This window comes from Oryctolagus cuniculus, chromosome 17 (genome assembly GCF_051225735.1).
Source record: "Oryctolagus cuniculus isolate XC-2025 breed Fujian yellow rabbit chromosome 17, ASM5122573v1, whole genome shotgun sequence".
Classification (NCBI taxonomy): domain Eukaryota; kingdom Metazoa; phylum Chordata; class Mammalia; order Lagomorpha; family Leporidae; genus Oryctolagus; species Oryctolagus cuniculus.
Genome location: NC_142883.1, coordinates 20,093,695 through 20,202,339, shown reverse-complemented (window position 1 = coordinate 20,202,339; position 108,645 = coordinate 20,093,695). Strand labels below are relative to the sequence as shown.

The following is a 108,645-nucleotide window of genomic DNA, read 5'->3' as shown; positions in this document are numbered from 1 at the left end:
AATCCAGCTTCCTGTTATTGCGCCTGGGACAGTGGCAGAGGATGGACCAAGTCTTTGGGTCCCTGCTACCCATATGAGAGAACTGAATAGAACTTCTGGCTCCTGGCTTCAGCCTGGCCCAGCCCTGGCCGCCATTGCAGTCATTTGGGGAGTGAACCAGCAGATTGAAGAACGACCTCTCTATGTGTGTCTCTCCCCTCTCTCTATAACTCTGGCTTTAAAATTAATAAATAAATCTTTAAAAAAGTTTTTACATCAAACTAAACTTATATTTTAATTTCATTTCCATGAACATTTTGAACAGCCTTGTACAATGGCTAGTGTTCACGGCAATAATTTTAGTGTTTTAAGTTATGAAACTTAAGAGAAATTATCTAGTTACCTGGAAAATATTTAAGTCAGTTATCTACATGGAGAAAAGAATTTAATTTATTCAAGAGGCAGAGAGTTAGAGACAGAGAAAGAAGAGAGGTAAAGAGAGAGCTCCCATCTACTAGTTTACTCCTCAGATGCTCACGGTGGCCAGGGCCGGGTGGGCCAGGCCCAAGCCGGGAACAAGAAGCTCCATGCAGTCTCCCATGTAGGGGGCAGGGACGCAGTCACTTGAGCCATCACCTGCTGCCCCCAAGAATTGCATTGGCAGGAGCTGAAGTCTGGAGCTGGGGCTGGGCATCAAACCCAGGTACTCTGTACAGGACTCATATAACTTTAAAAAAAAAAAAGATTTATTTAGTTATTTGAAAGGCAGAGTTAAAGAGAGGAAGAGGCAGAGAGAGAGAGAGAGAGGTCTTCCATCCCCTGGTTCACTCCCCAGGTGGCTGCAATGGCTGGAGCTGTGCCAATCTAGAGCCAGGACTAGGAGCCAGGACCTTCTTCCCAGTTTCCCATGTGAGTGCAGCTGGGACTCGAACCAGCACCCATATGGGATGCCAGCACTGCAGGTGGCAGCTTTACCTGCTATGCCACCGTGCTGGCCCCAGGACTCAGAATTCTTAACAAGGGGCTGGCATTGTAGCCAAGTGGGATCAGCTGACACCTTCAACACCAGCATCCCACATGGGCACCAATTAGAGTGCTGGCTGCTCCACTTCCGATCCAGCTCCCTGCTAAAGCGCCTGGGAAAGCAGCAGAAGATGGCCACATGCTTGGGCCCCTGCACCCACATGCGAGACCTGAATGAAGCTCCTGGCTTCGGTCTAGGCCAGCTCTGGCAGTTGTGGCCATTTGGGGAGTGAACCAGAGGATGGAAGACCTCTCTCTCTGCCTCTGCCTTCTGCCACTCCCTCTCTGTAACTCCACCTTTCAAATACATAAATAAATCTTATAAAAGAAATCTTAACAAGCATCTTAACAGCTAAGCCAAACATGTGCCCTTGGAATCTCTTGGTTTGGTTTTCTGCTGATAAAAGGGGTTAACGATGAAGGGCTGCTGTTTTCCCCGCGCGAGAGAGCAACCTTCCTCGGGACTTCTGGCATCCTGTCCATGGCCCTCCTGGCATTGATTTCACCGTTTAAATTGTAATAATTTCATGGTTCATTCCCACCTCCCTGGGTGGCCTATGCATTTCCTATGAGCTGGGACAGTGTCTTTGATCTGTTTCCCATATCTACTGTAGACCTGCACAATGTAGCTGTTCAACAAATATTTGTTGAACAAATGAAAGAATGATGTCATAGCTTCTCCTCCTCGCCTTTCCTTCAGCAAGACCTTGTCACATAATCAAGGAACAATGTAGCCAGGAAAGATTCACGTATTCACCGCACCAGCCCACCGATCAGGAACACGGTGACTTTAGTCCAGTTTTCAGAAAGGAGGCAGAAAAAGGGGGGAGACACAGGATTTTGGCAATTAGAAATGAGTTATTTTATGTGTGCCATAAGAAAGCTATCCCAAGATGCTTGCACTGAGTCACTTATGGTATCAGGAACCAAATGGCTGGATGTGGCTGAATTTCCGATACTTGATCCTTTGGAAAATTTCCCAGTGGATACATTATACCAGGTGCCATTAGCACCTGACTGGAAACAAACCAGTGACTACATGAATTTTACTTCCTGCAACATCAAATACTAGCCCTGAATCATGGGCTGGATGTGTAGACAGCTGCACAAAGCACATTATCAGTGGAGGGTAAGGCAGTCCCAAGCCGACCTGCAAGGTCAGCTGGGAGAAGGGGCAGTCAGAGAACTGGCATGGCTGGAATGTCACCTGCAGAATAAAACCACGTTGCCAACTGGATGTGCTGGTCTCAGACAACTGTGCAGTTGCAAAGAGAAGGCCAGCAGGAGGTGGTGCAGAGTGAGAGATGCCCAGGGGTTCCTGCAGCTGAGCCAGTAAGGACAGCACAGGCCCATACAGCCCCAAACTCACCCAAAGCCCTGAGAATGACCCTGCTTCCTTCCCTGACCCACCGTCCTCCCTGAAAATTCCTGTTCCCTGTAAGGCCCATCCTCCCGGGATTCCTAAACCCAGAGGAAGCCGTCCTCTGCAGCTTTGCTCTCCTGCCCACCCAGGTTTCCAGTTCTGGAAATGGTTCTACCCTGAGCGCCCATCAGCCTGGACCCCAACCAAGGATGAAAATGAATCCCAGAGAGCACGGACTACAGAGATGCTGCAAAGAACCCCGGGTCCCCGAGGCTCTTGGAAAGGATGCAGGAGAGATGAAGAGAATGGAATCAGGAGGGCCAGACCAAGACACAACAAGACCCAAGAGGGTCTCCCCCACAGCGTGACCCCTGGAAGTCTTTGTGACTGGATCAGGGCTGCGAAGCGAACATCGCTCTGCCCATCTGGCGTGCGGTTACATCCGTGATCTCCCCCACAGTGGCCGTGCTAGGCCTACCGGGTCTGTTCCTTTGGATGCACAGTTGTCCCCAGCTCATTCAGCAGGTCCCTGTCTGCCACCTCTCACCCAGCTGTGTGTACATGCCATCGGTCACTACTTCGATCAGGTGATGTGGCAGCTGCATTTCCACACTTCGATTCACGTTTGTACCTAACTGTGAATAGGCCCCTATAAACACACACATTCCTCTGCTTCCTCTGCTTTACCCCACACCAATTGTTCTTTCTTTCTTTCTCTCTCTCTCTCTCTCTCTTTTTTTTTTTTTTTTGAAAGACAGAGTTACAGAGAGAGGTAGAGACACAGAGAGAGGTCTTCCATCCCCTGGTTCACTCCCCAGTTGGCCACAATGGCCAGAGCTGTGCTGATCCGAAGCCAGGAGCTTCCTCCAGGTCTCTCATGTGGGTGCAGGGGCCCAAGGACTTGGGCCATCTTCTGCTGCTTTCTCAGGCCAAAGCAGAGAGCTGGATTGGAAGTGGAGCAGCCAGGACAAGAACCGACACCCATATGGGATGCCGGTGCTTCAGGCCAGGGCTTTAACCCGCTGCGCCACAGCACCAGCCCACCAATTGTTCTTAACCTTTGCTGATTCATGTGTCTTTTTTTTTTTTTTTTTTTTTTTGACAGGCAGAGTGGACAGTGAGAGAGAGAGACAGAGAGAAAGGTCCTCCTTTGCCGTTGGTTCACACTCCAATGGCCGCCGCGGCCTGCGCACTGCGGCCGGCGCACCGCGCTGATCCGATGGCAGGAGCCAGGTGCTTCTCCTGGTCTCCCATGGGGTGCAGGGCCCAAGCACTTGGGCTGTCCTCCACTGCACTCCCTGGCCACAGCAGAGAGCTGGCCTGGAAGAGGGGCAACTGGGACAGAATCCGGCGCCCCGACCGGGACTAGAACCCGGTGTGCTGGCGCCACAAGGCGGAGGATTAGCCTAGTAAGCCACGGCGCCGGCCATCATGTGTCTTTTTAAGAATCTGTCATGTACACTTCCTGAAGGGGAAAAAAATACATGTATAGTTTTGCACACAATTCCAAGACAGTCTTTAAAATTGTTTTAAAATTTTATTTATTTGAAAGGCAAACTGACAAAGAGAAAGGAAAAAAGACAAAGAGAGATCTTTGGTTCACTTCCCAAATGGCCACAATATCCAGGGCTGGGTCAGGCCAAAACCAGATGCCAGCAACTCATCCGGGTCTCCCACATGGATGGCAGGGATCCAAGCACTTGGATCCAAGCACTCTGCTGCTTTCCCAGGGGCACGAGCAGAGAGCTGACTCAGAAGTGGAGCAGCTGAGCAGCTGGGACTAGAACCAGCACTCTCATATGGGATGCGGGTGTCGGAGGTGGCTGCTTAACACACTGTGCCACAACACTTGCCCCTTCAAGATATTTGTGACTTACAAAGCCCATCTTTGGAACCCCAGCCTGATGCTAAAACTCCTGATGGTAGGAAATAAGGACACTTTCTAATAGGCAGTCAGGAGAAGAACAGCCTAAACTTAATTCTTCCCCACTTGTTCTCCACATGCATTGAAGTCTGCAAAGGGTTTGGGAACAAACGTTGGCCAACTTAATCCCTGCATCCTGCCAGGTGCTGCAGTCTCCTGTCCACTGGGCTCAGGCAGCAGGCACATCATAGCCAACGGAAGCGGCAGCTCCTCTCTGAGCCTGACACACAGGTTCCTCCTGGTTCCCACCCCCAACCTCTCCCGCCTGCAGATCTAGCCCAGACCTTTTCCCATGAGCATCCAGGCAGCCAGGTGAATCTGGGGTTCACTTTGTCACCTTGAAACATTTGACACAGCAGTTCAGAGGCTGCTTGGGATGCCTGGATCCCATAGCAGAGGGCCTGGTTCCAGTCTTGGCTCAACTTACTGCTAATGTGCACCCTAGGAGGCAGCAGAAAATGGCTCAAGGACTTAGGTCCCTGCCACTCTGTGGGAGACCCAGATTGAATTTGGGCTCCTGGCTTCCACCTGGCCCAGACCTAACTGCTGTGGGCATCTGAAGGAGTGACCAGTAGATAGAAGGTCTCTCTTTCTCTGTATTTCAAATAAAATTATATATATATATATATATATATATATATACTTTTAAAAGAAAATGAAGGAGCTGACACAGTGGCATAGCATTAGGTAAAGGTGCCACCTGAAGCATTGGCATCCCATGTGGGCGCCAGTTAGAGTCCCAGCTGCCCCACTTCCAATCCAGCTCTCTGCTATGGCCTGGGAAAGCAGTAGAGGATGGCCCAGTTCCTTAGGCCCCTGCACCTGTTTTGGGAGACCCAGAAGAAGCTCCTGGCTCCTGGTTTCTGGCTTCGGATCGGCCCAGCTCTGGCCATTGTGGCCACTTGGGGGGTGAACCAGTAGATAGAAGATCTCTATCTGCCTCCTTCCTTCTCTGTGTAACTCTTTCAAATAAATAAATAAATCTTTTTTTTTTTTTTTTTTTTGACAGGCAGAGTGGACAGTGAGAGAGAGAGACAGAGAGAAAGGTCTTCCTTTTGCCATTGGTTCACCCTCCAATGGCCGTTGCGGCCGGCGCACTGCAGCCTGCGCACTGCGCTGATCCGAAGCCAGGAGCCAGGTGCTTCTCCTGGTCTCCCATGGGATGCAGGGCCCAAGCACTTGGGCCATCCTCCACTGCACTCCCAGGCCACAGCAGAGAGCTGGACTGGAAGAGGAGCAACCGGGAATAAATAAATCTTAAAAAAGAAAGAAAATGAAAACCATGGGTGAAAAGACCTCCACTAGGTCTGCTGGGCATACCTTCTCCGTGTCTCATGCACCGGCTGACGTGGGAAAGCCAGCACCAGCGTCCGGAGGCCTGCTGGAGCATACCTCTGCCGAGTGAGCTCAGCGACAACACCACCTGGCCACCGGCAGGACTGCGCCTCCTGGGTCACTCTGACCTCCTCAGCAGCCACAGCCACCTGTATTTTCAAATGCCGACACCCTACTCCAACCTCTAGGCCTCAACAAAACAAAAACAGCCTTGGTTTTGGCACAAGCCTAAGTGCTCGTCACAGAGACACAGAGTTATCTCTGGCTTTCCCGACTTACACCAAAAATGATTCCTGCATCTACCCTCATATCCCCATCCAAGTTTCACTTTCGCTAGTTTATGTCCCATGGTCAAACGCGGTCCTCAAAGCTTAAATAAAAAAATTCTAGGGGCCGGCACTGTAGCATAGTAGGTTAAAACATCCACCTGCGGTGCCAGCATCCCATATGGGTGCCGGTTTGTGTCCCAGCTGCTCCACTTCTGATCCAGCTCCCTGCTATGGCCTGGGAAAGCAGTAGAGTACAGCTCGAGTGTTTGGGCCCCTGCACCTATGTGGGAGACCTGAAGGAGGCTCCTAATTCCAGATAGGCCCAGCTCTGGCCATTGCAGCCATTTAGGGAGTGAACCAGTGGATAGAGGATCTCTTTCTCTCTCTCTCTCTGACTCTACCTCGCAAATAAATAAAATAAAATATTTTTAAAAAAATTCTAGGATCCAGTATTGTGGTGTAATAGGTTAAGCCACCGCCTGCATTGCCAGCATTGCATGTGGGCACTGATTTGAGCCCTGGCTGCTCTACTTCCATTCCAGCTCCCTGCTAATGTGCCTGGGAAAGCAGCAGGGGATTGCCCAATTTCTTATACCCTTGCACCCACGAGGGAGACCTGAATGAAGCTCCTGGCTCCTGGCTTCAGCCTGGCTCAGCCCCAGCCATTGCAGCTATTTGGGGTGCAGTACACCAGTGTAAGGGATATATCTCTGGCTCTGGCTCTGGCTCTCTGGCTCTGTAGCCCTGCCTTTCAAATAAATAAAATAAATCCTTTTAAAAAGTTCTAGAAAGAAAGCATTCTTGGGGCAGGCTTTGTGGTGCCACAGGCAAAGCCGCCGTTTGGGACACCCACATGCCACGTGGGAGTGCCTGGTTCCACCCCTGGCTCCTCCACATCTGATCCAGCTCCCTGCTAAGGTGCCTGGAAAGGAAGCAGAAGATGGTCCAAGCACTTGGTCCCCTGCCACCCATGTGGGAGACCTCATGGAATTCAGGCTGCTGGCTCAGTCTGGCACAGCTCTGGCTACTGTGGGAATTGGGAGAATGAAACAGCAGATAGAAGATCGATAGATCCATCCATCCATCTTTCTCCCTGTCACTCTGCATTTCAAATAGATGAAAATAAAAAAAAAATAAAATGTTCTTGTTACAAATAAGTTCATTACAGTATTTTATCAAATTGTTCTATTTTGTCATTAGTTACTGTTAATTATTATTTTTTTTTTTTTTTGGTCAGGCAGAGTGGACAGTGAAAGAGAGACAGAGAGAAAGGTCTTCCTTTGCCGTTGGTTCACCCTCCAATGGCTGCTGCGGCTGGCGCGCTGTGGCCGGCACGCCGCACCTATCTGAAGCCAGGAGCCAGGTACTTATCCTGGTCTCCCATGGGGTGCAGGGCCCAAGCACCTGGGCCATCCTCCACTGCACTCCCGGGCCACAGCAGAGAGCTGGCCTGGAAGAGGGGCAACCGGGACAGAATCCGGTGCCCCGACCGGGACTAGAACCTGGTGTGCTGGCGCTGCAAGGCGGAGGATTAGCCTATTGAGCCGCAGCACCAGCAGTTACTGTTATTAATCTCTTACAGTGCCTGATTTATAAATTAAACTTTATTACTGGTATGCTTATGTTAGAAAACATGCACTGGGGCTGGCACTGGGGCTCAGTAGGCTAAACCTCCGCTTGCAACACAAGCATCCCATATGGGCAGTGGTTCAAGTCCTGGCTGCTCCTCTTCTGATCCAGCTCTCTGCTATGGCCTGGGGAAAGCAGTAGAAGATGGCTCAGGTGCTTGGACCCCTGCACCCGCATGGGAAGAAGCTCCTGGCTTTGGATCAGCTCAGCTCTGGCCACTGTGGTCATCTGAGGAGTGAACCAGCAGATGGAAGGCCTCTTTCTCTGTAACTCTACTTCTCAATAATTAAATAAAATATTTAAAGAAAAGGACAAGAAAGCACACAGTATACAGAAGGTTTAGGACTCCCCATGGTTTCAGGCATCCCTGGGGGTCTTGGAGCATATTCCTCATAGCCAAGGGGGAACTACTCTAAGTATTTCTCCCAAGGACCCACCAGGAACACCACCAGGGCCTGTGGACCCCAGGGACAGGGAACAGAGCAGGGACTGCTTCCATTCCAGGTTCTCCCAACCACAGGAAAGTCAGCCAGGGCGGCATCTTCCTTGCCACAAACAGGGCCGCCCACTGGCACAGAGAGCGCACCAGCAAGAAAAACAAATGTCCAGGGCAGGTGTTGCCGCACAGCAGGTCAGGCCGTGATGGGACGCCCACATCTCAGATCCGAGGGCCTGGGGCTCAGCTCCGCCTCCCCTTCCGATCTAGCTCCCTGCTCATGGGCCAACTGGGAAGGCACAGATGAGAGTACAAGTAGCTGGGTCTCTGCCACCTACATGGGAGATTCGAGTTCCTGGCTCCTGGCTGCAGCACGGCCCAGCTGTGACCACAGCAGGCATTTGGGGAGTGAACCAGCTGATGGAAGATCTCTGTCTCCCCCCTCCCTCTGCAACTGTGCCTTTCAAAAAAAAAAAAAAAAAAAAAAAAACACCTTAAAAAAAAAGTCTAAAGGCACCAAAAGATCAAAACTCTTCAGATGCTCTTGACTGTGAATTAGCATGTGACTCTCAAATTCTGTGAATAACCTGCCACCCAATTTTTGTTGCAAGAGCCTCCTCAGCACTATGTTTTCCAGCAACACAGGGTCATTAAAATGTTATCATACCTTGCCTCTCAGATCACTGTTACTGACTAGATTTGTGATCTCGGGCAGGTCACTTCCTCCCTGGGCCATGGTTGTGTCATTTATTCACTCAATAAATACTTATTGAGAAGCCAGTAAGTCCCAGGTACTAGGCTAACTGCTGAGGACAACAGAGATGAGCAAGATACAACCAGCTGAAGAACTTCTCCCTCTGTTGTTGATGTGTTAATGTCAATAGCGCATCACGCATCACGTTACTGAATGATTAGGGCTCTCCTGGAGGTTGGACAAGGTACTAGAGGAAAACTGGGAGGGGTGTGGCTGTGTCTGATCAGGGGGCTTAGGGGTGGGGCCTGTAGAAGAGTCAGCTACATTCTACAAGAACACAGCATCCCTGTGCACACTCTGCTTCAGGGAACAACCCCAGCCACCCACTGCAGATAAGGAGTTTACCGCTGGCACTTTGCTGTTTGGCACCAACGCCTCTTCCAAATTGAAGAGTAGCCAGATTCTCAGTGTCAGACCTTTGCATTACCCAATTCTAACGATCACCCAGGAGTTGGTAAAATTTAATCTCTTCCGATTCAAAGGGCAGAATCACATTACAGGAGGGCACTTCAAAAAGTTCATGGATGGCCGGCACCGCGGCTCACTAGGCTAATCCTCCGCCTGCGGCGCTGGCACCCTGGGTTCTAGTCCCAGTTGGGGTGCCAGTTCTGTCCCAGTTACTCCTCTCCCTGTCCAGCTCTCTGCTGTGGCCCAAGTCCTTGGGCCCTGCACCTGCATGGGAGACCAGGAGGAAGCACCTGGCTCCTGGCTTCGGATCGGAGCAGCGCGGCGGCCATGGCAGCCATTTGGGGGGTGAACCAACAGCAAAAGGAAGACCTTTCTTTCTGTCTCTCTCTCTCACTAACTCTGCTTGTCAAAAAAAAAAAAAAAAGTACATGGATGGGGCTGGCGCTGTGGCAGAGAGGGTGAAGCCACCGCCTGCAGCATGTCTGATCCAGCTCTCTGCCTGTGGCCTGGGAAAGCAGTAGAAGATGGACCAAGTCCTTGGGCCCCTGCACCCGCATGGGAGACCCAAAGGAGCTCCTGGCTCCTGGCTTCAGACTGGCCCAGCTCTGGCCATTTTGGCCTTATGGGGAATGAACCTGCAGATGGAAGACCTCTCTTCTCTCTCTCTCTCTCTCTCTCTGCCTCTCTGTAACTCTGCTTTCCAAATAAATCTTTTTTTAAAAAAGTTCATGGAAATTTGAATTAAATATTTAAGATTTATTTAAGATTTTTTAAAGATTTATTTTATTTATTTGAAAGACAGAGTTACAGAGAGAGGTAGAAACAGAGAGAGGTCTTCCATCCGCTGGTTCACTCCTCAGATGACCGCAACAGTTGGAGCTGCACCAATCTGAAGCCAGGATCCAGGAGCTTCTTCCCCCATGGGCACCCAAGGACTTGGGCCATTTTCCACTGCTTTCCCAGGCCATAGCAGAAAGCTGGATTGGAAGTGGAACAGCCAGGACTCAAACCGGTGCCCATATGGGATGCCGACACTGCAGGCAGCAGCTTTACCTGCTATACCACAGCGCCGGCCCTGGTAAGTCATTTTAATATATAGCTCAGTGCTTAGAGTCTATTCTGACATATAAATACAGGTAAAATTTTAAGTTTCTCCACTCTACTTTCAATTCTTCATCAGATTTGCATATATATATTTTTCAGAAAGATCATAAATTTTATGTTAAGATGTCTCAATGATTATATAATCTGAATGTACTTAATGCCACGGAACTGTACACTTAAAAATGACTAAAATGGGGCCAGTGCTGTGGCTTAGGGGGTAAAGCCGCCGCCTGCAGTGCTGGCATCCCATAAGAATGCCAGTTGGAAACCTGGCTGTTCCACTTGTGATCCAGTTCTCTGCTATGGCCTGGGAAAGCAGCAGAAGATGGCCCAAGTCCTTGGGCCCTGCACCCATCTGGGAGACCTGGAAGAAGCTCCTGGCTCCTGGCTTTGGATTGGCTCAGCTCTAGCTGTTGCAGCCATTTGGGGAGTGAACCAGCAGATGGAAGACCTCTCTCCCTTTGTCTCTCCTTGTCTCTCTCTCTCTAATTCTGTCTCTCAAGTAAATAAATAAACCTTAAAAAAAAAAAAGCTTTCTTTCTTCCACTAAAAAAATTTGGTGGGGTTGTTGCACAGTGGTGAAGCCACCTGTCAGGACATCCACATCCCACACTGGACTGCCTGGCTCAAGCCCCAGTGGCCCCGCTTCTGATCTAGCTTCCTGCTAACGTGCATCCTGGGATGCAATGGTGAGGGTCAAGTAGCTGAGTCCCTGCCACTCATGCGGGAGACACAGATGGAGTCCCTGGCTCCTGGCTTCAGCCTGGTCCAGCCCTGATTGTTTTCAGCATTTGGTAGTGATATAGTATACAGAAAATCTCTGTTGTTCTACCTTTCAAATAAATAAAATTTTTAAAAATATTTATTTATTTGAAAGGCAGAGTTATAGAGAGGCCGAGGCCAAGAGAGGGAGAAAGAGAGAGAGAGAGAGCGAGGTCTTCCGTCTGCTGGTTCACTCCCCGGATGCTGGTACTGCAGGCGGCAGCCTTGCCTGCCACGTCACAGAGCCAGCCCCTCAAATAAATAAATTTTTTTTTTTTGACAGGCAGAGTGGACAGTGAGAGAGAGAGACAAAGGTCTTCCTTTGCCGTTGGTTCACCCTCCAATGGCCACCGTGGCCGGCGCGCTGCGGCCAGCGCACCGCGCTGATCCGATGGCAGGAGCCAGGAGCCAGGTGCTTTTCCTGGTCTCCCATGGGGTGCAGGGCCCAAGCACCTGGGCCATCCTCCACTGCACTCCCTGGCCACAGCAGAGAGCTGGCCTGGAAGAGGGGCAACCGGGACAGAATCCGGCGCCCCGACCGGGACTAGAACCTGGTGTGCCGGCGCCACAAGGTGGAGGATTAGCCTAGTAAGCCACGGCGCCGGCAAATAAATAAATTTTTAAAACAAAGCAAATCTGTGCCTTAATGAAGCAAAGGCTACCACAGTCTCAAATCTTGTTTTCCATATTCTCAAATGCTTCCAGACAGGCTCTGGAGGAGGGGCCATGTCACACAGGTGTCAACTCCGATCAAGGAGATAAGATTAGAATCACCGATTCCAACACGCAGGAACATTTTGCTTCAACATGTGATGAGCAGAAAAACATCCATGCCATGTGTTGCTCCTGAGCCATGGAGGAACCACGGCAGAGGGAAGCAGAGACGTGTGCGTGGGCTTCTTTCCAGGGTTCCTTGGTTTATCAGCTTTCTGAGCCCAAGGTGAGTCAGGCAGGGAGCAATGCTTCAACCTGTTTGGTCTTGATCCTTCCAGAAAACTCACTCACTGCTGGCTTCTATTACTAATTTACAAGTGGGGTTGAAGCAAGCAATGGCACTTCTGACTGTTCCCTTGGATCAGTCACAAAGCCACCTACCTTGACAGCCTTCACCAAGGACTGTCGGAGTCCTGCTGAGCCCCAGGGTCGCTCGTCAGAGTCTTAGACTGGAGAGGGATGGAGTCAGAGGTGCAGGCAGGCTGGGATTCCAGGGCTCCAGAACAAACCACGGAAACGCACAGGCAAAAAGCGCTAAAAGGACTTAAAACGCCCAAAAAAAAGTCCTAAAAAAGGTTGTATCTTCAGATTCTCGACTACACAATTGCATAACTGTTCTTAGAACTTTGTGGTGTTAACTGAATGATAGAAAGTGGGAAACTAAAACCACATCAAAAGTTAATTTTTAATAACAATCTCCTAAATAGTTTTCATTAGCTCAATAGGCTAGCCTGGCACAGCTGGGAGGATGTAGTTACAGCATAATAAACATCAACAGAGTTAAAATGGACCAAATATGGCAACATTTAAATTTAAGACTTGAATGCTACAGAAATAAATGAATAATAACTTAATACCTGATACTTAATGAGGTCAATTTAGTAAATACAATAACATTACAGCAGAATGTAAGAAACACAGTATTTTACCGTATTAGAAGGCATCTTCAGTTTGATCATATAAGATGTCCATGGAGGCACAGACGCGCACACGCTGGGAGGGGCAGCAGCGACACACAGCATCATGAATTAACAGAAGTCATGGTTACGTGAAGGAGGAGAGGAAAAGCAAATACAACATTCCCAATACACAGAAAACGCAGACCATGTGTGACAACACTGTCACGCGGATGGACGATGCAGATGGTGCAAATAAACCTTTGCAAAAGAAAAGAACCTTGGTTTCATCACCTGTGATACGAGACGTGGAGACAGACGGCTGGGCTGGGCTGGGCTGGGATGCTGAGCTCTGTGGCTGGCGCCTCTGCACAACCCTCCCAGAGCAAACGGCCTCACTCCCTCCTTTCCTCGGGGTGTCCTGCAGTATCCTCATTTCCAATGTGAACCCTATAGGGAAAAGCTGGGGAGATCTAATTTAAAAAAAAAAGATTTATTTATTTATTCAAAAGTAAGAGTTACAGAGAGTGGGAGGGAGAGAGAGAGAGAGAGAGAGAGAGAGAGATCTTCCATCCACTGATTCACTCCCCAAATAGCTGTAATGCCGGGGCTGGGCCAGGCTGAAGCCAGAAGCCAGGAGCTTCCTTCCCGGTCTCCCATGTGGGTGCAGGGGCCCAAGCATCTGGGCCATCTTCTACTGCTTACTCAGGTGCATTAGCAGGGAGCTGGGTCAGAAGTACAGCAGCCAGTTTCAAGCTGGTGCCCATATGAGATGCTGGCCTTGCAGGCAGAAGCTTTACCTACTATGCAACAGTGCCAGCTCCTACATTTTTTTAAAATAAACTCATACTTTTAAATAAATTTTTATTTATTTTCATTTTAAAAGTAGAGAGAAAAAGATAAAGAGAAGAACTTCCATCTATCAGTTCACTCCTCAAATGTTTGCAACAGTTGGAGCTGGGCAAGGATGAACGAAGGAGCCCTGGAACTCAGTCCAGGTCTCCCACAAGAGTGTCAGAGACTCGAGGACTTGGGCCATCAACACCTGCTGCCTCCCAGGGGACACATCAGCAGGCAGCTGGAATCAGAAATAGAGCAGGGACTTCAACACAGGTACCCTAACACAATGTGGGTGTTCCACGTGGTGTCTTGACCACGGTGCCCATTGCTCACGGCCAGGAGGGCCTAATTAACAAACAATCTCCATGTCTACTCCAGCTGCGGTGTGCAGTGTGCAGTCACTGGGCCTCCAATGTGTTCACACTGTGCTGCTGCACATGGAAGAAGTTTCTGGCTCCTGGCTTCAGCCTGGCCCCGCACCAGTCATTGTAGCCATTTGGGGAGTAAACCTGAGGATGGAAGATATCTCTGTCTCTGTCTTTGTCTCTCTCTGTAACTCTGCCTTTCCAGCAAATAAAATAAATCTTTAAAAACAAACAAACAAATGAGGGGCTGTGGTGCAGCGGGTTAACGCCCTGGCCTGAAGCGCCAGCATCCCATATGGGCACCGGTTCTGGTCCCAGCTGCTCCACTTCCGATCCAGCTCTCTGCTATGGCCTGGGAAAGCAGTAGAACATGGTCCAAGTCCTTGGGCCCCTGCACCGCATGGGAGACCTGGAAGAAGCTCCTGGCTCCTGGCTCCAGATCGGCGTGGCTCCAGCTGTTGTAGCCAATTGGGGAGTGAACCAGCAAATAGAAGACTCTCTCTCTCTCTCTCTCTCTCTGCCACTCTTCTCTCCTCTTCTCTCTGTGTAACTCTTTCAAATAAATAAATAAATCTAAAAGAAAACAAAGAAAACAAAAAACTTTTGAAACAGAACATGCAATTGATCATATGGATAGGAACCAAGGACAGTCACAGAGTACTGAAAATGCCATTATGAAATACATAATTCCAGCAAATGGTATAAAAAAGTTGATGCACAGGGCCTGCGCTGTGGCATAGCAGGTAAAGCTGTCACCTGCAGTACCGATGTTACATATAGGTGCTGGTTAGAGTCTCGGTGGCTCCACTTCTAAGCCAGCTCTCTGCTATGGCCTGGGAAAGCAGCAGAAGATGGCCTAAATCTTTGGGCCCCTGCACCTGCATGGGAGACCTAGAAGAAGCTCCTGGCTCCTGGCTCCTGGCTCCGGATTGGCCCAGCTCCAGCCCATTGCGGCCAATTGGGGAGTAAACCAGTAGTTGGAAGACTCTCTCCCCCTCTGCCTCTGCCTCTCTGTAACTCTCTGCCTTTCAAATAAATAATCTTTTCAAAAAGTGGATGCAGAAAATACATCAATTTAAAGCTTTGAAGCGTGTTCCTATTCTTTCTCCAATGGGTATAAAGATATCAAGACACAATCCTCGGGGCAGGCATTGGGCCTAGTGGAGTCCTGGGTCAATCCCCAGCTCCAGTTTGCTAATCCAGCTTTCTGCTAATGCAGACGCTGGGAGGTGGAAAGGGGAAGGCTCAAGTAACCAGGTTCTTGCCACCCATGCGGGAGCCCTGGGTTGAGTTCCCAATTCTTGCTGGCTTTGGCTTGGTTCAGCCCAAGCCATTTCAGGTATTTGGGGTGTGAATCAACAGACAGAAGCTCTCTCTTTCTTTAAGAAAATGAAAGTACAGAGTGACTGCTTTTGCAGAGGCACTGTGGCATACACAGATTTTCCTGAAAGAGTATTCTCAAAATATACTAAGACAAATTTTTCACTTAAAATCAATTGTGAGGTACATAGGGTACAATTATACTATTCTTGCTACTCTTTACTAAGGTTTTAAATGCCAATAATCAAAATTTGGAAGCTCAATTGAGGATTATCTTGTTAATTTTAAAATGTTTGCTTTTTGTTACCTGCAGTAGAATGCGCAGCTGAATCCTGGAAGAGCCACCGCAGCCTGGTCAGTTGGGTGGCTGTTCAAGGCTCTCCCATGTCAACAGAAGCACACTGTAGGCCAGGGGCCCGCCTCGTGGCACAGCAGGTCAAGCCGCTGCTTATGCCACCTGCTTCCCGTATCAGAGCGCCAGTTCAAGTCCCAGCTCGTCAGCTTCTGATCCCACTCCCTGCTAATGCACCTGGGAAGGCAGAGGAAGATGGCCCCTGCCACCTCTGTGGGAGACTCGGATGGAGTTCCTGGCTCCTGGCTTCAACCTAGCCCAGCCTTAGCTGCTGTGGCCATGTGGGGAGTGAATCAGTAGAGATCTCTCTCTCTTTCTCTGTCCCTGTGCATGTGTGTGTAATTCTGACTTTCAAATAAATACATTTTTAAAAAGTAATAATAAAGTTGAAAGAGCAGATTCAGATTCAGTAAGTCTGGTGGGGCCAAATATAGTGTGTGTGTGTGTGTGTTTTAAAAGATTTATTCATTTGAAAGGCAAAGTGACACAGAATGAGAGAGAGAGAGATCACACATCTGCTGGTTCACTCCCCAAATGCCCACCACAGCCAGGGATGGCACAGGCTGAAGCCAGGAGCCTGGAGCTCCACTCAGGTCTCCCGTGAGGGTGGCAGGGGCCCAAGCACTTGGGTCCTTGGGTCATCGTCTGCTGGTTTACAGTTCAGGAAGCTGGACTGGAAGCAGAGGCATCTGGACTTGAACTGGCATTAAACAGGGGATGTGGGCGTCCCAAGCAGCGGTTTCATGAGTTGCACCACAGCTGGCCCCAAGATGGTACACCTTTAAAGAGCCTCCAGCTCCTGCCGGGAGCGGGGCTGTGAAGCAGCGGTTCTCAACTTCAGGTGCTGCAGAATCACTCCCAGGGCTCCTGAAAGCAGATGATCCCCCCACCTCCCCGCCCCTGGGGTTCCTAATTTAGAAGGGTGGGGTGGAGTACAAAATTCTGCATTTCTAACATAGTCCTCGGTGGTGCTAATGCTGCCCGTAGGGACCCCACTCTGCGAAGCACTGCTATAGAGAGGAAAGTCTATTCTGTGCTGCCACCAACCCGCCCTGTGACTCCCGCAGGAAGGCATGCATTCAGCTGCAGTCCACACAACATACAATTGACAGCAGCTTAAACAAATGGCAGTTCTTCTTGGTTGTTAAGTCCAGAGGTGGGCAGTCCAGGCTGGGGCCTCCTCATAGGAAGTCAGCAGGAGCGTGCAGTCTTTCTGCACCACGACCACGAATGTGTGACTTTGAACTCACGGCCACATGAGGGCTGCAGAACCAAGTTCCAAGCTGAAAGAAGGGAGCCAGGCAAAGGAGTAAGGGGAGCTGCACTTGATCTTTTGAAAAAGTTAGGAGGCCTGTGTGTGGCATAGCAGGTAAAGCCGCTGCCTGCAGTGCCAGCATCCCATATGGGCGCCTGTTCAAGTCTCGACTGCTCCACTTCCCATCCAGCTCTCTGCTATGTCCCAGGAGGGAAAGCAGTAGAAGATGGCCCAAGTCCTTGGGTCCCTGTGCTTGTGTGGGAGACTCAGAAGAAGCTCCTGGCTCCTGGCTTGGGATCAGTGCAGCTCCGGCTGTTGCAGCCAACTGGGGAGTGGACCAGCGGATGGAGGACCCCCCCTCCTTTTGTGTAACTCTTTCAAATAAATAATAAATAAATCTCTCTCTCTCTCTCTTTTTTTTTTTTTTTTTTTTTTTTAGACAGAGTGGACAGTGAGAGAGAGAGAGAGAGACAGAGAGAAAGGTCTTCCTTTGCCATTGGTTCACCCTCCAATGGCCCCCGCGGCTGGCGCGCTGCAGCCAGCGCACTGCGCTGATCCGAAGGCAGGAGCCAGGTGCCTCTCCTGGTCTCCCATGGGGTGCAGGACCCAAGCACTTGGGCCATCCTCCACTGCACTCCCGGGCCACAGCAGAGAGCTGGCCTGGAAGAGGGGCAACCGGGACAGAATCCAGCGCTCCGACCAGGACTAGAACCCGGTGTGCCGGCGCCGCAAGGTGGAGGATTAGCCTAGTGAGCCACGGCGCCGGCCAATAATAAATAAATCTTTAAAAAAATAGCTAGTCTAGGAGTCTCAGTCCATGACTTCTGCTTCCATCTCACTGAGCATGACTGTAGCTATCAGAGACCTACCACTGGCAGGTGATGAGGGAGCAGGGACTGGACCTGCCACGGTGACCTCAGACATAGGCGCGAGACCTTCATATTAAGACCACGGGAGCTCCCAACAGTAAGCGCACGTCTCAGTTCTTGGAACCCCTGTCTTATGCACAGAACATACAAGAAGCACTACTGGAGGTCGGGGCAGGACTCCTGTACACTACAGGACACTCGGCATTTCTGATCTCTAGGTACCAAATGCCAGTTCCCCTCATTGTAAAACCCCTTGACCATTTCCTGATCTGCCACCTGTGCCTCAGTTTGATGACTTCCCAAATTTCCATCAGTGCCAACTGGGTAAAAGGTAAGTAGCCTTTAGCAATCTGTTTACTCCATCGCCCCTACTAGTCTGATAAAACCCACAAGGCTTCTGCAGGTTTGCAAATGCCTCCTGGTGGGGGTGGAGTGTGGGAGGGGACTTTACTCCTGGGTTGGAAACCACTGTGATGCCCTCTGGCCTCTGTAATAAAGGCCACAGAGGAGGCGCCTGGTGCCTGCTCTTCTGCCGTGGTGGGTGAGCATTCTTTATCTCCTTGCTGCTACTGACAGCGTCACTATTCCACCTCGTTGAGAAAACCTCCCTCCACGGATGCACATCCAGTGCAGCTCCATCACTCCACTCCTTGTCCCAACGGTCTACCTACTTCCAAGTCACTGCTCCTCCTTCACACCACGCCTCCCCTCATCCAAGCCCGGCTCTGCCTTGACCTTCTCACATCCAGCATCCTCTCCTTGACCTCGGCCACTGGCCATTCCACAGACAACTCCTCAATCTTAAACCTGACTGGCTCATTCGTATCTATTGATTTATTTGAAAGTCAGAGAGACACACAGAGAGTCTTCCTCTGAATCCTCGGGTTCACTCCTCAAGTGGCCACAACGGGGCTGAGGCAGGCTGACATCCACTGCTTTTCTCAGGCCATTAGCAGGGAACACGACCTGGCGCCCACCTGGGGTGCGATGCTTTGCCCACTACGCCACAACACCAGCAGCCCCAACTGGCTCATTCTGGCACCACCACTTCCCGCGCCTCCAGCTCCTGGGTCTCTGTCCCACTCCTCCCAGGCAGTCAGCCCTAACCAGCCTCACACTCTTCCCTGTGGACATCCTGATGGATGTCCCTGATCTTTCCCCATCCTCCCGGCCCTGGACCTAGCTGACTTTCTGCCCTCCTCCTGCTCCTAGGCTGGGGTCACTGAGTGCTGGGCAAGCCAGTACTCCTCCAGGTGGGTCGTCACCATGACAACCAAGCCGCCTATAACTGCCCCCACCCACCCCAGGGCTGGGGCTGGGGATCCTCTGGGCTGTCCACGGCCGCCCTCCTTTCTCCCCCTCCCCTCTCATCCCCACTCTCAGTAGATAACTTCACTCCTACTTGACTGGTGAAAATAGAAGCCATCAGGCAGAAGCCCCCTCAACTTCCTGCCCCCTACTCCCACCCCCCTGAGACACTTATTTTTATCCACACTCATCCTTTCCTCCCTTTGATTGTAGGGAAAGTTTCCTTCCTGTCGTTAATCCCTCCACCTGAGCCCTGCATCCCAGTAGCTGCAGCCTCCTCAGGGACCTTGGCTCCCAAAATCTCCTCTCTGCCTCTTCAGTATCTGAACATGGAAGCCCCTCCTATCTTTTTTATTTATTTATTTTTATTTGAAAGGCAGAGTCACAGAGAGGCGAAGAGTGAGAGTGAGAGAGAGAGGTCTTCCATCCCCTGGTTCACTCCTCAGTTGGCTGCAACAGCTGGACCTGCACCAATCCAAAGCCAGGAGCCAGGAGCTTCTTCCGGGTCTCCCATACGGGTGCAGGGGCCCAAGGACTTGGGGCATCATCTACTGTTTCCCAGGCCATAGCAGAGAGCTGGGTCAGGCATGGAGCAGCCGGGACTCGAACCGGAGTCCACATGGGATGCCAGTTCTGCAGGCAGAGGCTTTACCTGCTACACCACAGCGCCGGCCCCAACCTCTCCTATCTTCAACAAAGCCAAGTTCCCCAGATGCTTAGATCCCATCTCCACTGTACAAATCTCCCTTTTTCTCACCGCCTTTAGAGCAGGGTTCTTAACCTTTTCAAAACATGGATGTTTCTTTCTGCTTAGTGGACAATGTTATTTGAATGAATAAAATATATGTAGAATTACCACAGAAACCAGTTATACTGAAATACAGTTGTAATAGCATTTTTAAATTTTCTTATTTGAAAGGCAGAGGATAGAGAGGGAGAGATAGCTCTCATTCACTGCTGTGCCAGGCTGAGGCCAGGAGCTGGTAACTCAACCCAGGTCTCCCATGTAAGTGGCAGGAACTTAATTATTTGAGCCATCACCACTGCCTCCCAGGGTCTACACTGCCAGGAAGCTGGAGTCAGGAGCCAGATGCAGGGGTGAGATGATGTCCAGGCATCTTAACCGCCAGGCTAAATGCCTGCCATGTTATAATATCTTCAGCCATTGCTTGGGATACTCACAGCCCATACTGGAGTGCTGGTTGCAGTCCCAGCTACTTTGCTTCTGGTCTAGCTTCCTGCTAATACATTCTGGGAGAGAGCAGATGATAGCACAAGTGCTTGGGCTCTTGTAACACACATGGGAGACCCCGATGGAGTTCCTGGCGCCTGGCTTTGGCCTGGTCCAGCCCTCACTGTTGCAGCCACTTGGGAGAATGAACCAAAGTTGGAAAATCTCATGCTCTCTGTCTCTGTCTTTCTGCCTTTCAAGCAGTTGAAAATAAATAAAAACATACATTAAAAATAAAATTTTATGAGCAACTTTGACATAATATATGTGATTGATTTATTTGAAAGAGTGACATAGAGGGAGAGACAGAGACAGAGACAGAGAGAGTCAGATAACTTCCATCTGCTTGCCCACTTATCAAATAACTGCAACAGCCAGGACTGGGCCAGGCCAAAGCCAGGATCCTGGAACTCTACCCAGACCTTCACGTGGGTGCCACAGACCCACGCACTTGAGTCATAACCTGCTACTTCCAGGCATCTCAGCAGGAAGCTGGATCAGAAGCAAAGTAGCCAGGACTCCCACATGGGATGCAGGTGTCCCAAGCAGTGTGACTCAACCCACTGTGCCACGATGCCCAGTCTTTTTTCTTTGATTTTTGTGTGTCCTTTTTATTTTCTAAAAGATTCACTTATTTATTTCCTTGACAGGCAAAGTGACAGAGAGTGGAAGAAATAGAGAGAAAGAGACCTTTCATCCACTGATTCACTCCCCAGGATGGTCCAGGCCAAGGCCAGGTGCCCAGAACTCCAGCCAGGTCTCCATGTGGGTGGTAGCAGTCCAACACTTGAGCCATCTTCTGCTGCCTTCCCGGGTGCATTGGCGGGCAGCTGCATTGGAAGCAGAGCAGACAGGACTGAAACTGGGGCTCTGGGATGGGATGTGGGCATCACAAGTAGCAGCTTAACCCCCTGTGCCACGAGGCCAGCCTGTGTGTCCTGTATTAACCCATTCAATAGCAAGATCTTTGCGTTACTCCTGGGCTTGTCTCTAGGGTGTTTCTGGAAGGGACCGGCATCTGAGTGATGAACTAAGGATGGCAGGTGACCCTCCCCAGTGAGGGTGAGCATCAGTCAATTGTTTTGGGCCTTGAATGGAAAATAGGACAGAGTCAGGGAAAACTCAGATTCTCTGCTTGAGCTCAGACACCATCTTCTCCGCCCCTGGGCTCGGGCTTGCAGACAGCCCAGCACTCATTCCATGGGAGCCTGATTCTCAGGACTGAAACAGCCACCCGCTTTCTAGGTTCTCCCACTTGTAGCCAGCAGATCATGGAGCTTGGAAGCCTCTACAATCGTGTGAGTCAGTTCCTACAGATCTCCCGTCACACACGGACACGCGTCCTCCACCTCCGTTTATCTACATCCATCTACTGTTGTTCCTATTTCTCTGGAGAACCCTAAAAACACCATTTCCAGGTGCCATACCCCAGTATGACACCAGCAGCTGAGAAGAGCGTGTGTCTCCCTGTGGGGAGCAACTGGGAGCAACTCGGACTAGACTAAGTTACTGGAATTAAGACTTATTCTATGCATCTGCTCTCCCACAATATGGCGCTGGGAGAGGAGGAAACAGCTTCTACACAGCTGCCTCCAGTTCAACCAATAAACTGTAGGACCTGCTCCTGATTGGAGGAGAGCAGCGTACTTGGCGTGTGGGTAGCAGAGTTGGGATTGGTGGAAGAAGACTATAAAGGAGGAGAGAGACGGCATGCACCAGGAACATCTAAGAGGAACATCTAAGGGGAACACCTGTGCAGCCCCCGAGAGAGCCGGCCGGCGGTGTGCCGCTCCCCCGCGGAAGTGGGGAAAGTGGCAGGGGGAACCGCCCTTCCACGGAGGTGGAAGGGACAGTAGCCAACCCGGGAAGAACCAGCAGCAAACCCGGGGAGGGCCGAGCAGACAAAAGAACAGCGCAGGGTCCTGTGTCGTTCCTCCACGAAGACGGGGAGTGACATAATGGTGCCGTGACTTGGATATGAAGCCTAGGCAGGGTTTAGTGTCGTTCCTCCATGAAGAGGGGGAGCGACATCTCCCCATGTCTCTTTATTTTTAACCAGTGAGGGGACCTTCCCCAGAAGTCTTCCCTCACATCTCCCTGGCCTGAGCTACACCATATGGCCCTGTCTAAACTAGTCCCTGGTAAGGAAATTGTGACAACCAAGACTGTCTCGGATTAATTAATACCACGGGATCACTGGAAGGAAACATAGAATGCAGAACAAAACCAGGGTTCTGCCTGCCACCGAGGGTGAGGGATCCAACCCTACTGATTCACTCTGGCTTTCCTTTGGTTTTTTTTTTTTTTTTTTTTTTTTTTTTGGCTTCATTTTTCTTTTCCATACAGTTTTCCCTTCTGCCCCTTAAATGTACATTCTACCAGGTTGCCCCAGTCTATGTTCAATCATCTTAAACTCTGAAGATTCTCCATCTGTATCTCTCACATCTGCACCCCCTTCTCCCGGAAGGCCCTTCATTCCCCAGCTGGATTAACGCAATCTTGCCTCCTCTTTTGTTCTCTGGCTCTTCTCACCGGAGTCACTGACGCCTAAGAAATGCAGATCTGATCCTGGCCTCCTCTGCTCAGGATCCTTCAGGGCCTTCTTTTTCCACAGGGCACACCCAGGTGTGGCCCCTGCCAACTTCTTCAGTTCACTACTTAAAAATTTCCATGTTCACCCTAAACTCAACACACCACAGCTGGTCTGCAGACATGCTGCTTCTTGCTCCACCAATTCTTCCAACTCCCTCCCTCCCTCTCTCTCTTCCCACAGAGACTCAAAAGTGCTTTTGGGGGGCCAGCGTTGCAGCACAGCTTGTTGAGCCTCCGTCTAGGATGCCAGCATCGCATATGAGCTCCAGTTTGAGACCTGGCTGCCCCACTTCCGATCCAGCTCCCTGCTAATGTGCCTGGGAAAGCAGTGGAGGATGGCCTGGGTGCTTGGGCTCCTACACCCATGTGGCCATTTGGGGATTAAACCAGTGGTTGGAAGACCTTTCTCTCTGTCTGTAACTCTACCTCTTAAATAAAAAATAAATAAAATCTAAAAAAAAAAAAAAAGTCAACCTGGTGTAACATAAGTACATAATAAAAGAACAAAAGAATAAGCAAATGCTCCACAAACAGGATTGCTTTCAGGGTGATTCCCCCCTCCCCCGCCACTTGGGAAAACCATATAGAAAAACAACACAACAAAAACAACCAAAAAACCACAACAAACCACAAGCCTTGGGGCCGGCATTGTGGCATAGCAGGCAAAGCTGCCATCTAAGACCCCAGCATCCTATATGGATGCCAGTTTAAGAACTGGCTGTTCCACTTGCAATGCAGCTCCCATGTTAATGTGCCTGGGAAAGCAGTGTGGGCCCCTGCACCCATGTGGGAGACCTGGAGGAAGCTCCCAGCTCCTGACCTTGGCTTGGACTACACTGGCCTTTGCAGCCATTTGGGAAGTGAGCCAGTAGATGAAAGACATCTCTCTCTTTCTGTAACTCTGCCTTTCAAATAAATAATCTTAAAAAAAGACACAAGCCCTTTTGTCCATTTCATAATCAAAATATGAATTTAGCACAACTCCCTTTGTATAAGCGTTGTTTTAACTTCTCCTTTCCTTCATTTTGAATGTTAGTCCCTGGGCTCATAGGATCGCAGGTGGATAGCCATGATGTGCACACAGCCCTTCCTCGCAGTCACGGAGACAGCCTCAGTTCTCTACCTCACTCCTCTCCCCCTCCACAAGTTACCTGTGCTCCTCCTGCAGGGCAGGTGTCCAGGAAGAGTCCAGAAAAGACAACGCATCCAAAAACGTTCCGTTCAACCTAGGACGATCCATGGAGGCGGTGTCAGTAACGAGCTAGTTGTTAGCTGCATTTTCAGCAGAGGCGGACCAGGCCTCCCCGGAACATCACCACCAGCACCTTATCACAACCTGGATCGCAGCACGTGGAGGCACGCAGACTGGCCAGGACTGCACGGTCCACCCCGAGCAAGCGGCCTTGAGACCCTGGATCTTAGGTCCGTGGGAAGAATCGTGAACCTGGGCCTCGTGCTCAGCTTCAACAGAGCTCAGATCTGACACTGATCTACAGGGCCATGATACTTGGCTTTTTATAAAATGTATGTAAAGAATCCACTTCCTTTCTTTTTTTTTTTTTTTTTTTTTTTTTTTTTCACAGGCAGAGTGGACAGTGAGAGAGAGACAGAGAGAAAGGTCTTCCTTTGCCGTTGGTTCACCCTCCAATGGCCGCCGCAGCCGGCACGCTGCGGCCGGCGCACCGCGCTGATCCGATGGCAGGAGCCAGGAGCCAGGTGCTTTTCCTGGTCTCCCATGGGGTGCAGGGCCCAAGCACTTGGGCCATCCTCCACTGCACTCCCTGGCCACAGCAGAGGGCTGGCCTGGAAGAGGGGCAACCGGGACAGAATCCGGCGCCCCGACCGGGACTAGAACCCGGTGTGCCGGCGCCGCTAGGCGGAGGATTAGCCTAGTGAGCCGCGGCGCCGGCCAGGAACACCTTTCTCTCTGTCTCTGTCTACTCTGCCTGTCAAAAAAAAAAAAAAAAAAAAAAAAAAAAAAAAAAAAAAAAATCCACCTACCGCTTCTACCCTACCTAAACTCTGCCATGCACAGCAGCTGCCCACCTGTGCTTCTGTTCGCCTGCATCTCGGAAAGATAAGGGCGGCTAACACGTGCTGAATCGTGAGTGGCCGTCGGGCTCCGTGCAGAGTGCTGGTGACCCCTCTCCTATAAGCCGCAGGGATCGCTCGGTCCCCAGCAGAAATGGAAAGCGTGCTAAGGGGGAAGACTTAAGGCCAGCCCCGCCGAAGGCCCCGACGCCTCAGGTTCGAAGCGTTGGTGTCCCGTCCCCAGCTCATCAGACAGGGCTTCTGAGAGGAGAATGGACACACCGCAGCTTCTCCAAGGCCGACAAGCGCACGCCTTCCAACCCGCAGGCCTGGAAACGGATTTGAAGAGTGCTCCCACTTCTGGGAGAGAAGATGCAGGGGCAAGGCACGGTTGGGAGTCGCGAGCCGCGGCGAAGCGTCACCCGCTAGGGTCACACACACACACACCGGCCGCGGCTCGCGGCTCGCGGCTCGCAGGAGCCCGGCGCCCCCGCCCCCGCCCGGCCGAGGCAAGCGGACGCCGCTCGCTCGCGGGCAGCCCCGGCGCGGAGCACGTCCTGGCGGCAGCGCCCGCCCCGCCCTCGACCCTCAGAGGGAGCGGCCGGACCCGCCCCGGCCCGGCGAGAAGGCCGGGTCCCCGTGCGGACGCCGGAGCCGGACGACGGCTGGGGGGACGGAAACGGCCCGAGGCCGGCGGGGGCGGGCGCGGGGCGAGCTCCAGAGCCTTCCAGAGCCGCCCGGAGCATCTGGGCGGCGGGGCCTGGAAGGCGGCCGAGTTCTCTTTAAAAAAAAAAAAAAAAGAGCGAGAAAAAAAGAAAACAAAAGCCGGAGCCGGCGTCCGAGCGGGAGTCTCGGCGGCGCTCTGGCCTGCTCCTCCCGGGCTCCCAGGGCCGGCCCCCCTCGGAGCGCGGCCTGGAACGTTCCGGGGGGGGGGCGGGCGGCGCTGCGCCGGCTGCTCCGTAATTGTTCCGAGACGGCTCCGAGCATGCATATGGAAGAAATAAAGTAGCTCCCTATCTCAAATAAATTCCAGATGCCCCGGAGACCTACCGGGAACACGCGAAAACTGTTGTGCAAGCAGGGAAGATACTGCGAGTAGGGGCCGGGGTGGGGTGGGGTGGGGGCTTCCTTAAGTTCTCGAAACAAAGGGAAAGTCCGCAGTAAAACTGACAGCGTCCCTGTGGCAAGACACACTTCTCGATGTGAAGACGAGGCCCAGGTGATATCTGCAAGCTGTCCAAGGGTGGATGTGCGGAACTGACTGCAAATGTCTAAGATAAACGGGCAAGGGCTACCCACGGGCAGGTCCCAGAGGAGGCATCCCCAAAAGGAAAGCGAGTGGCCCTCGCCCGGCATCGCGACTGGGCATTCCACCCTCCAGATCCCCTTCAGCCTCTGTGGAACTGACAAAACCAGTACCTGGCAGCCCAAGAGCAGGTGCGCCTGTGGGAAACAACTCGGGCTGGGAAGAGTGCAGCCGGTCAGGAATAAGCCCCAAGCTGTGCAAGCCTCCACAGAGACTTGGCGCTTCCTGTTCGTAGGCAGGCAGCTCCTGTGCCCCTGTGGTGGGGGGTTATTGAGAACAATCTTTAAAAAACATCAAAACTGTGCATTGTATGGAGTACTATGTGACATCTCCAAACGCGTACATGGTGTGATGTTCAAACCACAGAAAACATATCTGTCTCTGCAAACATTTATCAGCTCTTGAGGGTTCTAGCTTTTTAAGAAAGCAAACAATACTTTACTGTCATCCATAGTCACCCCACAGGCCAATTCAACACCAGAATGCCTTTCTCCTGTCTAACTATAACTTAGTATCGGTTAATCACCCTTTCCCATCTGGCCTTCCACTAATTGAGAACAATCTAACCCCACTCGTTTGGAAGTAGAATAAACTGCTTTTGTTTGTCCACTGAAATACAATACAGCAGTTAAAAGGGATGAACTAAATCTACCCATATTAACACGGCTACATCACAAAAAGCCCTAATGTAAGGTGAAAAAAGCAAGCTGCTTTTCTCTGATATTATACTTTGGTATCATTTATATAAATTTCAAAACACAAAAATAGATGGTAAAAATATAAAATTATGTTGTCTATGTCACCTTTCCGGTAATTTAGAGTAAAACAGAGCCTCAGAGATACCACTTCACACCCAGGCTATGATCAAAAGCTAGCGAGGAACAAGTGTTGCTGGAGATAACACTGGAACCCCTCAGCACTGCCAGTGGGAACGTAATCTTGTGCAGCTGCTGTGGAAAAGAGTATGGCGATTCCTCAATTAGACACAGTTATCAGCAATCCTACTTCCGGGTATGCAAGCAAGGAGTTAAATAGATATCTGTACACCCGCGTCCAAAGGGGCACTATTCAAAATGGCCAAAAGGTGGAACAAGTGTCCGCCGAGGTTTGAGTGGATAAACAAATGTGGTGTATCTATGCCACGGAATATTATTCAGCTTTAATAGAGAAAGAATGGTGACTTCCAGGGTCTGCGCCGAAGACGGGAAGTTGCTGTTTAATGGGTAAGGTTTCAGTTTGGGAAAGAGAAAATGCTCTGAAAATGGAGGGTGCTGATGGGTACAGAACAATGCGAGTATACTTAATGTCTGTTAACTGTTGAAATGATGGATTTTATGCTGTGCACGAGTATGTCAAACAATTTTAGAAAAATAGAAATTTAAAGGAAGAAAGTTGCCTTGGATCCAGCCCAGGCCCCAGCGGAGCTGACAGTCCTTAGGGCATCAGGACCTACACCCGGACTACCTAGTGCACCCAGCCGTCCTCTCCCCACCTGCCCGCAGCCTAAGGTCGCGACCCTGCGAGCCCCCGCCAGTCTCAGGGCGCAGGCGCGGAGAGGTGGGCAGGCGGGGGCGTGGCCTCGCTCTGCGCCTGTGCCGAATTCCAGCTGCGCCTGCCATGGGGGAAAATGATGCCCAGGTTGGGCTCCGCGGCCCGCCGGCGGAGCAGACGCCCGCACTGCACACGCGCAGACCGAGCGCTCGCGTCGAGAGGCGAGGGGAGCGCGCGCTGCCCACGTCCTGCGCGCCCGGCTGCCGGGCGTTCGTCTCGGCCGTGACTCCCGCCGGGCCCGTGTCCGCAGAGCGATGCCCCGGGAGATCATCACCCTGCAGCTGGGCCAGTGCGGCAACCAGAGTGAGCAAGCGAGCTCCGGGCCCCGCCACTCTCTCGTTCTGCCCCTTCGGGGTCCACGGGAGTGCTTGGTTCCCACCGGGTCCCCTCTCCCTCTCGTGAACCCCCTGCCCTACTGCGCATGACCACGCAGGCCCTGGGCTGTGACGGCTCCCAGAGCCGGCGTCCTGGGCGCACGCTCCGAGAGTGGCAGCCTCAGAGCCTGACGCTGAGCTGCCCAGGCCTTTCGGCTCTCGCAGACCCGGGCGTCTCCCCTCTCCCCAGTTGGTTTCGAGTTCTGGAAACAGCTGTGCGCCGAGCATGGTATCAGCCCCGAGGGCATCGTGGAGGAGTTCGCCACCGAGGGCACGGACCGCAAGGACGTCTTTTTCTACCAGGTGCCCCCGGCGGCTGGGCCAGGACCCCGGGGGCCTGAAGGGACGGGGCAGGGGCTGGTGCTGGGGAGCCCGCTGGGCACAGGGCCCCGCGGCTGGCTCGGGGAGGGAGGCCCGGCAGGAGCCCGAGTGGGACTGGACTGGGGCCTGGGCCGGCGGTGGCGCCGGCTGACGGGGCCGCCCCTTCCCGGCCTCTCGCTGGCAGGCCGATGATGAGCACTACATCCCGCGGGCCGTGCTGCTGGACCTGGAGCCCCGGGTGATCCACTCCATCCTCAACTCTCCCTACGCCAAGCTCTACAACCCGGAGAACATCTACCTGGCTGAGCACGGAGGAGGAGCTGGCAACAACTGGGCCAGGGGATTCTCCCAGGTGTCCAAGCCGGGGACCCTTGGATAGTCCCACCCTGGGGCAAGGCAGGCTCAGGCAACCTGGGAATTTGACCAGAACAGATTTCTGATACGTAAGAGATAAAGGGATGCTTTGACAAAGGGACAGCCAGGGAGAGCTTTATGCAAATTTTGTACAAGTCACAAAGTATCATTTCTGCGTTGAGGGCAAGAGCTGAAGCTCTGCTTCAGGGGGGTCACAAAGCCCTCCCCCGCCGCCCTCCCTTGTGGAATTCTTGTTGCTGAACAGAGAACCTTGGACCTGACTCTCTGCCATGTCTCTGTCCAGGGTGAGAAGATCCACGAGGACATCTTCGACATCATAGACCGGGAAGCGGACGGAAGCGACAGTCTTGAGGTGAGCTTCTCCCCAGCTCCCGTGGGGTGCAGCGGAGAGGGGCTGCGGCGTGTTGGGGGTCAGGCGGTGGCCCGAGCAGGCCCTGGGATGGTGGCAGTCCAATTCCAGGCCCATTTGTTGAGCATCTGGTTTGGGATCTTGAGGTAGATAAGGTGCAGTCCTTGTTCTCAGGGAAGCCGTAGCCTGGAGGGTGTGAATCCCTCAGCCTGTCCCCAAGCCCTGAGTCTTCCCAAGGAGCCTCGGCCTGGACGGACACAGAGGAAGCCTTGAGGCACGAGTGTGTTGCGAGTGGGTGGGGAATGAGACAAGCTGGCAGCCTCCCCCTCCCCCTGCCCAGGTCCCTGGTCACTGCCTGTCCTTCACTCCCACACAGGGCTTCGTGCTGTGTCACTCCATTGCCGGGGGGACCGGCTCTGGCATGGGCTCCTACCTCCTGGAACGGCTGAATGACAGGTAGGCCGGTGTTTGTTAGGAGGGCATTAGCCCGGGTCCCCTTTTCCTTCTGAGCGGGAAGGCCTGCCCCTACTGCTTTTGAGTCCTAGAGACAGACCCACCCAGGTAACCTTGGCAGCAACCAACACCTGGGGGGGGGGGCACCTGGGGACAGGGGAGATCTAGAGTTTGATGCTTGCAGCTTATCCTGTTCATTCTGAAGACTGAGTCCCGCCCTTACCCTGCTACTGTACAAGAGCTTGGTGGCACACGAAAATCGTGGTGCCCATTGTCCCCACAGAAGACAGAGTGAGCAGTCCGGTAAGTCCTGTTGCTTCTCTGTGCCACCCTCCCCCTTTCCTTCTTCTTCACCCTCAGGTACCCCAAGAAGCTGGTGCAGACCTACTCAGTGTTTCCCAACCAGGACGAGATGAGCGACGTGGTGGTCCAGCCCTACAACTCGCTCCTCACGCTCAAGCGGCTGACTCAGAACGCAGACTGCGTGGTGAGCAAAAGAAGAGGGAGTCGAGGGCTGTGGGACCCCCCTGAGTCACAGCCAGCCTGCCCTGCCCTGCCCAGCACAAAAAGAACCACCAAAGCCAGACCCGTGGTCGGACTGCGAAGTAAGGTCGCAACCTCCAGGGTGCTTATGTGACTTTAGGCAGCCAGTCCCCCAGCACAGGGACTGCCTCCCCCTGCCACCACATAAGCCACTCAGCCCACTCAGTGCCTGCTCACGTTTCAGCTCCAGCTCAGGGGTCACTGTCTTAGTGAAACTTCGCTGCCTACCCAGTCAAGGTCAGCTTCCTTTGTCATATTTCAGGTTAACAGCGTCTTTTTTCTGTTCTGTATTCAATGTCAGCCTCCCTCAACTAGGCTGGAGGCCTGGCGAGGGCAAGACCGTGCCCGTTTTCACTCTGTGGTCACTCCAGACCCAGGCACAAAGTGTGGCACAGAGGACACTCACAGATTTGTTTACTGCCCTGCACTGTCCAGAGGGACTCATAATACCCCCAAAGAATGCTTTCCTTGTAAACTAGCAAAGCTACTGACTGCCTTTACAGCTTAGCAGGTGCTCAGCCAATATTTCATGTCTATGCCACCCTGTCTGTCCCCTCCAGGTGGTGCTGGACAACACAGCCCTGAACCGGATAGCCACGGACCGCCTGCACATCCAGAACCCATCCTTCTCCCAGATCAACCAGCTGGTGAGCCCACCTCTGCACTCCTTCCCACTGGAAGTCCTCCCTGAGGGAGGACTGTCGGGGGAGGGGGGAGGGGTCCTACCCAGGCCAGGCCCATGACACAGCACCCCTGTCCCCAGGTGTCCACCATCATGTCAGCCAGCACCACCACCCTGCGCTACCCCGGCTACATGAACAACGACCTCATCGGCCTCATCGCCTCGCTCATCCCCACGCCCCGGCTCCACTTCCTCATGACCGGCTACACCCCCCTCACCACGGACCAGTCAGTAAGAGCAGCCCTCAGTGTCCCGGGCCAGCTGGCCCTGACCTGGCCTCTCCTCTCCTCGCTGCCCTGGCAGCTGCCCATTGCAGCCCCCAGAGGCCTTGCACTCAGGCACTGGCAGAGCGTGGGACTGTCTCGCTGCCTCGTCTCCACCTTCCCTCTGCCCTGGGCTCCTGCAGGCCCCGTGGCGTGGGGAGCGCTGTTGGCTCCTGCACGAGGACATGTCTGTGAGCTGACGCTGGTCCTGCCTGAGAGGCCGCACTGCTCCAAGTCTGCCGGGGTGTGCTGGCTCCTCTGCATCCCTGCCCGGTGCCCCGAGTGCTGGTCTGGCCCCTGTGACCGCTATCCCACCCCTCAGGTGGCCAGCGTGAGGAAGACCACGGTCCTGGACGTCATGCGGCGGCTGCTGCAGCCCAAGAACGTGATGGTGTCCACAGGCCGGGACCGCCAGACCAACCACTGCTACATCGCCATCCTCAACATCATCCAGGGGGAGGTGGACCCCACCCAGGTAGGGGAGGCCCCTTCCTCCTAGCCTGAAGCCGCAGGGGCACAGAGAGGCTGCCACCTCCCACTGTGCCCACCCAGGTCCACAAGAGCCTGCAGAGGATCCGGGAACGGAAGTTGGCCAACTTCATCCCCTGGGGCCCAGCCAGCATCCAGGTGGCCCTGTCGAGGAAGTCTCCCTACCTGCCCTCAGCCCACCGGGTCAGCGGGCTCATGATGGCCAACCACACCAGCATCTCCTCCGTGAGTCTGGCCATCCTCTGTTCCACCCTCTGCCTTCCCCCAGTCACTTCTCAACCCCTCCCCGTCCTACGCTGGCCCCTCTCCTGGAGTTTTCCGTTTCTTCCAGCTCTTCGAAAGTTCCTGCCAGCAGTACGACAAGCTGTGGAAGCGGGGAGCCTTTCTGGAGCAGTTCCGCAAGGAGGACATCTTCAAGGACAACTTCGACGAGATGGACAGGTCCAGGGAGGTTGTGCAGGAGCTCATCGACGAGTACCACGCAGCCACCCGGCCGGACTACATCTCCTGGGGCACCCAGGAGCAGTGACTTCCCTTCCTGTTCCTCTTCCCGAGTGGGAAACACAGCCTCCATCCCTGGTTCCGCTGACCCAACCCTGCCCGTCAGCCTCTCTGGGTCATCTCCAGCCCAGGAGCTGGCCTACTTCCTCCCTTCTGTGCCCTGACCCTTGATATGCTTGTTCAGCTCTAATAAAGTAATAAAGCATGCTTGTGAGCATAGGCAGGGCTTGAGCGGAACCTGGGGGATGGTGAAGGGATGTCCAGTGTCCAGGCACGCGATGGGAAGGTGGCCCCTGCCTGCTCTAGTCCAGGTCTGTGTCCAGGGTTTCCACTGGTGTCCTTTTTTATTTATTTATTTTTATTTTTTGACAGGCAGAGTGGACAGTGAGAGAGAGAGACAGAGAGAAAGGTCTTCCTTTGCTGTTGGTTCACCCTCCAATGGCCCCCGCGGCTGGTGCGCTGTGGCCGGCGCACCGCGCTGATCCGAAGCCAGGAGCCAGGTGCTTCTCCTGGTCTCCCATGGGGTGCAGGGCCCAAGCACTTGGGCCATCCTCCACTGCCTTCCCTGGCCACAGCAGAGAGCTGTCCTGGAAGAGGGGCAACCGGGACAGAATCCGGCACCCCGACCGGGACTAGAACCCGGTGTGCCGGCGCCGCAAGGCGGAGGATTAGCCTAGTGAGCCGTGGCACCGGCCTCCACTGGTGTCCTTTACCTTGAGTCTAGCTGTCTTACTGGAGTCAGCCCTTCTCTCAAAATTACAGAGGATTTCTGGGGTCTTCTCTCTCCCCCGTGCCCACGCTGTTGCCCTAGGGGACCAGCATTGCCCCACCCTCCTCCATTCGGGACGGAGGACATGGGGTCTACTGAAGCAGGGCCCGCTGCATTCTGAGCAGGTCAGGAAAGCCAGGACTCGGGGTTTCCAGCGCCCAGGGCCTTCAGAGTGCTGGGAAGCAGGAGCAGAACTCGAGCAGGGATCAGCCCACCCTGAGTTACTGTTCCAAGCCAGGGAAGTTCTTAGCTCTTTACCCTGCCCCAAGCTCCTCTCCATTCAGGGCCAAACCAGTGGGCACACCAAAGATGGACCCAAGCAGGGCCCAGGAAATCAGGGTAGGAACTGGGCAGTGCCAGTCCTGATGACTCACTGCCCTCCAGCCTCAGAGATGCTGGGAGGCCGCCCCTCCGCCACTCAATGGCTGAGGGAGGGTGAGTAATTGCCAGCTTCCAATACTGCCCTCTTGCTGCCCCACCCACCATGCTATGGCAACATACTGGCCAGGAGCAGGTTCATTCCAGAAGGTCGAGGAGGGTGTGGCCGCGTGGTGTCCAGACTCCTCAGTGCCTGGTAAAAGCCCAGAGTGTGGGCGTCCCCTGGGGCGGAGCTCTGAGCCCAGGGGCTCCAACTTGTCCCACCGACAACACTCCCACAGGAAGGGTTTGTGTAAATAAGAATTTTTTTTTTTGCTTGTCTTCTACAAATAAATTAAGAAACAAACTAGAAAACTGTCCACACCCATTGCAGCCTATGGGTGTGAGATGTGCCCTGTCCCTGCAGGGCCAAAAGGGTCCATGGTTCGCTCCCATCTCAGAGCAGTCCTGGCCCAGGCTGGAGGCAGGAGGGAAGCTGTGACCTCTTGGCAGGCTCAGTCCTGTCCCTGGGGCTCATCCAGGCCCGAGTGCTGGCTGGGAGGGGCGGTGTCTGGCAGATCTTGGCATGGAGGAGAAGGGCTGCAGGGCCTCTCGGGGGAGGGACTGGCCAAGTAGGCATTCACCAGCTGCATGATCTCTTCCACCTAAGAGAGGGCAGAGGGCAGTGGGCAGCAGGGGCCACTGGGTTCTCTCCTTTCTCTTCTCCTCCACCCAGGCTCCGGCCTCTGCAACCTTCCCTTGCTTGGCCCCATTTTCTCTCCCGCCTGCTGCTTTCTGTCCGGCACCCTGAGGTTACTCTCCGCTCCAGGCTTTTGCTCCTGCACTTCCCTCTGCCCTGCCTGCGGTTCCCCTGGATCTTCCTAGGGCTTAGACTTTGTCAGCCTCTTTGAGTCCTTCCCCACACCCCTTAGGCTACGGCTCTTGCACTAACAGGATTCTGTTGGAGCATGTGCCATTGCCTTAAGCAGCCTTGGATTCCCACCCTCATCTCCCCTCCTTGCACTTGGCTTTGCTAGAGCCCAGCGCCGAGAGCTGTACCTGGCCCACGCCTGGTGTGCAGTGAGTCTTTCTTGATACCCCTTCCTTTCCCTCCTCCTTCCACTTACCTGGGGACTCTGAAGGAGGAGCTGGCTCTCTCCCACCCTCATGGCCAGAGTGTGGGGGCCCATTAGCTGGCAGGCGGCCACGTGGCCATAGCTGACACTGTGGATGGGTTCTGTCTCACCTGGCCGGGAGAGGGACATGGCCTTGGCTCCCAGGCCCAGGCATAGCTTCTGTGGAGCACCCCCACCAGGCTCCTGCAGATGGACAGACAGAGTCAGGGTGGAACCAGGGCCCCCTGCAGCACTGTCTGTGGTTCTGGGAGATGGCTGAGCAGGGACCTTCCCGACCCCTCTAGGATTCACAGGCCAGGCATGGAGGGGCTACAGCTCCAGGGAGCTGCAGGCCAAGGGGCTGGTGACTCCTGGGGTTTGAGATGGGCAGCTGTTCTGGACCCAGGGAATGAAGTAGCCCACAGCAGAGGTGGGCCTGTGGCTCTGGGGCAAAGGTGTGGGGCTTGGGCCGCCAGAGTCCCCTTCTCCCTTCTCCCCCTCACCGTGCTCAGCTCCAGAACGTCATACCGAGCAGCGCCGAACCCCGGACACTGCGCCGCCAGAGCCAGGTAGGTAGCCATGGCCTCAGCTCGGCCCATGCCCCGTAGCCGCTTCCAGCCGCCCAGCACGGCCGCCGCCGTGCCGGCGCCGCCTCCTCCCTCGCGGGTCAAGCTTCTCGCCGGACGGCCCGCCCCGCCGCGCCGGGCCCGCTCCGCTCGCCTCTTGGCCAGGCTCGGGCTCCACAGTGCCCCGGCCAGCAGGGCGGCGGAGGGCGGCGGCCTGGGGAGCGGGCGGGGTGGGTCTGCGCGGGGCGGCGCGGTGGGGGGCGGCAGCAGGCGGTCCAGGCGTGGCAGGGGCGCCCGCGGGGAGAAGTCCCGGTGCAGGCTCTGCAGGCGCAGCGCCGCCAGGGCGCGCAGGGTGTCGTCGGGCGGGGGTGGCCGGCCCCGCAGCAGCAGAGCGTGAGCCTGCGGGGAGGCACCGGCGTTAGGGCACGGGCGGCGGCTGCACTGTCGGGAAAACCCCACCGGCAGTGGCACCTTGGGGAGGGGGTCTGGGTTCCAGGACCAGAAAAGAGGTGGTTCGGACTTGGGAGGGGGCGGGGCGGCGGAGATTCGCACCTGCTCGAAGAGGAAAGGCAGTTCGTGGCCGTCCGGGGACAGCCCCTCGGGGTGCAGCGGGCCATGAAGACGCAGACACAGTCTACACCCAGAGTCCGGCGCGTCTTCCAGTCCGGCGTCTTCCGCCGCCAAACTGCAGGAGGGGAAAAGGCGAGGGGCGCTGGAGCAGCAGAACCATTTCCCCCTCCCCGCGCCCCCAAGGCCACTCCTCGGAGGGGGCGGGGCCACATGCTGGGGGCGGGGCCTTATGCTAGGGGCGGGGCGGGGTACAGGTGCCCGGGAGGTCCGACGCACCTCCGTGTGCAGCGCAAGTGGCAAAGGCTCCACGAACGTCCGCTTAGGGAGTGTCCGTGGCTGAGAAGTAGAGGGGCTAATAGACAACGGGGCTGGGGCTGGACATTTACTTCTCAAACCTGGTGAGCACGTCGGCCACGAGGGTCCCTCCAGCCAGGGCTCGCTCCTGGGCACCTCGCTGCTCGTACAGTGCAAATGCGTTGCGGCTCCGGGCCAAGCCCAGTCGCCCCACCAGCTCCCGAGCCACCTAGAAAGGAAGCGGGGTGGTGATGGTGGTGGTGGAGGGGGAAGTCAGGCCCCCCAGGCCCCGGGGAATGCCAGGATCCTGGGAGGGGCTGGCCCGCGAGGGCTCTGATCCCCTCCCTTACCAAAACAATTAATCAGACCTGGCGCAAATTGCGAGCCAGGAATTGGGCACGAGGAGTTGGAAGAAGGGGCTAGGGGTGCGAGGGTCTCTCCCTGACCTCACCTCGCCCGCTGTGGTGTGCGAGTCGATGGCCACCGGGCAGGCACCAGCCCCCGGGCAATGCACGGTGCACAGCAGCTCCTGCCGACGACTCAGCGCCGAGATCTCCGCCAGTGACGGCACCAGCTCTCGGCCGCGAGTCCGACTCAAGGCTTTCCGGATGAAGCGCGCGTACTCCGCCAGTTCCGAGTCCGGGAGCGCCTGCTCCGTCCTGGGAGAGGAGGAACCCCGAGGTCGGTGCTCCGAATGCCGCCTTTCTTGCATTACAGTTTACTTCGTCTCTTGCTGGCTCTCCCCACCCCTCCAACTCAAGTTTCTTGAAGGTAGTGCCCGGCTCTTCTAAATCTGAGTTACTCTGTAAGTCCTTCCACAGGTAGCGCCCTCCCGCGGGCTCCGGAAAGTCTCGGTGACCTTGCTGAAATCTGAAATCCTGCCCTATGTTGCTGCTGCGAAGGGCTCTGGTGCTGGCCTGCATCAGCCCAAGGAAAAGCAGCCTCTTTATAATTTCTCTGCCCAAAGGGGGCGTCTTACTGTAATGCATCCTCTCCCAAGTGGGGTATGATCTTGAATTCCCACCAGGGCATTGTACATATTAGCAGCAGCCCTGGCCCTGCGCAAGGACAGTCACTCCTCTGGATCTGGAGTCAGCATCCATAAAACCCTCCACAAGCCCCTCCCAGCTCTGCAGCTCCCTTGCTTTGACTTTGCCCGCCCCCTCACCTCTCCAGATGTCCCAGGAGGTGCCCCCGTACAGCTCCCCCAGGCCGGAAGGTGCAGCTCATGCAGGTGAGGAGCTGCCAGTACCGCAGGGCTGCAGGGTCTTGGGTGGCTGGCAGTCCCGGGGGCCCCGTGGGGCCTGAGGTCTGCTTAGCCAGCTGTAGGAAGAGTTCGTCGCGGAGTGCAGGCAGGTCCCGGCAGGTCTGGAGCACACCCTGCATCAGGGGCCCGGGGCGCCGCGCCCCTTCCAGTGCCTGCAGTGCCAGGAACAGCCGGACTGCCTCCTCGCGCAAGGGTGCGTAGCCAGGACCTGTGGGAGGGTGGGGGTGGAGGGACGGTTTGGAGAGGGGACACAGAGCTGCGCCCTGGGAGGAAGGCATACACCAGGGGAATACGAAGGAAGGGGGAGGTGGCGAGGGGGAGGGGGTACAAGGACAGGAAGAGTGAAGGGAAAGCAATAGTCCCAAAGTTTCAACACCTGCCTCCCAGGAGTCCCCTCTCCCTCTCCTGAGAAGCCTGAACTTGGAGTTAGGAAGGTAGATAGACAGGCTAAAGGGCCCAGGCTCAAACTCCAGCTTCAGTAACCGGCTACTGATGGTCATCACCAGGGGCCAGAAGACAGGCTGGACTGGCGTGAGAAAACCAAGACTCTCTGCAGCTCATCTCAACCCTCTAGCTTTAGGGCCTGGGCCCATGACTACACCCTTTAGGGAAGAAGTCCAGCCGGATGAGACCAACACATTCTTCTCCCAGAGCAGCGGCTCTTCCACCGCGTGAAAAGGTAACATAACACGGTCTTCCCAGGGGAATGAAAACTGGAAAGGGTGCTCTAGCAGTTCAGCTGCCGACCAGGACCCCTACACCCCAGGGCCTGGGTTCTGGACCCAGCTCCAGCTCCTGAGTCCAGCTTCCTGCTAATGCAGACCCTGAGAGACAACGGGGGGGGGGGGGGATGGCTCAAGGACTTGGGAACCTGCCAGTCACAAGGGAGGTGGCATTCCTAGGTTCCTGGCTTTCAGCTTGGACCTGGTCAAACCCCAGACATGCAGACATTTGGGGAGTGAACCAGCAGAGGGGAGCTTTCTCTCTCTCTCTCTCTCCTTCCTTCAAATCAATATAAATTTTTTAAGCAGAAGAGAAGGTATAAAAACTCTGAATGAGGCCCACAAAGAAGGTGGCCAGAAAAGCCCACCCCCCCCTTTCCTGTGTGGGCGTCCCTGCCCTCCACCCTGGCCAACTCCATTTCACCTTCACCCCTTGAAAAGCAAGGAGCTGGGGAGACCCCTGCCTGTGGAAGCACTCAGGTTCTTACCTCTGCTTCACTTCATCCCAACCAGGGGACCACTCACCTGGGGCGCTGCCTCCGTAGGGCAGGGGCAGCAGTGGGGCATACAGGGCCCCGCTTGTGTGCCTCAGGATGGGGTTCCGGTGGTAAATGAGGGCCACTGCCTCCGGGTCTCCACAGCTCTCCTGGAGGCGAGAGGCAGGATCACCAGGCTGGGCCAGGGAGCGCCCCACGGGTCCATCACCCCCTTGACTGTCTAAGGACCTCCACCTCACCTGTATGTCCCTGAGCAGTAGCTGCGTGGGGGTCTCCAGCGGGGCCTTGGAAGCGATCACTTCCCGCAATGCCGCCCCCCAGCGCTCGGCCTCGGCTTGGCGCGGGGAACAGAGGCGGACGCTGTGCTTCCGACCAGACACAGTCACTGACCACAGACCTGCGGGACAGAGAGGCCACGGGAGGCGGCCGTCAGGACCGGCTGAGCTCCCTGCCGGGAAGGCAGGAGAGCTATGAGAAATCTCACCAGTTTCCTTGGGCCTGCGCTCTGGGCCGGTCACTGAGCACAGACTGGTAAGCACCAGGCTCCCGAGGCGCCGCGCCCCCTTCCCGCTGCTGCTGAACTGGTCCAGAGAGTCCCGCGTGAGCACGAACCAAGCCCGGCGCGGGGGCAGCCATGGCCGCGCTCCTCCCCCGCGGGGCTCGCGGTACAGCCAGCCTAGGGGGACGAGACGGAGAGAATGGGGGGTCAGCCGAGGAGGCAGGGTCCCCTGCAGGGGTGGTGCGGAGGGTCTCCAGAGGGCATTGGGTGCGGCGCCCACCTTTCACAACGACATCGGGGTCGTCTTCCGGCAGCCCCTTCTCCGGGATGAGGCTCCACGTCTCCTCCCAGCTCTGCAGCCTGGGCCAGAGGGGAGCGAGGGTTGGGCGAGGCTGCAGGGCCTCCCCTCTGCCTCCAGGGGGCTCCTCAGTGCGGGCTCCCCAGACTGCCAGGGGTGCCTGTTTCCAAGCGGGACACCCCTCCTCCAGACTGTGGGAACTGCCGGGCCATTCTGACCTCGTACCAGAAATAGCCGGGACCCCCCCTCCCTCCCCGCGCCCCCGGCCGGACCGCCCCCCGGGACCCCGGCCAAACCACAGCGTCCGGCGTAGGGCCTCTCCCTTATTGCACAACAGTCCTCGCGCGAGGGAAGACAGCGAGGTTGGGGGGCTTGAGAACGGCCGGGATCTCGAGACTACGGGATGCAGGGGCGATGCTCACCTGTCGGAGACCTGCCCGCTCCTGGCTGGCTGAGTCAGCGTCACGTCCAGGGAACCCTGGAGACACAAGCGGAAGTCTTCAGGATCAGAGCCCTCCCTGCGTGATGCCCTTGGCTTCTGCCCCCAGGGCTGCGCCGCTCAAGGGATGGAGGAAGGAGTGGGGATCGCAACCAGGGCAGAGCGAGCTGGAGGCCCGCGGGGCTCGCCCCGCCCACCGGTCTCTATAGAACAAGCTCGGAGCTCCGCAGAGACTCGGGCTAAGGCGCCAAGGCTCATGCAGCGTCTCCCTTAAGCTTTAAAGATGCAATGGGGCAGAGTAGGGTGGAAAGAGCACTGTGCAGGGAGCCAGGAGACTTGGGTTCTAGTACCAGCTGAAGCATGCACAGGCTCACTGGACCCCTGGGACAAGTCCCCTCCTGATTCTGGGCCTTGCTTTGAACAGCGAGAGGTGGCTGCGCTGTGTCACACACACACACACACACACACACACACACACTTTTATCCACTCTGCCTTGCTGGCCAGGGGAGGGTCAGTGGTGGGCACTGGGAAGAGGGGGCCTTTTCAGTACAGGGCTTTGGCCAGGAGCTTACAGCTTCCCACAGCCACCCGAGACTCAGCGTTGGGCAGAGACCCTGCCCCTTCGCGGGGGTTAGGGAAGGGCAGGCCAGGCTGAGGAACGGCACTCACTCTCAGACAAGGCATTTTCTCCTCTTCTCCCACCCAACTTGAACTACACACTGGGCTCTGAAAGAGGCTGCGAACCCAACCGTCGACTGAGCCAGGCAGGAACTGGGCCATCCTCCCATTGCGCCCAGACTGCTAGAGCCAGGAGGGGGGAGGGGGGCCAGGGACACCTGTCCCCAAGCTCCAGGGAGGGGGGTGGAGGTGGGGCACGACGGAGGCCATGGTGTGACTGACAGAGCAGACCCTGCCCAGGCTGGAAGCCTGGGGACGCCTGGGTCCTGCTCCTTCCCTGGGCGCTCAACCCGTTCATTTCTGCAAAGTCTGAGCAGGGCTGTCGGGAGTGCCCCTACTGGGGCAGGTACTGACCACCCTCAGACCAACTGCCCTAATCGCAGTCCCCTGCTCCCCCCTCCTCCCCTCTATATTTATCTGCCCTCAGCCTCGCCAGGTGCTGGCTCTGGCCCCAGCAGCGGCACAGCCCGCCCCACCCGGGCACAGAGCCACCAGGCCTGCTGGGGACCCCTGAGTGGAGGATGGGAGCCCGACTTGGGCCACAGCACAAGGGAGTCTGGGCACCCTGTGCAGGGGCATGAGAGTGGAGTCAGGGCATGGAGGTCCCTCACACCAGCCGTGCCTCAGTTTCCCCATACGGAGATCCGATCAGACCAGGCAGCTGGCAGACTGCCATGGCCTGAGATTTCCCGGGAGCCTCACCAGGGAAGGCCGAGAGTTCTGTCCTGACCCGCCGGGTACTGATGAAAGGTCTTCAACGAGCCACTGCCCCCAGTTCCCTCTCCGTGGAGTCCCTGCCACGGATCCCAGTCCTACGAAGCCTTCCGCCCCTCGCCCAGGTCCCTGCGGTGGGAGCTCCGGCATCTGGCCCCAGCGCACATGAACTGGGAGCGGAGAGGACCCAGGCGTTCGAGCCGCCTAGCCGGCCTCGCCACATTCCTTGGCGCTGGCGGAGGCGGAAGGAGACGGGATGGGACGCGAGCCCGACGGGGAAGGGAGAGGCAGGGCCAGGTCGGGCCACGCGTGACGCCTCCCCTGCCTCCGGGCCCCCAGCAGGTGGACAGCGCCCAGCGTGCTGCGCGAGGCCCACAGGCGCATCCGGAGCCGGGCTTGCTGCAGCCGCTCCCGGGGGCTCTGACCCCTGGGCAAGAATCTCCCCTCACGACCCCAGTTTGCCAAGAGCACGGCGTTTGGCTGGAGCCCGGAGCCGGATCCAGCATGACGGCTGCTTGTAGTGAGAGATCGAGATCGGGGGACTTACCCTCCCGCCGCCCGCTGGACTCGGGGTCCGTAGCTCAAAGGTCTCTTCGTCCTCGTCCTCCTCCCCGTCCCCGCTAAGCTCGCCGTCTCCGTAGTCCCGGTGCAGAAGAGTAAAGCCCCGACGGCAGCAGAGGAGCCACCACAACCCCCCGGGGAGAGGCATCCGGGCGGGCAGCCGGGGGATGGGGGCGCGGACCGCTGCGGCCGAACAGCAGGGGGTCGGAGAAACTGGCGGGGCTCCGACCTGAGCGGGGAGACGAGGCGGGAGGGGGGGGCGGGCGGTGAGGAGGCAGTGTCCGTCGCTGGGGTGGAAGGGGACGCTACCTAGAGCCTGCGGGGGGCTCAATGTCTGGGCCCCCGTAGGGGGAGGGGGGAAAGGCACCCAGAGCCTGGGGCGGGGGGAGGAGAGAGCAATGTCCGGAGCTGGGAAGTAGTGTCCGTTGTAGTGTCCAGCCCTGTGGGGGGCAGCGTCCGGTGCAGTGTCCGAGGTGGGCAGTTGTCCAAGCTCCAGGGAGGGTCGTGTCCGGTAGGGCGTCCGGTGGCCGGGGCCCGGGCCGCGCGCGCTGCGCTCCCTGCAGCCCCGGGACTGGCGCGCTGGGGGCGCGAGCGCAGCGCCGGGACCCCGCCTCCCCAGCCCCCTCCTCCTGGCAAACCCCCCCGCACCCCCCCCCCCCGCCGCCGATTCCCTCTTCTTTCTCTCCTCCCTTCTTTACAGGGCAGGGTCCAGGTTTCGTCACAGCATCCTCTGCCCAATCCTTGTGCCTGGCGCCGGGCGCGGCCGCCAATCAAACGGCTAAAACCGCGGCGGGTTGCATCATGTGCCCCTGGCTTGGTGACAGCGGGGAGGGGCGGGGGAATTGGGAGGGAGGGGGCGGTGCGAGGCTGGCCACGCCCCCGCCCCCGAGGTCGGACGCGGGGTGCTAGTGACGTCACGGAAGCCCGCCCTCCTGCTCTAGCTTTAACTCTAGGCACCTCCACCAACGAATTAACCCTTTTGAGGAGCTCGGGAGAAAGAGCGGAGCGTGGAGGAAGGCCCGGGTGCTGCCCTCTGCACCCCGGCCTCGTCGCGGGGTCCCTGGGAAGGCGGCGAGCCTCAGCTCCCCGGAAGGTGCCCAGACTTGGCGCGGGACGCAGCTCTACCCTTGGGGTCAAGGAGCCCCACCGCTCGGGCCCAGCCACCTCCTATTAGAGCTGAAAAAGCTGAGGCAGGAACTCCAGGGAGGCGCAGAGCGAGGCGGGAAATAAAATCGAATCTAGAGCGCACCGCTCCCCCTGAGCTCACGTAGGGAGTGCTCGGAGTTCCTGGGAATTCTCTGCTCTCGGGCCGGCGTGGGGCGAATATCCTGTGGCTCTGAGTAAGAAAGGGTTAACCGAGGCGCTGGGCGAGCGGGGCGGGGTCAGGGCGACCCGGGGCGCGCGCGCGCCGTGCTGACTCAGCGGCGGTTCCCGAGGTCTCGGGCGGAGGGCTCCAGGTCAGCTCCCAGCAGCTGGCGCGCAAGACCCTCTAAAGATCCGCGCCTTCGCCGGGTCTTCCCCTGGCCCCTCGGAGCCGCGGCGCTGGGTCTGTGCCGCCGGGGACTCCTGGAAGGACGGCTCGCTTCGGGCCAGGCGGGGCGCGACAGGGCGGGGACTTGAGGCCAGCGCCTCCCTGGAGACCTCCCCGCCACGCCACACCCTTCTCGCCCCTCGACTCCGGGCTGGAGCGCTGGGCACAGCTTTGCTCACCGGATGTTAAGCTGCGAGAACTGTCGCATGTGAACCCCGTCCTGCCTGTTGTGATTGTGTAAAACAAAGACCAGGGATTGACGCCACCGCCTGTGCGCCCTCGCCCCCGACTAGAGCGGCCTGTACTGAGATGTCCTGGGGATGGAGACACCGCAACCACAAGCTCCCTTCCCCGTCGGGATCCCGGGAGGGCAGTTCTTTCTGAAGTCTAACCTCTCTCCTCCCCGGAGAGCTCAGGGCATTTCCTCTGACCGCATCCTCAGGGCCGGCGGAGAGCAGCATGCCCACCCCCACCGCCATCCCCACCCCCATAAGCTACCCTTTGGAAATTTGCAAATTGCAATTCCCTCCTTGGTTTCTTTCTCCGAGGGTGAAAAACTCTGACTCAACTTGAAGCACGACTTTTTTTTCTCTGCAGCCCAGAATTTTAGAAGGGATTGTAAAGTGGTAATTAATCCAAACGCCCACTCTAAACCGGCGTCTCCTGCCCCTATCGCCACGCCCCCACCTGGCACGGGCGCACGCACGGCCTCGGCCTCGGCCCGAAGGCTCCCAGAGCCGGGAACTCGGTGTGCGCTAAGGCAGCCATTACTGGACAGGGCTCTCTCCCTGTCTTCCCACAGTTTCCAGAGGCACCGCTGCCCCTCCACGCCGCGCCTTGGGTGGCAGAGGCTGGGGGCCGTTGGAGGCGGTGTCAGTGCCTACGGCTTCATCGGCCTCTCACCCCCCCCCCCCCGCGGCCCCGGGCTCGGCGAGCAGGGAGGTGATGGGGAGGGCGAAACCCACCTGCTCTGCCCGGCTACAAATCACCTCCAAGTCGGGGGTTCCGAAAATAGTAACGCTTGATGGGTTGCATCTGGTTTCCGTATTATCAATTTTAATGTGGCAAGGCACAGACGACGTCTTCCCATGGGGTCCCTGCCTTTCTCTTAGGGCTCCCCCACCTCTCTCCCACTCCCCTCCCTCCGCCCGCCCCCCACGCCCCTGCATTCGCAGCCCTAGTGGTCCCAAGAGAGGCTGTGGGTCTCGGTGGGGGCAGAGCAGGAAGAAAGGCGGGGCCGGCGGGGGCAGCGGCTGCGGGCACGAGGCCCTGGGCCGCAGCCCCCACCGCGCAGCAACCTCCGCAGGTCCTGGCGGAAGCGCAGGCCCAGAAAGGCGTAGAGCACGGGATTGAGGCCGCAGCGGGCCAAGGCCAAGCCGCCGGTGACCAGCAGCGCCAGATCCTTGCGCTTGCTGGCAGGGCAGCTCCGCTCGCGCGCGGCCAGGAAATCGGCCGTGTCCAGCAACAGGGCGAGGCTATAGGGCAGCTGCAGCACCACGAAGGCGGCCACCAGGGCCACCACGACGCGCAGCGCGCGCCGGCGCTCGGGCCCCCTGGCGGCCAGCAGCGTGCGGCCCAGGAGCGCGTAACAGGCCGCCATGACGCCCAGCGGCAGCGCGAAGCCCAGGGCCACCTGCGCCACGGCGCTTGCCCCCTTCACTGTCTGTGCGAGGCCCTCGGGGAAGATGAGGCGACAGCGCCGCTGGCCTTCCCGCTGCCCGTCCCGGCTGAAGAGGAGCGCGGGCAGCGCCAGGAGAAGCGCCAGCAGCCACACGATGACTGTGACCAAGTGCGCACGGCCTGGCGCGGAGGGCCGGGGCCCAGCTGGAAGCGCCCTCGCGATGGCCACGTAGCGGTCCGCGCTGATGCAGGCCAGGAAGAGGAAGCCGGCGTGGAAGGAGGCCGAGTAGAGGCCGGAGATGGCGCGGCAGGTCGTACTTCCGAGATTCCAGCCCTGAAGAACCCCCACTGCGGCAAAAGGCAGGGTCAAGGCCAGCAGGAGGTCGGCCAGGGCCAGCTGCAGCAGGTGGGCGGAGGTGGGCGAGCGGGCGGTCCGTCGGGCCGCCAGGTGGGTGGCCAGGACCAGGCCGTTGCCAGCCAGACCCAGCGCAGCCACGGTCAGGGAGACGCTGGGCTGGAAGGCTCGGCTGAAGGCCTGGACATCGGCCTTGTAGCAGAGTTCCGGCAGTGGCTCGGCGGAGTACGCGTCCTCCTCCTCTCCCGAGTAGGGGCCCCAGGAAGCCTGGGGGCGGTCAAAATGAGAGGAGAGGCCCTATGAGACCTCTTCCCACACATCTCCTCCCCCTACACGTGCCTGCCGCGCCCGGGGCTCCCGCGGGGCCAGGTGCAGCCGAGTCCCGGGAGAACACGTAAACTCACTACTCTTCTCAGTACACCTCAGCAGGTCTTGCATTCCTGCCTCTGCTTTCGGCCTCCTGGGTGACCCTGAGCTCCTTTCTGAACCTCCGCTACCTAATGCGTGATGTCCCCATGAGAAGTGCTGACCGGCCAGTCTACCTGGAAACGCTTGCTGCGTGGACTGTGAAATATGGAAGATAAGGGATGGGAGGCATCTGTGCTCCCGTAGGCTGACCGTTTGCATTATTAATAAATCCTGAAGTGCCGGGCCGCGCGCTCGCGCGCTCTCTCTCTCTCTCTCTCTCTCTCTCTCTCTCTCTCTCTCTCTCTGCAGCGCCCTCTCCTGGACAGACGCCCGGATGCAGGTTCTGCCTCGGACTTGGACCCTGAACTTGGCAGCCTGGTGTAGACCGGCTTTCTGTCTCCTTTCCCTTCCTCCTTCCCAGCCTGCTTCTACCTCCAAAACAGACACACTGAGCCCCTCAAGCCTCGGGGGTCTCGGGGCTGGGGCTCAGTGTGAGTTCAACCGCACTTCCCCCAGCCTCCCGCCCTGCCCCACCAGCCCCAGCCATCTGGAGGGTGGCATCCCGCCCAGGTCTCGGGATGGCGGAGACCTGTGGCCAGGTGGGGAACCCCATCCCTCCCTCCCCCCTGCCCTCGGAGTCACCCTTCTCCCCCTCCCTGTCCCCACTCCCACCTGCTCTGTGGGCTCCGTCCCCATCTCTGGCTACAAGGTTTCTGAGGTAGAGTTGCAGGGGCTAGAAGTTAAATAACCAGTGGGACAGGAAGGAAGGGGCGGGGAGAGGGGCTAAGAGGGAGGCGAGCATTCGGGTCTGTGGGCTCACTTTCCTATTCTACTGCCCCTGAGAGATTTTCTCTTCAGTCGAAGAAGAGATAGTATCTTTTAAAAGCTGTCATTTGCTAGCTAGCTGTGCGATCTTAAGGTTGTTTTTTTTTTAACCTCTCTGAACCTCAGGTTGTTTTTTCAGAGTTCTCTATTTATTTGAAAGGCAGAGTTAGAGAGAGAGCACGCGCGCTCTTCCATCCGCTGGTTCACTCCCCAGAAGCCGCAGTGGCGGGAGCTGCCCCCAGGTTTCTCTGCAGAGCGGAGTAGGGCGACATGCTGACTCCACAGCGCTAGGAGCGCTCATCCGCGGATTCTTTGACAGATCCTTTGCCCAGCTCCAAGCTTCTCCCTGCCTCCCCCCTTTCCTGGGCTGCTTCAGGGTCCCCACAGCCTGGCGTTGCGTGGGGTGTTTGCCGGCGGCGGCGCGGCGGCGGCGGTGGCGGCGGCGGCAGCGGGCGCTCGCCACCCCCGCCCTCTCGCCGCGGGGCTGAGGCGCGCGCTCGCGCGGGGTCCGGGAGGACGCGCGCGCGGGGAGAGGGAGGCTGGGGAAGGGGGAGGTGAGAGGAGAGAGGGTGGAAAGGAGAGGAGAGGAGAGCGGAGAACCGGGAAGAGAGAGAGAGGTGGGGGGGCAGGGGAGAGAGGGAGGGTGGGAGAGGCGGCGGAGGAGGAGAGCACGCGAACCCCACGAGCCGGAGCGGAGCGGAGCGGGGCTCGGGAGCCGCCGCCGGGGACCGCCAGCCCTGCAGCATGCATCTCGGGCTCCTCTGTGTCCTCGCCGCCGCCGTCTCGGGAGTCCAGGGCTGGGGCTACTGTGAGTGCTGGACTCGGAGGCAGGTGGGGTCGGGCGCGCGAGCCCAGCGCTCCTAGGGCGGGTCCCGCACCGCATTGCGGCGGGGTGGTCGCCGGCCCTTCCCAGCGGCGCACGCCGGCCCGCTCCCACCCTCTCGGGCCTCTCCCCCGCGCTCCGCAATGCAGCTCCAAGGCCGCTGCGCACGCCCCGGTGCGGGGCCGGGCTCCGAGCAGAGGACAGCAGTCGTTCTGGGCAGGGCTTTGGGGCTGGGATGCAGACGCGGGCCAGCGCCTGGGCTCGAGGCTAGGCTTGGGCGTTAAGTTGGGTCAAAGATGTTGCCAGAGGACGGGGCTGGACTTTGGAGCTGGCCCGGGGGCTGGGGGTTGTGGCTGGGATCCAAGCTGACCGGGGCTAGGGCTGGCCGCGGGGAGCCGGTGACAGTGGGTGCTGGCCAGGACTGGGGTTCGGAGCAGGTTCTGAATCTGGGGTTGGTGTAGGTTTGGGGGGAGGGGCTGATGGGTGGGCTTAGGGCTAAGGCTGGGGCCGCCTTCGGTGCTGGAGATGCTGGGGTTTGAGGCTGTGTCTGGGGATCACGAATCGGGGCAGCTCCCGGGCTAGGAGAGAGGTGGCATTGGACCCCCAGGGCTGGCCCGAGGTGCCCCCGGGGAGCTGAAGGCAGTGTGCAGCTGCTGAGTGGACTAGGGCTGGGTCTGCCGCGGGGGCGGGCGCTGGCTGACGGGCCGCCTCCCCTCCCCAGACGGCTGCGACGAGGAGCTGGTGGGGCCCTTGTATGCGCGTTCGCTGGGTGCCTCCTCCTACTACGGGCTCTTCACGGCGCCGCGCTTCGCCCGGCTGCACGGTGAGCGCCGCCCCGCGGCCGGGTGGGGACCACCCCGGGGCTGGGGGAGAGGGCTCCGCTGGTGCAAGCCATGCCCCTTCTGTAGGCATAAGTGGATGGTCGCCTCGGATTGGGGATCCGAACCCATGGCTCCAGATAGACTTAATGAAGAAGCACCGGATCCGAGCCGTGGCCACCCAGGGCTCCTTCAATTCTTGGGACTGGGTCACACGCTACATGCTGCTCTACGGTGACCGCGTGGACAGCTGGACACCCTTCTACCAGCGGGGGCACAACGCGGTACTCCCGGCACCCGGGCGCGCGCACTTGGGGAGCTTCCTTGGCTCTGGGCCCAAGGCTGGGCGGTACTGAGGGTACTGGAGGTACTGAGGGCACAGGAGAGGGAGTAGCGCCTCCTTCCCAGAGGGACCCTCAGCTCTCCGTGTGTGCTGGACACTTTCAGCTCACAGGGTTTTTAAGACATCTTGAGTGAAATCTGGGAGGGCTTCCTGGAGGAGGCGGCATGTGCTCTGGGTTTTGGGGAAATAACAGGATGGTGGGAGAGCACACTCTAGGCTAGGGAAACCGAGACGGCTGAGTGTTTGCTTTCCGGAAGTCGGAGGGCCGTAGCCGAGGGCGGGGCCGTGGCCGCTACTCTCTCCCTCTCCCCCACCCCCGCAGACCTTCTTCGGGAACGTGAATGAGTCCGCGGTGGTGCGCCACGACCTGCACTACCACTTCACCGCGCGCTACATCCGCATCGTGCCGCTGGCCTGGAACCCACGCGGCAAGATCGGCCTGAGGCTCGGCCTCTATGGCTGCCCTTACAGTGAGCGGGGCGGAGGGCGCGGGCGGTGTGCGGGCGGCGGCGCGCGGGCTCCCCGGCCCCCGGCCCACCGCTGCCCCTCCCGCAGAGGCCGACGTACTCTACTTCGACGGCGATGACGCCATCTCCTACCGCTTCCCACGGGGCGTCAGCCGGAGCCTGTGGGACGTGTTCGCGTTCAGTTTCAAGACGGAAGAGAAGGACGGGCTCCTGTTGCACGCCGAGGGCGCCCAGGGCGACTACGTGACGCTGGAGCTGCAGGGGGCGCACCTGCTGCTGCACATGAGCTTGGGTGAGCCGGGGTCTCCCCCCACTCCCCACGCGCGCCTTGCACCCACCCAACCACGCGCGCCTTGCACCCACCCAACCAATCCCTTCCCCTTCGCTGGTGGCACTGATGGCGTGTGCTGCTAGCAAAGCAGGGCTGGGCGGTGGCCTTGGCGGAGTGACCTTGGCCGAGGCGCTCCTCCAGCCTCAGTCCGCTTTCTGTCACCCCCAACACACACACACACGCACACACGCACACACGCACGGGATGGTTAGGAAGCTGAATCTCCTTGGCTTCTCATACGCCCCGCGTGATGGGAGAGAAGCAGCCTTGGGGAAACAGAGACTCAGGTCAAAGGGCGCCGGCCGGTGGTGACCACTGCATGCTCCCCTCCGGGTTGCCCACCTGCCCTGCCGGCCCAAGGCCTTAGGGCCCTGGCTCCCTGGGGTTCCGCTGCGGGAGGTCTCACTCGCCCCGCCCCCCACTCAGGCAGCAGCCCCATCCAGCCGCGGCCCGGCCACACCACGGTGAGCGCCGGCGGCGTCCTCAATGACCAGCACTGGCACTACGTGCGCCTGGACCGCTTTGGCCGCGATGCCAATCTCACGCTGGACGGCTACGTGCAGCGCTTCGTGCTCAACGGCGACTTCGAGATGCTGAACCTGGACACGGAGGTGAGCGAGGCACGCCACGCGGTGTGTGCGTGGGGCGGGGGGCGCAAGCCTCTCCCAGAGGTAAGAGCTCGCTCTCCGGGGCCTGCAGCTCCAAGCAGCTCTTGGCACACTTGGCTGCTCCCCCGCAAGCCGGCGGGTTCCCATGGATGTTAGTACGCAGACTCCCTCCCGGGCGCCACCCTGAGATGGATTCTGCAAATCCAGACTCGGGGACAGGGCAAGCTAGACGTGTCCCCCTAGGTCCTCGCACAGTTCCCATCCGCCGGGGGACTCCCAGACGGAGGCACTGACCTGCCCAGGACCCTGCGGCCGCTCCCAGGGGGAGTCCGGGCTGGGCCTCCAGCCTGGTCAGGCGTGCATGCGCGCGCGGGGGGGGGGGGTGCACGGCGCCTCACTGCGCCCCCCTCCCGCCCTGCAGATGTTCGTGGGGGGCCTGGTGGGCGCGGCGCAGAAGAACCTGGCCTACCGGCACAACTTCCGCGGCTGCATGGAGAACGTCATCTTCAACCGCGTCAACATCGCCGACCTGGCTGTGCGGCGCCACTCGCGCATCACCTTCGAGGCCAGTGCGCTGGGGGGTCGGGGCGGGGGGGACGGAACCCCAAAGCAGTGGCCAGGCACCCCCCCCACACACACACACCAGTTACGAGGCTGTGGTAGGGTCCTGTCACCTCCCTGGCTAGCAGCCGAGGACGCGGGGGGCGGGGGGCAGGGCGCGCCATGCCGCTGAGCGAAGGCCCGAGGAAGCTCTTGGGCTGGGGGTGCTTCTTAAGCCACCCCCACTCCCACCCCAGCCACCTGCGCCACCTGTCGGGACCGGAAGAGAAGGAAGTGCAGACGGCGCAGAGGAGCGATGGCCTGGACGTGGTTGGAGGTCCCAGCCTCGCCAACACCGGGGTCGTCGCGCCACGTGGAAGTGGAGGCCCCGGCCAAGGCGGGCTCAGGGGTGCTGACGCGGCCCCGTCTCGCCCCTAGGGTAAGGTGGCCTTCCGGTGCCTGGACCCCGTGCCGCACCCCATCAACTTCGGAGGCCCCCACAACTTCGTGCAGGTGCCCGGGTTCCCGCGCCGCGGCCGCCTCGCTGTCTCCTTCCGCTTTCGCACGTGGGACCTCACGGGGCTGCTGCTTTTCTCCCGCCTGGGGGACGGGCTGGGCCACGTGGAGCTGATGCTCAGCGAAGGGCAGGTCAACGTGTCGGTGGCGCAGCCTGGCCGCAAGAAGCTGCAGTTCGCTGCCGGTGAGGGGCGGCAGGCGGGGACGCTGCAGGCCGGGTGGGGGCGGGACAGGCGGGGCTGGAGGTGCCCCCCCACCCCGTGCTGGGACCGGGGCGTGGCTGGAGGCAGAGCTGGGGGGCGGGGAGCCCCTGCTGGGGTTGTGAAGAGGGAGGAGCTCGGAGATGGCACCCCGCGCGCTGCGGCTTACCCCGTCCTTGCTCGTGCAGGGTACCGCCTGAATGACGGCTTTTGGCACGAGGTGAACTTTGTGGCACAGGAGAACCACGCAGTCATCAGCATCGATGACGTGGAGGGTGCGGAGGTCAGGGTCTCCTACCCACTGCTGATCCGCACGGGGACCTCCTACTTTTTTGGGGGTGAGTGCGGACCCACTTGGGCCGGGGGGGGGGGCCCATGCTTGTCCACCTGGGTGGGGCCACCGCGGGAGCTCCGTAAGGGCCAGGCTCTAGTCTGCACTGTGCTCCCAGCACCCCTTTCTTCCCCGGGGTCGGGTCTCTCGGGTCTCCCCGGGGACGGCCTCACAGGGTGGTTGCTGCAGGTTGTCCCAAGCCGGCCGGTCGGTGGGGCTGCCACTCCAACCAGACGGCCTTCCACGGCTGCATGGAGCTGCTCAAGGTGGACGGGCAGCTGGTCAACCTGACCCTGGTGGAGTTCCGGCGGCTCGGCTACTACGCTGAGGTCCTCTTTGACACGTGCGGCATCACCGACAGGTATTCAGAGCCCTCTCCCTCACAGGGGACGCCCCGGGCTCCCAGCGGGAGTGCCTCTCCCAGCTCCTCCTGGACCACTCAGCTCCTGTCTCTTCCCTTGGACTCGGGAAACCAAGCATCTGCTTGGTCCTAGAGGGAGGGGTGTGGGTGTGGGTGGGTGGGGGTAGAATAAGGCACTTTTTGCTCTTTTGGGGAAGGGGGAACGGCAGTACTTGAGCCGCGGGACTGCTCAGTGCCCCCGCGCCTGGCCATATACCTGGTTAGGGAGATCGGGTGTGTCTCCCGGGGTTCCGGTGCCTCCAGGGGCTGGGGGTGAAACATTCCCCAGCTGCCCGTCAGCGTCCACCCCTGGGTGCTGACCCCTTGCCTAGGTGCCACCCTAACATGTGTGAGCATGATGGGCGCTGCTACCAGTCCTGGGACGACTTCATCTGCTACTGCGAGCTGACAGGCTACAAGGGGGAGACCTGCCACCAGCGTAAGTGGTTGGGGGAGGAGCCAGCTGGGGACTGGGAGGCTGCTGGCAGCGGGGGGGGGGGGGGGGGAGGCCTGGGGCCCGCCCTCCTGGCCCCCTAACCCCGGGACTGCCTCCTCCCTACCGTGGTGCCCGCCAGCTTTGTATAAGGAATCGTGTGAGGCTTATCGGCTCAGCGGGAAGACTTCTGGAAACTTCACCATTGACCCTGATGGCAGCGGCCCCCTGAAGCCATTTGTAGTGTACTGTGATATCCGAGGTCAGTCCTCCTGCTGGGTGGTGAGGGGCAGCTGACCCGGCGCCGGGGAAGGCTGGAGCGGGGGTGGGGGCAGTGAGGCAAACCTCAGCGGTGGAAGGGGACGCTAGGGACTTGTTGTTGGGCCTTGTGGCTAGACTCCCACTTCCCGGCCCGTTCCAGCTGTCCCGCCAGCAGCCTCCAAAGCAGAGGGCAGGCCTGGGCTGGACGGGGCTGCTGGCCACATTTCCTGGCTCTGGACAGCAGCGGTGGGGGCGGGGCGGGCAGGGAGACGGGTGGAGAAAGCCCGGTGAACAGCCAAAGCTCTGTCCCCACCCCGCCTCTTCCAGAGAACCGAGCATGGACAGTTGTGCGGCACGACAGGCTGTGGACGACGCGGGTGACAGGTTCCAGCATGGAGCGGCCCTTCCTGGGGGCCGTGCAGTACTGGAACGCGTCCTGGGAGGAAGTCAGCGCCCTGGCCAACGCTTCCCAGCACTGTGAACAGTGGATCGAGTTCTCCTGTTACAACTCCCGCCTGCTCAACACGGGAGGTTAGGGCTGGGGGCAGGGAGGGCGAGTGGTGGCGGCCTGACCTGGGGGGAGGTTCCCGTGGGACCCCGGGGCGGGAGGAGCCTGCAGGCTGATGGAGGCACAGGGCCTGGAAGCTGCGTGCCCCCCGCCCCCAGGAGGCTACCCCTACAGCTTTTGGATCGGCCGAAACGAGGAGCAGCACTTCTACTGGGGAGGCTCGCAGCCCGGGATCCAGCGCTGTGCCTGCGGCCTGGACCGGAGCTGTGTGGACCCTGCCCTGCATTGCAACTGCGATGCCGACCAGCCGCAGTGGTGAGGGGGCAGGGCCCGGGGGCTTCAGGCCTGCAGGGGGAGCTGAGTGGTGGGGGCTGAGCCAGCGCCTCCCGCCCCGCCCCTGCAGGAGGACCGACAAGGGACTGCTCACCTTCGTGGACCACCTGCCCGTCACGCAGGTGGTGGTGGGGGACACGAACCGCTCCACTTCCGAGGCTCAGTTCTTCCTGAGGCCCCTGCGTTGCTATGGCGACCGTGAGTGGCAGACCCCATCTGTGTGCGGCCCCCAAGCTGGCTCTTAGGTTTCCAGAATCCAGGCCACCTGGCCCAGCGAGGTGGGGGGGGTGTTTTCAGGATGCCCTGGCGGCCACCGCTGCTGTGATCCGACCCTCACTGGCGGGTTGCCCTGTTCATCCCGCCTGGGCCACCCCTTAGCTCCCTGACGAGCCCTTGCCACGTGCGCTTTTGCAGGAAATTCTTGGAACACCATCTCCTTCCACACCGGGGCCGCGCTTCGCTTCCCCCCAATCCGCGCCAACCACAGCCTGGACGTCTCCTTCTACTTCAGGACCTCGGCCCCCTCCGGCGTCTTCCTGGAGAACATGGGGGGCCCCTACTGCCAGTGGCGCCGACCCTACGTGCGGCTGGAGCTCAACAGTGAGCAGGCAGACTCTGGAAGGGAGGCGGCCGCGGGGCAGGGTGGGGGGCAAGAATATATCCCCGGGGAAACTCGGGCTGGGCGGAGGCTGGGCCAGGAGACTGGCATGGACAGGCTTGGCTGGCCCTGAGTTGGGGTCCGAGCTCTGTGCTGTGTGACCGTGGGTGCTCGCTTCACCTCTCTGGATCTCAGTCCCCCCTGAATAGGTGTAGAGAAGGAAGCTGGGTTCCTGGGGCCCTCCCACTCGGCTGAGCGGTGGGGCTGGGGGCTGCAAGCGTGCCTGGAGCCCAAGGGCCTGAGGCTTTAAGCAGTTTCGAGAGTCTGTCGCAGGCCAAGGTCAAGTTGTAGGGGGAGGAGGCTGGTGGAGGAGCCCCCAGAGGTGAGGCAGAGGGGCTGCATCTGGCCAGGGGTGACCTTGCAAGTCTGAGCCCTTTGTGCCCCCCCCACCCCCGCTGCACTGCCCAGCCTCCCGGGACGTGGTCTTTGCCTTTGATGTGGGCAACGGGGACGAGAACCTGACGGTGCACTCGGACGACTTTGAGTTTGATGACGACGAGTGGCACCTGGTCCGCGCTGAAATCAACGTGAAGCAGGCCCGGCTCCGCGTGGATCACCGGCCCTGGGTGCTGCGGCCCATGCCCCCGCAGACCTACATCTGGCTGGAGTACGACCAGCCCCTCTACGTCGGTGAGCCCCGGCCAGAGGCGGGCCCGAGGCTCCCCTGACCTTGCCCTCCCCCTGCCCCAGGGCTGCCCTCTGTGCTCCAGGGCAGGCTGAGCCCCCTTCCCTGCCCGACCCGGACCTGTCTGCTCCTCCCAGGATCTGCGGAGCTCAAGAGGCGCCCCTTCGTGGGCTGCTTGAGGGCCATGCGTCTGAACGGGGTGACTCTGAACCTGGAAGGCCGTGCCAATGCCACCGAGGGCACCTCGCCCAACTGCACGGGCCGCTGCTCCCACCCCCGCTTCCCCTGTTTCCACGGAGGCCGCTGCGTGGAGCGCTACAGCTACTACACGTGTGACTGTGACCTCACGGCGTTCGATGGGCCGTACTGCAACCGCGGTCAGTGCTGCTGCTCCCGGGGCACAGCGGGCTGGAGGGAGGAGGGCAGGAGGGCGTAAAGCCAGCGCCAGGGAAAGCTCGGGGTGTCCCTGGGCTCCTGAGCTTTGAGAAGGTGGGCAGTCAGACAGGAGAAGGTGCCGGATGCTCCCTAGTGGGGCTGGCCCAGCTAGCAGGTGCAGAGAGAGCTGGGAGGCTTCAGGCCAGTACCTTGGCCATGGTCCCACAGGCCCCAAGGCCACAGGTTGCCACCTTACCTGCCTTTAGTCCTTGGCTTGTCTGAGCCCCTCCATGCCATTTCCTGTTGACGGCTGCTACACTCCTAAAACCCAGCTCCACCCTGGCTCTTGGTGAAAACAAACCCAGACATTCAGCCTTGCAAGATTCTGCACACAGCCCGCATGGCGGGCTCCCTGAGGGTGGCAGGGGTGCGGGGAGGAGTGTGCTGGACGAGGGAGATGTGGAGGCTTAGGGGCAGCAGACCCGGGCCTTGGTTTGCAAGGGTGAGGAATGGCACATACACTGGATGGGGTCAGCGTGTCAATCGAATCTTAGCTCTCACTTCTGGTGTGTTCTTAGGCAAGTCACTGCCAGTCCCTGAGCCTCAGTGTCCCCTTCTGGGGTTGGATTAGATGATCCCTCAAGTTTCCATTTTGTGACCGAGGGGGCTCAAGGTGACCTGGAAGTAAATGTAGGGCTGTGATGATGGCCGAGATGGAAGCGGGCACGCATCTGTGTGTGGTGAGACGCTGTGATGATGGCCAAGATGGAAGCGGGCGCGCATCTGTGTGGTGAGACAGAGAGAGACAGACAGACAGACTTGGGGACTGAGGAGGCAGCCAGGGGCGCTGACCTCACTGCCTCTGCCCGCAGACATTGGTGGCTTCTTTGAGCCAGGCACCTGGATGCGCTACAACCTGCAGTCGGCCCTGCGCTCCGCGGCCCGCGAGTTCTCCCACATGCTGAGCCGGCCGGTGCCAGGCTATGAGCCTGGCTACGTCCCCGGCTACGACACTCCCGGCTACGTGCCTGGCTACCACGGCCCTGGGTACCGCCTGCCCGAGTACCCCCAGCCTGGCCGGCCCGTGCCTGGCTACCGCGGGCCTGTGTACAACGTCACGGGTGAGGAGGTGTCCTTCAGCTTCAGCACGAGCTCGGCCCCCGCGGTCCTGCTCTACGTCAGCTCCTTCGTGCGGGACTACATGGCCGTGCTCATCAAGGAGGACGGTGAGCGCCCCTTGGGCCCACCCGCCGCCGCCTTCATCTCGCTGACACCAGGCCCCGAGCGCTCCCACGAGGTGGGGTTGCGGGAGCTGTGAGGAGACCCCACCCTCGGCCTCCCCTCCCGCAGGGACCCTGCAGCTGCGCTATCAACTGGGCACCAGTCCCTATGTGTACCAGCTGACCACGCGGCCGGTGACCGACGGGCAGCCGCACAGTGTCAACATCACCCGGGTCTACCGTAACCTCTTCATCCAGGTGCGTGCTGGGGCAGAGGGGCCTCCGGTCATCAGCTCGTGGCCCCCGCTGGGGCGTCCGGGGGGGGGGGGGAATGTCAAGGATTGACACCTGCAGAGCCACTGCGGTGCACGGAGGACTCCACGTGCCCCGCCTCCCGTGCCCTGCCAGTGCTTCTGTGCCGTGGTGCAGGTCGGCAGAATCAGTGGACCAGCGCCAAGAGTAAAGTGCTTTTCCCGAAGTCAAACCTCTAGTGAGCTGAGCTGCAAAGACAGGAGACGGGACTTGCTGTCTCCTCCTCCCCACCCCCTCCTCTTCTTCCTCCTCCTCCTTCATTTATTTAAAAGGCAAAGCGACATGGAGGGGAGACAAAAAGAGAGAGATCTTCTGTTCTCTGGTCACTCCCCAAAATGGCTACAATAGCTAGGCCTGGGCCAAGCTGAAGCCAAGAGCCAAGAATTCCATCCAGGTCTCCCACATGGGTGCAGGGGCCCAAGCACTTGGGTCACCATCTGCTGCCTTCCCAGGTGCACCGACAGGGAGCTGGATCAGAAGTAGAACAGCCAGACTAAAAGCAACACTCTGAGATGGGATGCAAAAATCATGGTTTTTAGGAAAAAAAAATTTTTTTTTGTTTGAGACAGAGTTTTCTCATCTGCTGGTTCACTTCTCAAATGCCCACAATGATGGAGGAGCAGAATCGGGGAGCTGGGGACTCAAACCCAGGTCTCTCAAGTGGGTGGCAGGAACCCAGTCACCTGAGCCGTCACAGCTGCCCTCCAGGGAGTGCCATCAGCAGGGAGCTGGAGTCAGGAGCCAGAGCCGAGACTCAAACCCAGCGCTCAGATGTGGGATGTGGGCATCCTAACCATTAGACCCAATGTCTGACCCCAAACTAGGGTTTGTTCTTTAGTTTTATTTTTTTCAACACACCAAGTCCTACACAGTGGCCAGCAGCTGCCCACCTTGGACAGAGTAGGATCCACCCACTGACACGCGGGTTGGGAGAGCACGAGAGTTCCTACGTGGTCTTGGCCGCGTCTGCCTCTGGGTCTCGCCTGGGTCCTCCCTCCGTCATCCGCTCTGCCCCCTGCCCGCAGGTGGACTACTTCTCCATGACAGAACAGAAGTTCTCACTGTTGGTGGACAGCCAGCTGGACTCACCCAAGGCCTTGTATCTCGGGCGCGTGATGGGTGAGCAGGGGCTGAAGGCCCAGGAGCCTAGGGCAGAGCGAAGGCACTGGGAGTGGCCGTGGGGGTGGCAGGAAGGGTGGGTGAGAAGCCCATGGTGGTGGGAGCACAGGGCTCCCGGTGGTCCAGCCTTTCTCTCTCTGGGCCCGCCTCTCCCTCAGAGACAGGAGTCATTGACCCAGAGATCCAGCGCTACAACACCCCCGGTTTCTCGGGCTGCCTGTCTGGTGTTCGATTCAACAACGTGGCTCCCCTCAAGACCCACTTCCGCAGCCCTCGGCCCATGACGGCAGAGCTGGCCGAAGCCCTCCGCGTGCAGGGCGAGCTGGCCGAGTCTAACTGTGGGGCCATGCCACGGCTCGTCTCTGAGGTGCCGCCTGAGCTCGACCCCTGGTACCTGCCCCCAGGTACGGCCCCGGGACCCAGACGGTGGGGTGGGAAGCGGTTCTGAGCACGGGGGTCCTGACTGCTGCTGTCTCCCCACCAGACTTTCCCTACTACCATGACGACGGCTGGGTGGCCATTCTGCTAGGCTGTGAGTAGCCCCATCGGCACCCTGAGCTCCACGGAGGGCACCCTCGCTACCCTTCCCTGGGGCTGAGGGGTGGCACAGGTGCTGGGTGACTGCTGGTCCCAGGAGGAGCCGGGCCACGCTGAGGGTGGTGTGAAATCAAGCTGGACATTTCTTAGTATTGAGGATGCTAGCAATCTTTAACTGAAGTGTTGAAATGGGACTACAGCTAAGGAAGGAGGAAATGGGGGAGGGGGGTGCCGTGACACCTGCAGGGATAAGGAGCTGTGGGGACCACCAGGGATGTAGAAGAGAATACTAGAACTACACGTGAGCAGGGGCTAAGCCAGGAACCCAGAACTAGTACATTTAGGATGGCTTCCTAGTGTGTGTGTGTGAGAGGAGAAGGGGGAGGGGAGGGGAGAGGGGGCTCCAGGAAGCAGCCCTGAACGGTTCCTTTCCCTCCTTGCAGTCTTGGTGGCCTTCCTGCTGCTGGGACTGGTGGGGATGCTGGTGCTCTTCTATCTGCAGAACCACCGCTACAAGGGCTCCTATCACACCAACGAGCCCAAGGCCACCCACGACTACCATGCTGGTGGCAAACCTCCCCTGCCTGCCACAGGCGCCGCCCAGGCCCCTACCCCCACACCAGCTCCCACCCAAGTTCCGGCCCCCGCTCCTGGTCCAGCCCCGGCCCCGGCCCCTGGCCCTCGGGACCAGAACCTACCCCAGATCCTGGAGGAGTCCAGGTCAGAATGAGTCAGGAGAAGGGCTTCGGGGGCCAAGTCCAAGTCCTCGGAATCCCCCAGTCCTCGCCTCGTCCCCACCCCGTCAGGGACACTTGGCTCCACGTAGCTGGCTCTGCTTACCCAGATGCCCCTGCTGCCAGGTCTGGTGGGCAGAGCTACAGATGGGACCAAAAGGAGCGGCCGAGCCTCACTGCCTACCCCTCCGCGCTGCTGACCCCGTCTCCCCAGGCCCCTCGGGGCAGGAGGCCCTTCCAGCCATCTCTGTCCCAGCTGCTGCCAGGGATTAACTAGAGTTCCAGGGAGAGGAACCGCCTCCCTCCCCACAGACTCTATCAGCAGGGACAGATGTGCAGCTACAGGGCTGTGCAGGGCAGGGGGAGGAGGCTGCTAATCCTGTCCCCCCAGACTTCCCCCGCCCTGCCAACCGTCTCCCACCTGCTTCCTCTCAGCCCTGCGAGGGGGGCTTCCCTGCTGTCCCCACCCCCTCGTTTTGTTTTTTGCACAGAGACCAAGAGGCCTCAGTTTAGCACCTTAGTACCTCCGCTGCTTCACCGCTTTAGCCAAAGCCATAAAGAATGCGCAATGTAGAGAAACTATCGCACACGCCCTGCCTGGCCAGCCCTCTGCCGTGCCCCCTGCCAAGACGCGCAGCAGCCGTGGGGCCTGTCTGGAGGCTCGGCCCCTCCCCAGTGCACGAGGAGCCCTCTTCCCGCTTGTGGACGCTGCTTCGTTTGCCCAGGAGGTCCTATTCTTTATGTACTTATTTGTTGTTGATGAGTCTGTCTCTAGGGAAACAGTATATATTATTCTAATTTTTTAAATTATTACCTGTTTATATATAAAAGAAAACCCCAGTCAGCTGTCCTGTCCTGTGCCCACAGTCTGTAGCTGGCGTCCCCTGTGTGGGGCCTGCCATGAGTCCTGCTGGTCACTCACGCCGCTCTGCAGAGCCGTCCAATAAAGCAGAGTGGCAGAGCCCCAGCTGTGTACGGTGCTGGCCCTGTGCTTGGGAAAGTGGAACACTTTGAAGGGAACTGACCCGAGGGCCCAGGAGTTCCTAGAGGGAGCGCTAGGAATTTGCAGCTTCTGCCAGGGCCCAGCCCCAGATGTGAGCGGTCAGCGGGGACCCGACTCGGCCGCTTCCGGCTGACCTACTCCTGTGCCGCCCTCCCCAGGCCCTTGCAGCCCCGAGACACACGGCACTCCACTTGCCCAGGTGGATTCTGACACTTTATTCAGATTGAGAGGTCACAAGCCACAGGACTTTAAAGTGCGCGGAGTTCACTGGCGACAAAGCCGCACGTCCTCCAGCCTCTCCAGTGCCCACCACCCTGCGCCACTCATCAAGGTGTGCAGGGCAGAGGGGTCAAGACCCGTCATTAGAAGTGGGGGACAGCAGGAATGGGGGAAAGGTGTGGAGGTGCAGGAGTACCTGTGGCCTAGAACTGGGGAGCAGGGCCAGTCCCTGGTTGCTCACTGAGAAGGTGGGGGCAGCCTAGCCCCCTGGGTTTCACACTGGCCTGCTCCTTCCTGCGTCTCTGCCTCTGCTCTCCCCCTTGGGAGTAATACAGAGCCCACAGTCCGGCTGGGGGCATCTCTGACGCACAAGGCAACCGCAGCAGGTCCAGGCAGTGGCTTGCCCAGCGAGGGGAAGAGGTTCTATCAGGAACTGGCTGTGTGCCCACCAGTGTGGTCAGTGTGTGTGTGTGTGTGTGTGTGTGTGTGTGTGTGAGCGTGCGTGTCCCAGAGCGGTGTGGCCATAGGGAGCCCCACTTCTGCCTTCCTGGGACAGCCAGTGGGGTGGGGGGGTGGGAGGGAGGGAGGAGTGGTCAGCGGAGGCCGGGGACCAGACTCTGAGCCTGCCCGACTCCTTCCTCCCCGGCGCACGCCTCGCTCCCCACCAGTGCAGCACTGCACCCACACAGCAGGCAGCTCTTGCCGGCTCCGGTCTCTTGGCTCCTGCTGCCTCCCGAGATGAGTCAGAACTGGAGGAGAATCTTCCAGCCCACGTGCTCCCCACTCCAGGGTGGGACTGAGCAGGGGCCCTGCAACCTCGGCTCAGCCATCACCCCACTCCCAGACTTTCTCAAATAAAGTGCTTTGCTCTGCATCAAGCCCCGAGAGGAGGCATCACAGACTGGGGCGGGGGGTTCCCTGCCCGGCACGTGTGCTGCCATCCTAACTACACCCCTCCACTTCCAGCCAACTCGCGCTTTCCAACAGCAGGAGCTGTGAACAGGAAGTCACGCCTACAACTTCTCCCTCCCCAGGCCAGGCCTTGCCCATATACCCTGAAGACACCAGCAGCACTGGCCCCAGGCCTGGCCTCTCCAGGAAGTGGCCCGCCTGCAGCCGGAGGCCAGGCTGTCAGAGGGAGCTGGGCACTGCCCCTGCTCCTGGAAGGCACGAACACATCTCCATCTATCTGCACGGCGCATGGAGATGGCGTTCTCCAATCTGGCAGCTGCACTTGGGACGGCGGGCTGCTTCTCCCGCCCTGCCCACGGGAGGGCGGCCCTCACTTGCTTCCTCTAGCATCCAGCCTGGACTTGGGCCCTGCCCTCACTGAGGAGGAGGTGGCGGGGGCGCCCACCTCCCTCTGCGGCTGTGCTGCCGGCCAGGCTTGCCCCTAACTCACACAGGCTCCAGGGACCAGGCTCCGCTCAGCCTGTCCTGTCCAGGCCTCAGGCCCGCTGAGCCATGCCTGGCACCTCAGTTCCACCAGGACCCTCTGTCGGGAAAGCTCCGCGTTGGGCTGGCGGTCGGTAGGGACTGGCTGGGGTGCCTGCTGTGGCCCGCGGACCAGAGCCGAGCCTAGGCCAACCACCCAGCTGTGCACTCTTCCTCTGAGCCCTGGGGGGCAGCCCCACTCTTCCGCAGCTTGCTCTGCCTCTGTCTCCCCTTCCGCCCCCACGGGATGCAGCTGAGGCCTCGCAACAGAGGGAGTAGGCGGGGGATTTCTCGGCGTGGAAGACACAGTACGGGAACTCAGCAGCAGTGGTGCGTGCGTGAAAGCAAGGACGGTGCCGCCACTGTGTCGCGGGTGGGGGCGGGACAGGCGGCTAGAGGACGTCGGTCTCCCTCTCAATCCCCACGTACTTGAGGGCATCGGCTTGGCTGTACCTGTCCCAGGGCAGGAGGGGAGCCAGGTTACTCTCACGGATGTTGTGACGGGCAGGCAGGGCTCCCGCCCGTCTCACTTCCCCGCCTCCTCCCCACAGCCCTGGACAGGGGCCCCACTTCTGAGGCAGGGCCCCAGAGGCCACCGCGATCCTGGCAGCCACCGCTCGTGAGCACCGTGGCCAGCCACCCACCTGTAGTCAAAGAAGAGCTCTTCGCCTGCCTGAATCGCCCTCTTGGCAAAGATCCCGATGCGATGGTCTCCGTTCACCATGACCACTGCAGAGACAAGAGCCCAGGCAGGGCTCCGGGTCAGCTCCGAGCCAGCAGGGAGGACGTCCCCAAACTCCCAGGAAAGCATAAACCAAGGGGACTTGGACAAGCAGCAATGACGCCCCTGTGCTCTTAACTCCACCACTCTGATGTGGGCAAAGAATTATCTTTCAATCATATTTGTGGGAAAGTGTTTATAACACTGAAAAAGCAGATTATGAAACAGCGAGAGGCCCAACTCGCTATCAGGATTGAAAGGCATTAATCGTGATTATCTCTGGATAAGAAACAGCTGAGTTATGGAAAGAGCTGACGAGGGCTGGAGTGACAGTGAGCGGGGCGGCCATCCCGCTGCCCTCGGAGGCTGCGGGAACTCACCTTTGGCGTAACAGTTGGGGTTCACAGAATGGTTTGCAAATCGAATTTTGTTTCCTTTCCGCGTGGCATCCACAACAAAGTCTGTAGAAAGCACATCAGGGAAGACGATGAGCGCAGGGCCGACTCTGGCTCCTTCAGCCGCGCTTCAAATCCACAAAGCAGTAACAGAAACCGCTCAGACGCCTGGGCCCCAGCGCGGCCAGGGAAGCACCGGCCTAGGAAGCCCTCCTGGTGAGCCTCACAGACTGCTGCCTCTCACCTACTGGGCACAAAGACTGCTTTTTAAAAAAGATTTACTTTATTTATTTGAAAGAGCCAGTTACAGAGAGAAGGGAAGAGAGGGAGGAAGGAGAGAGAGGTGGGGGGAGAGGGGGAAAGTGAGAGGGGGAGAAGGGGGGGGGAGAGGGGAAGAGAGGGAGAGAGGGAGGGAGGGAGAGGGGGAGGGGGGAGAGAGAGAGAGAGAAAGAGGGAGGGGAGAGAAATATCTTCTATCCATTGGTTCACTCCCCAAATGGCTGCAAAGGCCAGAACTAGCTCCTAAAGCCAGGAGCCAAGAGCTTCCTCCGGGTCTCCTAATGGGTCTTCTGCTGCTTTCCCCAGACATAAGCAAGAAGCTGTACCAGAAGTGGAGCAGCCAGGACTCGAACTGCTGCCCATTTGGGATGCCAGCGTTGCAGGCAGAGGCTTAACCCAATATGCCACAATGCTGGCCCCATGAAAATTATTTAAAAATAATTTTTTTAAGATTTATTTGCTCATTTATTTCAAAGGCGCAGTGACAGATAAAGTGGTGGGGGGCTCTCCCATCTGCTACTTCACTCTGCAAATGCGGAAGCTGGGGGCCCGGAACTCCATCCAGGTCTCCAACATGGGTGTTGGGGACCCAAGAACCCCGGCCATCATCCACTGCCTTCTCAGGCCCTTTAGCAGGAAGCTGGATGGAAGTGGAGCAGCTGGGATCACCCATCCCTGTGACATAGGGGAGAGCGGGGCTGGGAGGGCATGGAGGGGGGGGAGGGAGGGAGGGAGAGGCAGGCTCCAGACCGTTGTTGAGGTTGAAGAGGAAGCTGGACATGTATTTGTCGTAGACCTTCCCTCGGCGGTCTGCCTCATCCTGAGAGATGAGCTGGGGAGACAAGGAACAAACAGGGGTATCAGGCCGCCCGCTCAGGGCCTGGCCCCCTGGCCCCCTGGCCCCCTGGCCCAAGCAAGGGCTGGGAGGGCAGTGTGGCTCGTAGGTGTCTGCTGCGTGTCGCGCCGTGAGTAACAGGGATGGGACTCGGGCTATGCTGCCGCCACACCCCCAGGATGACCAGCATTCAGGACAGCCCCCACTCCCTCGTGTGGCCCAAACCACCCAAGAGCTGCAGAGCAGTCCGTCTGAGGACTGCGAGCCGGTCTGTGGGGTCCCCGAGGGCCCCCGGGAGCCCTGCTGAGTGATTCAGAGATCAGTTCACAGAAGCCTGGCCGCAGACAATCAGCGCTGCTCATCAGCGGCTGCCCAAGCCCACAGCACTCACCTCCCCACAGTACTCAGAAATGAACTCGTTCTTCTGCACAGACTCCTTAATGAAGGTGCCCCATCCGGCCACATCCGAGGGGGCCAGCAGCAGGTGCTGGGGGGAGGGAGTCACAGCTCAGCCCGCGGCGGGGAGGGGGGCGTGGGTATGCAGGCTGCACGTACACGTGTGTGGCAGGGGGCAGGGTGGAGAGAACTAGAAACTCTTAAGAGGATCTGAAAACAGAAAGAACCCGAGCCCTTCTGTTGTGGTGGAGGAGAAACCCAACAGGGAGGTGGCGAGAGCAGACAGGACGCCTCCCCCTGGAGCTCGGGCTAGGGGCGTTCACTGCTCTGGGAGGGTAAAAATAGATCCCATCAATGGCGCATCCCCTTCTCTGCTCCTTCTGGCCTGGCCAATTCAGGGACTGCTTTTCTAACCCCTCACTGGGATGAAACACCTTCCCGCAGCCGGCACCTTCCCCTGAAACCCAGAAGGCCCCAGTGCAAAGGGTGCTCAGGACAACCCTGCCTCCCACTGTCGCCCGGGCGGGACCCCGAGCAGGGCCTCACCTTCTTGAGCCCACGCTGGATGCTGCAGTTCTTGCAGGAAACCACCTTGCAGTCCCAGTGCTCCGAGGCCCCGCAGGTGAGGCACAGGTCGGGGTCACACTCCCGCACTGCCAGGTAGCAAGGACACTGCTTGGTGTTGCACTGGGTCTTACAGCGGCAGCCGGGAAAGCGGTTCTGACCTGGGGGGAGACGCCCGGTGAGGAAGAGAAGCAGCCGACACGGTGGCACTCGGGGCGGCACGCGTTCAAGGACATCTGGCCAGGAGCGCCGCTCCCTCCTCGATGAGCACGACAGGGTGTCTCCAAAGAGCTCACAGCAGTGAGCATTTGGCTTAGCTGAAAATGCCTGTGGCCCACAGCAGAGCGCCTGGGTGACATTCCCAGCTCTGGCCCCCGGCTGTGCTGATGGCCAAGTAACTGGGTTCCTGCTCCCCCCGGCAGACCTGGATGGAGTTCCCAGCACCTGACCTTTGTGGGCATCTGGGGAGTGAACCAGAGGGAAGCGTGCTCTCTCGCTCTGCTTCCCTCTGCCTCTCAAAAAATAAAAATACCTATCATGGAAAATACCTGAGAAACCAATGCAAGTACTCTGACATTTAAAAAAATGTTTGTTTATTTTCATTCATTCAAAAGGCAGAGAAAAAGAGATCTTCCATCCGATGGATCACTCCCCAAGTGCCTACAGCAGCCAGGAGCCTGGAACTTCATCCGGGTCTCCCACATGGGTGGCAGGGATGCAAGCACGTGGGCCATCCTCTGCTGCCTCCCAGGTGTGTTAGCAGGGAGCTGGATCAGAAGCAGAGGAGCCAGGACTCACCCAAGTGGCGGCTGAAGCACAGGCTACAATGCCAGCCCCTCAAAAAAATTTTAATTACTTTAAAATATTGTTTTATTTATCTATTTTCATTTTATCTGAAAGGTGGAGAAACAGAGAGGCAGACAGACAGAGAGAGAGAGAGATCTTCCATCTGTTGGCTCACTCTCTAATTGTGCACAACAGCCAGGTCTGGGTTAGGCTGCAGCCAGGAGCTCGGAACTCCATCTGGGTCTCCCGCATGGGCACCTGAGCCATGGCCTGCTGGCTCCCAGCATGTGCATCAGCAGGAAGATAGGTTGTAAGGGGAGTAGCTGGCTGCAGGTGTTCCAAGTGGTGACAGAACTGCTGTGCCAAATGCCAGCCCCTCAAAAATACTTCGCACCAAAATAATCTTGTCTTTGAACTCCATTTCCCCACAACTGCTCGCAGTCCCGTCTACTCATGTTTTCCACAGACATGAAGTGTCTACTGACACTCGGCGCCTGTGGGCCAAACAAGCAGGTGTGGGCGGAGGAGCAGGCCTGCGCACTGAGCCGCTTCTCCCGGGGGCTCCTCAGCAGCGCTCTCCCTCCCCCCTTGCTGGTGGAGTCTGGAAGGCAGTGATGGGGAGTGCGCCAGAGAAAATGAAATCAGTGCTTTTCACTGGTAAATCCTCACCATGAAAACAACTATCATTCCGAGAACAGGACGCATCCGCTCTGCCAGCCTCCTCCACCCACTGCCCTCCCTGCTGTGGCTGAGACCGGTATCTGCTCTGGGTGAGGTGGTTTTGAGAACACAACCGCCAGGCGCCAGAACTGCAAGCTCTGGGGACTGCCATCAAAGCGCTCAGCCGGGACGGGGTTAGGGCATGGTCGGGTAAGAAGCAGAGCAGAGCACGGTTAGCCTCTGCTCACACCCGGGGCCCTGGCTCCCACCTGATAACAAAACTCCAGTTTTATTAAACAAACACAGACATAAACAAGAGTTGTAAACTAAAAAACAGTGACTCAAAAAATGTTTTTCGAACATTCTTGGGTGGGGGTTTGGCACATCGCTTGGGTCACCACTTGGGATGCTCAATCCCATCCTGCAGTGCCTGGTTCGGATTCCAGCTCCTCCAATCTGATCCATCACCCATAGGAAGCAGCAAGTGACAGCTCAAGTACTTGACTGAGTTCCTGCCACCTCCATGGGAGACCTGGATGGAGGTCTGAGCTCCTGGCTCCAGTGTGGCCCGGCTCTTGGCTGTTGTAGGCATCTGGAGAGTGAACTAGCAGATGGAAGACCTTTTTCTGTCTCTGTCTCTCTCAAATAAAATGAAGAAAAATTTAAACTAAAAAGAAAAATCCCCCAAAGAGAGACGATGACTGCACCTTAAGGAAAAAGATCTCGCATCTCTGAGTTCCGCCCTGGAAAAGGGAGGTCGGGAAAGGCCTGATCGCTGAACACGCGCTGCTTCTTACGGCCGTAAACTCAGGCGTTTCTCACGAATGATTTCAGCGCTGTGTTGTGTTTCCCCTGTAGAATGCCTCAGCCACGGCCAGCACAGCAGAAGGCCGCCAGCCGCAGGGGTCGGGGGTGGGGGGAGGGGAGCGGGCCACGCCGAGGCCGCGCTCGGGTGTGGACGGGGGAGGCAGCTCTTACAGTCTGGGTTGCACTGGCAGAACTTCTCGCAGAAATTCTGAGTCATGATGCAGGGGCAGGCGCTGTCGCAGGGGCGGTCCGGGTGGTCGCAGGGCTGGTAGTTGTACACTTGCGTGGAAGAGTTATCTAGGAGAGGAACGAGCGGGGCTGCCGCACCACCCTCCTTCGCAGCCCGCCCGCCTTCCCCAGCCGTGCTCCCGGCCCCAGGAGGCTTGTTCTAGGCGCCACCACTCTGGGCCACAGGTGGCAGCTGAAGGGAGAAGACAGCTGAGGTGACCGCTGTGGTCTGTCTGGTGGGGAGGGTGCAGAGATGACCCGCGATAACAGGGAGCTCTGCTGAACGGCAGCCGAGCTCTGGGGCCTGCCAAGGGCACCGCGGCAAAGCCAGAGAGCGCCAGGCCCCTGAGTGCTGCCAGGAGGTCTCGGCTGCAGGGAGCGGCTGAGCTGCTCACCTCAGCTGCTGCAGACAACAGAGACCTGCCCTCTGCGGAAGCGGCCAGGGTCAGCACACCGTGCGCGTGGGGCAGGGGGCCGGCCGCAGGGTGTGGCTGCGAACGGCGCCGCCCCGGACTGCGCTGGCGGCACGTACCTTTCTTGAGCTGAATTTTCCTGCAGTGTGCAGCCCACAGTCTGAAAAAGAGAAGGGTGGGTCTGGTTACGGCCCTCTTGCTCCAAGGGACTCTGGGCTGACAACCAGGGAACAGTGTTGTGAAATCCGAGGGAAGGCTCCTACTTTGTACACAGAAGCTGGAGTCTGTCCTAAATCCACCCGGCCTAAGACTGACACTTAAATGCCCACCCCGCCCTGCCCAACCCCCTGTGTCCACCATAAGGTTATCCTCTCCTCCTCCCCTGCACCCCCTTTGTGGAGGTGGGTGACGGGGGGCAGCAGGTAGGAAGGCCTTTTCTCTCCTGAGTGGAGGAACTGAAGGGAGGGGCCCCAGGGACTTCCTTCTGCACCCAGCCCCGGTGTCAGCACCTTCCTCCCGTAGGTGACACTCATTAGGGTGCCAGGTTTTTTTTAAACTTCCAACCCTGAGTGAGGCTAGCTATAAGACAGCGTTATCACACAATGCAAGTGCCAAAAAACAAGGAGAAGGAGTAAGCTTGGGGCAGAGCTGAGAAGTGGGTGAGGCGGGAACTAACCACCCAACCAGGAGGAAGGGTCTCAGGGTGGGGCCGTGGGGCCAGCCCACTTCCCACTGGCCAGGAGCTTCAATAGAAAACCAGAAAGTTATCTCACGGTCGGAGGCACCTGGGGGAGTGGGGCAGGGCCTCAGCGAGCCCCGAGAAGCTGCCCCTAGGCAAACAGATGGGCTCACATGGCCCCATACAGGGGCCCAACAGGGGGCAGAAGGGAAGCCCAAGGAGAGGGCGGAGCCCAGGGCCCAGCCTGGCCACAAAAGGCCTCTGTCCAAGCCTTGCCTGTGCTTTCTCTTCTTCTTCTGCGAGGGGTTCATGAGCTCATCTGTTGGCAGCTTCAGGATAAGTGACTCTTTCACTGCAAACTGAAAGACCTGGAAGAGAAGCGCAACAAGGCCGTCACTCGTGCTCCAGCCCTGTGCTCGGGCGGGCGGCCCAGCCAGGAGCTGGGCTCAGGAGGCTTGTGTGGAGCTCACAGGCAACTGCCCGCGTGCATTTCAGCGAGGGAGAGACGGAGAGCCACCAGGACGTCGGGTCCCTGGCTCTGGGGCTAATTCCTAACAGCTGACCCGGGCGCAGGACAGCAGAAACGCCCGAACACGGCCACACGGTGCAGGCAGCGCTTTCGCCAGCTCCCTGCCCGCCACGCCGTGGTAGGCCGAGTCTCACCAACTCTATCTGCCTCTTTTTAGGAAGGGAACTTTGCGGGCAGCGCACAGGAGTGGGTACACGGGGCTAAGCTCTAGCGCCCCCTGTTGGTACAAAGATGTCAGAGCATGATACTCGGTATGACAGCAGCTCCAGAGGGCAGCGCCCTCCCCGAGCTTCTCACAGCTCTCATTTTACCCTCTCCTTTCTCTTGCTGGCTATGGGCCCTTCTGAGATTTCTATGGAAACTACAGTTCTCATCCTCAGGAAAAAACATATGTTTTCTTTTTGCATACAATTCTGTTGCCTTTTAGGTTAGTTAGGAACCTATACCTTAAGGAAATAGGTATGAGCTCCAAGATGAAAGCAGAGGGGACTCACGGTCCTCTCGACTATCCCAAGTGAAGGAGACGAGAGGAGGAGGCCAGGAGGGAGGGAGCCCTGTGCGCAGGCCCCGCCCCGGGTCTTCAGTCTGGCAGTCTCCAGAGCACCAGGGGCTGCTGTCGCACTGTTTCTAGGGGTGGTCTGAGTCCGGAGGGAAGGCTAGGCCCAGCTGCTGGGGGCAGAAGTAGAGAATCTGGACAGTACGTGACTTAGGAGGCTGACGGAGGGCAGGGCAGTGCGCTGGCTATGGCACCCACAGCTGGCCCAAGAGGCGCTTCCAGGAAAGCGGCACACATTCAGGAGCGAAGACAGGAAGCAGAAGAAGCAACCAGAGCGTGGGCCCAGCCAGAAGTACTCAGTGGTGGTAGCGGGGAGGGCAGAGCCCCGAGTGCTGCCAGGCCCAGCATTTGACGAGGGGCACGAGCCAGACTCACAGGCCCGCCAGACAGCAATGCGACGGGCAGAGCCACGGTGAAAGAGGGGCCGGCGCTGCTTCTGCAGCTGCCAGACAGTACCTGCTTGCATGTCTTGGTCCCCAGAAGCCTGGCTATGGAACAGAAGTTGTTGAAGTAGGTGCCATGGAAGACGCGAAAGAGCGACTCCTCAGCCCCGGTCCACTCCACAAGCTCCGACGGCGCCTCCACCACGCAGAGCTGCGGCGGGGCAGGACTGGCCTTCTGCTTTGTGGGCGTCTGACAGCGGGAGTTGGCCTCTGAGAGGGAAAAAAATCAGAAACAAAAGAAGGTGGCATGTGGTTGGCTGCACACAGAACTTCGCTCTACCGCAATGGGAGAACAGTTACTGAAAACATTCCCCATCCCCACTGGCTGCAGGTGAAATCACGGCAAGCATGAGCAGCCCCACAAAGGCGGGAACCCTAAGTGTGAGGAGAGGTCTCGGCTTGGCTGGTGTCCTCGCACAGGGAGGAAAGGCCCTCGTTTTCTGTCACTGTACCTGAAGAGCTGGAGGCCCAGTCATTGCCTGTGTCCCTGTCACTGTCTCCTTCTTTAGTCTCAGCCACAGCAGAGGCCGACGTGTTGGTGCAGGAAGCACTGACCACGTGGTGCCTTCGCCGGCGCCGGCCAGAGCACTTGGAGCGGGGGTTATGGAGCATGGCGTACTCCTTTGCGCCCTCCTGTGGAGACGGGGCAGGTAGGAAACAGGAGCATGGGTCAAGCCACCAGCCACCTCCCACTATCACAAGTGCAACACTGCTGCCTTCCGGTTTTGCTCCATTCGCTGTACCATACAGCGAGTGTGAGCACAGCACACTGCAACAGCTGCTCCACAGAAATTCTGAAATTTACAGACTTCAAAAGCTGCCCAATGATTCTAAAAGAGATATAATCTGTACATATATGCATCTTTGACTTTCCAGTAACTTGTATCTGAAGCTTACTGGTGTTGAGCTGTGTGGAATTTGAGCACACACACCCCTGCAGATGTGGAGACAAGGCTCAGAGGGGGCAAGAGTGCTGCCGGAGAGGATCCAGCACATTGTTCCGGAGCCAAAAGCCAGGGCTCCGTCCCTGAGGCCACTGCTCTTGACATTTTACCACACTATTTGTTTCCTTCTTTTAAAAATTGTATTTACTTATTTGAAAGTCAAGAGTTACAGAGAGAAAGAGGTCTTCCATCCACGGGTTCATTCCCTAAGTGGCCACAACAGCCAGGGCTGAGCCAGACCAACATTCAGGCCTCCCATGTGGGTGTAGGGGCACAAACACTTGGAACATCTTCAGCTGCTTTCCCAGGTGCATCAGTAGGGAGCTGGCTCAGAAGTGGAGCAATGACCAGCGCCACGGCTCACTAGGCTAATCCTCTGCCTGCGGCGCCGGCACACCAGGTTCTAGTCCTGGTTGGGGTGCCGGATTCTGTCCCGGTTGCCCCTCTTCCAGTCCAGCTCTCTGCTGTGGCCCGGGAGTGCAGTGGAGGATGGCCCAAGTACTTGGGCCCTGCACCTGCATGGGAGACCAGGAGGAAGCACCTGGCTCCTGGCTTCAGATCGGCACTATAGCAGCCATTTGGGGGGTCAACCAACGGAAGGAAGACCTTTCTCTCTGTCTCTCTCACTGTCTAACTCTGCCTGTCAAAAAAAAGAAGAAGTGGAGCAGTCAGGATTCCAACCAGCACCCACAGTCTGTTATCAAAATAGGAAGAATACTGTTTTATATTTAGAGCCATGATTTTTTTAAAGCCATTTATTTATTTGAGACACACAGAGAGAAAAGAGTTTCTATCTGCTGCTTCCCTGCCCAAATACTCACAATGGCCTGGGAAAGCCGGGAGCAGAGAGCCCCACCCGGGTCTCCCATGTGGGTGGCAGGGACCCATTACTGGAGTCATCATTTCTGCCTCCCTGGTCTGCATTAGCAGAAAGCTGGAGTCAGGAGCCGGAGCTGGGAACTGACCCTGAGCACTGTGATGTAGGACACAGGTACTTAACCAGCGCCTGAACTGCGAGGCCTAACACCTGCTCAGCTACTCTGCTGTAAACACACTGAGCAACAGTTCCTCAACCAGCTGGGTTCCCAAAGCCTCGCAGCTGTTTCTGAAAACTAAAGCTACTTGTAAAGGACAAAGGTGTGCCATCGCCAAAGACACAGTAATACACTGTGGGCCTAAAGGAGATCCCAAAAGACAAGTCTTGAGATGAACTGAATCTGGTACCATGCGCTACAGCGTGAAGTCCACAGCCTCACTTAGGTAGTATTCTTACCCAAAATGGTTCCCACAAATAAAGCAAGACTGCAGAGCTAATTTGTAGGCTATAGGAAGCAGGCTAGAGAACAAGTTAGATGACACCACAAAGAAACAAGACAAACTCAGAATGTGGGTCACCCTACTAGATATCCAGCTTGGAACTTTCAAAGTGGGGAAAAAAAAGTGTTGGAGTTATCTGAGGTGACCAGAGTCAAAACACACGGATCCAAGGCCTGACTGGATGATCTTAGTCTTAAAAAGAAAAAATACAGCTATTCTTAGTACAGTTAGAAAGCTGTAATATAGAAGAGAGAGAAGGTTATGTCATGAAATTCCTGGTAATTTCCTAGGGTGGGAGAGAATGACTTGGGCTGGCACTGTGGCACAGCAGGTTAAGCTGCCACCTGCAACACTGACATCCCATTTGGGTTCCAGTTCGTGTCCTGGCTATTCCACTTCTGAACCAGCTCCCTGCTAATGGCCTAGGAAAAGCAGTGAAGATGGCCCAAGTGTTTGGGCCCCTATCACCTATGTAGGAGACCTGGACCAAGTTCCTGGCTCCTGGCTTCAGCCTGGCCCAGCCCCAGCTGTTGCAGCCAGTTGGGGAGGGAACCAATCAATGCAAGATCTCTTTTTCTGTCTTTCCCTCTCTCTGTAACTCTGATTTTCAAATAAATAAATAAAATTTTAAAAAATGACTTTATTTTTGGAGATGCTGTGAAATTATTTAGCAAACAAGCATCACAATGTCTGCAATGCATATGCAAATGGTTCAGCAAAAGATAACCAGAGGTGCGCGCACACAAACACACAGAAACACAGATGTGGGGCCAGTGCTGTGGCGTGGCGGATAGAGCCGCTGCCTGTGGTGCTGGCATCCCACATAGGCACCAGTTCGAGCCCCTCTGGTCCACTTCTAATCCAGCTCTCTGCTATGACCTGGGAAAGCAGTAGAAGATGGCCCAAGTCCTTGGGCCCCCGCACCCGCATGGGAGACCCAAAGGATGCTCCTGCCTCCTGGCTTCGGATTGGCGCAGCTCCAGCTGTTGTGGCCATCTGGAGAGTGAACCAGCAGATGGAAGACCTCTCTCTCTCTGCCTCTCCTTCTCTGTCTAACTCTGCCTTTCAAATAAATAAATAAATCTTAAAAAAAAAAAAAAAACACAGATGTACACAGACACACCTAGATGCACAAAGATACACACACAGACACAAACACAGATGCATACACACAAAGTGAATATGAAAAGAATGTTCCAAATCCACAAAGATCATCTGCACAACTGAAATTGTTCTTGATGAAAAATTGGGGGAAATAGTCTAGCATTGTATCTGAATATATATTCATATCTTAAAAAGCAATAAAAGAAAAACTGCGCCTGTATCTCTGTAAGTTAAACATACACACGGCATTGGCAGCACCTTTGCAATACCTGCACAGGGTCCCAGGGTGACAGCTCTTTTGAGTGATACAAAAGCTGGCATGTTGACTGACATGGTGAAATTAAAAAAAAAAAATGCATGGAGTAGTTAAAAAGTAAGTATGGACCAGGGCTTAAATTTTATCACTGCCATATGTGGATTATTTAAAACTTGGAGCAAAATATGTCACTTCTATATGTTTCTCTCAGCTCAGGACAGTGCTGTGAGATTGTATGTTAAGGGTTTGGCATGGTACTTGGCAAACATATGTTTGGGAAGAAAATAAATTGGATAAAGCTGACTTACTTATTCTTTGCCATGACCCTATGGCCCATTTTGCAGATTTTCCCCAGGCACTTGGATGTATAACCTAACTTTCGTCAGCAGCAGCAGTTTTCTCTTTTCTTCTCTACACAAGCATCCTCTATTACGCAGAAAGCCAAACTGCATCTTGGCAAGTGCCCCTGGCCTGCTCCCTTCCAGCGCTCAGCAAGCTGCCTCTTGCCAGGCACACATGACACTAACGTCTCTCCACCAGGGAAGTTCTGTCCATCTGGCTGATCGCAGTGAGCTATCAGCATGAGACAGGCATGGTGACAGGTAAGCTACCACCTGGGACACTCACTCCCATCCCACATCAGGGTGCCTGGTGTGAGTCCTGGCTACTCTGCACTTCTGATTCAGCTTCCTGCCAATGTGCCTAGAAGGCAGTGAATGATGGCCCAGAACCCTGGATTCCTGCCACCCACACGGGAGACCCAGAGGGAGTTCCTGGCTCCTGGCTTCCACCCGGGCAGGGTCCTGGCTGTTGTACTGCCCCAGCAGATGGAAGATTCTCTTTCTCTTTCTGCCTTTCAAATAAATCTTAAAAAAAAAAAATACCAGCACTTTCTTGTATTATTGCTCTTACAGTTATACACACCTAAAGGAACGCAGCAGCAAAGAAAATGGAGTGCATACCACACACACACACTTTCTTGTTCCTGTTCTAACAATACAGCTGACTCCTAAGCAGATGGTATTTACAGCACAGAAACCTTGAGCGCCCTTCCAAGCTCAGTCCATCAGATGAACCCCATCGCCCTGCTGCGTCCGGAGAGCTCCTTCCGAGCAGAGCCACCCTGCGTTTGTGCCTCACAGCCCCCGGGGAGCCACCTCCAGGCTCACTGGGCTTGTGCTCCTGGAGCAGGGGGCCCACGGACCATTTCCTGCTTGATCTCAACACGGTTAATTCCAGAACAGCTTACGAACGTACCAGCAAAAGGAAGCAGTCTGTGCCACAGGGTTCTGGTTCTATCTTGATTTCTTTGTTCTTGCGTTTATATACGTTAGGGGTGGCATGAAAGGCTGGAAAACAAAGAGTGTCCTGTTCCCAAGGCTCTATCCATTTGACAAATGGGAAAGAACAAAGCTGAGCAGGAGTCAGAATTTGATATAAATAGTGGCAACCAAGATGCACAAAATGTGGCCATTTCTGACATCAGCCCAATCCTGTCAAAGCTGGGAGGTGCGAGGGGACAATCATGTGGCCGACACGTCTGTTCCTGTGAACAGCACGCTGTACGCAGCCGCACAAGTGAAGACAGAACTGGCCCTGTTGTGAAACCATCATCAGACCAGAGGCCAGGAGCTCTATCTAATGATCAGCTGGGACAAGGGGGAGGGAAGGGTGGCCAGGGGTGGGAGAGAGAGCGTGTCCAACAGAGTAGCCCACTCACGGTGAAGGAAGCAGTCGTATTTAAAGCAGCGCCGGCAAAAAAGTGTGTGGAAGGAGTGCAGAGACTGCTCCCGCTGCACTGACTTGGCATTGGGGCCATCGATGTTGGGTGTGCACTGAGGGGGCAGCGCATTGGGGTCTGACATCTCTGTTAGCTCTCGGTACCTGGTTAAGAGGAGAGAGAGAAGAGTTCCTCCGAGGGAATGTCTCCAGTGAGAAAAGAGAGTGGGTACTGAGTCGCCCAGGTACGGTCTGCCAGCGGACCAGGCAGGGTTTCTATGAGGATCGGGAAATGCGTGTGTCAGCAGAAGATGCCACTGCATTGCCCTGGGCTGGGCAGACAGCGGAGAGCGATGGGTGGTGCTGGAGCAGCTCCCCAGGAAAACGGCGGAGTGAGGCTCTCGCCTGCTCCTCCTTCCAAGCCGGCACACAACGGCCCCGGCCCCGGCAAGGACGTTCAGAGGTAGCGAGCACCAGGAATAACCAGACGTGCAGGCAAGTGCGGTGCACTTACCCTCACCGGGGTTTTTAATTAGCCCCCAAACAGGCTGGCATAACCACCTCGCCTGGGCTCTGTGTGGCCCGGGGGCACAGCTCCCCTACCTCTCCTTCATGTCATCCGGGACTCCACTCTCAGGGAACATCGAGGCGATCGCACTGAAGATCATGTCATTTGGGAACTGCTTCTTGGAACTCTTCTTGTTGCCTGAATTGGAAACGACAGACATCTCCTGAGTGCCACTGTCAGTGCCCGCACACACACTGTGGGGCCGTCTCGGCGTTTGCCAAAGCTAACCACAACGGCTTTGTTAATTTAACCACGGACTGTCTGGGGGATACATAAAGATCAGAGCTGCCAGGCCTCAGCTCACAGACGCCACAAGTAAACACTGACAACAAAATCTTGTCTTTCTTAGAATCTGCAGGTGAAGAGAGGGGTTTTAGCAAGAGGCCTACAGAAGAACCCTGACAGAATGTTGATCTGAGACAGTAAGTACGTTACACTGAGAGAGGCACGGTGCCTCTGTACACATAGGGCGATTAAATGACTAGATATTAATGGCATGGAATATGTTTATGATATAAGAGTAAATGGGGGTGGGGACATAGGGGGATAGTAGGTAGAACCGCCGCCTGCAGTGCCTGTATCCCATATGGGCCCGGTTCAAGTCCCGGCTGCTTCACTTCTGATCCAGCTCTGCAATGGCCTGGGAAAGCACTGGAAGATGGCCCAGGTCCTGGGCCCCTGCACCTGTGTGAGAGACCCAGAAGAAGCTCCTGGCTCCTGGCTTTGGATCAGCCCAGCTCCGCTTGTTGCAGCCATCTGAGGAGTGAACCAGTGGATAGAAGACCTCTCTCTCTACCTCTCTATAACCCTGCCTTTCAAATAATTAAATCTGAAAAAATAAATAAATGCTACACATATACAGCTTGATTCAAACAGCATATAACATAGAAACATGTTAATTGACATACTTACCTTTTTTAAGCCTAGAAGGAAACAGTTGCTGGGTAGCAGGATTATAGGGTAATTTTATTTTGTTCTTTATAATTTCCCATGTTTTCAAAACACATTACATTTATGATTAGAAGTGAATGGCAAGGCCGGTGCCATGGTGCAGTAGGTTGGTCTGTGGTGCCAGCATCCCATATGAGTGCCGGTTCTAGTTCCGGCTGCCCCTCTTCCAGTCCAGCTCTCTGCTCTGGCAGAGAGCTGGGAAAGCAGTAGAAGATGGCCCAAGTCCTTGGGCCCCTGCACCCACGTGGGAGACCAGGAAGAAGTACCTGGCTCCTGGCTTCGAATTGGCACAGAACCAGCTGTTGTAGCCATTTGGGGAATGAACCAGCAGATGGAAGACCTTTTTCTCTGTCACTCCCTCTCACTGTCTGTAACTCTAACTCTCAAATAAATATATAAAATCTTAAAAAAAAAAAAAAAAGTGAATGGCAATAATTATTCTAGAAGTTCTCCTTTCTTCTTCAGCTAGGTCACAGCCAGCCTAAGCTGTCACTTAAGGGCCATGTTTTCTTTTAAGTGGACCAGTGAAAGACACCAGTGGCCTTTATCAAGCAGTGGTCGCTGGAGCTTTCCCCGCCCCCTCCCCATCGAGCGGCCCAGGTGAGCTCGCACCTTCCATGGCGAGGCGCTTCCTCTTTCGCGTGACCGGCAGGTCTTCCTTGCTGTCTTCCGGCTTCCCGTCCGAGGCGTCATTGTGCCCCTCCTCCTCCTCATCCGAGTACTGATTCAGGGCGTCCACCAGCTCCAGGAAGACGGCGTCACTGATCAGGACCGACCCCGGGATCATCTCTGGAACAGCAGGTGACGAGGGTGAGCCCTGGCGGCCTCCCACTCCGCCAGTCCTCCGGGCAGGTCTCCGCTCTCCGCTCCTGAGGCCCAGAGAGGTACCGCACGCCCATTTCACACGGACCCCCAGGGAATTCCAATCTTCCGACTGGCTCTTGGGTCTGCACAGGCCGGCTGGCTAGAGCAGACCGTCTAGGTGCGGGCTTTACTCTTACTGGGCATTCCCCTTCTTCAGTCACAGGTCAACCTTGCATTCAGGGCTGAAGACCTCACAAAAGTGTGCAAACAACCACAAGCAGGACAGAGGAAGAATCATTAAATGGAAATTCCCTTGATTTTGCTGCTGATGTCTGTCATTTCTACTTTAAATCAAAAAACTTCCCAGAAATCATATTTTATGGGGTCATACTATGATTCAGGAGAAAGTGTTTGAACACTAGGGGACGCTGTGGGCAAAAGGATGGCACCCACGAAGGTGCAACGAGTAGGTGGGGCTACTGAATTACAAATCAGGGGCTGGCACTGTGGCGCAGTGGCCTGAAGCGCCGGCATCCCATATAGGTGCCGGCTGCTCCTCTTCCCATCCAGCTCTCTGCTGTGGCCTGGGACAGCAGTGGAGGATGGCCCAAGTCCTTGGGCCCCTGCACCCACGTGGGAGATGCAGAGGAAGCTCCTCACTCTTGGCTCCTGGCTCCGGATCAGCGCAGCTCTGGCCTTTGTGGGTGGAAGACCTCTCTCTCTCTCTCTGCCTCTCCTTTCTCTGTGTAACTCTTTCAAATAAATAAATAAATCTTAAAAAAAAAAAAAATCAATGGGAGTCTCTCCCCCCTTCTCCCTAATATACTGACAACCTTTTCTAGAATTACAACTAAGTCTCAGTAATTTGTTGTAGGGAATTCTGGATATTAAAACAGATGTCTGGCTGACTTGCCCCAAATGGTAGCGTTAGAAACATACCAGGGGATTCCAATTCAATCCCATCAAGGTGGCATGTACCAATGCCATCTCACTAGTCCAAGTGATCAATTTCAGTTCACAATTGATCATAATGAAAGGACTAAGAGTCAAAGGGAGCACATAAACAAGTCTAGTACCTGCTAACACTAACCGATAGAATAAATAAAGGGGAGAGTGATCCAACATGGGAAGTGAGATACTCAGCAGACTCATAGAATGGCAGATGTCCTAAATAGCACTCTGGCCTCAGAATCAGCCCTAAAGGCATTCGGATCTGGCTGAAAAGCCCATGAGAGTATTTCAGGCATGGAAAGCCAAGACACTCTGGCAAAAGATCTCTGTGAGTGAGATCCCAGTGGAAAGAACAGGTCTTCAAAGAAGGAGGTACCTTTCTCTGAAGGGAGGAGAGAACCTCCACTTTGACTATGACCTTGTCTAAACAAGATAAGAGTCGGAGAACTCAGAGGGCTTCCATAGCCTTGGAAACTCATGACTGGAGCATAGGGAGATTACTGATGCCATAGACAGGAGTGTCAATTGGTAAAGTCAACAACAGGAGTCACTGTGCACTTACTCCTCATGTAGGATCTCTGTCCTTAATGTGCTGTGCATTGAGATTTAATGCTATAACGAGTACTCAAACAATATATTTCACTTTGTGTTTCTATGGGGGTGCAAACTGTTGAAATCTTTACTTAATGCATACTAAACTGATCCTCTGTAAAAAAAAAAAAAAAAAAAAGAAATTATCAACTCCCAACTTGACTCTCACTGGGATTAAACATGACAATAGGTCTGATCTGATTTCATCATCATTTAAAAAAAATCATCTATTATTTTTCACTTTATGTTTCTGTGTGGGAGCAAACTGTTGAAATCCTTACTTAATGTATACTAAGCTGATCTTCTGTATATTAAGATAATCGAAAATGAATCTTGATGTGAATGGAAGGGGAGAGGGAGTGGGAAAGGGGAGGGTTGTGGGTGGGAGGGATGGTATGGGGGGGAAGCCATTGTAATCCATAAATCGTACTTTGGAAATTTATATTCATTAAATAAAAGTTAAAAAATAAATAAATAAATAAAATCTTTAAAACAATGAATATCTAAAAAAAAAAAACAGATGTCTGGCCGGCACCACGGCTCACTAGGCTAATCCTCCGCCTTGCGGCGCCGGCACACCGGGTTCTAGTCCCGGTCGGGGCGCCGGATTCTGTCCCGGTTGCCCCTCTTCCAGGCCAGCTCTCTGCTATGGCCCGGGAGTGCAGTGGAGGATGGCCCAAGTCCTTGGGCCCTGCACCCCATGGGAGACCAGGATAAGTACCTGGCTCCTGCCATCGGATCAGCGCGGTGCGCTGGCCGCGGCAGCCATTGGAGGGTGAACCAATGGCAAAGGAAGACCTTTCTCTCTGTCTCTCTCACTGTCCACTCTGCCTGTCAAAAAAAACCAAAAAAACAAAAAACAAACAAACAAACAAACAAAACAGATGTCGTGGGGCCTGCACTGTGGTACAGTGGTACTACAGCAGGTAAAGCTGCCACCTGAGGTGCTGGCATCCCATATGGGTGCGGGTTCAAGTCTGGCTGCTCCACTTCTGATCCAGCTCTCTGCTATGACCTGAGAAGCAGTAGAAGATGGCCGAAGTCCTTGGGCCCCTGCACCCACATGGGAGACCCAGAAGAAGCTCCTGGCTCCTGGCTTCAGATCAGCACAGCTCCAGCCATTGCGACCATCTAGGGAGTGAACCAACAGATTGAAGACACCTCTCTCCCTCCCTCTCTCCCTTTCTCTCCCCCTCCCTCTATGTAACAACTATGCCTTTCAAATAAATAAACAAATCTTTGAAAAAAAAAAAAAAGACATTTGTGAGATCCAGGGGACACATGGACCTAAGTGGGAGGACAGAGCTTATGTTTGCTGCTAGTCTCAGAAAAAGGGAAGTGAAGACGACAACAGCCCTGGACGGACTCACGAAAATCCAGATTAAACTTCCTCGTGCAGTAGACTGTCTCCAGCCCCTGGTTTCTAAAATCCTTTTATGTTCCAGCTCCTTTTACAATTTAACTGGGTTACTTTTAATATAAAGATTTAGAGGCTAGTGTTGTGGTACAGCAGTTAAATCTCCACTTGTGACACCAGCATCCAACATCAGAGTGCAAGTTCAAGTCTCTGGCACTCTGCTTCCAATCCAGCTCCCTGCTAATGTGCTTGGTAGGCAGCAGAAGATGGCCCAAGTACTGTGGGCCTCTGCCACCCATGTGGGAGACCTGGATGGAATTCTTGGCTCCTGGTTTCAGCCTGGCCCACCACTGGCCATTACAGGCATTTGAGGAGCAAACCAGCAGATCTTTCTCTCCGTGTCTCTCCCTCTCTCTCTCTCTGCTTTCATATTAACTAATTTATAAAAAATAAATCTTCTTTAAAAACTAACTTCCAGTCAGGAGATAGTCATCAGTGTGCACCCGAAGGGCAGAAGGTAAGAGCAAGGTGCCGACGCGCCCAGGGAGGCACCATCCTGACCCTTCCACCCGAAGCGCCCAGTGCCACTACCTTCTTCACCGTGGACTTTCCCGTCATAGTTGTTGATCAGCTCCTCAATGAAAGTCTCGTCCTCTTCTTTCACTTCATCTCCCATGTAGGGAATGTTGCATAAAACGGTCTCATCTTCCACCTGCAACCAAACCAGACGGGATGCACTCCATCAGCTCCTCTTTTCAGGCTCCTGGGACCTTTGCTGAATTTTTGCTTCTAAGTCATGTAAAACTGCCACTGGTCACAGAGCCCCTGCATTTTTAAAAAATTTTTGAGACAATATTTTTTCACTTTACATTACATTAAAAGGCTTAATGCTTCCCTTACATTTTTAAATAATGTGTTTTTACTTGCTAACTAACATATAGTAGTTGCACATATTTATAGAGTACAGTGTGATACTTGGTAATGATCAGATCAGACAAACCGGCATATCCATCATTTAGACATTTATTACCTCTCTGTTAGGCACATTCAAAATCACTTCTACCAACTAACTATTCTCAACTACAGTTATCTCCTTTGGCTACAAAATACTACAAGTTCTTCCTCCTGTCCACCTTGCCTCCATTTTAAACACTAGCTGTTTTGTTTTGCCAACAAATCCTCAAACGGAAGACAGCAATGTTACTCGCAGGGAAAAGTCAGTTTAGTTGATGATGTTAACCATGAAATGAACAGGGACGGCCCCTCCAAACCTAATTCATTTTTCACAGTGTTTCCACCTACTCCCTCATTTTATCCACTCAACAGCTTTGTGACACAGGTAGGAAGAGCACCCACACAAAACTCAAAGAAGTCATTAACGTTCGTTTCTTTCATAAGTAGAGGGGCAGACAAGTGAAAAGGAAAATGAGAGCATGAGCTGTGAAATAGCCATAAAAGAAATGGGCAACCATACAATTTGTGGGTATTCCATAAAGCAGACTAAGATTCCTCCATAATCAATAACAACTTATGACTCCAACTCATGCCTATCACACCTAGTGGGAACCTAAAGTCAACTGTATTTTCAGGAGTGAACGGTGCTAAAGGACTGGGGGAGGGGGGAGGTCCTCACTAGAGAACACGTCCCTTTTAATCCCAAGCATCCAGCAAAATCACTTTGAAGTTTTATCCTGAGAGACGGCCCCTTCTGTAAACCTGTGTCCTATTCCAAACAGCAGCACTGCTCTCTGTCTCCAGGGAAGGGCAAGGGAGGTCGGGGAGAAGCACCCACAGCCCCAGGAGGAGCCCAGAGGAAAAGACAGGGCACCCACGTGCACATCTGCCGCCTCGGCTGCTCACCGCACCTGGCCTCAGAGCGCTCCGGAAGGACTCTCCTTCAGCGGGGAGCTGACCACCTGCTCATGCCGCAAGTGTTGGATTTACACCGCATTTACCTGCACATACCGCCACTGAGCCAGTGTAGCAAGAGAAAACTCGGAGTCTCGCCCAATCTCATTCACTCAAAAAAAGAACCAACATCAATACAGAAGTGTACTTCAGGAACCACAAGGATCCTAGAGCAACACATCTATATCTAGAGTAATTGACAGTGAGATTCTGCCTTGTATGCCCATGCTTTTTGCATTACCCTACGAGAAGCTCCAGCAACCACCACAGTGCTTTCAATACATACCATAAAGTTCTGCTGGAGAGGGGACCAGGAATACATGATGGGAACCAACGCAACAGTGTTCAGAGATCTCATTAACATATGCTGGCTCGCAAATCCCGGGAAAATGCTCTCTATGGTACACTGAAATATAAGCAATTGCATGAACATGGAATGGTAAGAACACAACCCAAGAGAGAATTGCAGGAGCACCAGGTGATTGGTCCAGCAGTTAAAACACCGCTCAAGATATTTGTGTCTCACAGCAGAGTGCCTGGGTTCAATTCCCAGCTCCGGCTCCTGCCTCCAGCCTCCCACTAATACGGACCCTGGGAGGTGGCAGTGATGGCTGAAGTAACTGGGTCTCTGTCACCCATAGGGGACACCTGGATTGAGTTCCTGGCTCCCAGCTTCAGCCCCGTGGCATTGTGGACATTTGAGGAGTAAAGCAGCAAATGGCAGCACTCTCTCATTCCCTTGCTCTCTCATTCTTTCTCTATCGCTACCTCTCAAATGAGTAAAAAGAAAAAGGAAAAAAAAGAAAGAAAGAAAGAAAGAAATCCAAAATGGCAGTAAGCACAGGAAAAAACTCTTGGAAAAAAAGAGAGAGAATTGTGTCTCCTTCCAAAATGATCCCAGTGGCCTTCTAATTTTTACAAATTAAAAAGCTGGGGATTTTGTAACAGCAGCTCCTAAGAGGAACCCCAAGACAACCTGGGACAGCAGCAGCCGCCTTTGGTTCACTGTTGTGTCAGCTCCGCACTCCCCACTCTGAACTCAGGCGTCACTGGACCTGTGGCCTCCAGGTGCACAGCACAGGAAGGGACCTCTCCAGGTCTCTGCAGGTGTTCTGAAGACATAACGTCCGCAGACAGACACCAGCGTGCTGCACGCTGACAGGGACCACACGTGGGGAAGCAAAGCAGTACGGAAACTCCAGCTGTGAGAAGTGTAATTCTGCTTTAGGGAGATAACTGCTCTCATCACTGTATATATCACCACACAGACAGATTTAAATAACTTTTTGAACAACTTTTTAGGCTTTTTTTTTTTTTTTTTTTTTTTTTTTTTGACAGGCAGAGTGGACAGTGAGAGAGAGAGAGACAGAGAGAAAGGTCTTCCTTTGCCATTGGTTCACCCTCCAATGGCTGCCGCGGCTGGCGCGCTGCGGCCGGCACACCGCGCTGATCCGATGGCAGGAGCCAGGAGCCAGGTGCTTTTCCTGGTCTCCCATGGGGTGCAGGGCCCAAGCACCTGGGCCATCCTCCACTGCACTCCCAGGCCACAGCAGAGAGCTGGCCTGGAAGAGGGGCAACCGGGACAGAATCCGGCGCCCCAACCGGGACTAGAACCCGGTGTGCCGGCGCCGCTAGGCGGAGGATTAGCCTAGTGAGCCGTGGCGCCGGCTTAGGCTTTTCTTTTAAGATGTATGTTATTTATTTGGAAGGCAGAGTGACAGAGACAGAAGGAGGGAGAAACAGAAAGATAAAGAGATCTTCTATCCACTGGTTTACTCCCCAAATGGCTGCAACAGCCAGGGCTGGGACAGGCCAAAGCCTGGAACCTGTAACTCCATCTGGGTCTCCCACATGGTGGCAGGTGCCGAAGCACTTGGGTCACCTTCTACTGCTTTCTCAGGTGCATTAGCAGAGAGCTGGATTGGAAGCAAAGCAGCTGGGATTCCAACCAGAGCTCTGCTCTGGGACGCTGGTATCATAGGCAGTGGCTTACCCTGCTGGGCCACAATGCCAACTCCAAATTTTTTGTTATTTTTTACTTATGTAAGAAGCAGAGAAAGGTATAGCTCTCACATTCATTGGGCTGGGCCAAAATAGGACCCAGGAGCTAGGATCACAATCTAGGCCTCCCACGTGCATGGCAGAAGCCCAATTACTTGAGCCACCACCACTGTCTTCCAAGGTCTCATGGACAGGAAGCTGGAATCAGGAGCCAGAGCCAAGAATCAGACCAAAGCACTGTGGTGTAAGACATGAGTTTTAACTACAAGGCTAACCACCCACTGCCTTGCTTTTTACTTCTTAAAAATATTATCTCTTTAAGAAATCAGAATGCTCTTTCAAAATTTCCAATAAGAGAGGTCCCTCTGATCGGTTGGTGTTCTCTGGCTATGCCCCAGCACACTCCTTCCCATCATCAAAGCCCTTGAGGAACCAGGCACAAAAAAGGCTGCTTCGGAGCCTGGACACAGAGACCCACAGAACAGACTACAAAAGTCTTTTTTGTTTGTTTGTTTTAAATAAAAACGTCACAATTACACTCAGCTGAGAACAACAGGTGAAAAAGTTCTTAAGCTGCAGATTTACTACATGGTTATTTAAAGTTGACTGTAACAACTACATTCATTCTCCTTATTTATTTTCTAACAAGTCAAACCCAAGGCAGAGAGCGGCTGAGCTCACACCCCCAGAAGTACCTTTTTGAGAAAAGGATGCCCACTCACAGGCTTCATTGATTGCACAGGCTGGACACGAAGCTTCTTCCATTCTTCATTGAGGATCTGAGTTTTTTCTTGAACCTTTGCAAAGTTTGCCACGTACAGAGCCTAGTAAGGCCAAGAAAAAGATTGCTCAGATTTGGAAGCACAAGTTAAAAAAAATTCCAGGGGCTGGCACTGTGGTGCAGTAGATTAAGGCCTTGGCTTGCAGCACCAGCATCCTGTATGGGTGCTGGTTTGAATCCTGGCTGCTCCACTTCTCATTCTGCTCTCTGCTGTGGTCTGGGAAAGCAGCAGAGGATGGCCCAAGTTCTTGGGCCCCTGCACCCCCATGGAAGACCCGGAAGAAGCTCCTGGCTCTAGGCTTCAGATTGGCTCAGCTCCAACCATTGTGACCATTTGGGGAGTGCCAGCTGATGGAAGACCTCTCTTTCTCTCTGTCTCTACTACTCTCTGTAACTCTTTCAAATAAATAAGATAAATCTTTAAAAAAAAAAGTCCAGGGCCAGCGCCGCAGCTCACTAGGCTGATCCTCCGCCTTGTGGCACCGGCACACCAGGTTCTAGTCCCGGTCGGGGTGCCGGATTCTGTCCCGGTTGCCCCTCTTCCAGGCCAGCTCTCTGCTGTGGCCCAGGAGTGCAGTGGAGGATGGCCCAAGTGCTTGGGCCCTGCACCCCATGGGAGACCAGGATAAGTACCTGGCTCCTGCCTTCGGATCAGCACGGTGCGTGGCCGCAGCGCACTGGCCGTGGCGGCCATTGGAGGGTGAACCAACGGCAAAAGGAAGACCTTTCTCTCTGTCTCTCTCACTGTCCACTCTGCCTGTCAAAAAAAAAAAAAAAAAAATCCAAGCCCTCCATATTGGATTGACACACTGAAATACACAACCTTTCCCTCATAAATTATTTTTTACCTTTGCACCCATGTTTGCCTGAAGCCGTTTAAGCTGTCGAAGTCGCATATATTCAGATTTTACTTTTCTTTTCCAATAAGTGATACATTTGGAAGTCGGGGGATTTGGTATATCCATTATGCTGGAATTGAAGAGAGAGAGATGAGAAATAGCACTTTGTTGGTTGGAAATGAAGCACCCTGCAAATTCAAATAAACATGATCAATTAATTATTCTTTCATTCCCATTAAATTTACTCATAAAAGCATACACTTAATGAACTCAAATTTAAGTTCCATTAGATCCAGAGCTTCCATTAAAAAAGTATTTCACGCCAGCAACTCCTGGTTTGACTCTCAAAAAAGCTCAGCCTCTGCTGTCCTGTGGCGACTGCTTTATAACAGCATCCGGGACACCAGGAACTCAGATCTCATGAGAATGTGGAGGCCGGATCACTGCTCTGAGTAAGAGAAGCATTCAGCAAGCACCAAGTTCATAGCCCAGAGCTTCATGGAAGGACCCACCCCCACCACAAAACCACGCCCACTCAACTGTCTAAAGATACAGCACACCTACTAATAAAAAGTAGGACGTGACAACAGCAAGATCTCAGCTCCGAATTAACAGCAAGACACACAGACGCCGAGAACACTGCAAATGATGGTTTCTGGTACGTGAATTTTGTTTCAAAGTGGAAGACCTTTGCCCACCTCACAGAATGTCCAGGAAGCACGGGGGCTCTGTTGGTGCTCTGTTCTTCAGAGGAACAGCGACACAAAGGCAAGCCAAGAGCTCAGCTTTGCAAAAGAGAACACACAGTGGTTTTAGTCAACTGGAACAGCATTCTTGGACCCCGGGACCCTCCGCAGGATGCCCCCAAAACAAAGAACACTTGAAGGTCTCAGCTACCACTATTTTTACACGGAAGTCAGGTTTCGATCCTACTTATGCCATTTGGAAAGGGCCTTATTTTATTAGCTTCATCCTTCCAGTCTTGTGCATGAAGCAATCTCATGCTCACCAAGGCTGTAAATACTTCTCTGAATCAACTTCTAGGCTCAACCAGCAGGCCTGTAATTGTTTTAGAAAAGGAAGGAGCAAACATTAAAAGTTCATGGAAATCCAATAAAATCTACAAGATGATGCTTTTACTCTACATGAATTATTTAGGCTTCTTAGAGGGATTCTTCTATTCATCTCATCTAACATTTTTAATTTTAAAAAAATTGACAAGGAGATATGAAGAGCCAAAATTAGAAAAGAAACTAAAGTTTCAGATCTTGTTTTGAAAAATTGCCTATAGTAATTTTTTGAAGTAGAACACTATATTTCTTCTCTCTTTTTTAAAGATTTATTTATGTATTTGAGAGTCAGAGAGAGAGGGAGAGACAGAGAGAAAGGTCTTCCATTTGCTGGTTCATTCCCAAAATGGCCTGAATGGCAGGAGTTGGGCTGATATGGAGCCAGGAGCCAGGAACCAGGAGCTTCTTCCGCGTCCCCCAGGTGGGTGCATCCTCCACTACTTTCCCAGGCCATCAGCAGGGAGCTGGATTGGAAGTGGAACAGCCAGGACTGGAACCAGTGCCCATATAGGAGGCTGACACCGCAGGCAGAGGCTTAACCTACTATGCCACAGCACTGGCCCCCACATTTCTTCTAAAGAAGCATTTATTTCTTAAAGATTTTTTAAAAAGATTTATTTATTTAGGAGCTGGCATTATAGTGTAGTATGTTAAGCCTCTGCCTGTGATGCTGGCATCCCATTTGGGCAGTTCAAGTCCTGGCTGCTCCACTTCTAATCCAGCTCCCCAATAATGCACCTGGAAAGCAGCAGAAGATGGCCCTAGTGCTTGGGCTCCAGCAACCGTGTTGGAGACCCAGAAGAAGCTCTGGGCTCCTGGCATCGGCCTGGCTCAGCCCAGGCCATTGTGGTTATTTGGGAAGTAAACCACCAGATGGAAGAGTACTTGTTTATTTCAAATAAGTAAAAAATAAATCTTTTTTTTAAATTACTTATTTGAAAGACAGTGACATAAAGAGAGAGAGAGATCCATCTTTCAGCCACTGGTTTACTCCCATAATGCCTGCAACAGCTCAGGCTGGGCAGGCTCGAAGCCAGGAGCCAAGAACTCCACTGGGGTCTCCTACAGCTGTGGCAGAGACCCAGGCACTCCACCCATCATCTGCTGCCTCCCACAGTGTGTACTGGCAGGAAACTGGACTGGAAGCGGAAGCAGGACACGGTCCTAGGCACTCTGACATAGGATGTGGGAGTCCCAAGCAGCAGCTGACCCTGCTCCTGCTAAATGTTTAAGGCAGGGGTGGGGAATGTTTTTTCTGCCAAAGGCCACCTAGATATTTATAACATCATCCACGGGACATACAAAATGATCAGCTTAAACATTAGCCTGCTACAGCTGTACTGAATTTCGAAGCCGCCTGCAGCCGCCTTGGCAGGGCTGGACCAGATGATTTCACACGTCTTGTATGGCCCACGAGCCGGATGTGCTCCACCCCCAGGATAAGGAAATGGAAATGCTAATTACACTGATCTGCTCAAGTCATATTATGTATGTGTACTGAATTATCATACTGTACCTTATAATACACACAATTAAATAGTTTAGAATTAAAAAAGATCTCTGTGGTGAAGGGAATGAAACAGCAACAACAAAACCTGGAATTTAAACTACAAAGTGCTAAGATGCTGGCTTAAAAAAAAAATCAGGCTTTGATTTCTTTGCTCCAAATTATACAATCTGTCTTCCTCTTAAATATTTTAAACAATTATCATTCACATGGAATGGGGCCAAAAGAGGGAATCTTTTTGAACAATAAAACTAAGAAAATGTGGTCGGCGTCACGGCTCACTAGGCTAATACTCCGCCTGTGGCACTGGTACCCCGGGTTCTAGTCCCGGTTGGGGGCGCTGGATTCTGTCCCGGTTGTTCCTCTTCCAGTCCAGCTCTCTGCTGTGGCCCGGGAGTGCAGTGGAGGATGGCCCAAGTGCTTGGGCCCTGCACCCCATGGGAGACCAGGGGGAGGCACCCCCTCCTGGCTTCAGATCAGCGCAGCATGCCGGCCATAGCAGCCATTTGGGGGGTGAACCAACGGAAGGAAGACCTTTCTCTCTGTCTCTCTCTCTCACTGTCTAACTCTGCCTGTCAAAAAAAAAAAAAAAAAAAAAAAAAAAAAACTAAGAAAATGTACAACACTCACACATAATATTAAATGGCTGCTGGTATAATTTCTGCCCCAAACATGCTTGATAATATTCTGCTCCAAGAAATAAAAAAATGGTTTGAATCAAGGATAAAACTGCTTCCCTCAGAAACCGTAGGCTAACCACACTGAGACCCTAAATGTTATAAATCACAATTCAGTGACACTGCAACCTCCTAAAAAATGTTTCTAAATTACAATCCCACTCCCATTCCTTCTGGAATTCATTTTCATTTTTGCAACAGTGCAAAAAGTTGCTCTATCTGTTTAAAACTGGGGATCAAGGGTAGCACCGAAGTGCAGTGGGTTAAGCCACAGTGAGGGACACTCTAATCATGTACCTGTTCGAGTCCCAGCTGCTCTGCTTCCAGTCCAGCTCCCTACTCACGCACCTGGGAGGCAGCAGAGGATGGCCCACCTACACGGGAGACCTGAATGGAGTTACGGGCTCCTGGCTTCAGTCTGGGCCAGTTCTGGCTGCTACAAGTATTTGAGGAATAAATCAGTGCCAGAAAGATCTTTCTCCTTCCTGTCTCCTTCTCTGTCACTCTGCCTTTCAAATAAATCAATCTTAAAAAAGAAAAGCACACAAAAAACTGGATATCGAGCAATAGGAAAGAACTCACTCAATCCACAGCTGCTAGTGTGTCTGTGTGTATTTCTGAGGAGATGGCACAGGAAAATATCAATATTTTTATTAAGGAAGAGTCATAATTGAAATGTGATCTCCTTCAGTCTGCCAAGAGCAATGACAGTAAATACATCACAATAATCCAACAATTAATGGCTCCATTTCTAATTTTACTCAGGTGCTTTATTTGGCCAGAGAATACACATGTAACAAAAACACCATCACTCTCACAGATCACAATGTAAAATAAGCCACACTTCCTCCTCTGATAATCAACGTGATATATGAATCTCATGTGTACATGAGCCAGCACTTATTCCACTTGACTTTTTAATGGATCTTCAATGCCTCTAAAAGTTTATTTGGCAGTTGGTCAGCTCCCACAGTGTTATGAGGAAGATGAAACAGACTGGAACAGACAGATAGGATTAAAATAAACACCTAAAACACAGCCATAGCTGGGTTCTGACTGCAGCTGGACCCTGACCAACAACAACAACAAAAACCCCTCGACATTCACCAGAACAGGTTTGGAGAAGTGCGTTCACTCACCTTGGCCAAAGGGAGTGGCACAAAAAAATACTTTACTCTTCTATTAGATTAATTTTTTTAGTTATTTACTCATGTAAAATAGCATTTATAATCCAGGTAAGGACATAAGAGCCTTTCACCACACTCAATGAAACACTGAAGGTAAACTCCAAATCACATGCTGTTCTGTTGAGGAAATTTTAAAATAAGTCTTCATATAAATATGTTCTATAACTCAATAATAAGATAAATAGCCCAATAAAAATTGGGCAAAAGGGCGGGCTTTTGGCTACTGGTTGGCACACTGTGTTCCACATTAAATGACCTGGGTTTGATACCAGATAACCGGCTCCAGCTCCTTTGTTCAGCTTTCCACCAATGCAGACCCAGTGACAGTTCAAGTAGTTGGTTCTTGTTACCCCATGGAAGACCTGGGTTGTGTGTCTAACTCCTGGCTTTGCAACTGCCCTCCCACACCTGACACTGATAAAGCAGTGGGAGCTCTCTTTGTCTCTGTCTTTGAAATAAGTAAGTAGAAAAATTTATTTATTTGAAAGATAGTTTTACAGAGAGAAGAGGAAAGACAGAGAGATCATCCAACCATTGGTTCACTCCCTAAATGGCTGCAACAGCCAGGACTGGGCCAGGCTGAAGCCAGAAGCTTCATCTGGGTCTCCCATGTGGGTGGTGGAGGACCAAGTACTTGGGCCATCTTCTGCTACTTTTCCAGGCACATTAGTAGAGAGCTGGATCAGGATTGGAGCAGCCAAGACAGCAGCCCATATGGGATTCTGGTGATGCAGGTGCAGCTTAACCTGTTACGCCACAACACTCACCCCTAGAAATTTTTTTTTTTTTTGAGTGGAAAAATTTAAACAGATACTTCACCAAAAAATACACAGAAATGGGAAATAAATGCACCAAAAAATGCTCAACATCAAGGCCACACATGTGGCACATCAAGTTAGGCTACCACTTGTAACAGCAACACCCCATATCAGAGCACCAGTTCAAGTCCCAGCTGCTCTGCTTCCAATCCAGCATCCTGGTAATACACCTGGGAAGGCAGCAGAAGATGATCTACTTGGGCCCCTGCCATGCACATGGGAGACCTGGATGGAGTTTTGGGTCTTGGCTTTGGCCTGGACCGGACTTGGCTATGAACCAGTAGATAGAAGATGTTTCTCTTTCTGTTTCTCCCTCTCTGTGTGTTGCTCTGCCTTTCACATTAATAAACCAACAAACAAATAAATCTTCTTAAAAAATATTCAACATCATTAGTGGTTGAGAAATGCTAGTTAAAATCATAATGTGGGCCCACATTGTGGTGTAGCGGGTAAAGCCACCACCTGCAGTGCTGGCATCCCATATGGGTGCCAGTTCGAGACCTGGCTGCTCCACTTCCCATGCAGCTCTATGCTGTGGCCTGGGAAAGCAGTAGAAGATGGCCCAAGTCCTTGGGTCCCTGCACTGCATGGCTTTGGATCGGATTAGCTCCAGCCATTGCAGCCAACCGGGGAGTGAACCAGTGGATGGAAGACCTCTCTCTCTCTGCCTCTCCTTCGCTTTCTGTGTAACACTTTCAAATAAAAAAAAAAAATGTGAGGGGCCAGCGCTGTGGCACTGTGAGTTAATCCTCCACCTGCAGTGCCAGCAACCCATATGGGTGCCAGTTCAAGTCCCAGCTGCTCCTCTTCTGATCTAACTCTCTGCTATGGCCTGGGAAAGCAGTGGAAGATGGCCCCAAGCACTTGGGCCGGGCCCCTTTACCCCCACCGGAATAAGCTCCTGGCTTCAGATTGGCCCAGCTCCAGCCATTGCGACTATATGGAGAATGAACCAAAGGATGGAAGACCTTTCTCTGTCTCTCCCTCTCATTGTCTGTAACTCTACTTCTCAAATAAAAACAAAAAACAAAAAACAAAAAACAAACCCACAATGCGATACCATGACCTACCCACAAGAACAGTCAACATCTGAATGATACACTATCTATTGCTGGTGAGGAGTGGGAATGCAAAATGGTAGAACCACTTTGGGAAGGTTTCCCAGTTTTCTTTTTATAAAGTTAAAAACAGTAACCACACTAGCTAGCATATAATTTCTAACTATCCAACACAGAGAAATGAAGACATTTCTCACAAAGACCTGCACAGTGATGTTCGGGACAGCTTTATTTATAATAACCAAAAAGTGGAAACATATCAATGGATACAAAGTATCAATGGAAACAAAAATATCAATGGATAGACTAATGGACACAAAATGTCATACATGCCACTTACAAGGTGTTCTATAGGATGATTCTAGAAAAGGCAAAGCTAGCAACAGAAAGCAGATCAATGGCTGCCAGGAATGGCTGCCAGGGGCTAAGGCAGTGTAAGGGATAAAATGGAAGGGAACAGAGGGAACTTTCTTGGGGTGACAACATTTGCTATATTTCAGTTGCTTCATCCATTTAAAACTGGAGATCAAGTAATGGAAGAGAAGTTACTCAAATCATAGCCGCTGATAGGGTGGTTATGTGAGCAACTATTTTATGAAAATTCACTGAACTATATATGTATATACAATGGATAAACTTACTGCATGTAAATTTTTACCATTATAAGGCTGATTAAGGAAAAAATCAGTCTGGGGCAGGAACTGAAGCACAGCAGATTACTCCCCACTTGGGATGTTGGTGTACCTGACTGATTCTGGCTGCTCTGCTTTTGATCCAGCTTCCTGTTACTGTGTCTGGGAGGCAGCAAATGATGGCCCAAGTACTTATGTTCCCACTACCCCCATGGAAGACCAAATGGGGTTCCTATCTCCTAGCTTCAGCCTGATCTAGCCCCAGCTGTGGCAGGCATTCAGGGCATGAATCAATGGATGATTCTCTCTCTCTCTCTCTCTCTCTCTCCCCCCCCCTTCCTCCCTCCCTCCTTCCCTCCAGTCATTCTGATTTTAAACCTTTTTTTAAAGCCTTGATATAGATCAATCTAGTATTTCTTAGATATTTTCAGTATTGAAAAAAACTGTAGGAATGTGGCCAGTGTTGTGGCATAGCAGGTAAAGCCACCGCCAGCAGTGCTGCATCCCATATGGGCGCTGGTTAGAGTCCCAGCTGTTCCATTTCCAATCCAGCTCCCTGCTAACGCCCAGGGAAAGCAACAGAAGATGGTCCAAGTATTTGGGCCCCTGCATCCACGTGGCAGACCTGGAAGAAGCATCTGACTTCAGATCGGCCCAGCTCTGGTCATTGAGGCCATCTGCAGAGTGAACCAGTATATGGAAGACCTCTCTCTCTGTTTCTCCCTCCTTCTGTCTATAACTCTGCCTCTCAAATAAATAAATCTTTTTTAAAAAAATCTATAGGAAATTCCACTTTTTAAAAAATGATTTATTTATTTATCTGAAAGTCAGAGTTACAGAGAGGGAGCAACAGTTGGAGCAGAGAGAGATCTCCCATCACCAGGCTCACTCCTCAGATAGTCCCAACAGCCAGGGCTGGGCCAGGTGAAGCCAAGAGCCAGGAGCTTCTTCTGGGTCTCCCACATGGGTGCAGGGGCCCAAGCACTTGGGCCATTTTCTGTTGCTTTTCCAAGGCCATTAGCAGAGCTGCATCAGAAATGGAGCAGCCAGAACTTGAACGGGAGCCCATGTGGTATGCTGCTATCTTTATCTGATATGCCACAATCTAGCCCCTCCACCTTTTTATAAAAAGAATTATTTTTATATATTTGAAAGACAGAGTTACAGAGAGAGGTAGAGACAGAGAAAGAGAGGTCTTCCACTCCGCTAGTTCACTCCCCAAATGACTGCAATGGCCAGAGCTGAACTGATCCGAAGTCAGGAGCCAGAAGCTTCTTCCAGGTCTCCCACGCGGGTGCAGGGGCCCAAGGACTTGGGCTATCTTCCACGGCTTTCTCAGGCCATAGCAGGGAGCTGGATGGGAAGAGGAGCAGCCGGGACTCAAACCAGTGCCCATATGGGATGCCAGCGCTGCAGGCTGGGGCTTTAACCCACTGTGCCACAGTGCTAGCCCCGCCACTCCACATTAAAAAAAAAATTGTTGCCTGACTTCAGAATGAATAATAATGATCATTGCATTATTCATCAGTAACTAACAGATGTTACATGTATACTTTTTTTTTTTTATTTTTTATTTTTTATTTATTTATTTATTTTTTTTTTTTTGACAGGCAGAGTGGACAGTGAGAGAGAGAGAGACAGAGAGAAAGGTCTTCCTTTTGCCGTTGGTTCACCCTCCAATGGCCGCCGCGGCCGGCGCGCTGCGGCCGGCGCACCGCGCTGATCCGATGGCAGGAGCCAGGAGCCAGGTGCTTTTCCTGGTCTCCCATGGGGTGCAGGGCCCAAGCACCTGGGCCATCCTCCACTGCACTCCCTGGCCACAGCAGAGGGCTGGCCTGGAAGAGGGGCAACCGGGACAGAATCCGGCGCCCCGACCGGGACTAGAACCCGGTGTGCCGGCGCCGCTAGGCGGAGGATTAGCCTAGTGAGCCGCAGCGCCGGCCTACTTTTGTAATATGTTACTAATAGGGTAAATGGGATGTAGGGTTTAAGAGAACTCTCTGTACTAGATTCATAATTTTGCTTATAAATCTAAAGCTGTTTTTAAAAATAAAATTTATTTTTTATTTTTTTAAAAGATTAATCATTTAGGGTGGGTGTTATGGCTCCGTGGGTTAAGCCACTCCTTAGAACAACCGGAGCCCATTCCAGAGCACCCGGGACAGAGTCCCACACCAGCTTCCTGCTATTGCTCATCCTGGGAGGCAGTAGATGATGGCTGTAGTATTGGGGCCCTGCCACCCATGTGGGAGATGCAGATGGAGTTCCTAGCTCCTGACTTCTGCTTGGCCCAGCCATGGCTATTGCAAGCATCTGAGTAGTTAACCAGTGCGTGGAACACAGAACTCTTTTGCTTGCTCACTCGCTTGCTCTGTCTCTCCCTCTTCTCTGTCACTCTGACTTTCAAATAAATAAATCTTAAAAGAAAAAAGTTAAAGTAATCTCCTAACAGACTAAAGTTCCACTTTATCTAATTTTATATGATGGCAGCACAAAGCTTAATATTTAGTGACTGCCCATTATCACTCAATAAAAACAAGACTTTTAAGTATATTTTGAATTAAATTATTAGGTTAAGTGAGTCATAGAACACAACACAGCAGAGATACTAAACTCTACCCATTAAGCAAATCAAGGTTTTAAAGCCTGGAGGACTGAAATCCCAACCAATGATTGACAGACTAAAGAGGTGGGAAGGAACCCAACACAGTTAGAACAAAACAAACAAAAAGCCAGAGATGTTCTGGAATGGACATATTCCCTAACAGCATGTTTAAACCCTCTGCCTCAGTCCCAACCCATCCAGTACAATCATCCCTCCCTTTCTCCGCGTGTCCTCTCTTCCCTCTTCAGTTATCCTACCTATAAATCTGTTGTGTTTTTGGTGTTGCTGTCTTATATGTTTTCTGGAAAGTTGCTAGTAAACAAAGTAGAAATAGTGAACAAAATAGAAACTTTTAAACTTAGTCCAAGCTATAAAAAGAAACAATGAAGTTAATTGTTACACATAGCATTTAAGGCACAAATCAAGGCAAGGAAATATTGCCTAAAAGACTAAGGAAGCCAGATGACAGATTTCAAGGATTAGGCAAAATTAATATACTAAACTGTTTTTGTAAAAAAGGCATGCTAGTTCAAAGGCAATTATAAGAAAAATTAATCTAGGGGCCAGCATTGTGGCACAATGGGTTAACCTGCGGCTTAATATCATCCCACATCGGAGTGCTGGTACCGGTTCCAGCTACTCAGTTTCTTGCTAGTGTGCCTGAGAAAGCAGCAGAGGACGGCCCAAGTACTTGAGCTCCTGCCACCCATGTGGGAGATCAGGATGCATTTCTTGGCTCTTGGCTCAAAATTGGCTGTTGCAGCCAACTGGGGAGTGAACCGCCGGATGGAAGTGCTCTCTGTCTCCTGCTCTGTCATTCTGCCTTTCACAAAATTAGTCATTTTTAAACAAAGAAAAATAAATCTGATATATTTCCTCACTTCCTCCTGTCTCAAAAAAGTATTCTTTGGGAGTAAAATTTCATTTTTAATTCCAGGCTCCTTATTCCAGTTCTATTTCAAGGGACACTAAAGTAATCACCACTACAAAGTGGTCACTTGCACTTCAGGGAGTTTGGAAGCTGTTCCAGGGCATCAGTTCCATGACTGACCTACAAGCACCCCGCCAGGTAGTGGCAGAACCAGGATCCAGCTCTGATTCCACGTCCCAGAGATCTCCCCACTATTTACCAATTATGTACTGAGCATCTACTTTGTGTTGGGTACTACTTTAGGTGGTTTGGGTACATCAGTGAACAAAGGAGCCATACACCCTGCCCTCAGTGATACACACTGAGCAAAACTCTCAACACTGATATTATATTTTACAGAGTCCTTTGTTTCAGTATGTTCTGTAAAAAAGATTCATTTATTTGAAAGGCAGAGTGATAGAGAGAAAAAGAGAGATCTTCCATCTACCGGTTCAGTCCTCAAATGGCTGCAACAGCCAGGTTTGGGCCAGGCTGAAGCCAGGAGCTCCATCCTGGTCTCCCACATGGGTGCAGGCGTCCAGTGCTCTCTGCTGCTTTCCCAGGTGCATCAGTAGGGAGCTGGATCCGAAGCAGAGCAGCTGCTCTCTGATACAGATGCCTGTGTCGCAAGTGGCAGCTTAACCCGCTGAGCCACAATACTAGTCTCATATGCTCCCCACACCCCATGTACTTATGTCCTAACACACATCTCTTCTATGTAAATCTTCCCTTGGGACTGAAGAGGACTGGTAACCAGGAACAAGCCCTCATACCAAAATCTGAGGATGCTAAATTTCTCACCTAAAATGACCTATTATTTGCATATAATCCAAACAACCTCCTGCATATTTTATAATTTTTCTGAATTTTTATTTATTTGAGAGGCAGAGAACTTTCGTCTTGTGGTTCATTCCCCAAATGTCAACAGCTGGGGCTGCATCAGGTGGAAGCCAGGAGCTGGGAGCTCAATCCAAGTCTCCCACGTGGACAGCAGGGACCCAACTTGAGCCATCACTTGCTGTCTCCCAGGGTGAACATGAGCAGGAAGCTGGAATTTTAATTGCAAGGGGAACTTGAACCCGAGCTCATCTGGGATGTGGGCATCCCAAGTGGAGTTTTAACACCTGCCCCATCCCATTCATTCTGAACGTCTCTAGGTCACTTATCATAGGTTATACAATGCAAATACTATGTAAATAGGCACTATACTGCATTGTTTAGGGGACAATGTAAGAAAAAATGTCAATACATGTTCAGTACAGATGAAAACTTTTTTCCAAATATTTCCCATCTGCAGTTGGTCGAATCCAGAGTCACACTGAGTGAGTATGACCTGTCTTTTATCAACTCCACACCTGAGAAGACTTACATAGGCGAACTGTCACCGAGACCTCTGATAGTCAGCGCCTTCTAGGCTGCACACTACACTCAATACCAGGTTCATAAACTAAACTCAACAGCAGTGGGAGGCTGGGGGGGAAGGGGTTCTATTCCAAGGCATCAGGGTAACAATCGCTATCCCTGCACACCCCGTTGTCACTGACCTCGGCTCCTCTCCTTACCCTGCCCCGCAAGCGCTGGGCTCCACATCCACTCCATTTCCAATCGTGTATTTCACCCACCAAAATCTCTCTGGCGGGACTGGCGCCCTTCCGCCCCGAAACCATGCGCCAGCATTCACTTTTTATCGAAATAAAAGTTTGCCCCACATTTCCTCCCAGACACGTCCCAGATACACGCCCTGCCTTTGCTTCAAGGCACTCTCACTGTGTCACTCGATCCTCGGGGGACCCGCGGTGGGCAGGGGCAGGCGCGACACCAGGTCCGGAGGCGCAGGCAAAGCCTGTCACTCAGGGCCGGGCAGCAGGAAGCAGCGCGGCGCCCTGATCCGCACCTCACCACCAGGGCTCCGGTGCCCCGCACGCTTCGCGCCGGACGGGCCTCTCACACAGCCCCCGCCCCCGGCCCTGCTCTTACTGACACCCCCGCCCCACGCCGCCTCGAGTTCAGCCCGGGTCTCCAGCGCTCCCCACCGGGCCGACGGGCCGGCAGGTGCCACCAACCCCCCGCGCCCTCTCCGCGATGGGGGCTCCCGCCCGCCGGCCCGCCGGCCCTCCACAGGAATTCCCAGTCCCCGGGCCCGTCCCCGCCGCTCCTCCCCCACGACACCCGGCCTCAAACGCCGTCCTCGCCGGGGACTCTCTTGCCCCTTGGCCCCGTCCCCCAGCCCTCGGAACATGGAGGGTACCCAGCCGCCCTCGGCCAGGGGCCGCAGTGTGTCCCTCGGCTTCCTCCCAATTCCCCCAATTCTTCGCCTGTCCCTCCCTCAGGGCCCGGGCCGGAAGGTGCCGAGGCCCGGCCCCACCGCCCGGGCCCAGGCTTGTTTACTCACTCGCCCTCCATCCCGGGCAGCACGGACCGGCGGCCAGGGCGCCTGCGCGCCGCAGCCCCGCCCCCAGGTCGCGGCCCCGCCCCGCGACTCACCGGCGCGTGCGCGCTGAGGCGCCGGTGCCGCCCGGGTGCGCCACCTGGGCTTCCTGGGCTGTAGTTTGTAGTTTGGACCCTGTGGCCCGGACTCAGCTCCTGGAAAAGGAAGGGTCCTGGGGACACCTTCGCGGAGCCGAGGCTCTTATCCAGCGACTGCCGCATCCTCACTCGCTGGTGGCAGGTCACGCCCCCAATACCTCAGCGTCTGTCTGGGGGTTCCAGTTGCTTGCTTTATTTACGCCTGATTTCCCCTTTTCTGTCAGTAATTTTCCTGGTGACTGAGATTCCAAACTGTGACCTGCTATCAGAGTCTCTCCCCACTCAGTTTCAAAGGGAAGAATAACTCTGCGAGTAATCTGGCAGATGCCGCGTTAACTAAGCATGAGAGACATTCTTATCAAGGTGTCTCTCAAAGTGATACAGTGAGAAGCGAAACAAATCACTTCTGGAGTGTTCTTGACCAAAGTGCATGAGCTGCATTTAATCATGAGGAACTGTCAAATACAAAATGAGAGACAAATGTGGCAAGGGGTTAAGCCGCTGCTTGTGTGCCTGCATCCCATGTTGGAGTGCTGGTTTGGGTCCCTGCTGCTCCACTTTCCTTTTTTTTTTTTTTTTTTTTAAGGTTTTTGTTTGTTTGTTTGTTTGTTTTTTGACAGGCAGAGTGGACAGTGAGAGAGAGAGACAGAGAGAAAGGTCTTCCTTCGCCGTTGGTTCACCCTCCAATGGCCGCCGCGGCTGGCGCACCACGCTGATCCGATGGCAGGAGCCAGGTGCTTCTCCTGGTCTCCCATGGGGTGCAGGGCCCAAGTACTTGGGCCATCCTCCACTGCACTCCCTGGCCACAGCAGAGAGCTGGCCTGGAAGAGGGGCAACCGGGACAGAGTCCGGCGCCCCGACCGGGACTAGAACCCGGTGTGCCGGCGCCGCAAGGCAGAGGATTAGCCTAGTGAGCTGCGGCGCCGGCCAAGGTTTGTTTTATTTATTTGGAAGTCAGAGTTACAGAGAGAGAGAATCTTCCATGTACTGGTTCACTCTCCAAATCGCAGTAATAGCCAGGGTTAGGCTAGGCTGAAGCCAGGAGCTTCTACCAGGTCTCCCACGTGGGTGCAGGGACCCAAGCACATGGGCCATCTTCTACTGCTTTTCCAGGAGCATTAAGTGGAGCAGTGGGACTTGAACCAGTGCACATATGGGATGTCATCCTTGCCAGCCCCTGCTGCTCTACTTTCTACCCAGGCCCCTGCTAATATGCCTAGGAAGGCAGCAGGGGATGGACCAAGTACTTGGGAGAGCCAGATGGAGTTCCAGGTTCCTGGTTTTGGCCTGGCCCAGCTTCGGCCATGAGGATATTTAGGAAGTGAACCAGCAGATGGAAGATCTCTCGATCTCGATTCTCTCCCTCTCCCTCTTCTTCTTTCTCTTCCTCTTTCTCTCTGCCTTTCAAACAAATAAACAAATCTTTTTTAAAAAAAAAATGCCCTTTAAGCCCATTGAGATGCCTGCATCTCATGTCAGATACTTGGGTTCAAGCTGTGCCTCCACTTTGAATTCCAACTTACTGCCAATGCACAGCCTGAGAGACAGCAGGTGATGGCTCGATTACTTGGGTCCCTGCCACCATTGTGTGAAACCAGGATTGAGTTTTCCCTGAGTGTTGCAGGCATCTGGGAAGTGGACCAGCTGGATGGACAGTCTCTCTTCTCTCTGTCTCTGTCTTTCAAATAAAGAATGCAAATAAATAAACAATAGGAAAAAAGACATCAAGGTCATGGAAGACATAGAAAGGGCAAGGAACTGTCCCAGGTTGGAAATGAGGAATCAGGACAGCTGAATTGGATTAAAAGAGTTACATAGAGAGAGGAGAGGCAGAGAGAGAGAGAGAGAGAGAGAGAGAGAGAGGTCTTCCATCCAATGGTTCACCCCCAATTGGTTGCAACGGCTGGAGCTGCGCTGATCTGAAGAAGGAGCTTCTTCCGGGCCTCCCACAAGGGTGCAGGGGCCCAAGGACTTGGGTCATCTTCTACTGCTTTCCCAGGCCATAACAGAGGAGCTGGATCAGAAGTGGAGCAGCCGGGACTCAAATGGCACCCATTTGGGTTGCTGGCACTGCAGGCGGTGGTCTTACCTGCTACGCCACAGCGCTGGCCCCTTGATCATTATATTTGAAGAAGTTGGATGAAAGGTACATAGGAATTAAAATACAGGGGTGGGTGTATTGACCAGCAGCTAAGACATCTGCTTCCTGTATTGGAGTGTCTGAATGAGATTCCCAGCTCCTGCTGGTGCAGAGTCTGAGGATGATAATGATGGCTCACACAGCTGGGTTCCTGCACCCACTTGAGAGATGTGGGTTGAGTTCCCTGCTCCTGTCTTTGGCCATGGCCCAGCCTCTGCCCTTGTGGACACCTGGGGAATGAGCCAGCAGATAGGAACTCTTTCTCTCTCTATCTCTGGGCTTCTCAGACAAATTTTTTTGAAAAGTTAAAACACAAAATAAAATTATCAGGGCCAGTGCTGTGGCGTAGCAGGTAAGGCCATCGCCTGCAGTGCTGGCATCCCATATGGGCACTGGTTTGAGTCCTGGCTGTTCCGTTTCCAATCCAGCTCTCTGTTATGGCCTGGGAAAGCAGTAGAAGATGGCACCAGTGTGGGAGACCTGGAAGAAGCTCCTGGCTCCTGGCTTCAGATCAGCCCAGCACTGGCCGTTGCAGCCATTTGGGGAGTGAACCAGCAGATGGAAGACTCTCTCTCTCTCTCTCTTTCTGTATCTACCTCTCTCTCTCTCTAACTCTGTCAAATAAATAAAATAAATCTTTAAAAAAATAACATCTTGATTTTGTCTCAGACCGTATAATTACAAAATCCTACAGGGTTAATTTTTTCAACAATCTTCATAACAGCCCTGTGTGGTAAATAGGGCAGATTTCTGTTCTACACAGCAGGCTAATCTTGTAAGGAAAGGGGAGCAAAACAGAGAGAAGACAGGATAAGAACTCGCAGCCAGAACGAATTTATTCAAGAAGGAGAAATTCGCAGAGGTGAGTGGCCAACAGACCCGAACATGTGGCGGAGGGCCCAGTCCTCCAGTGGGCTGGGCCTTATGTATCTTAGGGTGGGCAGTGGGTCCAGAGAGGGGCTGGGGGCAGTAGTTCAATGAGAATTTTTCCATACAGGTTTTCCATGTTTCTTGCAGGCTTTCAAAACCTGGAAAACAATGCAGGGGGTAGGGTGGGGAACAAAACAGGGCAAGGGTAGAGGTAAAGTGGAATTTTACCTACTTTCAGGCAAGGAGTTAAAATGGCTAAGACTTATGTTCTTGTTCCACCAATACTGGCATAAAGGAATTCAAAGACTTGTCTTACACCCATGAAAAATTGCTCTGTCAAGTCTTAAACTCAAGTCCCTGGATTCCACATTTAGTGTTCTTTTCCTTATATCAAAAACTTGGCAGAGCTACAGAGAGACAGACAGATCTTCCATCCCCTGGTTCTCTCCCCAAATGGCTTCAATAGCCAAGTCAGGGCCAGACTGAAGCCAGGAGTAAGGAACTCTATTCGTTTCTCCAAGATGGGTGGACTTGGGCCAGCTTCCATTATCTTCCCAGGCACATTAGCAGGAAACGGGATCAGAAGTGGAGCAGCTGGGACACAAACTGTCACTCTGATATGGGTTGCTGGTGTCTCAAAGCAGTGGCTTAACCCCCTGTGCCATAGCGCCAGCAGGCAAATACTGCTTATACTTGCAATTTGTAATCATGTTCCTTTCCATTTCTGACACCTTCAAAATAAGGAGTTCTCAAAGCTGGCTCACCCTGAACTCGCCGGGGAGCTTTAATAACCACTAAAACCAGGCTGCCAGACCCATGAGTTCTGATTAACTGGTCTGGGGGAAAGCCTGGGCTTTAAAAGTTTTTGAGCTTTGCAGCTGGTGCTGTGGCACAGCTGGTTAATGCCCTGGCTTGAAGCGCCGGCATCCCATATGGGTGCCAGTTCGAGTCTCGGCTGCTCCTCTTCCGATCCAGCTCTCTGCTGTGGCCTGGGAAAGCAGTAGAAGATGGCCCAAGTCCTTGGGCCCCTGCACCCTTGTGGGAGACCCGGAAGAGGCTCCTAGTTTTGGATGGGTGGTGCTCCAGCCATTGCAGCCAATTGGAGAGTGAACCAGTGGATGGAAGACCTTTCCTCTCTCTGTGTAACTCTGATTTTCAAATAAATAAATCTTTTTTTAAAAAAAGTTTTTGGGCTTTAAAAGAGTTTTAAAAGACATCTAAGGTGGTCACAGCACATAGCCAAAATAGAGAACCTTGACTACAAAAATCACTGTGCAAGGAACGAATATGGGTTATCTAAGGAGAGATACTCAGAAGATCTGAATGTCAGGACAGAGGCGCAGAAGAAATTTGGAAACCATCAGCATATTGATGGTACTAGAAGCCAAGAGAAAAATCAACCTTGCCTCAGGAACGTGTGCCAAGTAACAAGAGAGGAATACAAAGAAATGTTGAGATAAACAAAGTCAGGTTACAGAAACATCCCGAGGTAGAAGGGAAGTTAAGGAACCGATGCCAAGGCTGTGGGTCAGAGCCATGCCCCCGGCCCCAGCTCTGCCTCGTCCAGCCCTCCAGGGTGTCAGCGATGCTTCACCTCCAGGACTTTCTGCCCACGTCCCCGCTGTTTACCTCTCTCATGTCCACCATGGGACTTGGCACAGGACTGCACACAGGGTTTAGTAATCCCCGCTCACTGGAGGATTATAAAACAACTTTCCACATCACCAGTAAGTGTGAGTGTGGTGTTCCTGGAAACATTTGTTTGCCAGTTGGTTCCTCCTCATTGTGATGGGACAGTTTTTTCCCAGTCCAGGCTCCTGCGGGCTCCTGTGCTCTCTGGCTCGCTCTCCCTCCCTCTCTCTCCCTCTCTCTTTCTCACTTCCCCCACTATCAGCCATCCTTTGTTTGGCTAGCTCTGCCTCTACAGCCCTTTTTCTTTTCCAACCCTTCAGAAAGTCTTTGTCCTGCAAATTCGTGGAAAAGCTGCTGGCAAGTGGTCTGCCGCCAGACCTCTGAAAAACAGCACCCTCACCCCTGTCCCACTCCTCCCAGCTCCACCCCTGGGCAGTGAATGGGAGAAAGGAACAGCTGTGTCACCCTTGGCTCCTAGCAGCGCATCTCGCTCTTAAATGGGAGGCCTCTAGGGCTGAAGGGAACTGGACAGAGTGTGCCGAGTCCTTTTTCTGTAAGTCCCCTATTGCGGAAAAATAAAATTGTGTTTAATTTCTGAAACCCGATGCCTGATTTGCCTTGGCAGTCACCGTCCTGGGCTTGGCTGCGAGGCCGGCAACACTAGCGTGCTGATTAATACCAGCTCAGCTTGCTCCCTGCATTATTAACTTTGTATTCTCTCAAATCCTCTTTTATTTGCTCATAGTTTACCGTCGTCTCATTGGCTTTAACGTGCTGTCCGAGTAATCCTGACCACTGGCCCCTGGGAAAGCTCAGGGAACACTGCTCTCCCTGCACCCACATCCCCGTCACACACCAAGATGTTGTTCAGCCCTGTGATTAGGCATGAGTCCCATGTTCCCTTCTTCCTGGGATGGGTGAGTTTTGAGTGTACATTCGTCCCCTGCTGGACCCCCGGGCCCCTGGCAGAAAGCAAAGGAGGTGGATGATACTTCCCAGAATCCAGGGCTTTCTGCCCTAGCTCTTCCGCCCTGGCCACCTGAGCCACCTTTCCGCGGTGCCCTCCTGGCCCATGCTGGCCGTCCACTGAGGCGCCCACAGGGATAGCAAATCGCAATTTGCAGAGCGGACCCAGAGGACTGGGGAAAGGTGGAGCCACAGACAGCCCCTGAGAGGCAAGCATAAACACAGCTGTGGGGATGGGAGGGAGCCATGCTCCTTCCCCACCCCCACCCAGTGTCCACCCCGAAGCAGGGAAAGGCCACCCTGCCTGGAGGACACAAACAAAAACACAGCAGGACCCAAAAGGCTGCCCCCAGATCGCCAGGAACCTGGGCTACTTCCAAGGGCTTGGTGGGGCCCGCTGACACGCCAGGGCCCTCCCTGGACACTTAGTGGCCAAGGCAGCTCCAAAGCAAGTTGAGGTCTGGACTTCAGGGAGCCTGGGCGCCCGGACATGCTGTCCTGTGATCTCAGAAACCCGGCTTTCTGCCGCAGGTACTTAGCTCTTGACCCCTGGTTGCTTAGGGATCACAATGAAGCATTCAATTCAGCAAGCAAGAACAGGCCCACAATAATTCCTTGTCCCAGGCCGTTGTTAACTTTAGACCCTGAGCCTGCAAGCCAAAATATTAGACAGGGCTTTCTTCGCCTTTGTTAATTACAGAATAAATAAGTCGAGCAGGAAGGGACTTTGTCTTTGGGGGGTTACTTGGGTGGGATTCCTGCCTTGATTTGTAGAGGTACTCTGAAAGTGCCAACCCCATAGCCAGGGTGGTGCTGCCTGCAGTCCCTCTGGGCAGGCACAGTTAATGCAGGGCCTTGATCCCTTGGACACGCCTTTGGCACAGCTGTGCCTGGAAAGCAGCCCGCTCAGTTGGTGGGTGGACAGCTAATGAGCTGTACTTCCTTTCTGGCCATCAGGGTCCTCAACTGTGAAAATGAAATAGCAGGAAAAAAAAAAAAAAAACCAACAGCCTCCAAATACTAAGCCCTCCATGGGCCTGGCACTGTGCTAGTTGCTTTATGCAGATCGTCTTATTTAATGTGAAGTCAGGAATCTTTTGTCCCTTTTATAGCTGAGCTATTAGGGCTGGAAGAGATGCTCAATGTGGCCGCAGGTCATCCAGCCGGTCAATGGTGCAGCTGGGTTTAGGCTCGGTGCTCTGATCCCTTAGCCACGGTCGGAACCACTCCGCCATCTCTCCTCCCTTCCCTGAGGTCTTGGGCTCTGACATCACGATGCTGGATCTTCTCCATGGCTTTCTGCTCTCACCAGTGGCGCCAGAAAGAGAGCGTGTTTGGGACTCTGGTCTGCAAGTGCAGAGGAAAACAGCTTCTGAAAGTTAAGGGGCTCCTCACTTCCTGTGTTCTGGAGATGCCAATCAAAGCTGGACACTGGACACACCCCCATATCAGCAGGGAACAGCCTGTGTAGAAGACAAACAAATCCTGGCCGACAGGAAAGGGGAGTTCCCCTTGGCTCTCTGACTTCCCCTTGCCTCCTCCCTGGCTTATCAGCAGGGCCCCAGATCCCCATGCTAGGGCTAGGCTGAGACAGCAGCCTACAGAGACCCTCTGGAGCCAGGCGAGTGGCCACTCTGCCCACAATACATACATCGAGAGATTATATCCACAGTGCTCAGTAGGCAACACAAATGAATCATGCTAATGCGCTAAACAGATTGCCTTTAGTATTCACATCATCTCCAGACATCCCACTGGGTGTGAAACCCATAAATGCCTGAGAGGCAGGTACTGCTATGCCCATTGTAGAGGGCACTGGGCCCAGAGAGACTGACAGCTCTGTCTGTCGCCACACCTGCTGGCTGCTGGTTTCTTTCCTTCCTTCCTTCCTTCCTTCCTTCCTTCCTTCCTTCCTTCCTTCCTTCCTTCCTCCCTTTCCTTTTCTCTCTCTTTTTTTTCTTTTTGAAGAGTTAAAGAAAGAGAGAGAGAGAGAGAAGAGGAGACAGAGATCTTCCATCTGCTGGTTTACTCCGCAAATGGCCATAATGGCTGGGGCTGGGCCAGATCACAGCCAGAAGCTTCTTCCCAGTATCCCATGCGAGTGCAGGGGCCCAAAGACTTGGGCCATCTTCCTCTGCTTTCCCAGGCACATTAGCAGGGAGCTGCACTGGAGTGGAGCAGCCAGGACTCCAACCAACGCTCATATGAGATGTTGGCGTTGCAGGCTTACAGGCAGCAGCTTAATCCACTGCACCACAGCGCCTGCCCCCATGCTGGTTTCTTATCAGCCTGTGGAGCTGGAATTGAAACCAGGCTTTGTTCATCTGACTCCTAAGTCTGCATTCTTTTCAATACATGGAGTGTTGTGTAATGAGAATAAAATTACGAGGCTGGAAAGATCCCAGAATATCTTGGAAATACCGTTGTCAGTAAAGTGTATGTGTTACACGTTATAACAACTTCCAACTATCACACGCACCAGGCTTTGGGCTGAATGCTTTACATGCATTATATTAGCTGCTCCGTGACGTACATGCCAGGAAATCTCATTTGGCAGAGAGGAAAACAAGTTTAGGGCCAGGCATTGGGCCAGTGGTTAAGAAGCAGCTTGGAAGGCCTGTGTCCCATATCAGAGTACCTGGGTTTGCACCCCGTCTATGCTCCTGATTCCTACTTATGCAGACACTGGGTGGTGACAGGTGAGAGCTGAGGGGATGGCTCCTTGCAACCTGCCTAGGACACCAAATTGAGCTCTGGGCTCCTGCCTTCAGCCTGGCGCAACCTGGCTATTGCAGGCATTTGGAGAGTGAACCAACCAGATGATGGAAGATCTCTGTATCTGTTTCTCTGCCTTTCAAATAAAAATTAAAAGAAAAAAATCAAGAAGACAATAAGGTCAGAGGAGACAAGTAACTTGTATGAAGTTGCAGTTTAGACAGCAATGGAGCTGAGACTCAAACCCGAGTGTACTTGACTCCAAAGCCGTGCTCTTAACCGCAAAGACAGTGATGACATAGACTCCAGGCTGTGTTTCTGCTTTCAGGGCTTTGTACTCTATAACCTGCAGATGTTATTGTCATCCCCGTTTTACAGGTGGAAAACTACTGCTTTTCATAATATTATTTTTTAAAAGATTTATTTTATTTATTTGAAAGTCAAAGTTACACACAGAGAGAAGGAGAGGCAGAGAGAAAGAAAGAGGTCTTCCATCCGCTGGTTCACTCCCCAGTTGGCTGAGCTGATCTGAAGCCAGGAGCCAGGAGCCTCCTCCAGGTCTCCTATGTGGGTGCAGGGGCCCAAGCACTTGGGCCATCCTCCACTGCTATCCCAGACCACAGTAAAGAGCTGAATGGGAAGTGGAGCAGCTGGGTCTCCAACTGGCGCCCATATGGGATGCCGGCACTGCAGGCAGTGGCTTCACCTGCTATGCCACAGCGCTGCCCCGCTTTTCATATTATTTAGGTTCACACTACAGACTCTGTGTGTTAAACACATGTGTGCTAGTGTCATATTTGCTTAACATGTTGGATCCTTGCTATGACCTAGAAAATGACTTACTTTATAATGTCATGGATCCTTTCCATTGTCCATCTAATGCTCTAGTGCATTAAGGTCTTTTTTTTTTTTTTTTTTTTTTAATGTTTTGGCGCTGAGGTGGAACAAGCATAGCCCGGAGAGGGGCAGTACTGAGATCTGTGCCCACGGGCTCCGTCCACCTGTCCTCTGGCCGGCCTTCCCCACCGCATCCTGTTTGCTTCGGCTTAGCAGCATGGCTTCTGTCAGGTACTGTGCAGCAGAGGTTGAGGGGCCCTGCTCCAGCACCAAGCGGACGTGGGGATCTGGCAATGTGGGTTGCTTGAACTCAGATGAATTACAAATCTTCCCAGTCCCAGTGTCCTTGCTTTTCAAGTGTGTGGCTCTGAGACCTAATCGAATAGAGTCGTAAGCTTAAATGCACCAATGTGTATGAAGCACTGAGCACACTACTTGGCATCCCCAGGGCTTGCTAAATGAGCACGAGTGAGTACCCCTTTTATACAACATCCAGTCCCCTGGGAGGCGGATGCAGGGTGGAAGGACTCCTGGGGATGCTTTCAGAGGACAGTCTGAGAATGGGGAGGGAAAAAGCATTCCTGGCACCTGGCATCAGGTCCCGACATAGCCATGAGTCAACCCAAGGTGCTGAGGGACTTGCTGTGTTCTGTGTTCTCAGCGCTGCTGGGCGTGTGCCGTGGTCACTTGGCCACACTCCCCCGCAGTCACGCTGCCTGAGTGCCGTTCTTATAAATCAGGCCTGGGTTCTCTGCAGAAAAACAGCCTCTGCGGCGTGATGTCTTGGTCCAGCCTGGGCCTGCAAGGGAGGGGGGTATAAGCATCCTCTTATTTCTGGAGGAGTCAGTCTGGTTCTGGAAGACGCTCTCTGTCCTCTCCTCCTCTTGGATGCGTGAGGAATTGATATGCTGAT

General features: G+C 54.8%; 5 protein-coding genes and 1 long non-coding RNA gene across 29 annotated transcripts; 2 read left to right on the top strand and 4 right to left on the bottom strand.

Moving 5' to 3' along the window:
* Positions 1-16,576: 16,576 nt before the first annotated feature.
* LOC127484403 (uncharacterized) lies at positions 16,577-25,206 on the bottom strand. Its single transcript, XR_011383465.2, has 3 exons — positions 24,775-25,206; positions 23,880-23,954; positions 16,577-16,756 (listed from the first exon to the last, which is right to left on the bottom strand). It is a non-coding gene; the product is annotated as an uncharacterized LOC127484403 (long non-coding RNA).
* Positions 25,207-27,013: 1,807 nt separating this feature from the next.
* Positions 27,014-32,185, top strand: TUBG2 (tubulin gamma 2). Of its 2 annotated transcripts, none has more exons than XM_051825008.3 (11): positions 27,014-27,288; positions 28,181-28,293; positions 28,496-28,663; positions 28,970-29,038; positions 29,412-29,491; positions 29,849-29,975; positions 30,592-30,678; positions 30,795-30,944; positions 31,299-31,451; positions 31,529-31,690; positions 31,797-32,185. In XM_051825008.3, the coding sequence occupies exons 1-11, from the start codon at positions 27,285-27,287 to the stop codon at positions 31,992-31,994; spliced, it is 1,311 nt and encodes a 436-aa protein (XP_051680968.1). In that variant the 5' UTR covers positions 27,014-27,284; the 3' UTR covers positions 31,995-32,185. The 2 variants fall into 2 exon arrangements, with proteins under 2 accessions (XP_051680968.1, XP_002719451.3); XM_002719405.6 differs by lacking the exon at positions 27,014-27,288 and adding an exon at positions 27,654-27,919.
* Positions 32,186-33,400: 1,215 nt separating this feature from the next.
* Positions 33,401-41,894, bottom strand: PLEKHH3 (pleckstrin homology, MyTH4 and FERM domain containing H3). 6 transcript variants are annotated; one of them, XM_051824982.3, is made up of 13 exons: positions 41,300-41,894; positions 39,343-39,398; positions 38,903-38,982; positions 38,608-38,799; positions 38,363-38,520; positions 38,152-38,272; positions 36,806-37,112; positions 36,089-36,296; positions 35,730-35,866; positions 35,326-35,458; positions 34,711-35,172; positions 34,220-34,411; positions 33,401-33,757 (listed from the first exon to the last, which is right to left on the bottom strand). In XM_051824982.3, the coding sequence occupies exons 1-13, from the start codon at positions 41,459-41,461 to the stop codon at positions 33,608-33,610; spliced, it is 2,358 nt and encodes a 785-aa protein (XP_051680942.3). In that variant the 5' UTR covers positions 41,462-41,894; the 3' UTR covers positions 33,401-33,607. The 6 variants fall into 6 exon arrangements, with proteins under 6 accessions (XP_051680942.3, XP_051680945.3, XP_089173892.1 ...); XM_051824985.3 differs by having other exon boundaries at positions 34,339-34,411; XM_089317766.1 differs by having other exon boundaries at positions 34,736-35,172.
* A 1,975-nt stretch (positions 41,895-43,869) lies between these two features.
* On the bottom strand, positions 43,870-46,071 carry CCR10 (C-C motif chemokine receptor 10). Its single transcript, XM_002719406.5, has 2 exons — positions 45,900-46,071; positions 43,870-45,086 (listed from the first exon to the last, which is right to left on the bottom strand). The coding sequence occupies exons 1-2, from the start codon at positions 45,921-45,923 to the stop codon at positions 44,022-44,024; spliced, it is 1,089 nt and encodes a 362-aa protein (XP_002719452.1). The 5' UTR covers positions 45,924-46,071; the 3' UTR covers positions 43,870-44,021.
* Positions 46,072-46,692: 621 nt separating this feature from the next.
* On the top strand, positions 46,693-59,511 carry CNTNAP1 (contactin associated protein 1). Of its 2 annotated transcripts, none has more exons than XM_017349208.4 (24): positions 46,693-46,860; positions 47,597-47,698; positions 47,784-47,977; positions 48,359-48,506; positions 48,592-48,795; positions 49,261-49,445; positions 49,864-50,007; positions 50,421-50,682; positions 50,887-51,036; positions 51,219-51,390; positions 51,762-51,868; positions 52,005-52,124; positions 52,451-52,654; positions 52,790-52,946; positions 53,035-53,162; positions 53,379-53,564; positions 54,031-54,252; positions 54,385-54,624; positions 55,495-55,848; positions 55,973-56,100; positions 57,180-57,273; positions 57,432-57,677; positions 57,758-57,805; positions 58,254-59,511. In XM_017349208.4, the coding sequence occupies exons 1-24, from the start codon at positions 46,797-46,799 to the stop codon at positions 58,538-58,540; spliced, it is 4,146 nt and encodes a 1,381-aa protein (XP_017204697.1). In that variant the 5' UTR covers positions 46,693-46,796; the 3' UTR covers positions 58,541-59,511. The 2 variants fall into 2 exon arrangements, with proteins under 2 accessions (XP_017204697.1, XP_051680929.1); XM_051824969.3 differs by having other exon boundaries at positions 46,753-46,883.
* A 236-nt stretch (positions 59,512-59,747) lies between these two features.
* Positions 59,748-98,524, bottom strand: EZH1 (enhancer of zeste 1 polycomb repressive complex 2 subunit). 17 transcript variants are annotated; one of them, XM_089317755.1, is made up of 23 exons: positions 98,439-98,500; positions 89,134-89,272; positions 86,281-86,367; positions 85,592-85,712; positions 84,658-84,786; positions 82,248-82,367; positions 80,645-80,765; positions 79,636-79,827; positions 76,963-77,139; positions 75,435-75,537; positions 74,833-74,996; positions 74,370-74,461; positions 69,944-70,124; positions 69,505-69,701; positions 68,240-68,331; positions 67,404-67,444; positions 66,815-66,940; positions 64,373-64,551; positions 63,822-63,917; positions 63,346-63,427; positions 62,302-62,382; positions 61,845-61,929; positions 59,748-61,653 (listed from the first exon to the last, which is right to left on the bottom strand). In XM_089317755.1, the coding sequence occupies exons 4-23, from the start codon at positions 85,706-85,708 to the stop codon at positions 61,593-61,595; spliced, it is 2,436 nt and encodes an 811-aa protein (XP_089173881.1). In that variant the 5' UTR covers positions 85,709-85,712; positions 86,281-86,367; positions 89,134-89,272; positions 98,439-98,500; the 3' UTR covers positions 59,748-61,592. The 17 variants fall into 17 exon arrangements, 15 of the variants coding, with proteins under 15 accessions (XP_089173881.1, XP_089173885.1, XP_089173880.1 ...); XM_089317759.1 differs by having other exon boundaries at positions 84,685-84,786; XR_016224006.1 differs by lacking the exon at positions 89,134-89,272 and having other exon boundaries at positions 63,822-64,036; positions 98,439-98,524.
* Positions 98,525-108,645: the final 10,121 nt, after the last annotated feature.

Excerpts from the sequence above, each read along its gene's own strand:
- EZH1 (XM_089317754.1), bottom strand. The coding sequence starts at position 85,708 with ATGGATATACCAAATCCCCCGACTTCCAAATGTATCACTTATTGGAAA. Across the intron at positions 82,368-84,657 it reads GGCATCCTTTTCTCAAAAAG|TGTACCATAGAGAGCATTTT; the intron begins GTACTTCTGGGG and ends CTTATATTTCAG. Across the intron at positions 80,766-82,247 it reads CTCTCCAGCAGAACTTTATG|GTGGAAGATGAGACCGTTTT; the intron begins GTATGTATTGAA and ends GTTTGGTTGCAG.
- CCR10 (XM_002719406.5), bottom strand. The coding sequence starts at position 45,923 with ATGGGGACGGAGCCCACAGAGCAG. Across the intron at positions 45,087-45,899 it reads GGACGGAGCCCACAGAGCAG|GCTTCCTGGGGCCCCTACTC; the intron begins GTGGGAGTGGGG and ends GACCGCCCCCAG.
- TUBG2 (XM_002719405.6), top strand. The coding sequence starts at position 27,871 with ATGCCCCGGGAGATCATCACCCTGCAGCTGGGCCAGTGCGGCAACCAG. Across the intron at positions 28,664-28,969 it reads GGGCCAGGGGATTCTCCCAG|GGTGAGAAGATCCACGAGGA; the intron begins GTGTCCAAGCCG and ends GTCTCTGTCCAG. Across the intron at positions 29,976-30,591 it reads CTCAGAACGCAGACTGCGTG|GTGGTGCTGGACAACACAGC; the intron begins GTGAGCAAAAGA and ends TGTCCCCTCCAG.
- CNTNAP1 (XM_017349208.4), top strand. The coding sequence starts at position 46,797 with ATGCATCTCGGGCTCCTCTGTGTCCTCGCCGCCGCCGTCTCGGGAGTC. Across the intron at positions 47,699-47,783 it reads GCGCTTCGCCCGGCTGCACG|GCATAAGTGGATGGTCGCCT; the intron begins GTGAGCGCCGCC and ends CCCCTTCTGTAG. Across the intron at positions 52,655-52,789 it reads CCGCCTGCTCAACACGGGAG|GAGGCTACCCCTACAGCTTT; the intron begins GTTAGGGCTGGG and ends CCCCGCCCCCAG.
- PLEKHH3 (XM_051824982.3), bottom strand. The coding sequence starts at position 41,461 with ATGCCTCTCCCCGGGGGGTTGTGGTGGCTCCTCTGCTGCCGTCGGGGC. Across the intron at positions 39,399-41,299 it reads GTCCAGCGGGCGGCGGGAGG|GGTTCCCTGGACGTGACGCT; the intron begins GTAAGTCCCCCG and ends TTGTGTCTCCAG. Across the intron at positions 38,273-38,362 it reads TACTGCTCAGGGACATACAG|GAGAGCTGTGGAGACCCGGA; the intron begins GTGAGGTGGAGG and ends TCTCGCCTCCAG.